At 42.7% G+C, this 144,179-nt stretch overlaps 1 protein-coding gene across 1 annotated transcript; it reads right to left on the reverse strand.

Moving 5' to 3' along the window:
* Positions 1–9,891: 9,891 nt before the first annotated feature.
* Positions 9,892–91,976, reverse strand: LOC126298173 (uncharacterized). The gene is made up of 5 exons (XM_049989482.1): positions 91,637–91,976; positions 45,029–45,184; positions 32,200–32,329; positions 25,973–26,065; positions 9,892–10,323 (listed from the first exon to the last, which is right to left on the reverse strand). Exons 1-4 carry the CDS (start codon positions 91,974–91,976, stop codon positions 25,981–25,983), a joined length of 711 nt encoding a protein of 236 aa, XP_049845439.1. The 3' UTR covers positions 9,892–10,323; positions 25,973–25,980.
* Between the last annotated feature and the right edge of the window lie 52,203 nt (positions 91,977–144,179).

The following is a 144,179-nucleotide window of genomic DNA, read 5'->3' on the forward strand; positions in this document are numbered from 1 at the left end:
TCGACGCTACTTTCTCCCTTTATTCTTTGTCAGCCTACTGACCTCGTTATTTACACATATTTTTGGTGTGATCCTCTCACCACTTCTCCTTCAATTAATATCAAAACAGTTTGGCTTGCCTCTAGTGGCACCAAATTCTTATTCTCCCTACCTACAGATATCCTCACTTCCAAAGTGAAAATTTTTAATTTATGCAGAGTATATTCTTTGAGATATCAGGAATTTTCAGCTTCTCTTAACGCAAAGTATCTGCATTTTTCTGTTATTACCATTTTCGTGGATCTTATTTATTATTTGTGTACTGTTGTCATTGTCCTTCAGTCAGTGGCGCTCATAATTTACTCGTTGTTATTTCAGCGTGTAGAGTTCACTACTGCAAACTACCACTCATCTTCTCTTGTAAATTATTATTCAGGTATAGTCATTTAATGGAATCATTCTTACTTACTATGAAGATATTGGAAACTAAAGTATTTGTACAATGTGAAGGCATATACTCCTTACTTGTCACACATAGAACAGAAGAAGAGACTGAAAGAAACCTGAAAGGGAAATAAAGTTTCATCCAGCTGGGACCGTACAGTATGCCAAACTGTGTATCCGTCAAAGAGTGGCAGGCTCTGTACAGAATCTAATTACTGTCAGTTTTAAAAGGCTTCAGACCTACAATGATTGGTAGAACTGGTAGAACACTTTTCAAGTGTTTCAAATGGCATGCGTTTGCGTGAGGCTTACCTATTATCCTGTATAGTCCCTGATAAACATGCATAAACTCCTTTGTTTCCGCTGAAATGTTCTTACAAGGAGACGGCACGACCGTGAGTGGGGTCGGGGATTTGTCCGAAATTTTGTGGTGAAAGAGGACCCCTAACACCTCACATGGTTGAAGTATTAGGACGCACTACTCGGAAAATCCCGAGAAAAATCGATCCAAAGTTTCTTAGGTGCCGTATGAGAATAAAATGTTAGTCCGTTTCCGAGCCGCCGTTTGTCCTACATGGTTAGTGCTCGGATCCTTACCCCGGAGGTCTCTGGTTCGATTCTTCCTCTGCACTTTTTTATTCTGTTGCTTGTAAAATTTCAGCGCATTGTTACAGGAGAATAGTGAAATTAATTCCCGGGAAGATTGTATAAAAATTCATTCTATAATTCACCATCAATTATCGTCACCTTTATTCCGAGACATGATTCAATACTCCTGGTTTGCCTTAAAATTACCAGAAACTCAAAACATTTTCGTAAATGTTAATGGGGCATGTTTCTGTATAGATTTATTGCAAACGCCCTGTGATTGTAAAAAATCGGCTTTTATATGTTGCGATAGATGTCGCCAAAATTATTGCTTTGTTTGTTTTTACGGTAATTACCACTGCGGTTCTTGTTTATAATTATTATATGTATAAAAATTGAATGTTTCCCAATAGACTTAGTTATTCTGATTAAAAACCCAATGTTCATCTATATCTACATGACTACTCTGCAATTCACATTTAAGTGATTGGCAGAGGGTTCATCGAACCACAATCATACTATCTCTCTACTATTCCACTCCCGAACAGCGAGCGGGAAAAACGAACACCTAAACCTTTCTGTTCGAGCTCTGATTTCTTATTTTATTTTGATGATCATTCCTACCTATGTGGGTTGGGCTCAACAAAATATTTTCGCATTCGGAAGAGAAAGTTGGTGACTGAAATTTCGTAAAAAGGTCTCGCCGCGACGAAAAACGTCTATGCTGTAATGACTTCCATCCCAACTCGTGTATCATATCTGTCACACTCTCTCCCCTATAACGTGATAATACAAAACGAGCTGCCCTTTTTTGCACCCTTTCGATGTCCTCCGTCAATCCCACCTGGTAAGGATCCCACACCGCGCAGCAATATTCTAACAGAGGACGAACGAGTGTAGTGTAAGCTGTCTCTTTAGTGGACTTGTTGCATCTTCTAAGTTTCTCCTCATATACTTCACAATGAAAAATGGAAAACCCACCGCCATGAATTGTTACTGAACAAAAAGAAAATAATTTTTATTCAATAATGTACCTAATTTGTTAAAGATAATGTAGGTTTGGGAAACTTTCTGAATAATTGGTGCAATAACAAAAGAAAATGATACAGAACAAAAAATGTGCCAGAGGAGGAATCGAACCCGAGACCTCTGGCATAACAGCCCGAACCCTAAACATCGAGGACAGACGGCGGCTCGGCAATGCACCAATATTTTATACTCATAAGGCACCTAAGAAACTTTGGATCGATTTTTCCCGGGATTTTCCGGTTAGTGCGTTCTAATATTTTAACCAAGTCAGGTGTTAGGGGTCCTCTTTCACCACACAAAATTTCGGACAAATCCCGGACCCCACGGTCGTGCCGTCTCCTTGTTAGATTTAATTTTGACTACAATAGTTCACCAATGTTAAAACTTGTGGAGGAAGATTTTGGCTCATGCCTTCTTTTTCTGTAAAAGGTCCTTTTACGCATGTTTACCGTAGCCTATGCCTTCTTCTCAATTATAGAGCTCTGAGGTAGAACTGGAAAATCAACAATGATTGAAGGATGTTGTGAGGTTCCTGACTAAACGTTAGTTCACAAGGAGCAAAACCTGTTACTTCATGTTTTCTTCAAAGTTTTTGATATGATCCGCCCAAGTTGAGTGCTTCCTGGCACAGTAACTTCTACACAATCTGTTTAGTTCACGCATAACTCTCTCTCTCATATTTCCTTGTGGTGAATTAGCCGAGATCATTATATGGCGAATTTCGACCTTTTCTAGACATTCTTTAAATTTTCTAGATACAAATTGCGGACTATTATCCGATAAGAGACTCTTAGGCTTGTCATTCTTTACAAAGTAGTCCTGCTTATAACTTGACTACCAGCTTCTTCACATTAGCCTTCTTTATTGTATATAATTTGACTTTTTTTTTCTAATAATTTCCGGGTATGCAGCCGGATCCAGTCGACATTCTGCCAGTGGCAGAATGTCGACGGGATCCGGCTGCATACCCGAAAATTATTAGAAGAACAAATACGCCGGGAAAATTTCAGAAGTCACATAATTTGACATACTTGCTAAATCGTCAATGACTACAAAAACAAAGGTAAATCCCCCTTTAGATGTGGGGAGGAGCCAAAAAGATTGGCTGCACATAATTCCAGGGGTTCACTTGGTTCTAATTTGTGCATATCTCCCTGCAGTATGGTATTTACTGCACGTACCTTCTAACACACAACCTAGCTACTCTACGATGGATACTGACGAAAATCATTTGCGCCTTCTCACTTAATTTAGCAGTGCATTTCTTGGCTCCCTAATGGGCATACCATAGATGCACGTCATCTATCAGCAGACCCCCATGTTGTGATGGAAAACACATCCTCCATTCCGCTGAATCTAACTTCCTTGTTCGGAATGAAATTCCTTTATGGAAGCAACAGTACTGCGCTACTTTTGGATAATAAGGAACCAATAAATGGCTTTTGACTAACCTCAACTGATCATTATCATTCTGCTCTTTTCTTGCGGTTTTACACGCTTTCTTCGAGGCACTTTCCTTCTTGACCTCATGTATGGTCAACATGAACACTTCATTCCTACCTACTTACGGAATTTCTGATACCCTGCATAACTCAGCACTTCTTCATTGCCCATCATTTACATTCAAATGACATTCTTACCATTTGACTTCGCCAGACGCATTTGAGAATGCATTGTGATGATTGTTTAGTAGTTAATTCTGCCGTCTGTTAATCAGAAATTTGATTTGTTGACTGCACCTTAGCCTCTCTCTTCCAGGCTATAATTCTTTTCCGCATTACCATCTTGTACATTATTTCCAAATTCAGTATCTTCCTGAAAGTCTCCTTTATTCCTCGTTACCCTAATAGGCAATTCCTATCCTTCATCATTACTGCCCACATATTTTCCAATGAAAAGCTCTGTAATCACTCGAGAATCCCGTAAAGTTAACACTAAGAGGTTTGATTGAAGTCAATCTCTCCTTGATATTTCGTTAAAAGATCTGTACCAATCAACATTTCCACATGACAGCCGAGCACGATGAAACAAGAATGATCTAATATTATGTTACCTATACCATTTGGTATCAAAGCTTCGTTCTGTACTGGTCTACAAACTTTTCCAGTAGCATCTATTATTCTTAAACCACCTACTTTCATGACCTGCAACTGATTCATATTAGGAATAGAATCAAATAATGCTTGAGACAAAGCACTTGCTTCACTATCAAAAGAATGTGAAATCTTATGGGACTTAACTGCTAAGGTCATCAGTCCCTAAACTTACACATTACTTAATCTAAATTATCCTAAGGACAAACACACACAGCCATGCCCGAGGGAGGACTCGAGCCTCCGCCGTGACCAGCCGCGCAGTCCAGGACTGCAGCGCCTTAGACCGGTTTTTTTTTTTTCTCGTTGTTGATCGTTGGGTTTGGTCGTTGCGGACGTCACATGACATCCGTTAAAGTTCGTTTGTTGGTCCTTCCACTCAGTTTTTTATTACAGAGGCCAATCGGCTCTCTGACCGAACACGCTGAGCTACCGTGCTAGACTGATTACGACACGCACAGGGGCATGTAAGCAGTAGTTTTTTCAGATTATGTACATAGACGCAGACTTAAAGATATCTGACAGTGGATGCTTTTCTTTTCAGCGACGTTGTTTTATTTCTGTTGTTGTCACTGTCTTTTCCGTACTAAGAAATCGTCCATGACTGCAGCGCCCTATACCGCTCGGCTAATCACGCGCGGCGCTTCACTACCACTATCAAGAAGAGAACGCCTTGTTACTCCTGACATGTTAGTTTTTATAATAGAGTGAATTATTCTAGTTTGAGCAAGTTCCTCAGAAAAGTCTTCTAATAAATCTTTGTCTGTCTCCATCTAAAGTGATTTTGTTCAGTTGTAAGTACATTTACGCTTAGATTCACGGGGTCATCAACCTCTATAAGCTTTTTCCAACCTGTCCACCAATTTCAAATCAAAGCACTTGACGACCTCCTCTACTTTCATTTGTTGCACATCAGCTAAATTACTCTCTGCTTTTGAGCAAGTGCATCCCTGCGCAACATTGCTATCCGCAGTACTGCCGTCTGCTTTTATAGCTTGTGGCAAGTCGATACAGCTAATAGGTTCCCTGAGCTCATTATTATCGCTACCTACTTCATCTAACAACTCTTCCTCTTCAGAACCTTGCGAAACTGACTCCACTTCCTCTACCGAAAATTTAGACTTCAGATTACCGTTGTTGTCGAAGATATAAACCTTTACTTAGTCTTCGTCTTTATCTGATTCCAACCAGTTAATGTGTTCCTCCCTGTTATCTGTAGAGCTTTCTTTTTCTTCTTAACCCATTTTTCTAATGTGTCCGAAATACTGACAACTATATGAGAGTGGTTTAGCAGGTCACTGGTACTGTCTGTTCCATTTCCATCATCACTATTATCGGTCTGCGTGTGCTGACTGGCTGTGGTTTGTCTTTTTTTTTTTACTGGCTGTGTTACTGTTTCGGCCTGGTGAGCGCCAGTTTCGTCACAGACGGGACTTAGTTTCACACACGCGTCCTATTGTGTTCACCCGATTCAGAATCAGTTCGGGAAGCATTCGGCGTGTTTCCGGCGCAGGGTACCAGCAAACGTGACGTAATGGAGGCAGCAGTAGTAGCTGTGGGAGTGAGGACGGCGGCGGGTATCGCCTGCTGCAGTAGCTCCGCGCGCAGTAGCTTGCAGGTAACTTGTAGATCCTCAGCCCCGATGGTAACCACGATGCAGGTCTTCTTTTTACCTCCTTCCGTCACATTCAAGGTTATTGAGGCTGACATTCACAATTCAGTTTTCACACTAGCACTGGTTTAGGCATATTTCACTTCGGTATTCTGCTAGAGCCTACTGAGTTCCCTGTTTTGTACCGATCACATTCCCTGTTCAGTTTTCCGGCCAATGCAGCGTACGTGGGGTTGCGGGTAAATAATCTAGCTAGTCTTTACTTTGTGTTATGTCTTTATGTAAAACCCTCTTAAGTCGTCTGTGCATGTTTTACATCTACCTTCGCCGTTTACACGAGCCTGAAAACTATTTTTGCAGTCAGCCGGAAAGCAATGGAGAACGTACTGACCTCAATTTCTAATCTGCAAGTCCACATTACTCTTTGTACTCATTGAAAAAAAAAGTGTTCTTACTTGCTATTTACTCTTCGGGATCAGGAACAATGGCTATAAATAAAAGTTTTAGGTTTCAACTAGTTGATACAGTCAGTAAAAGTTCGCACGCACAAAATTGAATCCCACACTTAATATCCAAACAAATTCAAATAATATCCCAACACAACCAATACAGATACGGCTTTTCTCGTTTACCATTTTTATTGACGCGCCCGCGCGCACACTGGAACATTGCTGCGTGCCTGTGAACACTCAGCCCCATTCTGCGCAGTTCTGCCTCGATCTGTGCCGTTCTGCGCTGCTGTGTACAGCGCGTTTCTGTTTGACGCGGAATGGGGCATTCATAGGTGCGAAGCAATGTTCCAGTGTACGCGCATGCGCGTCAGTAAAAAAGGGAAAGGACGAAGCTGTCCAGACAGAGCATGCACAAACGAACCAAGGAAAGGCTACTGCCCCACATCATTATAGGTAGGTATCATTTTCTACAAAAGTCTATGTATTACCCACAAAGTTGTTTTGAAGGAACACGTATCTTGGATATGGGAGTTCTTCTGGTGTCAGCTACAGGAAACCTGTAAAATGTACCAACAGTACGCGGAACTCGTTCATTGTTGCGCAGAATGACGCAGAACGGCGTGGTTTGAGATCAACACCGGGCGCACCGCAGTGTGCGGAACGTCTTACCTGGGTGTTGCGTGATGAAGTGCCGCGCGGCCGCTGTCGACGCGGCTTATGAAATGGCAAGAAAATTATGAGTTTTTCGTATTATAGAAAATGTTTGAAAATAAAATATGTCAGAAAATGTGGTCCATTAAGTTAATGAAGTGATGTATCAACAATAAATTAGTGTAACAAAATACAGTGTATTTTTTCCATCGTGTACATACTATAGGGATTGATCGGTGAGAGGATACAGAACAAGAAACATCCGATGAATTTATGTCCGGAAATGCATGGGTTCCATGGTAGTGGTTATGAATTCAGTCATACATTGTTACAGAGACTGCGTTCTAATACCATACAGCCACAGTTAGTGTGTGTTGAAAATGGTTTCCATGTGTCTCAACGCATGCTTCTGCGCGCCGAAGCATGTTCTGTCTCACATGTTCACATTATCCAGGCTTCATCCGAACAGTGTCAAAGGCAACATGAATACGCTGTTCCAGTATCTTCACATCTGGAAGGGGCTCTGCATACACGATACTTCTGAGATGGCCCCATAACCAGAAATCGCAGGGGTTGAGATCCGATAAACGAGCAGGCCATGCAGTGGACACCCTCGTCCGATCCATCGACGAAGAAAGGCGCGACAGACATGCGTCCGGATGTTAACGGCGAAGTGGACTAGAGCACCATCATGAAGCAACTACATAGCTCTTCGAATCGTCAGTGGCACTTCTTCCAGGGGAGGCAAAGTCACTCGCAAGAACCGCCAACAGTTACGGCTGTTAGGCGACTTGGAAGGAAGGCTGCTCCCAAAATACGGTCGCCAATAATCCCGGCCCACACATTCCGGCTGCTAATGATTTGCTGTAACCATACCGTAGGGGGTCCGCATACTTTCCCAAAGATGACTATCATGAAGGTTGAAGATACCACGCTCCGTAAATGTGTCCTCATCTGTGGATAGGATGGATCACACGGATCCAAGAATCATGGCTGCCTGATGAAAAAAGGGGGGGGGGGGGGACGAAACTGCTCCCGATGTAGAAAATCTGTCACTAGTAAGCCCTGCTCACGCTTAAGTGACAACGGAAGTGACAATTGTCATGGACAATGTTCCACACGGTCGTCTGGCTCATTCTGTACTGACGGACCACCTGCCTGGTACATTTTTCTCCAAGTCTGGTGTTCGAACATTTCGGGCACGTCCTTCATGATTTCCTGCTTCCAGAAACAACCCTGCCTCAGGCAAACGGCGAAACACTGTTGCAAACATTGAATGCTGTGGTTGTTGGCGCGAATATATCTCCTGATACAACCTAGCTGCCTGCCGCCCATTGCCACTTGCCTTTCCATAAGTAAACACCATGTCGGCAAGACCTCGATTCGAAAACGGAACCATTGTGTACAACGCTGTATCACATCCACTACAAGGTGAGTCAGTTGGAGAATTGAATCGGGCACAACATTACCAATTACTATGGCAGAAGAGGGCGCTAGGTCATGACGTATCAGGAACAGTACCACTCTCTAGGAGGAAATCATGCATACCGTAACTGTGGCTGCATAGCACAGCACGTATTAGACAGCAGTCTCTGTACAAAGTATGATTGAATAAATGGTCTTAGCATGGAAACCATGCATTTCCGGATATAAGTTCATTAGATCTTTTTTGTTCCATATCCTCTCATCAAGCAATCCCTATAGTTTGTACACGGTGGGAAAAATCACCCTGTATGTCTTTATTGTCATACCAAAAGCGTCGAAGAGTATGTCATGCCATTTTATAGTGTTGGAAAGCTGTGTAGCTTGCATGAGGAAGCTAAGTGAGTTATTTTAATTTATTACGTTTGTTTAATAACAAAGGACGTTTCTGATGGGATCATATATTCGCATTCGAAACAAGATTCAATGGATATCAAGCTGCTGAAGGCTTATGTAGTGGTTATTCATATATTTCAAGGGTGGCATACCAAAAGGGAATTAGCAACTACGATGTTACATAGCGAACAATTGGTGAGAAGTCATAGGAGCACTGTAAATACATTACCAGTTTCATGTTACGTAGATAATCGTTTCAGATTCTTGTTTGTTAAATTTAAAGATACATCAAGCGAATTCAGATAGAAGCACATTTCCAGCAGGTATCTTGGTATATCATTAAATGTAGAAGAATAAGAAATGATGATGAACTGACGTTTTCCTGCGAATAATAAACAGCTGTTTCTTGCAGTTATTGATCAACCAAGCGAAACATCGGTATCCGAACGGCAATAAAAATGCCGTTGAAACGTCATTGTGAAATTTTTTCCTGTCAATTAAGCTTTGCACCTAATATTCAAATGTACCTCGACCTCTCTGTACCCTCATATGTTGTATTTAAACCAGAAGAAATGTGGAAACACTAGTGCTATCTTAACAGAATTTGACAGTGTTGCAAATACAAATAAGGTTATACTTCGATTGAAGCGGCGATAGATAATTCTCCATGAAACAACAAAATAATAAAGGGTACAACCACTGGTCGTTTATAACTTTCACCAAGCGGAAATATGGTTTGCTGTGATTTAATCACTTCATTAAAACTCGGCATTTGCACTTCGATGATGAATAACTGGAGGACGTGCAGCATCCCAACCTCTATTTTGGGAAGTATGACTCTGTAAGCACTGATAGTGCTAACATATACCATTTCAAACAAATATTTCGCATTTTGCCAAATAAACAGGCATTTATGACACTTGTGGATCTGCTCGTGGTCTGTTACATTTTATTGCTAGTTCAGTGATTTCTGATGACGTAGTCTATAGATTCATTAATCTTCAAACATCGACTGCACACTAAAATGAGTATTCAGATAAATGGTCTTGATGGATGGTAAAACACACGTATCTTCATAAATGAAAATAACTATTATTCGATTGTCGATATCCGAACTACTGTACTTACCTTGCAACAATAACTTGTTCCTGGTCTGCATCAGTTACTGAAGCTGAAAGATTGTTAAGTTCATTGGGAAGAATAAAGTGTGTTCTATGATCCACACTGATGCAAAATAGATTATTTTATTTAGTGGTGATTGCTACGGACTCTACTTTAATGAATGGTGTAATTCACAAATTTGCCAACAAAAATGCAGAGGTTTGTTATTATTTTTTCCATTATATCTTATAGTTATAATTTTCAATGTTTCCATTATAATATAAAACACTGACATATACATTTTTAAAATGCTTTAACATACAAATTAACCACAACATCCTTTGAAAATATTTGTTAGAAAACACCATTACATGTTTAAAATAGTTTTTAATAAACCATAAATGCGGCTACATATACCACTAAGGAAACACTACTGACCCACATCATTATAGGTAGGTATCATTTTCTACAAAAGTCTATGTATTACCCACAAAGTTGTTTTGAAGGAACACATATCTTGGATATGGGAGCTCTTCTGGTGTCAGCTACAGCAAACCTGTGAAACAGAGCAGTAACATCTCTAGAGTTTTGTTTGGAATACAGTTTTTAGAAGCTGCAAGACAAGAATAACTAATAATACTTAGTGTTTTGTTTAGCTGCAGTGCATTTATAGACTGTTCTATTTTGCTTATCGTATTGTTTTAAAAATGAAGTAAATAGTTTTTTACCACCATAAAATAACTATAACAGGTCACAAGTTTCCTGCATTGAGAAATAATGCAAAACTGTGATAATTTTCACGTCATTTATACCACAAATTCCAGTTCCATGTAGTAATGCTGAATGCATATAATACTAATTACAGTAGGATGCCACATATGCTAGTTACACTACTGAAAAATGCCTTTATTTTTGTGATGTTCATGTTATGTTGTATAAGGAGTTCCTTATAGACTTTAAAACAATCGTGAAACCGCTGCCTCTCAGTTAAATAATGGTAGCACCTATTACATTACAGTTAAATGCTGAGCATCATCTTCTAGCATTCTGACTTTCACTTTAATGTTATTATAAAGCGTTAATTTAATTAATGAACAAGCATAGAACTTATTTTTTATGGCATAGGCTAATACTTATCAAATATGACTATAAACATTTTCCAGAACACATTCTAATTTAATTTTCAGATCAATACATTTACTGTCTGTTGAAGTAATTTGATTAGAAGTCTGACATCCCTAAACTGAAGTTATTTTGTGACTGACATTGATAACTTCTAATTTACAGTTTGGTACTTTTATGCTCCTTAGTCCTCATGTTGTATACGTATTAAATCCAACTTTCGTTTTTTTTTTTTTAGCTCAGGCAATTACCTAAACGTACTGTCCCTGATTGTAGCGCTCACTTCATACCATGTGATTTCAGTGCATCACTTGTTTTTGCTTCTGCAAGCACCCAGTAGGTTTCACAATCTGACTGAAAAAAGCTGTTGATCGCAGTGACAGCGTGACTTTGTGAAATAAAGGCAGCTTCTGAGTATTTTTAGTAGTTTTGAACTAGAATGCGTGCATAATATGTCGTAATATAGTAATATACCCTACGCTGTAGAATAAATGACTGTTTACTTCCTCGCAACAATACTGCGATACATTTTTTCCGCTGTAGCTCTGAGTCGACATTCGGTACCGTCGTACACTTTCACTTTGATAAGAGTGAACACAGGAGGAAAAATACAGCTACGCAGAAGAAAGGGAAAGTAGTGACAAACTTGATGCATTTACAGTTATTAACGTCCCAGAACACTAAAGCCTGAGCCATCACCAACAGCGAAAATGTTCCATGCCACGCATCCAACTAGGCTGATGAATAAAACCCATAAACGTTGTTCATGATGCGGGTTGCTTTGGTGAAAGGGTTTCACATTTGTGAAGTGCACTAATTGCGAACTATACCTTTGTGGCGCAGAAAAAAGTAACTAATTTATGCAATTCAATAAAAAATAGCAGAATGGGTTACATGCGTATGGACTTCAAAAAGTAAGTTAAGCTTGTCGTCCCACGCTAAGATCATTGCTCAACAAGAGTGGCGCATTATCGGAAGATAGTACCTGCTATTATGGGGGTCCCGCAGACACAGTCTGCTGCGGTACGGATGACAAGTGCTTGACAGTGTGAAAGAACTGGTGCGGCATCTGTAAATGTAGTCTGTAGTGGAAGTAGTTGGAAAAATACGATTCTTCCAGCTTTGGCTCGGATAACAGTGGCGACGCGCCGTGGCATGGAAGCAGTGAGGCCTTGGTAGGTCGCTGGAGGGAGTTGGCACCACATCTGCATGCACAAGTCACATAATTCCCATAAATTCCGGGAAGGGGGCGGTGAGCTCTGACGCCACGTTCAATCACATCCCATATGTGTTCAATCGAGTACAGATCTGGCGAGTTGGGAGGTCAGCACATCAATCGGAACTCACCACTGTGTTCCTCCAGCCACTCCATCACGCTCCTGGCCTTGTGACATGGCGCATTGTCTTGAGAAATGCCACTGCCGTCGGGAAACATGATCGTCACGAAGGAGGGTATGTGGTCTGCAACCAGTGTACGATACTCCTTGGCCGTCGTGATGACCTGCACGAGCTCCACTGGACCTGTGGATACCCCATGAATGTTCCATAGAGCACCGTGGAGCCAGCGCAAGCTTGTCTCCGTTCCGCAATACAGGTGTCAATGAGCTGTACCCCTGGAAGATGACGGATTCGCGCCTTCCCATCGACATGGTGAAGTTGCCGATGTCGTGGTGTTAACATTGGCGCATGCATGGCCGACTGCCACGGAGGCTCATCGTCAGGAGCGTTTCGTGCAATGTGCGATCAGAGACACATGTATGCTGCCCAGATTAAAGTCTGATGTTAGTTCCGCCACACCTCGCCACCTGTCCTGTTTTCTCAGTCTGCCCAGCCTACGACGTCCGACATCTGTAATGAGGGGAGGCCGCCCAGCCCCACGACGCCTGGACGTGGTTTCACCTTGGTTTCGTCACGTGTTGAAGGCTTCAGCACTCCTTCAAAACCCGACATGTCCTGTAGTTTCCAAAATGCTCGTGCCGAGCCTCCGGGCAATCACAAAATTCTCTCGGCCAGACTGAGATACATCACGCGTCTTTCCCATTTACACACGGACAGCATGCGCATTGATACTACATACGCCGTGAGTGTGTCTGACCAGCAGTCATTCCTCGCCAGGTGACGTTCTTATCGGCTGGATGGATTTATATCGATAGCAGATCGGTGGTCATAATATTCTAATTGGTGGAGAGTCACAGTGAAATTCTGGGGGTATATGGACGAAATGCAATGTCACGTCCAGCGGTAGTGAAATGGTGTCAACAATTTGACCAGTGCCGCGCAGACGTGCGTGATGTAGATGAGAAATTCCAGGTCTTGCACATGCGATTTCCATCTTTTCGGCAAGCTGGATGAGCGTCTTGGATAGAAAGAGATTGTCCAGTGATGAGGATGTTCACACACCAGTTCTCGAGGAATTGAAGATGAACATCAACAAGGATAATGAACAACAGACGCACTAAATCAGATGATGCTGAGGGCATTAAATTAGGAGATGAGACACTGAAATTAGTAGATGAATTCAGCTTCTGGTAATGGCAGAAGCAGACAGGATATAAAATGCAGACTGACAACAGAAAGAAAGCATTTCCGATAAAGTGAAAGATCTCTACAGTTAATATAAATGTTTTTTGCTAGGGATATTTGTCTGGAGTGTAGTCCTGTACTGAAGTGAAACTTGGACGATAAGCAGTTCAGACAAGAACCGAATAAAAGCTTTTGAATTGTACAGCAAAAAAATGTTGAAGATTTGATGAGTAGTTAGAACAATTGATGATGAGGTACTGAATGGAATAGGGAAATAAAGAAATTTACGCCACAACTTGAGTAAAAGCAGAGCTCGATAGATAGGACACACGCTGAGGCATCTAGGCGTTGTCAATACGGCAATGAAGGGAAGTGTGGTGGGTTTACTTAGTAAGGAGTTTCAAGCAGGTTTAGGTTCCAGTAATTAAGCATTGACGAGGAGGCTGGCACAGTGTAGACTAGCGTGACGTGGCAGAAGGTGTTCAGAAGGTCCGGCCCCCTCCCTCACCCTCCAGTCACCTACATAAAATTAAACACTACTCAGTTGCCATACGACGAAACAGAGATACGCACTACTGATAGTCAACGTCGCCATCGATAGATTTCGACTATCGATATTTCGATGACACTGTCGGCCATGGCCTATTCCTACTTTACTCAAGAGCAGCTGCTGTACATTGTTGGCCTTCCTTAAGCTGATTTGTTGTTTTGTGAATCAGTTCAGTTCTTAGCTGCAGTTCAATTTAATGTAAGTATTGCCGTTTATTGCTTTCGTGCTGTGTGTTGTTGTGATAGTTTATAATTATGGGCAAGTTTGTAACAAGAAGAGGAAAACAGATTTCGATTCGTCCACTATCGTTTTGGTAAGTTAAAAATATGTGTGCACTACTATAACAGCCTAATTGTCTATCTACAGCAGTTTAAGGTTAGCACTGGAGTCGTTGTTTGGAGACTGGCAGAACTTTATGGTTGGAATATTTGACTACTTCACAAAGCAGCGGAGCGGTAAACATCATTACAAATACCATTAAATTAAATTCAATGCATAAAAATACATCTGGATTTACCTGTGTCGCCTAAAAGTCTCCCTGATTAACAGAAATATCGCCAAAATGGTGACTTGCATTTGATAAACATCATTTCAAATCGTATTATGTAAGTATACCAGAATTTAACAGGAAGCGGAAAAACATTCTTTTCCCAGCAAAATGTAATACGTCAAAATTCTCGACTGCAGGACATAAGTATTCAGATTATGTTCCAGAATCAGTCATGATTGAAGTCACTTCCCACTGAATGAAGGGGCCATTTTAATTTTTAAATTACACTTAATAGGTTTTGAATTTTGAATCAGTTCACTAAACAAAATAGCTTTTGATTGAATCATGTTTTCACACAATATGATTTCAAATGCTCATTTCAATTTTTATTGATTTTATTGTCGTACACAACCTATCACATAAGAAAATAAGGTTCTTAACATGTTGTTGACGGTAGATCAATGTGTTACAATGTTGCACTTAGTCCTTCTTCCACGTCCTATCAGTCACACTCATCGTTCATATGAGTCGGACTACCAGTTTCAACTGATTTTGCATCGATGTTTAGTGTCGAAACGTGAAACTGCAAACTATCAACCTCTCTCTAGTTATCTCCAAATGTTGTTTCCAACAGTCTGTCAATATCCAGTTCTTAGCCTCAGGTAATTCGGTTGAAATTCGATTGCGCCTTTGTGCTAAGTGCTTTCCAGTTCTTCGTCATATAACTGAGTCTACGATTTTGTTACACTTTGTTTCGTACTATGTATATATATATATATATATATATATTTGCTTTCGCCAGGTACAATACAGGGATGCTTTCACACTTGATTTTGTCTTGTTTGTGATTACAAGGTGGCTCAAAATTACACTACTGGGCATTAAAATTGCTACACCACAAAGATGACGTGCTACAGACGCGAAATTTAACCGACAGGAAGAAGACGCTACGATATGCAAATGATGAGCTTTTCAGAACATTTACACAAGATTGGCGCCGGTGACGACACCTACAAACCTACAACGTTCTGACATCAGGAAAGGTTCCAACCGATTTCTCATACACAAACACCAGTTGACAGGCGTTGCCTGGTGAAACGTTGTTCTGATGCTTCGTGTAAGGAGGGGAAATGCATACCATCACGTTTCTGGCTTTGATAAAGGTCGGATTGTAGCCTATCACGATTGCGGTTCATCGTATCGCGACATTTCTGCTCGCGTTGGTCGAGATCCAGAATATGGAATCGGTGGGTTCAGGAGGGTAATACGAAACGCCGTGCTGAATCCCAACGGCCTCGTTTCACTAGCAGTCGAGATGACAGGCATCTTCTCCGCATGGCTGTAACGGATCGTGCAGCCACGTCTCGATCGCTGAGTCAACAGATGGGGCGTTTGCAAGACAACAACCGTCTGCACGAACAGTTCGACGACGTTTTGCAGCAGCATGGACTATGATCTCCGAGACCGTGGCTACGGTTACCCTTGACGCTGCATCACAGACAGGAGTGCCAGCGGTGGTGTACTCAACGACGAACCGGAGTGCAGGAATGCCAAAACGTCATTTTTTCGGACGAATCTAGGTTCTGCTTACAGCATCATGATGGTCGCATCCGTGTTTGTCGACATCCCGGAGAACGCAGATTGGAAGCGTGTATTCGTCATCGCCATACTGGTGTATAACTTGGCGTGATGGTATGGGGTGCCATTGGTTACACGTCTCCGTCACTTCTTGTTCGCACTGACGGCACTTTGAACAGTGGACGTCACATTTCAGATGTATTACGACCCGTGGCTCTACCCTTCATTCGATCCCTGCGAAACCCTACATTTCAGCAGGATAATGCACGACCGCATGTTGCAGGTCCTGTACGGGCCTTTCTGGATACAGAAAATGTTCGACTACTGCCCTGGCCAGCACATTCTCCAGATCTCTCACCAACTGAAAACGTCTGGTCAATGGTGGCAGAGCAACTGGCTCATCACAATACGCCAGTCACTACTCTTGATGAACTGTGGTACCGTGTTGAAGGTGCATGGGTAACTGTAGGTGTATACGCCATCCAAGCTCTGTTTGACTCTATGCCCACGCGTATGAAGGCCGTTATTACGGCCAGAGGTGGTTGTTCTGGGTGCTGATTTCCCAAGATCTATGCACCCAAATTGCGTGAAAAGGTAATCACATGTCAGTTCTAGTATAATGTATTTGTCCAATGAATACCCGTTTATCATCTGCATTTCTTCTTGATGTAGCAATTTTAATGGCCAGTAGTGTACTTAACGTGTATCTGAGTTGAAGAACATAAAACGAAATACGACTCGTGACGTCCTCACTACAGATAGTAAAGCTCAATGAAAGTATAAAAACATGCATTTATGCAATCTTTTCGTCACGAATATCATATCAGTGCTCCGACATTACAAATGTCACTCAGTATGATCATTCGTAAAATACACTCCTGGAAATGGAAAAGGAACACATTGACACCGGTGTGTCACACCCACCATACTTGCTCCGGACACTGCGAGAGGGTTGTACAAGCAATGATCGCACGCACGGCACAGCGGACACACCAGGAACCGCGGTGTTGGCCGTCGAATGGCGCTAGCTGCGCAGCATTTGTGCACCGCCTCCGTCAGTGTCAGCCAGTGTGCCGTGGCATACGGAGTTCCATCGCAGTCTTTAACACTGGTAGCATGCCGCTACAGCGTGGACGTGAACCGTATGTGCAGATGACGGACTTTGAGCGAGGGCGTATAGTGGGCATGCGGGAGGCCGGGTGGACATACCGCCGAATTGCTCAACACGTGGGGCGTGAGGTCTCCACAGTACATCGATGTTGTCGCCAGTGGTCGGCGGAAGGTGCACGTGCCCGTCGACCTGGGACCGGACCGCAGCGATGCACGGATGCACGCCAAGACCGTAGGATCCTACGCACAGCCGTAGGGGACCGCACCGCCACTTCCCACCTCTGGTGACCGTCGAGGGGACGCTGAATAATGCACGGTACATCCAAACCGTCATCGAACCCATCGTTCTACCATTCCTAGACCGGCAAGGGAACTTGCTATTCCAACAGGACAATGCACGTCCGCATGTATCCCGTGCCACCCAACGTGCTCTAGAAGGTGTAAGTAAACTACCCTGACCAGCAAGATCTCCGGATCTGTCCCCCATTGAGCATGTTTGGGACTGGATGAAGCGTCGTCTCACGCGGTCTGCACGTCCAGCACGAATGCTGGTCCAACTGAGGCGTCAGGTGGAAATGGCATGGCAAGCCGTTCCACAGGACTACATCCAGCATCTCTACGATCGTCTCCATGGGAGAATAGCAGCCTGCATTGCTGCGAAAGGTGGATATACACTGTACTAGTGCCGACATTGTGCATGCTCTGTTGCCTGTGTCTATGTGCCTGTGTTTCTGTCAGTGTGATCGTGTGATGTATCTGACCCCAGGAATGTGTCAATAAAGTTTCCGCTTCCTGGGACAATGAATTCACGGTGTTCTTGTTTCAATTTCCAGGAGTTTATATCAGGCGTTATTACTTACGCTTCCCTTTTACGCTATCTTTTAGTTTTCGCAGCTCTAATTCTGCTTCAATTATATCGCTCTTCCACGGCTAAATATCTCAGCATGATTATCGAAACGGCACAGTCATGAAACCAACACCACACTGTGAGCTGTAAGACGGAAAGAGCAGAAACAGCAAGCAAAAGATCGGACAAGTAACGCAGGATGGGAAACTTGCCCTGAAAATAATACGTTCTGAACAGTCGGTTTCGATGTACATAATACGACTTGACCCAATTCATGTTTTTCAACACTAAATGACTATTAGAAAAAAATGACATAAACGATCTCAATCAACGGCCTTAAACAGCATATCAGAGTGGAGGTGAAAACGCATCGAACTCTATTCTGAATACTAATAAATACGTTTCAAAACGATGCTCCTGGTTTCTTTAAAATAATTGCTGAAAATTCTATTATTTGTAGCCCAAATGCCAGAAAAACCTCCTATCTGGTCACTCGAGTGCTACTCAGTTATAAAAATCAATTTGGATACGGAACGATGGGGAGAGGTTTGTTGAGAGCGAAAGGGGTATGTAATGACAAGAGATTCTACTGTTCGTTCGTTTCTAAAAGGAGTTTTCAGCGGCTGCTTAAATTCGTCCAAGGGACTGCGCCCTGCGTACCACTCTCTCCCGCCCCTTCGGCCTAATCCTTCTACGCTTTTGTAATAGTATAGTAACTTAAACTAGGAATGCCGTGAACAATTAAATCTTGCAATGTAAGAATTCCATCTTTTTTCTTTGATGCATTATTTTGAAACACTGTGCACCATCCAGTTTTCTCCTGAAACTTCCTGGCAGATTAAAACTGTGTGCCCGACCGAGACTCGAACTCGGGACCTTTGCTGTGAGTAGCGGGCGTGAGTCGTGCTTCGGTAGCTCAGTTGGTAGAGCACTTGCCCGCGAAAGGCAAAGGTCCCGAGTTCGAGTCTCGGTCGGGCACACAGTTTTAATCTGCCAGGAAGTTTCATATCAGCGCACACTCCACTGCAGAGTGAAAATCTCATTCTGGTCAGTTTTCTCCTAATTCTCCACCGACTGTGGCAGCTCTGCGCATTGAAGCATGAGTTAGGCCGCGCGTGATTAGCCGAGCGGTCTGGGCGCTGCAGTCATGGACTGTGCGGCTGGTCCCGGCGGAGGTTCGAGTCCTCCCTCCGGCATGGGTGTGTGTGTTTGTTCTTAGGATAATTTAGGTTAAGTAGTGTGTAAGCTTAGGGACTGATGACCTTAGCAGTTAAGTCACATAAGATGTCACACACATTTGAACAACATTGAGTTAGCAATCCCTGAATTTGGAGGAGGGGCGCTTGGAATCCATCCGCTGGCAATCTCGATAATGGTTTTCTGTAGTTTCCCATTTTGAGTGACGCAAAGGACACCGTTGGTACTGTACTATAGGGCGCAAATAATGCCTTCCGAATTCCTTTCTTTCCTGAAAGATTTCAGGTAACTTAAAAATGCTTACATGAAAAGAACTGCATCGAAGGCGAACCAAACATCTCATCCAAGAATGTACTGATGTATCATGTCTTCAGTTTTTACTGCACGAATGAATCTTTACTCTGTGAAATGTCTTATTTGTAACATACTTGGAACAGCGAGTCTAACCATCACGACTCTAAAATATTTGCAAATAATAGTTAAGCAAACGACTAGGTATGTTGTACATCACAGAGTGCTTTATCAACATCAAGGTTGTATAGCTTTATTACCATGGATAATACAATGTGATTTATGAGGTCGCACACATTAGAAGTCTAGTTGAAATCAATGCGCGAATCAATGTTAAGACCACGAAACTGTAGCGCATAGTATCTGTGTATTCTGTTTTGTTTAATATGTTAATCTGTTTGCTATAGTTTCAAGTTGACTGTTGAAAAATAATTTTTAAACAAAGTTTCTGATAACATAAGGAAATTGAAGATCAAATTAAAGATACTTTAATAAAATTTGAGACTGACTTGAGGAACCTGGGATGCTTTGATGTGCTGATGGAATTCTGCTTTGGTTTCAGATAAGTCATAAATTTAAATACAAGATTGTTGTAGGAGAAAGATGACGATTATCAAACGAGATTTTAGCCTTGTTAACCTCCTGAGCTATTCGGCCCAACTTTAATATTTCTTCGCTGCGCAATAGTGAACCTTATATTAGAAGACTGAATCTCTTTTGTAGCAAAGAGACAATGCATTATATAAGAATGCTTATTATAATGGCAACAGAATGAAGTTATCATATTGCCAAATAAATAAATATTTAATTGAGCATTTGAGTATGTGTATGTTATACTTTTTTAAGAAAAACTTTTCGTGCTTAGTTTTGTACACCAGATACTATCTGTATGGAGGCGTCCCGAAAGTAAGCTATGTACATAACATTAAAAAATAAATAAATCTGTTTTTATAAAAAATATAGGTCCCCTTCAAAAATCGGACTCCCCCTTTGGCAAAATCCTGGCTACGTCCTTGATCAAACGAGACTTCGGACTGAAGACCACAATAACAACATCGTCAAGAAGTACACGTCCGAGAAGGAGAATAAAATGCTTGCGTTTTAGCCATTTGTGGTCCGAGCACCATCCGGTAACATGGGTATGCAAGGAGAAGGGCAAGGATTGTTGGATGTCTTCCTGAGGGATACCGTACCAAACTCTGTCCAACTGATGCGTTGGATCAAAATCCCGAACTGGTTGGATGGCTCTGTCCATAATGCTCCAAACATTCCGGCGATGTTGCTGGCCATAGTAGGGTTTGGGAAGCACGAATAGAAGCAGTAGAAACTCAGTAGAAACCGCTATACTGTAAAGGTGCCGCTGATGTCAAGCAACGGGGTTCTGATATGAAATGAAATGGAACCCTAGACCATCACTCTTAGTCGTCTGGACGTGTGGGGGGGGGGGGGGGGAGGGGGGGGGGCATGGGGGGGGGTGGTGACACACAGCTTAAAACACGTCTTCGCTACTCATGAGGATTCAGTTCGAAGCGAGATCCATGACTGAAGACAATTCTACTCCAGTAAATGAGATTCCAGTCCTAAGACGTGTCTGGACAGGCGCCGGACAGCAGTCGGGAACCAACATGACTGTCGCCCATTATACAGCCTGACAACCGGGAGTGATGGTCTGGAACACCATTTCATTTCATATATTATACGTACAGCTGCAAAAAGAACATAAAAGTACATTCATACGTTTTTTGTAAGATACATATAAACTGTTGTATAATGATTAGGAATCTATGAAATTTGCCAGTCGTTTGTTGCTGATAATTAGCGTTACATTATTTCCAAAATTGCTAGGAATGAGGCGAAAATCCGCATCTGGCCTTCAGATTTAGATGTTTTGCTGCTTAATTAAGTCGCTTAGACATTTTGAAAAGGCCACGGATGACATGCAAGCCTAAAATTTTGCAATCCGAGCTTGTGCTTATTAATTAAATTGTCGTCAATGGGATGCTAAAACAAAATCTTCCTTAAGTCTTTCTGAATTGCTAATAAAATTCGAATAATATTTTATGCAGTCTCACATTTTGCTAGTTTACATAAGTACATACTAACAAGAGTTCAGTTTGTTTCAAAGACACAGACAGTACATAAGAAAGAGTTTTTGAAAACTGATAACAATATAGAACCAGATAAGCAGTCAAAGTGCTAGAAGATAAATGTAACATATTTGGTGCTTTCAAAGTACTTACGGGCATTCAGCCAGGTTGAATTTTCGACAACTGCTGATATTTCGGCGGATGCACCCTCCGCCATTTTCAATGCTTAACTGCCTTGAAAATGGCGGAGGGTGCATCCGCCGAAATATCGGCAGTTGTCGAAAATTCAACCTGGCTGAATGCCCGTAAGTACTTTGAACATAGTTTACGCCAGGAGAAGCTCAGGTCTCACATATTTGGTGCTGTCTATAACCATTATCCAAATAAAGAATTTTAAAACTCATGTATGTATTCAAATTAAATCTTTTATTCTAACGTATTTGCAGAATATTCAAAATCACACACCAAAGTGCAGTCACACTGTACAGAACAATAAATTAATGGGATGTGTACCTGATTGAGTAAAATAAATGGCTGGCCAATAAACTAAACATTTAATGACTGTAGCATCATCAACCAAGGTGAAATAATTATTAAGACACAACAGAAGTATTTGCCAGGAGTGCAAATTATATCAAGTGAATTTTGAGGGAGCTCTGTTTTTCTCTCCAGTCTTGTCTATTTACGTTAATTTCTATTGGTCTCAGCAGTAATGGATTATTTACATCTGAAAATTGCATTTACAATCAGCTGTCAATAATCTGCTATTCTCTATTTCTGACTGAAAAGTTCTACATTAGAATAATACAGGTCCTACAAAAGCTACTACTTTGAGAGCAGCTGTACTTCTGATTGATTAATGCTTATGGCAGGACACAGAATTGTTACAAAATAACAGATCTGTACAATGTATATGAATAGTGGCCTGTATGCAGTGAGCATAGTTACTTACAATCACACAACTGGGTAATGAAATAATGACATCCATGGGCTTCAGTTGAGGCTCTGTGAGTATTTATACTAAAACTTAAAACTTTCATCAGAGTTTTTAATCAAGCTAAATATATTTCATAAGATTGTAGTGACTTCATGTATTCAACTAGTTCTTTAAACATGTACCATTGTGTTTTTCTCCACAAAACTGTTGTTTCTTACCAACATCATTATCACTAATGTGAAATGCTAGAACCCAGAGTTTTAAAACCTCTAGAAGAAATACGATCTAGCAAAAACATAAGAGAGAGGAAGGAGCAACATTTTTTTTCAGCATCTATGTTAACAAAAGAGAAGTGCGACCATAAAGATATCAACTATAAATGTTCAGTGGGAAACAGAATTAGCAAGAGTGGAAGCAGTGCAGCAAAATGTCATTTAATGTTTGTGAGAACTGTGCCACACCAAGAAAAATAAATGAACTGAAGTTTGATATGTAGCAACTGAGCATTGTTCTCCCTGGAACAATGGCTTCCAACTAGAGACCAATAAAGAGTACGATTTTAACCCTTTCAGACCCTCTAGTTACAATTGTGTACGTTAACGTCTACTGTGTTCCAGCTGAAACAAAAGTATTTTTTCCAAGTGGAATCCTGAGGTACGCATTTGTGAGTATTGAACCTCTTCATCATGCACAAGTGTTGTCAACTGGTGGGCATCACTATGGAAATATGAGCAAGTGAGTGTAGCACTGTGCAGCAGCTCGTGTCCACCAGAATACATGTATGTTGTTGGTTCTCTATATTTCACTGTTCAATTGAATATTATTGTTGTTATTTTGCATGGTAATTATGGCATTATCATTTTACTATTTAATACAATAGAGAATATTTATTTATTTATTTATTTCAGCCCATAAAGTGAAGCTAAGTGTAGAAAGTATGTTTTAAAACTGGGCACATATTTCTGTATTGCCACATAAAGAAAAATTTTCATTCCTCAAGAAAAAATTCCATTCTGAAAGGAATAATTATGTGAACTAAACTGGCTTTCTGATCTTCATTTTTCTCTGTCCATCCAAACATCTGTTTGGTATGCAATACCATTCTTTCAGTTTTTCGTTGATCACGCCTTGTTTCCACGTCTTCAGTAACTTTTGAAAAAAATTCAGTCTCAACTAATTAAAGTTGATAGCAGAAAATCCAAGATTTTAGCAGTGTTATATAATGTAAATGTATTTAATTATGTACCTGAAGCCTACTATGTTTCATTTTCGATACTTTTAGTATCTTTGGAGAGTTTCCAAGTACAGAAAATATAGTTTCTCACTACACACTATTCTGGAAACATATTATTATAGTTAAGTTGTGAGTGTAAGAAAAGGAAATCATTATGCAAGTAGTTTGAACTAACAAATAAAAGTTGCAAGATTTAATTGTTGATTAATGACACAGAGGGTATTAAAGAACAAGTAGTAAATAATATTAAGAAGCAAAGAGTATAATGTTTTGCTGTCTTTGTGAAACTTAGTGCTGTTTACATGTCAAGTGAAATCAACTTTTGGTAATTTCTGTAGTCAAAACCAAACATTAAAACTAAATACTCAGTGGGTAGATACTTGTCCAGATGCAAGAAAACTAGACAAAAGTCCCACAATACTTATTTTTAATTTCCAGATCAGTAGTTGTCATTCCACTTATATCAAAATCTCGTCAACTTTATGCTGCATGCAATGTAGACTTTCATAGCTAGTATTTATATCCTTCGTGAAATATGTCTTAGGTGGATCAGGAAAGCATCAGTCTAACAAGTCCAGATTTTAAACTTAACAGACTAAACAGTAATAGCATCTGGAACTGTTTCCCAAACAAGAAGATAAAATGTGCATTAGACCGTATCTTAACGCCCATAAAACCAGTGTCACCAAGGGTTCAGTAACACTTTATTTGTGTAATGTTAACGCCCACAAGAACACCCAGAAAGATAAAATAGTCCTCGATTTGTGCATATCTTGATTATTTGTAAGATGTACAAGTCCTTTGTGTGTTTTTATCTTGATCAGATTTACGTGGTTCTGATTCAGATTTGTGTGTATGTGTCTGCACTTCAACTTTCATATGCAGTTTAAATAATATTTTGATTTCTGCTTACAACACTAGAATTACTTCAGTCATACTCACATTCTGGTATCTACTCATTATGACTCATGTGATATCTAACTGTATCTACATATGACATGGTCTGTGGTTCCTGCTGCCCATGAAGTAGTGTTTATAAAAGTTGGTTTCTTTTCCTAAATTTATGCTGATTTAAAGTTCTTCCACCTTTTAAATAAACTTGTTTGATTTCTACTTCTATTTGAGGTATTTACCCTTTAGATATTAATAGATGACTTGTTTTAATAGTGTGAAAATAATGTCTGCCATACATTCTCACCACTACTCGCACATTACTTGTAGATCCTCCATTGCCATGAGCCGCGCGGTCTCAGCCGTCTTGCCACGGTCGGGGCGGCTCTCCCCGTCCGAGGTCCAAGTCCTCCCTCGGGCATGGGTGTGTGTGTTATCCTTACCGTAAGTTAGTTTAAGTAGGTTAAGATATATATATATTATTAGGGACAGATGACCTCAGCAGTTTGGTCCCTTAAGAATTCACACACATTTGAACATTTTGAACATTGCCATGAATCTCTGACTGCCAGTGGAATTAGTTGAATTGTAGGTTTTTAAAATTTTCGGCGCCATTAAAATATCTTACCATAAATTTTAATTCTACACTTACATCTCTCCTTGTATATATGTATATATATTGTGTAACGGGTATAAGTGCAAATATTCTAATATGTGATACATTAATATGTACTCATATCAGTGTGTTGGTTGCTTTTTCTGTGTGTCGAACAGTGCTCTCATAAACACATCACAACAGCACCAGCAAATTGACTAAGCCTGTCAGTACAGGTTAACGGTTTAAACCCACACTACAACATCTGAGCTGCTGTCCAGGTGAAAATAAGCATTAATAGCTCGGTATTTCCACATCTGTCTGGAGATACTAAGCAACCTAAAAGCATTTAACTTGTAAAAGCTATAGTTATTAGTCTGCAAATTATGTAACTACTGATGTACTATCGTTCAGCTACACTGTACTCAGTCACCAATAGTAAGTACGTTCACTTACACCTGTTTGTGTGTTTGTGTGTATGTGTATGAGAGTGGAAGAGATAGAGAGATGGTATTCCCTTGCTGCCCTGTGGACACTAAACTTGTTTACCGATTCGTTTATAGGAGAGATACAGTTTAACCGAAATCTTCTACAGCAATATACTGTTGAATTTTCATTTATTTATTTACAATAACCTCACAAAATATATTAAATTATGATTTATGTGACGTGTACTGTGTTAATGTGTCTTCATCAAAGGCAAATTTCCTACAAACGTGTATCTTTGTTGCTTAAATACACTTTTATACTTACTTGCAAAGTTAGATGTGACTGAACCACATAGCATCCCAGTTGGCGGTGAGCTGAGGTGTTGGTACCCTCTGCCCACCAAAGCCAGCAGAAGTCCTGTAAAAAGACACCCTAGATTTTTAATTTTTTTCTGGGACACACTTTACACACTGTTGTAATACACTCCTGGAAATTGAAATAAGAACACCGTGAATTCATTGTCACAGGAAGGGGAAACTTTATTGACACATTCCTGGGGTCAGATACATCACATGATCACACTGACAGAACCACAGGCACATAGACACAGGCAACAGAGCATGCACAATGTCGGCACTAGTACAGTGTATATCCACCTTTCGCAGCAATGCAGGCTGCTATTCTCCCATGGAGACGATCGTAGAGATGCTGGATGTAGTCCTGTGGAACGGCTTGCCATGCCATTTCCACCTGGCGCCTCAGTTGGACCAGCGTTCGTGCTGGACGTGCAGACCGCTTGAGACGACGCTTCATCCAGTCCCAAACATGCTCAATGGGGGACAGATCGAGAGATCTCGCTGGCCAGGGTAGTTGACTTACACCTTCTAGAGCACGTTGGGTGGCACGGGATACATGCGGACATGCATTGTCCTGTTGGAACAGCAAGTTCCCTTGCCGGTCTAGGAATGGTAGAACGATGGGTTCGATGACGGTTTGGATGTACCGTGCATTATTCAGCGTCCCCTCGACGGTCACCAGAGGTGTACGGCCAGTGTAGGAGATCGCTCCCCACACCATGATGCCGGGTGTTGGCCCTGTGTGCCTCGGTCGTATGCAGTCCTGATTGTGACGCTCCCCTGCACGGCGCCAAACACGCATACGACCATCATTGGCACCAAGGCAGAAGCGACTCTCATCGCTGAAGACGACACGTCTCCATTCGTCCCTCCATTCACGCCTGTCGCGACACCACTGGAGGCGGGCTGCACGATGTTGGGGCGTGAGCGGAAGACGGCCTAACGGTGTGCGGGACCGTAGCCCAGCTTCATGGAGACGGTTGCGAATGGTCCTCGCCGATACCCCAGGAGCAACAGTGTCCCTAATTTGCTGGGAAGTGGCGGTGCGGTCCCCTACGGCACTGCGTAGGATCCTACGGTCTTGGCGTGCATCCGTGCGTCGCTGCGGTCCGGCCCCATGTCGACGGGCACGTGCACCTTCCGCCGACCACTGGCGACAACATCGATGTACTGTGGAGACCTCACGCCCCACGTGTTGAGCAATTCGGCGGTACGTCCACCCGGCCTCCCGCATGCCCACTATACGCCTTCGCTCAAAGTCCGTCAACTGCACATACGGTTCACGTCCACGCTGTCGCAGCATGCTACCAGTGTTAAAGACTGCGATGGAACTCCGTATGCCACGGCAAACTGGCTGACACTGACGGCGGCGGTGCACAAATGCTGCGGAGCTAGCGCCATTCGACGGCCAACACCGCGGTTCCTGGTGTGTTCGCTGCGCCGTGCGTGTGATCATTGCTTGTACAGCCCTCTCGCAGTGTCCGGAGCAAGTATGGTGGGTGTGACACACCGGTGTCAATGTGTTCTTTTTTCCATTTCCAGGAGTGTATTTATACTTGTATTATGAAGCCAGAAGACAAAAAACCAGAAACATACACTAACTAATGAAACACTGAAGAAAACTCCTAACATGAGAAGGATGTCTCTGGAGTGGGAAGAAAAATACTGGTTCATGAAGCATTCATAACAAATTTCATATTACCCAATCAGTGATAACTTGTCTGATGGTGTACATTTGATTTCAGGCTTGCAACAAACATGAAGATCAGTTACAGACAGGAATTATAATTTACAGTTAGCGAAGAAATTCGTAAAAATATTTCAAAGATAAACAACTGTTTCTGCATAGCTGCAAGAAATACCATAAAATGAGATGAATAGAAATGATGGGGTGAATAACAGCAAACTTCGAAAGAAATTCTAAAAGTTACATTTTCAACATACTGCTGTGATTTTGCTCTTGAACTGTTTGTCCTTATGCTCTCCACTATATCTATTAAATGATTATTAAATACATTTGCTATCTGTGACTCATCATTTCTAGCTCTTCCATTCCGTTCAATAGTGCTGTTGTGTTGATCTGTGGCTGGTTGTTCTGTCTCTCGCTTCACTACATTGCATATTGCCGTAAGTCTGTTGCCGGAAGTACTGATTTCTGACTTTATGTGTATGTTCTTTGATTTTTAATAAACTTTCTCAGTAATTTTGAGTATTTTTTGTATTGTGCAACTACTGAAGGATTCCTACCGATTCTTGCCAAGAGGTACTTCTTCCTTTTCCTTTCACAAGATACTTTAATCCGTGTAGTGGTCCATGGTTTTTTATCTGGCTGTTAAGTGTTTTTTTCTGACTAACTTATGCGGCAAGCTATTTTAATATAATGATATGAATTTATCATGGAATAGGTTAAATTGTATGTTAGCATTAGGTTCATTATAAATTACATCCCATGTCCTCTCCTGAAAACTATTCTTAAAGACATTTGTCCTGGAGTCATTAATTATTCTAACTGATTTCCACTGAGGAGTGTTCATACCTTATGGCGCTATGTTATCTATCGTAACTGTGCATCATGATCAGAGAAACCATTTGTTACTGGGTAAACAGTTATTTTGTTACTTTGAGTTTTATAAAATAAACATTATCAGTTAGGGTCCCACTGCCTTTATCCACCTGTGTTGGAAAGTTAATTACTGAGACCAAACTGTAGGATCCAAATGCGGTTTCCATATCATTTTTCCTATCAGGATCATTTAGCAAATCTACATTGATATTAGTACAGACCATTAATTGCTGGCTGCTGTTTGAGAGACACCACAGCAAGAATCGAGATTCCTCTTAAAAAGTACAAAATTTCCCAGTGGGGATCTATATTCAGTTACAATTAAAAGTGAGCTATTTTCAAGCATTAATTCACAAGCACGCATATCTATGTGCATATCACTACAAATATTTTTGAACTTGTATTTTGTCTTAATGTATGTAATAACTCCTCGTTTCCCTATGTTATTTCTGGGTGGGTGAGGTGCACTACTGTAATCTTTTATATGTGTGCTCTCAGACAAGCCCAGAATGATGAAGAGCCAAATGGCAGTCCATCTCTCTGTGAAGAAACAGGATTGCAAGAGAAATGGAGGCCCTGGTGTTCCAGGACCGGCGTATCACAGTCAAGGCAATGCCGCAAAAAGTGAAAAACAGTGACGGAAGAGTTTTCAACGTTTTCCTCGACGTTTTGAAGATGACATAGATCACTCATCGCTAGCTACTGCGACTGCTCACACCCATTCAGGATGGCCTGCCTATATGACTTTTTTAGCCGCCTAATCACTACGGACGTGCTGAGTGTGCTGCCATGATTTCGAAACGAAGGAGCAAAGCAAACAGTGGGAACATAAGGATTCGCCACTGCCGAAAATGGCGCAGACGCAGCCATCAGAGGGCAAGGTGACGGAAGGACTGTCATGGTGTGATGCTAAGAGATTTTGCTATTAAGGTGCAAACCTCAAAGGAAAATACTACCGAAATCTCCTGACGAGATTACGGGGGGGGGGGGGGGGGGGGGGGCTGTCAAGACGAAGCCTTGTGGGAAGCTGTCCAAGGGTGTGCTTTTGCTCCACGATAAAAATGTCCCAGTTTGTTCTGCACAGTCGTACATGCTACCTCTTTGGGCTATTAAATTTTGCCAAATTCTCTATCTATTCTTACACCGTTGGGAAAAATGAAGGTTAAATATGTAGAGCAGGACTAACACCAAAACGAAGTTACAGCATTGCAGCTCAGTTGTTAGCATTGTGATAATTAAACTTGCTTACTCACTGCGCTCAATTGTATTCTGGGACCTTCAGCCGACACCACTCGTTGTACAAAATATGCAAATCGGATCCAATTTTCAGGTCGAGAACGGGGTAGCCATAAGCGTTACTGGTGGTGGAACTGGAGAGTCACATAGACCGTCTACGTGATTGTTCTGGGTCGCTGAAGGCTGGATCATGCCTGTAAGTGTACTCGAGTGAAATGTTTCACTGTCCTGCTTTCTTCCTGTGGGCTTTACAGTATCTGAATGTACTGGAATATTTCGGTCTCCTCAGCTGAGTTCGCTAACGCACGCCTGTATAGTTGCTGGTTTGGATTGCGGCGGTGGAACAAATTTTCAGTATTTGGCCACCATTTGGAGAAGAGGTAGTCTGCATCTACATCTATGTTCCGCAAACCACCTTACAATGAGTGGTGATGGAGTGTACTTCTGGTATCACTAAAGTCCTCCCCTTCCCAGCCCCCCCCCCCCCCCCCCCCCTCACCTTCACCATTCTACTCGCGAATGGCACGTTGGTAGTTCCAAACCACCACACTCACTATTGGTAGTGATCCGTCTGTGGGATGGTAATATTAGCCATTCAGTCCCACCGGTGATATTCGAGAGGAGTAAACTATGTGCTGACAGTGAATTTCAGCCTCAGTTCTTCTTTCGCCATCATACAATACTAGCACGCGACCTCACCAAAAACAGATACTTATTACAGTCACAATACTTAAAAGATAAATTTGAGACACAATTGTCACACACTGGGACGAAAGGGACCATTGAGTGTGGAGGAGAATAACCCTTTCCGATTAGGCAGCTGATGGTACCTCTCGGGGTCTCCCAGCTACATGATACGTTCTTTCACTAAGCAGTCCTATACTGGCGTGTTTTCGCGTAATCCGTTAAGTCTCACCATAAAAGCAAAGCTGTATGGCTTGATTGACCGAGAAATCGTGAGGGGCAGGTTCAGCTGCATAATAGGAAAGGCATTTCGTATCCATCGCGCTCAATGGAACCTTTCCGAAGTGTGAGATCTGTGTGTTAAGTGTATCTGTTACGTGTAGATGACTGTAATGGGTGTGTGTGTAGCATGGTGTCAAGTTCTCATTGTATGATAATGAGAGGGGAGAGAGGGTGAAACCTGGTGCCAACATGTAGCCTCCTCCTCTCGGGTAGCACCAAGGGGGCTTCGAGCTTATCGTCCCCTTCCAACGGACAGATCACCATCAACAGGGGCATATGAACTCATTCCATGAGGCAATGCAGAGGGGTTTAGAGTTTAATCCAGGTCTCTTGCTCAACGTCTGGTGATCAGAAATTTTATACCATCATCCGTCCTCCCCTTTCAGGAAAAGTAACAGGAAATTTGCCAACAGCGCATGACGTGCCTGTGCAGTTACCCATCTAAGTACCGGCGCAGCATAACTTCGGCGACCTGACGGGAACCGGTATATTCAATAAAACAAGGTCGTTGACAAGTGTAACCATCAGACAATATTTATTCAAAGATCTCGAAATACATTAACTTATAGGCACGACTAAGTGCGCTTCATTTGTCTCCCCATACTTGGTTGAGCCCAGTTTAACAATATTATAGGTAGTTTTTTGATTATTCTAGAATCAGCCTTGAAATAATGGATACATTTGGTTTTTTATTTGTTCTCGATTCTGATGCGTTACTTGAACAGATAACAAAAGGAACCAATTACAAACAGAACTCAGCTTTGCAAGAGTAGAAACAATTTCCCGTATCCTTGTCCGCAGTGTCTTTGTTCAAATGTATTCCCAGATAACACATACTATCCCGCTGTAAAAAATTATGGTGTAAGAATGCATAGTCTAACGGCGATATAAAAGCATTAAAATTTTGTCGAGCTTTCAGCCGCATCAAGTGGTTAAGTATTCACGAGCTTTCGGCCATTGTCAGGTAGCGACTGAGTGGATATATAACCACTTGACGCAGCTGTACCTTCGAATAAACTTATAGAACACTTCCTCATTGCTCGCATTTTTCACTTTTTGCTATACTGCCAGTATACCTATTGTGTTGGTCGCCGTTACTATTCCTATTTTTTTCACAGGTCACAATTTTTGCATTAGCCACTCTCTGTTTAACAACACAAACAGCACGCGACTGGTTCTTTGGGAACTGATTTACACTGTTACCTTAACAAAGATCTTTCCATTTGTTTCCAGTCGTTACATATGGAAATACAGTAATGAGTAATAGTGTCATAAACATTATCCTTATGTGAGTTTAGTAAACAACTTAGTGACGTAGTGTGATATTCACAATTAAGTTACCGATTTTTCAAACACTGTAACTGCATTTGCACACCATATTCGGGTTTGGATTTTGTGATACATGTACTTCTTCAGTTATTTATACTTACGTCTGCTGCTGGCTGTTGTTGTTGTTTCCATCTTCAATATTTTTCAAATTGTGCACGGAATATCTGTTGTAGAAACCCCAGATACTCTTCATCAGCTTATCACTGTATTTAGTGGGCAACTCTTCCATAACTGAAAATGAAATTAAAATGGCACACTATAATGCATAAGAACTCAAAAGCACAGCATTTTGTTTAGTGACGTTCACTTAATATTACTTGACTGTTTCGTTTTTGGTATTAAGACACCCAAACTATACCGGTCAGCGTGCATGCATACTGGTTTAAATTAGTTGACTTCTGACGTTTAAGGTCCCAGGCACGGATCGACTGTTAGGTTATGGGATCCTATACTTCTTATTTTCTTGCCCTCTCGCTCATCCCCCCCCCCCCCTCCCCGTTCCACCACAAATGTAATACGCCCATTTCTAAGGTACCACAGTTGCCTAGTGTTTAATAACAATAATAAAATACATAAAATGTTTTAAGATAATAATGTGGTTACATTAATGCTTATGGCATTAATTTAGCCTAACTTAGAAGATTAATAATTTACACAATACAAAATCGGAGTGTGCAATAAGAATTATACCATGACTTTTCCCACCTATGTGTAATGCTCTCTGCAGTCGGTCAGTCTGCAGCTCTCAAGGAAAGAAGTGAAAATTGTGCTGTGTTAAACACAGCTTGCAATTTTCTAGAATCCCTTGCCACTTTTAAAATGTTTTCATATTAGTTTATTTTCCGAAAATCATCCATCGTCCTACTCGTCGACTCGTTTTCTGAGTCGTGAAGGATTGTAAAGTTGTATAAGGCACGACCTTCCTTTTAGAAAGTAATACCGTCAGGACGAAAATGACCAACTCTCCTGATCGGATGGCCTCTAACGAAGCTTCGTTTTGTCAGACTGTGGATGCTGTGAGATGAATATTAATTGATGCAGTGTATGCAACTGTAAATATGTCCCATAAAAGGAAGAGTGACGTCCTGAAAAAGTTCGATTCTATAGTCTACACTTCAGACGAAGAACATACAGATTTCCTCGAATGCAAACAAAATGGTTGTTTTCTCGTTTATTCCACCTCCACCGTGAGAAAACATATGTGCTCCGAAAACTGGGCATAGAACAACGCCATTGTTATGCCACTGCGACTATTTGTGTATTATTTTGGCCAGGACAATATGTGTTTTTGAACTAATAGTTAGTCGTGTAGCTTATCATTCATTTCTACATCTTTATCGACAAATGCTTCAAATTTATTTTAATAATGAATCACCATTTAGAGAATACTCTTCATCACAACGTCCTGCTTTCTTGCACTGTTGTCACAGAAACTGTGTGTATATCTCTAAACATAGATCAAATTTTAAAATAAATCTACAGCAGACTTTGAATTTTTTAAAATATGATACCTCCCCCGGAAGGCACCATCGGTGACTAATAGCGCCAATGGCCTAGGAGAAAGCGGACCAAATTCCATGCGGCGAGCGCCCGAGATGCGGACAATGGAGACATTCTGCAACCACACAGAGGATAGCCGGGCACATGCCCTCGTCACGCTTAAGAATGGACATCTTGAAAAACGTGTCGATAACTGATGCACCCCTGTAGCCATGGGGACGGAGCGTCAAGAATGCGCACTTAGAGACATATGGATCCTTCTGGCCTGACAGCAGTCGTTTTATCAGCCTCAAAAAGCAATAATGTGTCGACAATTCCAGGACTCCTGCAGACACAAAAGCGCCAAGAACCTGCATAGGTAGGCATGTGAGACTAAAGTACTACGTAAGAAATCGTCCTGCTCAGAAAGATGTTTTCTGGACATTAAGGACGTCCCTTATAAATCACGAACACTAGCATATTCTGGGACGAAGCACAAAAATACGACTGTCCAAGCCTCACACATAGAGAGCCGATGCAAAAAAGTGTTGTGTGGCTCCTTTCACAACAGCTTAGAAACACAGAAGAACATCGAAACAATGGGCGACCAACGCTGAGAACGTCCTTGACAGCAAAATCGTGAGAAAGACTCCAATTCTCGAGTCACATACCAGCCCACGCAAGATAGGAATTTCTACCCTGCACGGAGCGGCCTGGTCATGAAACGGCGATCAGTCATTGGATGGCATTGAGAATTTAGTCCGCCAATGGCAGTGTTGAGAGGGGATATATTTCGAGGAGTCCTTGACCAGAAGATGGATGAAGAGTGAAGAGGGGAATCGGTGGGACAGCGCGGAAGCAAGAGGTCAGGGGGCTCTTCCATCCATCGCCTTCCGACACCGTGATAATGCTGCTTCAGCCACGCAACCCCCACCGAGCAGACAACGCGGAGACCATACCTGAGCCTCGCCGCAAAGCTGCAGGTCTCACAGCTCCGCGGCGACCTGCTATACTGACGCCGACAGCACTACACGACGAATGATTACGAATAATGGTGAGATGGTTCATTCCCCCCTCCCCTCTCCCTTAATAACTGATTCATTTCCACGCCCAGTCAAATCGACCCTGAGACGTGTAATTTTTTGTTTTGTTTTGTGTGCAAAAGTTACTGAAATAAATGCAGTCATTTCATGTTTCATTTCTGTAAAAACTCTGTTCTATTCGTTTATCAATCCCCTAATGTCTGATTTCGTCCAGTTACTGAAGTCACTTAATTTTGGCTCCCAATGTGGGACAGTTTCATTAGTCATCTACATGTCATTCTGGCTGAGAGGAGAATTTTCAATTCATGATATTTCTGACGCCGAACGTGGAGCGATCTCATTAGTAATTTGCGTACTAAGCGATATCACAAACAATTTCCCGATTCACTATATTTTTGGCGCCCAGCGTGGAGCAAAATGGCTCTGAGCACTATGGGACTTAACAGCTGTGGTCATCAGTCCCCTAGAACTTAGAAATAATTAAAGCTAGCTAACCTAAGGACATCATACACATCCATGCCCGAGGCAGGATTCGAACCTGCGACCGTAGCAGTCGCACGGCTCCGGACTGCGCGCCTAGAACCGCGAGACCACCGCGGCCGGCAGCGTAGAGCAATCTCATTAGTCATCTACATGACATTTCATGTCAGTGAGCAGAGAAGAATTCTCTATTCACTCCATTTTTGGCACCCAACGTGGGTGTTACATCACATTCTGTCGATTCACTACAATACATACATACATACAAACACACACACACACACACACACACACACACACACACACACACACACACACTTGAACAATATTCACTTCCAATCTGGTATCACGCTCATCGGTTGTGTAATGGGTCCAAGGTTACACTTGTGTACTCGCTGTTCGTTCTATGCTGGTACAGTCCACTAGTACCCGATGACAGACTCGTGACGATCTTTCAGTCAAATGGGCAGGGGCGGACATTCGCGAGTCCAGTCTCCGAGCATTCGAAGAAGGTAAGTTCGGAGATGAAGTCTAGGACCGGCAGGGGAGTATAAAGCGAGTATACGAAGCTCATTCGTCACCTCTACTGTCTGCAGGCAGGATCCACAGCCCTCCTCCCTCCGCAGAGATAGGAATCACTTTTAAGTCTGTATCTTCTTATTCGACTTACCCCGTTCATCTACATCTACATATATATGGTTACTCTGCAATTCACACTTAAGTGCCTGGCAGAGGGTTCATCAAACAATTCTCATTCTACTTCTCCACCATTCCACTCTCGAATGGGGCGTGTTAAAAAGGAACACCTAAATCTTTCCATTCGAGCTCCGATTTCTCTTATTTTATTATGATGATCATTTCTCCATACGTAGGTGGGTGTCAACAAAATATTTCCGCATTCGGAGGAGAAAATTGGTGATTAAAATTTCGTAAATAGATTTCGCCGCAAAGAAAACTGTCTTTGTTTCAGTGACTGCCACCCCAACTCGCGTATCATATCAGTGACACTCTCACCCCTATTGCGCGATAACACGATACGGGCTGCCCTTGTTTGCGCTTTTTCGATGTCCTCCGTCAATCCTACCTGTTAAGAATCCCACACCGCGCAGCAATGTTCCTGCAGAGGACTGACAAGTGTAATGTAGTCTGTCTCGTTAGTGGGTTTGTCGCATCTTCTAAGTGTTCTGCCAACAAAGCGCAGTCTTTTTTCGCCTTCCCCACAATATTATTTGTGTGCTCTTTCCAATTCAAGTTGCTCGTAATTGTAATTCCTAGGTATTTAGTCGAACTGACAGCCCTTAGATTTGTGCGATTTATCGTATACCCAAAATTTATCGGATTTCTTTTAGTACCCATGTGAATAACTTCGCATTTTTCTTTGTTTATTGCCAGTTGCCACTTTTCGTGCCATACAGAAATTCTCTCTAGATCATTTTGTAATTGGAGCTGATCGTCTGATGATTTTACTAGACGGTAAATTACAGCGTCATCTGCAAACATTCTCAGAGGGCTGCTCAGATTATCACCTAGATCTTTAATGTAAATCAGGAACAGCAGAGGGCCTATGAAACTACCTTGCGGAACACCAGATATCACTTCTGTTTCACTCGATGATTTACCGTCTATCACTACGAACTGTGACCTCTCTGAGAGGAAATCACGAATCCAGACACACAACTGAGACGATACACCATATGCACGAAATTTGATTAATAGTCACTAGTGAGGAACGGTATGAAAAGCCTTCTGGAAATATAGGAATATGGAATCGATCTGAGATCCCTTGTCGGCAGCACTCATTACTTCATGGTAACAAAGAGCTAGCTGTGTTAGTTGTATATCATTGCTAAGAAAGGCGCTATTGTGTCTGCATACTCTGAAAGGAACCTGATTGGTATACCATCTGAACCGGAAGACTTGCCTTTTTTTAAGTGATTTGAGTTGTTTCGCAACACCGAAGTTATCTATTTTTATGTCACTCATGCTAACAGCTGTTTTGGTTTCGAATCCTGGAATATTTACTTCATCTTCTTTCCTGAAGGAATTACGGAAAACTGTACTTAGTAACTCCACTTTAGTGGCACCATCTTCGGTAACATTTCCATCGCTATCGCGCAGTGACGGTATTGACTGTTTTTTGCCACTGGTGTACTTTACATACGACCACAGTCTCTTTGGGTTTTCTATCTTATTCTGAGACAATGTTTCATTTGGGAAACTATTAAAAGCATCTCGCACTGACGTCCGCACTAAATTTTGAGATTCCGTGAAACTTAGCCAGTCTTGGAGATTTTGAGTTCTTCAGAATTCGGCATGCTTTGTTCGTTGCTTCTGCAACAGTGTTCTGACGTGTTTTGTGTACCATGGTGAATCAGTCCCGTCTCTTATTAACTTATGCTGTATGAATCTATCTATTGCTGTCGCTACTGTATCTTTGAATTTGAGCCATATCTGGTCTACACTTACATAATTAGCTTGGAGGGAATGGTGACTCTCTCTTAGGAAGGCAGCGAGCGAATTTTTATCTGCTGATTTAAATAGATATATTTTGCGTTTATTTTTAGTGGTTTTGGTTGATATGGTTTTGAGCCTCGCTACAATGACCTTGTGTTCACTAGTCCTTGTATTCGTCATGCCGCTCTCTATTAGATCAGGATTATTTGTTGTGTTTTCGCAACCATTTACAATTCGTGTGGGCTCATGAACTAATTGTTCAAAATAATTCTCAGAGAAAGCATTTAGTGCAATTTCGGAAGATGTTTTATGTCTACCACAGGCTTTGAACATGTATTTTCGCCAACAAATCGGGGGTAGATTGAAGTCTCCACCAATTATAACTGTATGAGTGGGGTACATATTTGTAATGAGATTCAAGTTTTCTTTGAACCGTTCAGCTGTTATATCATCTGAGTCGGCGGGTCGGTAGAAGGAGCCAATTATTATTTTGGTACGGCTGTTGAGTATATCCCCTACCCGTAGTAACTCGCAGGAACTATCTATTTCAACTTCACTACAAGATAAACTACTACCAACAGACACAAATACACCATCACCTACTTTATTTAATCTATTCTTTCAGAACACGGTTTGCGCCTCTGTAAAAAATTCGGCCGACCCCCTCTAAGGGGGTTAGTGGCCGCTGGCAGCCGGATCCCGTGCCTACCATATGTTACAATGTGGAAACGTTTTTTAAATGTTCGCGTTGTGTGTATCTGAAGAGGGGATGTCGTTACCATCTGGGTATTTATTAGATCATTCAAAAATAAACTAGTCGGAGGCTGTAAAATGAATGTCGCTGAAGGGATGGTAATGCCATTGCCTGCGGAGGAAGATTTGATCCCCATAAGACCGCTGAGGCAACAAACTCGTCCCTAGAGGGACAGAGACTCACACCCACGTGACAACAGAGCGAGCACGTGCAACGGTCGGAGAGCAGAGAATGGAAATTCACATAGAATTTCACAAAATGTCCTTTCGAACTGCGACCCCAGAACCGGCCTCTGGGTCAATGGCTGTCACCATAACTCTTCGGTCTGCAGTAATGAGGGCATCCATCTGCTGGACAATGTTATCGGCAATGCGTTGTGTCGTTCCACATCGTGCGTCATCGGCCAACGACATCCGTCCTTTCTCGAATCGCTCGTGACACTGACATGAAGTGCTCCTTGGATATTTACGCCGCTTTTTGACGAAAATCCGCCTCCCGCACTCCTTCCTCTGTCAAGAAACAGACTACACGCCTTTACTCTCCTTTTGAAACTTTCGTTGCTCTATGCAGTGGATAGTCGGTGTGTCCACGTGCGCGCTGTGTCGTCACGTAGGTGTGCGCACGTGTCCCTCTAGCGGCAAGTTTGGGGCTCCAGCGCTCTTATTGGGGTGACACCTTCTTCCGTAAACAATGGCATTACGATTCCTTCGGGGGTTTTCATTTTACAGCCAACGGCTCGTTTCTTTTTGAATGATATTAATACCTTGCTGGATGTGGAAAACGTGCTAAAACCATATAAAGGCTTGTCGGGTGTAGGAAACTTTTGCTCTTGGGGGCCTAGAGGCGCCAATCACCCAACTAAAGCCCCAAATAGCCGCTTGTGTTGCTTGGGCCTTATACTAGTCATGCTTGTTTGCAGCAGTATATGTTAAAACACGAAATACTTACAGAGCTACATTTCCTAAAACCGAGGTTGCTGTATTATTGCACATTCTTTCCTTATTTGTCATTGACCTGTGAGATGCTTATTGAAATTTAAGCAAGCAAAAACGTTCTTTATGTTAAAGCTCTTAACAATTATTGACCGCATATCGAGACCTCATTGCGAAATCTTGTTATACCTACCTCACGATGCATTAAAAAAAAAACTGGAACTGGTAATGGTAAAATGAGAACAAACTTTTTTTATATAATACTTGTGGCCGATTGGTGCTCGTATTCGAGTCACAATCCTTGTAAGTCTGTTGTTGTTGTTGTCTTCAGTCCTGAGACTGGTTTGATGCAGCTCTCCATGCTACTCTATCCTGTGCAAGCTGCTTCATCTCCCAGTACCTACTGCAACCTACATCCTTCTGAATCTGCTTAGTGTACTCATCTCTCGGTCTCCCTCTACGATTTTTACCCTCCACGCTGCCCTCCAACGCTAAATTTGTGATCCCTTGATGCCTCAAAACATGTCCTACCAACCTATCCCTTCTTCTAGTCAAGTTGTGCCACAAACTTCTCTTCTCCCCAATCCTATTCAACACCTCCTCATTAGTTACGTGATCTATCCACCTTATCTTCAGTATACTTCTGTAGCACCACATTTCGAAAGCTTCTATTCTCTTCTTGTCCAAACTAGTTATCGTCCATGTTTCACTTCCATACATGGCCACACTCCAAACAAACACTTTCAGAAACGACTTCCTGATACATAAATCTATATTCGATGTTAACAAATTTCTCTTCTTCAGAAACGCCTTCCTTGCCATTGCCAGTCTACATTTTATATCCTCTCTACTTCGACCATCATCAGTTATTTTACTTCCTAAATAGCAAAACTCCTTTACTACTTTAAGTGTCTCATTTCCTAATCTAATTCCCTCACCATCACCCGATTTAATTTGACTACATTCCATTATCCTCGTTTTGCTTTTGTTGATGTTCATCTTATATCTTCCTTTCAAGACACTGTCCATTCCGTTCAACTGCTCTTCCAAGTCCTTTGCCGTCTCTGACAGAATTACAATGCCATCGGCGAACCTCAAAGTTTTTACTTCGTCTCCATGAATTTTAATACCTACTCCAAATTTTTCTTTTGTTTCCTTTACTGCTTGCTCAATATACAGATTGAATAACATCGGGGAGAGGCTGCAACCCTGTCTCACTCCTTTCCCAACCACTGCTTCCCTTTCATGCCCCTCGACTTTTATGACGGCCATCTGGTTTCTGTACAAATTGTAAATAGCCTTTCGCTCCCTGTATTTTACCCCTGCCACCTTTAGAATTTGAAAAAGAGTATTCCAGTCAACATTGTCAAAAGCTTTCTCTAAGTCTACAAATGCTAGAAACGTAGGTTTGCCTTTTCTTAATCTTTCTTCTAAGATAAGTCGTAAGGTCAGTATTGCCTCACGTGTTCCAACATTTCGACGGAATCCAAACTGAACCTCCCCGAGGTCCGCATCTACCAGTTTTTCCATTCGTCTGTAAAGAATTCGCGTTAGTATTTTGCAGCTGTGACTTATTAAACTGATAGTTCGGTAATTTTCACATATGTCTGCACCTGCTTTCTTTGGGATTGGAATTATTATATTCTTCTTGAAGTCTGAGGGTATTTCGCCTGTCTCATACATCTTGCTCACCAGCTGGTAGAGTTTTGTCATGACTGGCTCTCCCAAGGCCGTCAGTAGTTCCAATGGAATGTTGTTTACTCCGGGGTCCTTGTTTCGACTCAGGTCTTTCAGTGCTCTGTCAAACTCTTCACGCAGTATCGTATCTCCCATTTCGTCTTCATCTACATCCTCTTCCATTTCCATAATATTGTCCTCAAGTACATCACCCTTGTATAAACCTTCTATATACTCCTTCCACCTTTCTGCCTTCCCTTCTTTGCTTAGAACTGGGTTGCCATCTGAGCTCTTGATATTCATACACGTGGTTCTCTTCTCTCCAGAGGTCTCTTTAATTTTCCTGTAGGCAGTATCTATCTTACCCCTAGTGAGATAAGCTTCTACATCCATACATTTGTCCTCTAGCCATCCCTGTTTAGCCATTTTGCACTTCCTGTCGATCTCATTTTTGAGACGTCTGTATTCCTTTTTGCCTGCTTCATTTACTGCATTTTTATATTTTCTCCTTTCATCAATTAAATTCAATATTTCTTCTGTTACCCAAGGATTTCTAGCAGCCCTCGTCTTTTTACCTACTTTATCCTCTGCTGCCTTCACTACTTCATCCCTCAGAGCTACCCATTCTTCTTCTACTGTATTTCTTTCCCCTATTCCTGTCAATTGTCCCCTTATGCTTTCCCTGAAACTCTGTACAACCTCTGGTTCTTTCAGTTTATCCAGGTCCCATCTCCTTAATTTCCCACATTTTTGCAGTTTCTTCAGTTTTAATCTACAGGTCATAACCAATAGATTGTGGTCCGAGTCCACATCTGCCCCTGGAAATGTCTTACAACTTAAAACCTGGTTCCTAAATCTCTGTCTTACCATTATATAATCTATTTGATACCTTTTAGTATCTCCAGGGTTCTTCCAGGTATACAACCTTCTTTCATGATTCTTAAACCAAGTGTTAGCTATGATTAAGTTGTGCTCTGTGCAAAATTCTACTAGGCGGCTTCCTCTTTCATTTCTTAGCCCCAATCCATATTCACCTACTATGTTTCCTTCTCTCCCTTTTCCTACACTCGAATTCCAGTCACCCATGACTATTAAATTTTCGTCTCCCTTCACTATCTGAACAATTTCTTTTATTTCATCGTACATTTCTTCAATTTCTTCATCATCTGCAGAGCTAGTTGGCATATAAACTTGTACTACTGTAGTAGGTGTGGGCTTCGTATCTATCTTGACCACAATAATGCGTTCACTATGCTGTTTGTAGTAGCTTACCCACATTCCTATTTTCCTATTCATTATTAAACCTACTCCTGCATTACCCCTATTTGTTTTGTGTTTATAACCCTGTAGTCACCTGACCAGAAGTCTTGTTCCTCCTGCCACCGAACTTCACTAATCCCCACTCTATCTAACTTTAACCTATCCATTTCCCTTTTTAAATTTTCTAACCTACCTGCCCGATTAAGGGATCTGACATTCCACGCTCCGATCCGTAGAACGCCAGTTTTCTTCCTCCTGATAACGACATCCTCCTGAGTAGTCCCCGCCCGGAGATCCGAATGGGGGACTATTTTACCTCTGGAATATTTTACCCAAGAGGATGCCATCATCATTTAATCATACAGTAAAGCTGCATGTCCTCGGGAAAAATTACGGCTGTAGTTTCCCCTTGCTTTCAGCCGTTCGCAGTACCAGCACAGCAAGGCCGTTTTGGTTAATGTTGCAAGGCCAGATCAGTCAATCATCCAGACTGTTGCCCCTGCAACTACTGAAAAGGCTGCTGCCCCTCTTCAGGAACCACATGTTTGTCTGGCCTCTCAACAGATACCCCTCCGTTGTGGTTGCACCTACGATACGGCCATCTGTATCGCTGAGGCACGCAAGCCTCCCCACCGACGGCAATGTCAATGGTTCATGGGGGGGCTTGTAAGTCTACTAAAGATAAATTTCTGAAAATGTCTGTTTCCGAAAAGACAGACTTTGTTTACGTAAAAAAGTCATTAAAAATTTAAATTATTGCTTTAACGGGTAGTCCGTGTCCTGGTGTTGTTTTTTGATTAAAGCCGTATAGATCGCTCTGTGTATTTCTTTATTAATAGCTTCGTTTCGGTTACTGCCATTATCACATCTGCAATTAAGACTAAAGTACCATAAGAATAAGAGATGTTTGGATACTTTGTGAGGCTACAAAGGATGAAAAACTTCAAAGTTAAAAAGTTTTAAAAATCACTCACCAAAACATAGAACATATAAAAAATGCTCAGTGTCAGTTTTTCGAGTCCAGTTAGAAGGTAATTTATTGCTAAGACTTAGGTTTTATTGTAACTGGTTCTGTACGTCGTATTAAAAGTTCTATGTTTTAAGTTTACAAGTTTTAAGTTTAAAAAGATTAAGTTTTCAATTTTCCATCTTTTTTAGGCTGATAAAACAAACACCTCTCATTCTTACGTTCCTTTAATCTTAATTACAAATCTGATGATGACAGTAGAAGAAATGATTTTATACATAAAGAAATATTTAAAAGATCTAGACTCCTTTACTCACAAAGTATCCAAAATGACTTTATTTACTTTGTAATAAGTCGTGACGTCAGCTGTCGTATCTGCTTTTGGGACAACACAAGTGGAGGCACTATTAGTCATACTAGGCGTCTGTCCAGTAGATATTACTGATAGGTACAAAGGTTCGTAAAGGGAATATTTCCAAGGTGAAAGCAAGTACTGTTCAGGAACGATAACCAAACTAGAGGTAGAATTATGGGAGGGGCGTGAGTGGCAAAATGATCGAGGCAGTATCACGACAGATCGCAGAGCATACATATGGCATGTATGCTTAAAAGCTGCTAAATTCATCTGGAGGCCTGCTTCATTGCCTGGCACGCCATGGACCACCCCTTGAATATTTACAAAAGACGTACGCATTTGGCGCCGTCATTGGTACACCAGACCATACTGCATTATAGTGCCTAGCTTATGAAGATCTGAGGATTCGAGTAACGCCGGCTGGGGTAGCCGAGCGGTTCTTGGCGCTACAGTCTGGAACCGCGCGTCCGCTACGGCCGCAGGTTCGAATCCTGCCTCGGGCATGGATGTATGTGATGTCCTTAGCTTGGTTAGGTTTAAGTAGTTCTAAGTTCTAGGGGACTGATGGCCTTAGAAGTTAAGTCCCATAGTGCTCAGAGCCATTTGAACCATTTTGATTCGAGTAACAGGCATGGGAACATTCATTGACATTATTAGGACTTGCTGTTGATCTAAGTTGGAAATAAGGTATCCGGGAGCAAACTTAGAAAATATTTAGTAAACAAAGGTACTGTAAGAGGAACCTGATGGTAAGTAATGCCGTTGAAGTGAGTACTGTGAAAGCAGTGAATATCGCCGACGATTCGCTGACCCTGGAATTAGAAGCTACAAAGAGGACGACCAGAAGCAACGGAAACGTGGCGAACAGCGTGACTGCTACGATGTAACGAGCATAATGAATGAGAACCTGTAGATGTTTTATGTGGGTCTAGCAGCAAGTGCTTGATGCAGGGAGAGGAGAGGGACGTTAAGTCTCACTCGTTAGCTCCATTGTGGCTCCGTCTCAGGGCTCGCGCGTACTGGGTTTAGGATTACTCGCTGACGGTATGGGTTCCCTAGATAACCGGTTCTAGAGATTTAGCATGTTTTCCCCACCAATCGGCGACACGCTCCCATTCGAGTAAGTAATTTTAGCATAGGTCACAGATGTAGAATTCCGCAACAGGGGTTTCCTGGGGCATAAAACTTTCTTAATCATGCGTTGTATTAGGACCTGCCAGTAAACCATCTGCTGTGATGATAGTGTATGTGATCAACAAATCTAAGACTATAGTTAAAGAGTTTTGGGTGCTTTCTACTTTTTGTTTTCAATTTAATTATACCAGATATTGTAAATGCTTAACTTACATCACAAATGTTGAGGCGAATGTTTAATCACTATTGTATACGACTTCATGTAGTTACGTGGAAATGTGACCCGCATTAGATTCTGGGTAGTGGGTGTCAAGATCGTAAATAGTAATAAGTAAATGTACTTTGAGTTTTTATGATGAAAACTTAGTAAATAAGAAATGCAAGAGGAGACTCACACTTGTTTCCTAGGTGCGGGAAGCCGCCGCGGCCGGCGCTGCCTGTCCCAGATGCCTCTGGATCTTCTCGGCTTTGTGCATCTTGGCGCTGCATATTGGAGCGCACTTTGTACACAGCGTGCATGCTTGGCGGGAATGCCGACATCTTGCGGCACCCTGCAACAAGGCAACTGCTGTGTCATACACTTCTCCTCTCCCGCGATGCACAATTGGCAGAATTCTAGAAAACGTGTGTAATGACACACACTAGAGAGATTTTACGTCAAATCATACATATCATGTCAACTCGTGGTCATGAATTTCTTTGAAAAAAGAAATTAAACCTCTATATTATAAGTGTTTTTATAAATAGTACGGCCCTTTGAAAGATGTATAGTTTGTAAATAACTCTAAAAACTGTAGAGAAAAAAATAACTAATAAACCAAAAGTACTGGAGACCTGGCAGATGTTTTTCGTTAAAGCTCCGTCTTAGTCTGTTGAAATTTAGTTGACACCCGCATTCGTATGGGCTTCCTTTAACTTACAAATTTAAGACGAAGATACGAAATATAAGTTAATTTCTCCACTTAAAATTTTTTTTTGTTCTGATTTGGAAACTTGTAGGAGGCTATCTTTTCTGTCATATTATCAGCTACTGCAGGTGCAATTATAAACAGTATCTTCTCTGCTACAGTTATCTCTATTATTTTAATATTTATTACTAAAAATTCAAAAAATTGCCTTTTTGTGAGTGTTTATGAATTATTTACTCGAAAACCCCCAATCCGAAAACTTTTGAGAATTAAACAAAATACTGTTTGGTTAGTATGTTAGTAGTCTGTGTAAACAGAGTGGGCAATATTTTTCTGTGTAAAATGTTACAAATTTTCCAACATTCTGCATATGGCTGAGGTTCTAGTGTAAAATATGCATGCGGGCAACACTATTTCCAGAGGTCTTCTGATTATAACAAACGAGTGAGTACTTGTACATAAACCATTTTGCATCGACTTTTGTGTTTAGTTTGAACTATTTTGAGATACAATGTCAGTGAGGAAATACAGTAGTGAAAGAGTGAGGTGTGTGGACTATGAAAAAAGACACAAGTAGGTGGTGTTTAAAAAAAAGTGAAAAACACTTCACAGTTGTTGGAAATCTGTCAGAGGTATTGCAGAAACATCTTGGTCCTCAAGTAACGGTATTAGCATTACATCCATTGTGTAGGAATTGGTACACTGACTACAAGAAGAAATTTAGTGACAACCCAGCTGAACGGTCATCATTAGCCGAGTTTGAAACTGAATAAGACACTGCAGATGTTTATATTTCTAGGTGTGAAGTTGTTGATGTATTTAATGCTAGCAATTCTACTGCGGCCCCTACTATATCCTGCCTTAAACGTCCAGGAAAGGTAAGAAGCACAAGAAGAAAAGAGTATGTAAAAAGAAAAGTGAAAGAAATCGAAACAAGTCTTACACAAACAACATCTTCAAAACTTTGTGAAGTGTGTAATGTAGATGCACTTGGTGCAGAAGCTGAAGATAGTTATATGTGCACGAAATGTGTGGTTTCAAAACGTCTATACTGCTGTCTCAGCAGTCACATATACTGAGGAGATACACTTGCTGACACTAATACCTGGTAGCTGCCCTAAGCAGCAGATACAGAAATACATACCCACTTCCACACATTATTTAATTTCAAAGGCTCGTAAAATAAAAAATGAAAAAGGTATTTGGCCACTCCCAGATTCTTACTGAGGGCATTTGTTACAAGATGATACGCTTACTGCTACTCTGGAATATTACCTTAGTGATGAAAAATATTGAAGCAGGCTGATCCCATCTCTCTTAGTGAAAATGTTGAAAAAGTTAAAAAGTTAAAAAGGTAAAAAGATACAACACAGGATCAATAAGAAAAGCATATCTCCCAATGAAAAAGGTGAATGCGAATTTAAAAATTGGTCTCACGAAATTCTAGTCCTTACGACCAAAATGGGTAATATGCCAGCCAGTGAAAGAAGTATGTCCATGTATTTACAGCACTAATTTGAAAATTGTATGTTTCACCATAAGTAGTGTCACAGGAAAGAAGTATACAGAGATGGACCTGATGCTTTTGTGTGTATTTCAAGAGGCACAAGATAAATGTTGGTTGCAATAGTGTGCAATGTGTCCTGATGTTGAAGTGATGACTGTTGAAGAATTACACTTTCAGGATACTGACAATGACGTAACCTATGAACTGTGGAAGAGAGAAAAGTTGGTGAAGAAGACAATAACGCCAACAGTAGATCTAGAGAAATTAGTTACAGAAGTTAGGCATTGGGTCATGACAGAAATAGCTTACAATCATAGGTAGAGGATTCAGAGACAGGCCATAGTAGAAGTAATATGAGCCACACCCCAGAATACTGACACATTAGCTGTTCATTTCGACTTTGCTGAGAACTGGTCTATTGCTTTGCAGGACGAAATTCGATGTTGCCACTAGCACTCGTCAAAGGTATCAATATTCACATGTGTTGCTCACTTCCTTAGAACATCACTGACACTGCTTTGCTATTGTCAGTGGTGATCTCATTCATGGCAGTGCAAATGTGTGCCTCGATGTCAGCATGATAATTGATGACATAGCATCTAGAGGCTATACATTTCCTAAACATGTGTATGTGACTGATGGTATAGCATCACGGTTTAAAAACCGCTATCAGCTTATGAGCCTCGCCAACACTGTAGTATAGGAATTAACACAAAAATCGATATCTTCAGCAACAGGTCGTGAAAAATATGCATGTGATGGGGTAGGTCTCTGTAAACATCTTGGAACAAGATTGAACATCCAGCATGAAGCTATTGATGCTACTGAATTTGTACCCACCATATCAACATTCGTAACAAACATGAAACTCTTAATTATAGACGAAAGTACATTAAGAGAATTCCGTTTAAAAAAAGGAGAAGAGTGGTCTGCTATGAAGTCTGTAGTAGGAATTCAATAAACTCACTGCTGGGCTGCATTCTGGTGTGGCACATACATTGCAAGAACGGTTCTCCACGAAATGCAGCTTGTTACTGTGTGTGAAATACAGAGACGACAGTATACACTAGAAGACTTTGTAGTAAGCCACTTCAATTCTTGTGCGTATGACAATCAATGGTGGGTGGGACAGATAATAAATGTCTCTCAAGAGGTGCAAGATACAACCATCTCCTTTATGACACCTCATAGTCCTGCTAATGCTTTCAGATGGCCTTTATCAAAAGATCAGTGTGCAGTTCCCATTTTGCAAGTGCTGCCCTTGTTGGATCATCCTTGTCCATGTGCAAATTCAGCTCGGCTAAGTTCAGGTAGAAGCAGATGAAAAAAACAAATGAAATCTTTTCAACAGTTCAGTGTGAACAGAGTTGATTGTTACGTTGTAGGCACTTTTAATTCATGAAGAAGTAAACTAATGACAGAAGACAATAATAATTTGTGAATAATATCATAAAAAGAAAGATGGATGCAAATATTCTATATCTCACTTTTGTTATAAAGCATTTCGAACAAAGTTATAAATTGTTTTCCCATTCATTTATAGTGTTGTAAAGTAATTATTTTGTTTGAGAAATATCAGTTTTGCGTGACATTTACTTAAAATTAGCAATCAATTTGAATATTTAAGTGACCATGATTTTTTGACTTTGATACAGAAGTATTGGCCACTCTGATTGTACATTATCTACGTACAGTGATCAACGAACGTACCACGAAATTTGTAGAACATTTAGGATGGGGGTTTTGGAGAAAATAATTTCTAAATAACCAAAAATTTCAGATTCTTTCATCTTTATGTACAAACATTTTGACAGTATAAGAATTTCATGCATTAATGTCATAGCTGACAATTATCTGTCCTTCCACTTTATCATTTCTCAAGACAGTTAACATCCTATGGCTATTTGTATTTTCAAACCATAATTTTTAAATTCGAAAATAGTTACGAAGTTTCATAGTTCATTTGTCCAAGCAAACAGAAAAATGAAAAAAGGTCAGACGTGTGTATGTATTAATCATGTCTCGTAGCACTGTGAACAAAGTATTTATTGATAATAAATTCTGATCTCTATCACTTTTGATTTATTTATTACAATTTTTCAATTTTCCCGTACGTTACAACATTTCCGCAAATACTCTCATGTGGGTATCATATGAAACTTCAACATATATATTTTTAAGCAGATGTCATATTTCCTGATATATGTGTCGTACAATAATATAATTTAGCTGGTATATTCAGCGGTATATGGGCGTCCTGTTATTAAAATGTCTCCCAAGTACAGGTAGTGGAAAAAAAGTAATAAATTAAAAGATCATGATTCATGCGGCAGCTTTAACTGAATAAACAGCGAAAATGTAGTAAACGATTAACTTTTTTCCTTTCATCGTTTTTTGGGGGTTTCAGCGGAAAAAATTTCGTAAGGTTTTATATTACTTGTCAAGTTTGTTGCAAGTCTCTGAGTGCTTTCATTCTCAAAAACTGAATGCATAGAAAACGGGTATTCGTGTGTCGTGAGCTGCACTGCTTTTTCACCCCCACCCCTCTGACAATAGGTGGTTCTTACCCCCACAGTGGTTCTTTCCAGACAGTAAGTGATATGCGTACCAAGTTTGGTTAAAATCGGTCCAGTGGTTTAGCAATAGATGTCAAATATACATACGTGCATCCATTTTTATTATATGGATAGATCAATTATATTACTAATAGTTATTATTATTTTTTGTAACAAATATATCGTAAAATAGTATTTGTTCATAGCAAACCGCTTTCAGATTCCTGTTACGTTTCGTAATAAGAAAATCCGCAGCCATCCGAGGCTATATTTAAAACAAATTAATCTATATATACTGTCTGATAATAAAAGTAAAACAGTCAGGAAACGTAGTCAGATGTAAATGTGACTTCATACGCATCATTTGCGGATATGTGAAAGTGTTAGCAGTGTCAGACGACACACCTACAAGGAACTGCACAACGGCGGGATTCAGTGTCAGTGGCACAAATATCATTGTGCAGACACTTCTTAGCGAGATAGAAACGGAAACAGGAAATAAAAAAACAAGAGCCGGAATGCAAAATTAAGTGTCGACTGTTTCTTCAGAAAAAGAAAATCAAGGAATATTTTCATCACCTAATATCCGTACCGTACCAAGTTGAATGACATAATAACATGTACTAGTGGTGTTGAAAGGGATCTCAGATTGTTGAAATTCAATAAGGACCCTACGCCCGATAGAGTTTCTGTCAAGTTTTATACACAGCTTGGTAGTGAATTAGTTGCACTCTTGCCCACACAGTAGCGAACATATTTTGAGCAATGAAGTGTTCTCAGTGAATGGAAAAGATTAAATGGCACACCCATCAATAAAAAGGCAGTATAACCAAGCCACACAACTACATCACTGACAACTATTTGTCGGAAAATACTTGAGCATGTTCTGAATTCAAACGTAATGACCTAGGAATAATTTAATAGTGTTCTCCCTTGAAATCAGCGTGGTTTCCGAACCATCGATCCTCTTGGGATCTCTGTCCAAGTTGTCGAGTGGATCGAAAATTGCTTGACTGGCTGGAAAGAGCACGATACCGTGGAAAGAGAGTCATCTACAGATAATAGAATGATAACTTGTGTGCTCCAATGGGACGTACTAGCACCGTTACTGTATTATTCATTAATAACTACGGCAAGCTGTATCCACTTGAACCTGCTTACTGTATTCGTGCCATAGTCTCCCTCTACAAATCCACCCCACCCCTCCTCTCTCTCCTGCATCCTATCACTGCATCCCGTCTTTTAGTTAAGCTTTACCATAATTTTTTTCTTCGCCAGCTAGATACAGTAAATCCTTCTTAGTCACTCAATTAACCCATGTAATCTTCTAGGTACCAACACGTTTTAAAAGCTTCTATTGTCCTACTGCTTATCGTCCACATTTCACTACCCTACAAGACTTTAATCCACACAACTACCTACAGAACAGTGTTTCTAGCGCTTAAATTTGTTAGATGTTAGCAGATTCTTCTTTTTTCAGAAATGTTTTTCTTGCTATAGGCTGTCAGCGTTTTACATCCTCTCTGCTTTGGTCAACATCAGTTATTTTTCTGCTCAAATAACAAAACTCGTATGATACTTGTCGTGTCTTATTTTCTAATCTAGTTTCCTCAGCATCGTCTGATTTAATGCTTCTACATTTGACCACTCTCATTTTACTTCTGTTGATGTTCAGCTTACGTCTTTTTAAGACACTGTCTATTTCGTCCTACTGCTCTTCGAAGTGCCCTCTGTGAAAGAACGCTCTCAGTGACAACCCGTAAACTTTTTATATCTTCTTCCTGAACTTCAATCCTCTCACCAAATTTCTCCTAGGTTTTCTTTACTGCTTGCTCAATATGCAGATTAAACAACATGGAGAGAAGTTACAACCCTCTCTTATCTCTTTCACAATTATTGCATCCCTTTCAAATCTGTCAACTCTTATAACCGCAGTGTGTGTTTCTATATAAGTAGTAAATAAGTTTTTGATCTCTGTATTTTATCCCTACTGTCTTAGACTTTCAAAGAGTGTACTGCAGTCAATGTTCTCGTAAGCTTTCTCTGAATCCACAAATGCTATAAACGTAGGATTGTCTCTCTTTAACCTATCATCTAAGATACGTCGTGGCGTAACTGGTGTTCCGCGTGGTCGCCTTCTACTTTCTATGTATGAGGAAAGTCTGTCCGGGAACAGTTATAGTAATAACAATTTAGCTCTCGCGAAAATGTTATCTTGATGCAAACACTTTCCAGTAGCTTTTAATGTACAAAACTACAATACTTCGTACCTCAAGAATCATAAATAGTGTGGCATTGTTTGACTACAAGATTAGTGAGTCACAACTAGGGTCAATAATGTCATACAAATATCGTGCAGAGATAGGAACTGGAACGACTACATATGCTCAGTAGTATGTAAAGCAAATGACAGGCTTCAATTCTATGGTAGGACACTGGCAAACTGCAGTCTGTCTACAAATAGAGATTGCAAACGAAAGAACTGTACCACCCATACTTGAATATCGGTTGCGTTTATGGAATCCATATCACGTCGAAGAAGCAGGGACCATCGAGAGTTTTAAAGGAAATAAAAAGGAGTGAATAGTCATAGGCTTCTTTACTGTAGACATGGTGTAAGAAAAATGTTGAAAAATGTTTATTGGCGGAAACTCAAAGAAAAACACCGTACGTCTCACACGTACTTCCTTACAAAGTTTTAAACACTGTCTTTCAGGGCGGAAACTACGAATATTCAGCAGCCCTCTGGATATCTAACAAAGACTGCGTTTCCTTAGCAGAACACTTGGAAGATGCAACATACTGTATCTACTAAACAGATTGCCTACACTATGCTTGTCAGACATCTACTAGACTATTGCTGTGCTGTAAGGCGATTCTTACGAGATACAACTGACAGTGGACATCGAAAAAGTTCAAAGAAGAGTAGTGCGCTTGTATTATAGCAAAACAGAGGACAGGGTGTTACGCATATAATACACGATTGGATTGACAATGATTAAAACAAAGGTGTTTTTATTTACACTGAGATCTTTGTACGAAATTTCAATCTAAAACTTTCTCAAACGAATGCGCAAAATTTTGTTGACTCCCACCTACAAAGAGTGAAACGACCATCCTAATGAGAAATAAGAGCTCACACGGAAAGATATAGGTATTCCTTATTCCCGCGTGCTATTTTAGAGTGGTAGGTTAGAGAAGTGGTCTGATTGGTTGGTTGGTTGATTTGGGGGAGGGGACCAAATAGCGAGCTCATCGGTCCCATTGGATTAAGGAAGAATGGGGAAGGAAGTCGGCGTGCCCCTTCAAAGGAACCATCACGGCATTTGCCTGAAGCGATTTAGGGAAATCACGGAAAACCTGAATCTGGATGACCGGACGCGGGTTTGGACCGTCGTCCTTCCGAACGCTAGTCCAGCGTGCTAACCACTGCACCACCTCGCTCGGTGGAAGTGGTGTGAAAGGAGTTCGATGAGCTCTCCGCCAAGCACTTATTTTGGATTGCAATGTGATAATAGCAGATGTATATCTAGAGAGAGTGCAGATTATATTCAGCAAATAACAGCTTGCTAGCTTGCTGAGAGGCATAACGGCAGTCATTCTTCAAAAACTCCATGCGCACATGGAACAGGGAGAAACAATATAATTATGCTATAATAAGAAGTTCTCGTCACGTACTACACATTTTATCGCTTGGGTTATTCTATGGGGGTCTTTCTTTTATTTTAATCAAAGTTGTCCTCTCTATTTCGAGACAAGATATCTGCAGAAGCTACGTCAAAACAAGGGCAGATCAAGTGTGCTGCACTTTTGCCTCGATGATGAAATAGTGCCAGCACACGCGCTGCTGTCTGTGTGTGAGATAACAGAACAGTATCTGTGACGCTCCAAGTCAGGGTTTGGTACTGTCAGAGGCCACCGACGGGTCATGGCGAGACTAGAATAGAGGCACACAATTGCAGATTGTGTCCTAGCAAAACTGTCTGCCTTGGGAAGTATAAAGAAGAATGCAAAATACAGTGAATACTTAGGGGTACGAGTGAGGTTGTCCTGAGGAAATTTTGCCTCTAGAGGAAAATCTATAATCTAAAATGGCTAACAGCGAACTGCTACGTCGTTTTTAAGTACGATCCGCAAATTTTTAGAAAAATATCAATACCGGTTACCTCTTCTTGAAACTGCCACTCATAAAGTATGGCAGTTTCAAGGTGTAGTTCTTCCTCTTTCCATTTTTATTTGCTTTTGTACTTTCACAGCTTCTCTTTGTTAACATAATTACATATTAAACCACTTCCGTGCAGGGCTCTTAATAGCCAAAACCATTTACAGAATGATGCACCTGACTGGTCTTACAGTGACTGCAAGCATTAGCTTTTGGTCATGAAGAAGGAAAAGTTTTGAGGCAAAGATTAACACTTTTCATCATAAAGTGGATAACAACTTCTACATCGCCATACACGTGTGAAAATTATACGCACAAGCTGACAGATCCACGTTTGGTAATATTTGTCTGCCGGACCACTAATGAAATTACATATATACCCAATGGGCAGTGTCAAATGGCGGTCTCTAACGATGTAATTTGTTCAATATTTTATGGTACATTTTTAAACCCGCTTTCTACCACTAAACAAAACTTTCCTTGATGATGTCATGGAAAAGGGTAATGATGCTTTAAATCTGTTTCATATGTCTATCTATCTTTCAACCAAAGACATGCCAAAAGCATCGCAGGAGTGAGAGAGAATAAAAGCGTTTTATATAGTAGAGAAAGTAAAAGGAGAAATATATCACCTGACAAAAAAGTCTAGCACCCAGAAGGGGAGGAGAAAACGACACTTCAGAAAGACCTTGGCAGTATGAGCCCACTTAAAGGTATGACTGCACCGCCTCCGGCCTGGCTGCACGCAGTAATTCGATTAGGAAGGGAGTCGTAAAGCCATTGTAGCCTCTCCTGAAGCAAGAAGACACAACTTTTGTACCTGGTCCCTAAAATCCTTGATATTGGCATTGGGTCAGAGTTGATGCCCGTGCTGGTCCCACGCCTGTTCTATCGGCGACAGATCTGGGGTTTTTGCTGCGCATGGGAGTACTTCAAAATCAAATACACGCTTCATAGAGAAACATACCACGTATGGAAGAGCAGTGTCCTGTTGAAAAATGGCACCACGATACTTTAGAATGAGATGTAACCAATGAGGGTGTAGACTGTCCATGATGTATTGTTATGCCGACAAAATCGCGTTAACACTATTAGCCATGACCTGAGGTAATATCCCATAGCTCCTCACACCATGACACCAGGAGAAACACCGCTGTGCCTCTCCAAAAACACCTGGATGAATGGGGCCTCTCCAGAGCGCCACCATACTCGCCGACTATAGACATCTCAGGCAGTGCAGAACCGCGATTCATCGCTGAACATAATGCGACGCCACTCATCACCAATCCTTGCTTTCCAGTCATGCTATCACTACAAACGCAGCCATTTGTATTGTTGTGTTAATGGCATTCTGTGCGTGGGAGGTAATTCCTTAGCTTTCCTGCTGCTAGTCTCTGACCACTGCTAGAGGATGACGCAGAATGTTGCTGTGAGTTCATTACTTACGCAGATGTGAAACGGTACCCATGCCCTCCATCTTCGGGCCACTGTCACGTCCGAATTACCCACAAATCTGGATATTGCACTATTAGATCAATTGCCCAAAGGGAGACCCACAATGAGTGGCCGCTGATAACACCATGTCACACGAGTACGCGGCATCTCAATGTCATTTTACATCTACATTGTGAAGGGCATGGCAAATGGTACGACCCACAGTACCAATTATTAGGATTTTTTCCCGTTCCATTCACATACCGGGTGCAGGGAATCTCACTTTAAATGTCTCCCATTGTACCAGTTGTTAGTGTTTTTCCCACTCCATTCATGTAGAAAGCATGGGAAGAATGACAGTTTAAGTGACTCCACGCATGGTGTAATCAATCTAATCTTATCCTCCCAATCCCTACGGCAGCAATAATTATGATAAACAGAGGGTTGTAGTGCATTCGTAGAGTCATCATTTAGAGCATGTTCTTGAACATTTAGAAGAAGGCTTTCTCGGGATAGCTTACATCTATCTCAGAGATCTGCTAGTTCAGTTTCTACAGCATATCTGTAAGACTGTCAGGGATCAAACAGACCAGTGACCATTCGTGCTACCCTTCTCTGTATACATTCACTATCCCCTGTTAGTACTGTTTCATACGGGTCTCACAAAATTTGGCAATATTGTAGGATAGGTCGCATAAGGGAATTTTGAGCAATGTTCTTTGTAGACTGATTGAATTTCCCCAGTATTCTACAAATAAACCGAAGTCTACCACCTGCTTTACCCACGACTGAGCCCCTATGATCATTACATTTCATATTTGTACAAAGTGTTACACACAGCTATATGTATGAGTTGACACATACCAACTGTAACTTATGGATATTATAGTAACAAGATACTACGTCCTTTCGTTTCGTGAAGTGCACAATTTTATATTTCTGAACACATAAAGCAAGGTGCCAATTTTTCCACCATTTTGAAATCTTATCAAGAACAAACTCAATATATTATGCAGCTTTTATTCAGACAGTACTTCATTATAGATAACTGCATCATCTGCAAAAAGTCAGAGGTTACTATTAATACCGCCCGTAGTGGTCATTAATATACAACACGAACACAGCAAGTGCCTCACACATTTTCGTGGGGGTATACCCGAAATAATTTCTACCTCTATCCTTGACTCCCCATCCAAATAACTTGCTGTGTCCTTCCCACCAAAAACACCTCAATGCAGTCACAAATTTCTCTTGATACGCCATACGACCGTACTTTTGATAATAAGCATTGATTTGCTACTGAGTCAAATGTTTTTCGGATATCAAGAAATACTGCACATACCTGACTTCCTCGATCCGAAGCTTTCAGTACGTCATGTGATAAAAGTGCGAGTTTCACACTATCGATGTTTTTGGAATCCGTTGGAGCTGTGGTTACGCAACATCTGACATTGTGCATTCTTTTCTTTCTTTCTTTCGCTTGAGCCTGTTTCCCGCAGGTTCGCAGGGTCGGCACGGTTAATCGGATTTGGCAATGTTAGATTAAGCGGGTGGCCGGATGCCCTTCCTGCCGCCACCACGTATCCCCCGGGACGGAATTAGTGTACCCCAAATGTCTGCGACTAGTGTAATCTGTGGAATAATAAGAAAGTGTCTAGATGTCTGCATGCCATGTAACTGAGGCGGGACGTGGGGACCAGCCCGGTATCCACCTAGGGGGATGTGGAAAACAGCCTAAAAAACACATCCAGGCTGGCCGGCACACTGACCACCGTCATTAATTCGCCAGACGGATTCGATCCGGGGCCGGTGCGCCTACCCGAGCCCACGAAGCAGCGCATTAGCGCTCTCGGCTAATATGGCGGGTGACAGTTGACATTGTGCATGCTGTTTATATACCCAAACAGGGACAAAGAAAACTAATGCACTCTGGTGGCTATTCTATCTGTCGCAGAGAATTGCAACTGTAATCATGTACATTCTCGTTGATGGTGTGTGTGTGTGTGTATGTGCGAAGTTACACTGCTATACGACCATTTCTTCTGTGTTTTAGTTATTTTGTCAGGCAGTTTATTGTGTAGATCAATGATACCATACTGAAATGTGGCCTTCAAATGTGCATACCCTTTTCATTAATTTTGATACTGGATTAATATTTTAGAGAATTTACTAGGTGATTGCATTGATAATATCTACTAAAACGATCTTGGACCACAGTGACTGATAGTATAGTGCTTTATGTAATTTTCCTTCTTTAACATGGTGAACGACTCTTTGATTTTTGAATGCTTTCGCCTGCATGAGAAGACACAGTGCTGGAGCTAAGAAGGGACGAGCAGAAATGTTACGGAGAAACGGCACTTTGCATTGCGACCAGGAAGCCCAGGCACTGAGTTTTTGAAACTGGACTGCCAAGGTGTCCCAGCGGGGTGCTAAGGCATTGTCCAGTTTACAATGCTATGCCACCTAGCAGGATTCCAGGGGGCGGAGGGGTGACATGAGCTGTGAATGAGGGTGGTTTTCTTATGTTTTGAGGTAGGCTTTGAAGAAAGCAACCAGCCGTTTTCGAAAACACGAGGTTGGCTACCCTCGCGAGCAGTGTCTCCTAAATTCTAAGGCCCTCTGATGTGAAACAAGCACATTGGTGGGAAGACATACGGTTGGTTTGCTAAACTTTAAAGCTAGGGCGGGCGTTTCTTAGCATTGGGGGGAGCATTTTAAGATGAGTTTGGCGTCTGAAAGTGATAGGCTGTCCTGGTGGGGCTTTGCATTCAGGAGAGAAACCTCGCTATTGAGCGGCAATATTTTCTAACTTTGCTGCTGGCAACAGACACTGTTCGGCGAAAAAACAACGCAGGAAAGCAAAGAAAAGGAAAAGTCTAGAGATTTGCTTTGTGACCCCAGTAGAGCGCCGTCCAATTTTGAGGTACATTCCAGGTACATGATTTTTATTATGCAAATCCCCACTTTAGGATCTACACACAGGGACTAGTATCGCGTTATCCACCTCAAATTGCACATACGTAAATTCATAGGTTAAGTTTTAGAGAAGTCGTCTGCCCACAGTTAGTTTTCTTGGTTGGTAGATAAAACGGCAAAGTAGGGACTTTACAATATTAGTCAGACACATCATAGTTCTCTGACGAGTGCTATATTGACAGAACACACATCACTGGATTTTGGAATAGTCCTTCTGCATCTGCCACATAAACTTCGGTATCTTTTTGTACCGATATGCGTTTTGAACTATTTGCACCACATTCAAGATCAAATACATTTTTAAGGTGTACACTATTTCTTTGAATTATTAAATTATTTAAAACTGCTTTCACTGAAATGTAATAAATATTGCGAGACAAAACACAGTTTGTTTTAATCGTATACCGTCAATATATTGCTGATTTTCTTTAATGCATATGGGCTCTCTCAAGTTACTTACTTTTCCTCTCGCAGCTTCTCCAGCAGTGTGTGAATCTAGCGTCTGTTTAGTCGGAAGCTTTCCACGAATACTTCATCACGATCGTCCGTAGACGACACTTATCCGTCGTGTGTTCTTGGCTTTTGCGTGTGCTTGATTTTCCACAACGACATATCACCACTTTTATACACACTGTATAATAAAAGAACATTTCTCAGTTCCGAATCACACTCAGAATCTAAATGTAACTACATCGAGAGATTTGCTTTGCATATTGCAAGGCGCACTGCGCTACTGAATCCTGCCCACTGAAACTGGTCAGCGGAAGCTCCGTTGCGCTGCCGTGCCCCTCCTGCTCTTCTGCTAGGTGCTGTGTGCACCAAGTATTTCGCCTCTCACACTGGCGACTCGGCTGCGCCTGATACCACCTCTACACCAGAGCGAATGAAAGCGAACACAGGCGAATGTGCATTCGTATGTATTTCCCTAGTTTTCGTTACCATTCGCTTGTATCTGTGAACAAGCGTTCGCACTTGAGGGAGCCAAAGAGAACATGAAATAATGAACGTAGCGTATGAACGCTACGTTGTTGTTTTTTGGTACTAATAGTCAGCATACACAATAGAACTCTACATAGAGTGACGATGCAGATCTTTGGTATTCAGAGAGGATTATTTTGCACGGTTAGCGCAATGTTTTCGACGAAGTAAGCAAAGTAGAGTAAGAAAATGAGACCTTAAGTGTCTCACTTTGTACGTAAACGTGAATTGACTGGAAGTAGTGGACTTAACACTCATATGCAGCTCCAGCTTTAACACTGAACATACATAGATTGATGCTTTTTTTGTGCCTTTGTACAGTTGAGGAAGGTTAGTATTTACACTCTGGTTATTAGCAACCGTAGACATTTACGTTACTGAATGTTTCGCATTTTAGAAACTGTTGTGTATCAGTAGTTTCTGATGTCTGAAGTGATACATGTGAAGCACTTTGAAAATATATATAGGCACGTGTAAGGAAGATAATGTCTATAAAATATGACTGATGAAACATTAAATACGTATACGATGTGTAACATAGGCTGCTTGATAAAATTTGATGTATCAGCTGTTACAGGCCAGATGGCGTGACCCTGTGTAAACCACTTTTATTTATATTAAAAAATCTGTAACATAGCAGCCATGTAATGTTGCACGGTCGCTTGTGACTGTTTCGGTATGAAGAATGCTTTATAGGACATGCATTAGGATAAGCTTATGCTACCCCACTGAGCCTACCGGCGCATTTAACCTGCACCAACGCTGTTCGCACTGCTGCTCACTAGAATTCTTGTCAGACGCCGATATCGAGCTAATTTATTGAAGAAAAGACATTTTAAATGTTTAATACCAAAGCTGCTGTTTATTTACTAGTTTTACAGAGAACAGAATCTGTTGTGACTAGATGTGTCGAATTTGGATAACAAAGGTGTCAACGGTAAAATGGTTCATTCGGTAATTAGTTACGTATTTGATTTTGGATGTTGTTGGTGTGGACACTTCTGTTTATGTTATCATACTTAAATGTACCTCATATCTAAGTTAAAAGATATCAACGTTGCAGTTGCATCTTACAGTATTATGTTGATATATGTACATAATATTTATTTTGGTTAATTGTTATACATTCATTATCCATCAACTTTTGATCCACGTGGGAACGATATTTTATATATGATAGAAAATTTTTTCTTATTGGGTTACATTGTGTGTCACGCTGACATATTTATTGTAGGTGTTATCGTAATTTTGTCATGTTAGTGCAAATAATTTTATTATAAAGTCTTATAACATTTCTGATATATTCAATTTATTTCAACCTTGTATTAATATCACTGAGTACATTCATTGCGACACATGGTGTCCCACAACACCACACATGGGAGCAGAGTGTGCAGCCCGCCCTGGGCCTCCAGATTTCGAGGACCTCGAGATTTGGAGCCCCTCGCAGGACCATACATATCCAAAGTATAAACATAGGTATCTATATACCTATCATCAGACAATGGCAGTTGTCAAGGGAAGTATCAAGAATTTTTAGAATTTTTGTAAAACGTTGCATGAAATTTAGAAACTGTAGAATGATAACCAGTCTACTAGACGTAAATAGTCTACGTGAAACGTTTCCTGTCACCAGTGCCATCAACACAGGTGTGGTATAAGTATAGTTAAAGATACCCACCTACCTAATAGCTGGTATGTCCAACTTTGACATGGATAAAAGTGGCGACGCATCGTGACACGGAAGCAATGAAGCCATGGTAGGTCGCTGGAGGGATCTGTCACCACATCTGCACACAAAAGTCACCTAATTCCAATAAATTCCGTAGAGGGTGGTTATGAGCTCTGACGCCATGTTCAATCACATCCCAGATGTGTTCGTTCGGGTTCAGATCTGACGAGATGGGGAGGGGAGGCAGCACATCAATAGGAACTCGCCACTATGTTCCTCAAACCTCTCCGTCACACTTCCAGCCTTGTGACATGGCGCATTATCTTGTTGAAAAATGCCACTGCCATCGGGAAACATGATCGTCATTAAGAAGTGTGCGTGGTCTGTAACCAGTGTACGATACTCCTTGGCCGTCAAGGTGCCTTGTGCGAGCTCCAAAATGGTTCAAATGGCTCTGAGCACTATGGGACTTAACTTCTAAGGTCATCAGTCCCCTAGAACTTAGAACTACTTAAACCTAACTAACCTAAGGACATCACACACATCCATGCCAAAGGCAGGATTCGAAGCTGCGACCGTAGCGGTAGCGCGGTTCCATACTGTAGCGCCTAGAACCGCTCGGCCACCTCGGCCGGCGTGTGAGCTCCTCTGGACCCACGGATGCTCACGTGAATATTCCCCAGAGCATAATGGAGCCGCCACCAGCTTATCTCCGTCCAGCAGTACAGGTGTCAAGGAACTGTTCCTCAGGAAGACGACGGATTTGCGGCCTCCCATCGTCGTGACGAAGCAGGTGGGGGGATTCATCAGACCATAAAACGATCTGTCAATGTCGATGGTAAGGTACCCATTTTAGTCGTCGTTAACAATGTCGTGGTGTTAATATTGGCACATGCATGGGTCGTCGGCTGTGGAGGTCCATCGTTAGCAGTGCTTGGTGCACTGTGTGTTCAGACACACTAGACACACCCAGCACCTCAGTTCGCCGCCTGTCCTGTTTTACTAGTCTGCCCAACCTACGAGTCCGACATCTGTAATGAGGCGTGGCCGTCCAACCCTAAGATGTCTGGACGTAGTTTCACCTTGGTTTCGCCAAGTGCTGAAGGTAATCAACACAGCATTTCTCGAACATCAGACAAGTCGTACAGTTTGCAAAATTCTCGTGCCGAGTCTCTGGACCACCACAATGTGTCCTCGGTCAAACTCAGATAGATCGCACACCTGCCCCATTCTACACATTGACAGCACGCTCACTGATATTACATGCACCGTGCGTTTGTCTGACTAGCAGTCATTCCTCTGCAGGTGACGCTGCTATCGTCAGGTCGGGTTAATATCAATAGTAGATCGGTGGTCATGATGTTCTGGCAGATCAGTGTAAGTGCAATGAAGAGCTTACCAGTGACTTATTAATTTTTTAACTAAAGCATTAAGAGTACGTTTTAAGAATCATTTATCCAAAGGTTGATAATAATAATTATAAAGATTATGTTACGAATAAGAAAATGGGACTAGATTAACTAGAGTAGAGTCATCTAGATTTAAGTTACTGTTTTTACCAACGCTACATCGAGATCAATTACTAGACAGACTTTATACGCCGGAACTAAATGTAGAAGAACGTTTTGTAACTTTTTTCTGTTGAACGCTCCCAATATCGCGTAAATTTTTATTTAGTTATAGTCATTGTCATCCCGCTCGCACTATGGTGACTCTGACGCGGATCATAAATGATAGATTCGAATTACGTTATGATTTATCTCGTGAAAGGAACAACATACCTGTTAAATAATAGTAAAGGGGACAGTCAATTTGAAACTTATTGTCGTAAAATTACGTCATAACTTGCAACTTGTTAAGAGACCAAGTGACGGTAGTAGCCCATGAGGAATTTCCCTTCGACTTGCGTCTGAAACTCTCCGGGAATACCGGTCAGAAAGGGGAAACCCAAACAGTCCTCTCGTGCATGCACTCTAAAATACCTTGATATTGCTGTTACCTTCTTTTCATTTCATTCATTTCATTAATTTCATGCTTATTTCGAAAGAACAGATAATGCACAAACAGTGCACCGGGAATCAGCAAAAAGCCGCGAGTAATGAGTATAATGGACAGGGGCACTAAGAATATAGTGCGGGACAATAAGTTGGGAAAGTGGGTCACACGGGAGGTGTGCCACGTGCCAGAGATAAGTCCCTGCAGTCGCACTATCCTCTGTGTACTCGGTGGCTCAGGTGGATAGAGCGTGTGTCAGGTGAGCAAGAGATCCCAGTTTTGAGTCCCAGTCGGAGCACACATTTTCAACTCTCCCTGTTGAGTTATATCAACGCCAGTATGCAGCTAGGTATATTCATTTCATTGTAATATATTCATTCTTCTCATCTTCTACATGGAGATGGGAATTATTTGCAGAAAAACGAGAAAAAGTTTGTCACTATTGCGTGATTGTTCATTACAATTGAGTTAAAGTCATAAAATAAACGTGGAAACAACTGTGAGCACATTGGAAAATATGCAAGATTTATCCAAGGGAGACTTGGATACTATATATGCAACTACTAGTGGTTTTACCTTTTTGACATACATGAACTTTTAGCACACGATACCTGAGGAAACAAATTTAGCCCAACAATATATTCTTAATTATCTACAGTATCCAAAAATGACTTCGGATATAGGAATTGACAAATTAAAAACCCTGAATGAGTTTTTAGTGACGGAACGAACTACAATTATAGACGACGCTATTACTTTTGTCATTAAAAAACGCAGTGATACGGATATTAACATAGACCGACGAAGAAGAAGGAAGGCAAGTAAAACAATGCAGGGTGAACTAGCTCATGACGCTGGATTATCTATTCAAATGGCTCTGAGCACTATGGGACTTAACTTCTGAGGTCATCAGTCCCCTAGAACTTAGAACTACTTAAAGCTAACTAACCTAAGGACATCACACACATCCATGTCCGAGGGAGGATTCGAACCTGCGACCGTAGCATCAGCGCGGTTCAGGACTGAAGCGCCTAGAACCGCTCGGCCACAACGGCCAGCGGTGGTATACAATGACGTGCTGACATTCACGTAGAACACTCTCATAATACATGTTCTTTTACATTGCAGTGTACATAGCCACGTGGTACACAGCGCTATCACCAGGTTTCACGCCAGATGCTTCCCGATTCCGACCTGCCACAACATAGATGGCACTCAAACAGGAACCATTTTCTGCTTCCGCCACGAAAACTTCAGAGAGTCAGATACATTTACTGCTAGTTCCGTCAGCCGCCACTGGGGGGCGCTGAAAGTGGATCCACTATAGTGGTCATAGATGCAACATTATTCCGGCGGTTGGAGATAAATGTGAGCGCGCCACCGCGCTAGACCTGTTCCTGTGTTTCCATTGTTCCGGATTCAGAAGCGGTTCATCAATTCTTCCGTGCTACAGTTCCAGCTGACGCTGAGCATGCTTTGAAGCTGTAATAGCCAGCTCCTATTTACAAGTGATTGTCTGACAGTTAAACACCGTGTGTCTGGTGAAATTCAGACTTCAAAGTCCGAACTCAACAACTGTCACAGACAGCAATTCAAACATAACTCTGTAGATTCGATAGCTTTCTATACGTTAGGTTACTTAAAGGATAGGCTTTAAACTCCAGTGCACCTATCAAAACTACAAACTGAAAATTATATTATTAACATTTTAATACATTTTTATTTCAGGTTTCATATTAGGTGGCCAATATTAATTGTTTCGGAGATTACGCCCAGTCATCACATATGTTGTAAAGTGAGGAAGCCAGCTACCTTGTAGAGCCAACTAACGTTCTGTGTCATGAGTTGGCTTTCCGCCACCTTTTATCTTATGCGCAATAGTTGCTTTAGTGAATGCAAAAAATATGCAGCACCAATACGGATTTCGAACAAAAGAAACAGTTAATCAAGTCATGGAACTCGAACAACGAAAGGGAATCACCTTGCCTTGCACAGCCAAATGGCTCGAATCGAGGTCAGATGACTTAGAATATCATCGCACGCAGCCTATGCGATAAAACAGCGCTAGTTACATCTTACAGCTAAAATTATAGCTAATAATAAAATAAATTAAACTCTGTACTATTTAAATCCGTCTATCCTCCAAGAATCATTAAACAAAGTATAAACATTATGAAAGAGAACGTGAACAACAGCAGTAATAACCGAAGAGGACTATTCAGTCATTTAACAGATGAATCAAAAGATGAGACAGAGACAGAATTAAAGAACAAAGGCTGGAACACAACCAACTAAACACACTGTACGACGATAATTCCTGATATTTCTCTCAGGGCAGACTCCGGATCAGTTTGTACCAATTCAAGAAGGAAACAAAGGAAAACATAGGAATAAGTAGATATATCACTTCGATATGATGTAAATGAAACGAGCAAAAGCAGCACAGCGGAAGATAAGCTGAAGCACCAAAGGGCATTAGAGGACCCTCCATGTGCACCCCTTCCCCCCCCCCCCTTTCCACGGATGGAGGGAACAGAAAGATGAAAAGAGAAAGGAAAAAGGTTTATCAGCATCAGAACATCTGACGATGGAACATGGCCGCTTCCGAAAATATTGTGCACGTTGGACACAGACATCCGGCTGTACACCTGAGAATTATTCGCCCTATTCGGTAATTCCGAGGAACTGCAAGTGACAACCAATATTAGGATATTATACATAGCATGATTATAATTAGAACAGAGATGATGCCGCGTTTTAAAAAATGGAAACTTACAGTGCTTTGAAAGAGCGCTGTTACAGAATACTTGCATGCAAATCGTTCTGAAATAAAAAGTTGTGCGTACTCTAGGAACACACTACAATCTTGTAGAAAATTCTAACACATGCACATTTGAAAAATAAATAAAAATAAAATTTAAGTTTCTTTTCATGAATATTCATAACTCAGATACAAATTTTCTCTGAGCGGTTCTAGGCGCTACAGTCTGGAGCCGCGCCATCGCTACGGTCGCAGGTTCGAATCCTGCCTCGGACATGGATGTGTGTGTTGTCCTTAGGTTAGTTAGGTTTAAGTAGTTCTAGGTTCTAGGGGCCTGATGACCATAGCAGTTAAGTCCCATAGTGCTCAGAGCCATTGAACCATTTTTCTCTGAGCGCTTTAGTGCGCCCTACAGACAGTCACTAGTAACACACGTTCTGAAAGAATGGGCCGATGTCGCTTTTCTTATAATATTAAAAAATTAATTGATGTAGTACAATCTATGTGCTTCCTCGTTACTGTCACATGTGCATTACCTCAAAGCTGTGTTACTTCTCCTATCTCTGTTGTATCATGGTTATGACATGCTGGTCTGGTTTTCGCATTTCATTAACATAAACACTCTTCCTTAGCATTCGTCAATTCGGAAAAAAATTCAGTTCTAGGTGAAAAAGTTGACATTTATAACAGGCAGTCTAATTCAGTATATTATCTACAAACAAATCTTTATTTTCCGTAAATCTTTGAATGAATTCATGCCACTGACAATCTTTCTCAACGGTTCTTAAATTTTATTTCACATTGTTAGTTGTATTAATATAGTCTTCTATTACAGTAGGAGATTCTGAATATAGTAGACACTGTCATTATCATTAGCGCGTCGTTAATCGTTTACTGAAATTTATGATTAATATGGAGTGGAACACAAAATCCTCGTCATTTCTGTCGACAGAGGGACTTGGCACATATCCACTGTCAGACAGGCTACATATCGAGGATTCTTTTTTCTCACTGTTATGTTAGTATAATTATTTATAATCATTTGCACGCACAGATTTGTCACTGCTCTTTAATTCTGTGTCATTACCGTCTTATATCCCATCGACTACTGCATTTTTCATATCCACTGTAGTACCACAGGAAAACTCGCACGTTCCTCATATGACACCTGAACGCCGTGGATCAAGACATACCAAATAGGATTAACTTGGGGGATTGAATGTGAACGAAGAAGGCTGCACAAAACCTCACAAGTTTGTTGACTCACGGAGGAGCATCACAGAAATTCTAAAAACATGAATTGCCGGAGGTATATTAAACAGAATTAACGCAATGCCAACCAGCAAGGATTCCGGAAACGTCAATCATGTGAAACTCAACTCACACTAACATACTGAATGTTTTGGATCAAGGCAGTCAGGTAGATTCAGTATTACTTGATTTCCGAAAAGTATTTGGCTTAGTGCCACACTTATGCTTTTTGTCAAAAATACGATCATATGGAGTATCAAGTGAAATCTGTGTCTGGATTGAGGACTTTTGGGTAGGAAGGATGCAGCATGTTGGTACCCTTGCTGTTCATCTGGTATATTAATGACCTTACAGATAATATCAATAGTAACCTCAGACTTTCTGCAGACGATGCTGATATCTATAATGAGGTACTATGTGAAAGAAGCTGCATAAATAATCTGTCAGATCTTGATAAGATTTCAAAGTGGTGCAAAGATTGGCAACGCGCTTTAAATGTTCAGAAATGTAAAACTGTGCACTTCACAAAACGAAAAAGAAAACGTAATATCCTTTGACAGTAATATCAGTGAGTCACTGTTGGAATCGGCAAACTCATAGAAATACCTGGGTGTAGCAGTTTGTGTGGATATGAAATGGAACGACCACATAGGCTCAGCCGTGGGAACACCGATGTGCGTGAAATCTTATGTGACTTAACTGCTAAGGTCATCAGTCCCTAAGCTTACACACTACTTAACCTAAATTATCCTAAGGACAAACACACCCACCCATGCCCGAGGGAGGACTCAAACCTCTGCCGGGACCAGCCGCGCAGTCCAGGACTGCAGCGCCTTAGGCCGCTTTTTTTATTTTATTTCTTTTCATTGTTGATCGTAGGGTTTGGTCGTTGCGGACGTCACATGACATCCGTTAAAGTTCGTTTGTTGATCCTTCCACTCAGTTATTTATTACAGAGGCCAACCGGCTCTCTGACCGAACACGCTGAGCTACCGTGCTAGACTAATTACATCATGCACAGGGGCATGTAAGCAGCTGTTTTTCAGATTATGTACATAGACGCAGACTTAAAGATATCTGACAGTGGATGCTTTTCTTTTCAGCGACATTGTTTTATTTCTGTTGTTGTCACTAACTGTCTTTTCCGTACTAAGAAATCGATGAAAATATGGATCACAGATCTAAAGCAAATTGCTAAATAAATTCGGCCGAAAATTTCGTTTCATTTCACTTAATCTCACTTACTTAGACCCAAATAAACGGTTAAGTCTTTACAAAGTCGTCGCGACTGGTGCTACGTTGTTGCGTTGAATCAAAAGCAGCTGCTACAAATATTGGCACTAACTGAACACAAAGAATGACAGACAACAACTGCCACTAAAATGTAGGCAAACACATGTAAACTTTCTGCAATGCATTAATTCTCTCCTGGAGTGAATTTTGTGAATGATTTTGACATCCGCTCCAAAACGACATGCTGAGACCACAATAAAACGTCTAAAAGAGTATCTATCGCTACTAAGATATTTTACACATACAAATTCTCGAATAATACATGTTGAGGAGAACGGATTTAAAAGTCGAAACAGGACAAAATTGGAATGAAGTTGACTAGTGGACTGGAAACCAAAATATCGAAACTTATTAGGGGCGATCAAAACGTTTCCGGTTTGGTGCGGTACTGCAGCGTATAAGCAACGTAGAACGACTCCATCGCGGGTATACACGCACCGACATATAGCCGAGGGATTTGTGTGGCATTCGTGTCTTTCCGACATGCGTATTGAAAATACGAAAACGTACACCAGAGGACCAACGTGCTGTTAGTCTTTTTTTGGCTGACGAAGAACAAACACCGGTAGACATCCATCGGAGAATTAAGAATGTGCATAGGGCAGCATGTCTATCGGAAACCACCGTTGTGGAATACTGCGTCAAGATCACGAAACTGCCCGCCTCCGGTAGCTGAGTAGCCAGCGCGACAGAATGTCAGTCCTAAGGGCATGGGTTCGATTCCCGGCTGGGTCAGAGATTTTCTCTTCTCAGGGACTGGGTGTTGTGTTGTCCTAATCATCATCATTTCATCTCCATCTACGCGCAAGTCGCCGAAGTGGCGTCAAATCGAAAGACTTGCAACCGGCGAATGGTCTACCCGATGGGAGGCCCTAGTCACGCGACATTTACGTCACGAAACTTTCTGGACTCGACCTACTGCCATGCTATTATTACGCCTTCAGTCCCTTAAAACGGACTTGAAGGGTAGGTGATTCCTGTCGGTTGAGGATGTGCAGCTAGTAGTTGTGGACTTCTTTAGACAGAAGGAGACCGTTTTTTATCAAACGGGTATCTTTAACCTGTGCGTCGGTGGTATAACTGCATTAATGCTCAAGGCGATTTTGTCTGCTTGGTATACCAATTCTGGAATGTACGGCCTTCGAACGGAATATTTTTGATCACCCCTCATATTTATGTGCTTGCTTCCACAACGCAACAGGTATCCCAGAAGTCTTTCCTTGATTATAAACATTCATAAGGCATAAATATGACACGTAACCAAATACTTTTTATCTTGAATTGCATGTGACATATTCAAGTTTTTGTGTACATTCATACTTACTGTTACTTCGTTTAGGGCCAAGTGACTTAAGAACAGCGGCATCGGACACCATTTGCAAACAACATGTACTCAGACCAGGAGAAAGCCAATTGCGTCTTCTGGTATCATGAGACAGAGTCACCAGAAACAGTTCAAGTTCAGGACATTCGGACCTAATTTTCCAACAAGATGGTGCACCACCACATTGGGGGCTAGATTTTCGTGCCTGTTTGGATACAACATTTTCAGGAAGATGGATCAGCCGTGGTGGACCAAGCAACTGGCCTCTGTGATCACCGGACGCAACACCACTGGATATCTTACTTTGCAGTTATGTCTAGGACCGGGTTTAGCGAATACTAGTGAACGACCTAACAGCGTTACGGCGCTGAATTACTGACGTCACGACATTCATCCTTCACGAAATTTTGACAAACACATAAGGGGAATTGGAATATGCTTCGATATCCTTCGGACAACGAAAGGAGCTCACGTCGAAATTTATTAATTGTGTGTGTGTGTGTGTGTGTGTGTGTGTGTGTGTGTGTGTGTGTGTGTACATAAAAACACGAATATATCTGCACTTCAAAATAAAAGACGTGTGTCCATGTATCATATTTTATGCTTTATGCATGTTTGTAAGCAGGGGAAAATTTCTAGGACACCATGAGTTTGTAATAATGTCTACAGTTACGTTGATGAATATTTAAGGGAAGCAAAGTTGAGATGGGAAAGAGACAGGGTTGAAACATCCTCTATGTTATCAATCGGTGCATTTGGCACGCAGTTAAAGAAACCAAGGAGAAATTTGGATAGTGAATTAGAACTTAGGGAGAAAAGACCAGTCGAACAAAATGGATACTGTTGTGAAAAGGGGTTACAAAATAAACAAAAGTCAAACAAGAGTAATAGCGTGTAGTCGAATTAAGTCAGATGATGCTGAAAGAATTAGATCAGAAATGTGACACTACATGTAGTGGAAGAGACTTGGAATTTAGGCATCAAAATAACTCATGACTGCCGAAGGAAACAGAAAAACAAAAGGAGGATTGAAATAGCAAGAAAGGAGTTTCTCAGAAAAGGAATTTGTCAACGTTGAACAAAATCTTAATGTTACGGAGTATTTTCTGATTGTATGGCTCCCGAGTGTAGCCTTGTACGGGAGTGAGATGTTGACGATAAACGCTTTAGACAAGAAGAGAAGAGAAGCTTTTGAAATGTGGTGGTACAGAAGAACACTCAAAATTTGATGGATAGATCACACAACTAATGAAGAGGGACTGAATCGAATCGGGGAGAAAAGATATTACTGGCCAGGGATTGAAGCATTAAGGGATCGTCAATTTAGAAATGGAGGGAAGTATGGAGAGGGGGAGCGAGGGGAGTAAAATTGCAGGGATAGACCAAGTCTTGACTATAGTAAGCAGATTCAAATGGATGTAAGACGTAGTAAAGAGACTTGCACACGGTTCACAAGCATGGAGAACTGCAGGAAATCAGCATTCGGTCTGAGGGTCGCAACACGACAACTAGGAGCTATTGAAGTTAAATTTGTTGCATACAATAGTACGTTATATGCACGTCATAAAAGGCAAAAATCGTACTAAATAAACTAATCCAGAGTAAAACACTTGCACTATACGCCGATCAGCCAAACATTATAAGACCCTGCCTAATAGCGTGTTTCTCGACATTTGCAACGCAAAACTGTGGCGATTCTGCGTGGCATGGATTCGACAAGTCCTTGCTAGGCGTCTGGAGGTAAGTGGCTCAGGATGTCTACGCCCAAGTAAACAAGTCCTATAAATTAGGGGTCGGTGGTGTTTTTGGCATGGAACTGGCTCCCGACAGCGTCATAAAGGGTTCCATTGGGTTAAAATCAGGCAAATCTGATGGACAAGACATCAGCATGAGTTCCCTATCATGCTCCCCAAACCTCAGTAGTAAGAAGAGTAATCCTGTTGAAAGATGCCATCGTCACTGGAGAAGGCATCAAGCATGAAGGGATGCAGGTGGCGCGCAATGCTCTTCATGTAGTCCCCATATGCCATGGTGCCTTCGATTATTACCACACATCCCACTGATACTCTGATATCGTTGAATCAACATGGGACGATGTAGGGGTCGTCTCTTGTAGGTCTCCGTGTTCAAAATATGCACTGAATGATACCCTCCGAAACGCTTGTGCCTGCACCACCTTGTCCTAAAATCTGCCACGGATCACCGCCTATCCTGCTTTACAGAGAGGGCAGCCCTCTATCCTTTACGTCCTGTGAAGAGGCTCGGAGGTCCAGCAGATAGTCACCTACTCGTTATATCACCGCTCTTCAATAACTTTCCACAGATGCTCACGACAGTAGCACACCAAAAGCTGACCAGCTCGTTCGAAGGCACCGGGCCAAATTAATCTTCGCTCTGTCAAATGGTTCAAATGGCTCTGAGCACTATGGGACTTCACATCTGCGGTCATCAGTCCCCTAGAACTTAGAACTACTTAAACCTAACTAACCTAAGGACCTCACACGCATCCATGTCCGAGGCAGGATTCGAACCTGCGGCCGTAGCGGTCGCGCGGTTCCGGACTGAAGCGCCTAGAACCGCTCGGCCTCTCCGGACGGCAATCTTCGCTCTGTCACAGTCATTTATGTACGTAAGTGGATTTCGCCATTTTTTGCCCGTATTGTCGCTATAATAGTTCTCCATTCTTTCTGCTCCGCTTAAATTCTTTCCTTACCGCGTCACGTGCTCGCTACACCACCAGGTGGCGTTTAGTCTCACAGTGGACAGCGATCATAGAGTGATCTTGCAGTTGAAATGTGTGAGTACGTCCTTTCATTACTCGTTGCAAATCCACATGGGTTTTTCTCACGAAGTTAACGTCTACATGGAAGACAGCGTTTGAAAGAGCGTAACAGCGTCTTATTAACGGAGAAAACTCATTTTCTTTCTTAGGTTCATTCAGACTTATGGCAGCTGAGCTACATTTTAAGCAGAATTAATCTGACAACACAATTAAGGTTTCCATGACCGGTTGGTTTGGATGCTGTTGAATCCTCTGAATCGTATGGTGGAGATCCGTGGAACTTACTCGTTCCTGACGGTTCATCATGCACTGCATTGGACACCTTCAGAGGTGCTACTAATTCCTCTGAGCCTTTACCGACTGTAGGGCTGGGTTGTTTGGGGAAGGAGACCAGACAGCGTGGTCATCGGTCTCATCGGATTAGGGAAGGAAGTCGGCAGTGCCCTTTCAAAGGAACCATCCCGTAATTTGCCTGGAGCGATTTAGGGAAATCACGGAAAACGTAAATCAGGATGGCAGGACGGGGGATTGAACCGTCGTCCTCCCGAATGCGAGTCCAGTGTCTAACCACTGCGCCACCTCGCTCGGTCCGACTGTTGGGTCAAACGTCGAAGACTGATGTAAATACTGTGACAAGGCGGTCTGGTAAAAGTTTATACGTGAGCAATAAAGATAACCCTTGCCGAAGATACAACTTAACTACCGAATTATTATCTTTCGAAGATAAAATTTACCTGTCAAATCTGTAGTGCTACTGTCCACGTTACATGACGTCTTCTTTTTCTAAAATTAAGCTTATGTTTATGAATTTCGATGACTTTTATATAAAACCGTGGATAATAAATAGTTCGTTGAAGTAGATAAAATGTTGGTTTTATAAAATTTCACTTCATGTTTTCCTGACTTAAGTGCTTTTTCTTCTGCAGCCGATTTTTCTACTTTCCCTCGTTGGCAAACACTTTTTTGTTCCACTTTTCTTAACAGTTCCAGTGACTTTATTACACAAATATGCAATCTTGTACGCTTCAGAAGCAGGAACGCAAATGAGCATCTCGGATCAAATTTGATCTTTGTACTTTTACCTTGAAATTCTCCCCCTCCCTTCCTCATCCCATACCCTCCACTCACATCCCCCCTACCCCTCTCTTCTTTCCCATCGAATCCTCTCCTCTACCTCTGGCCTCCTCCCTAATCCCATTCCTAATCGCTGCCCCTTCCACACAATGTAGACATTATGCAGCTGCCAAAATCACTGGATGGGTATGATGTCATGATCCACCTATCCTTGATACAGAAAGGCCTCTTACTGGCTTATTTCCAAGAAATAATATAGAAAATGGGGGCAGTGGTGTGTCTTAAGAAGGAGTTGGGAATTGTGGTTGGACAACATGATATGGCAGTTAAATGATGAGCTGTGATTGTGAGAGCTAAATATGTGTAATACAACTGCCTTAGAAACTATCTGATTTGTCTGTTTCCAAAAAATGGGTGGGGCTTAGGAAAAAATTGGGGGAGGGGGAGAGGGCTGGAAGGGAATGGAGAGTGGGAGGGTGAGGGGGAAAGGCAGGAGGAAGGAAAGGAGGAAGTCGTGGCTCAGGAAGGGGATGCAGTTCAGGAGAAGGGAAGGGGATGGTGACATCATGCCTTTGCCCCTGAATGTAGGCAGCCCATAGATCAAAGGACAAATTGTATTCTAAGAGTACATCGCTCTCTTACTCCATTACACAATCAGAAGAGGGCGTTTATCTCACACAGATATGAGGATTTGATATATTTTTTTCTGTTAGTCTAAAATCCGATTTCACGTTATGTTTTCGTTGAATGTTGTCAATCTGATCAGTTGCATTCTTAACGAAAGGGAGAGAAACTGTGTTTTTTCGTCGTTGTTTTTCTTCAGCCTATAGTTACTTAGCCACAAAATTTTGTTAACTTCTTTGACAAAATAGCCATTTTCCTGGAAATCCTGCTTCGATGTTTTAATTGAACATGTAGGTCCGTAACGATGGAAAAATTCCAAAATTCAAGTAAGTTTCGTAGAGAAAGTTCAGAGGCCACTGTCTGAACGCAAATTCTTACGAGTAACAATGCGCTACATCACTTAGTAGAGTTCTTTTTAGACCTAATGGAATATGAGCTTCATCAGAAATAGCGAGAAAGGTGGTGCAATGCTGCAGTGGTATTCTGGAGGGCAGAGTTTCATCTTACGATCCAGGTTTAAGTTTTCTGCGATTTGTTTTAATCGCATAAGTGAATGCCAGGATGGCCCTTTGAAAGGACAGGATCGATTTTCCTCTCGACCCTACCCCAATCCTAGCTTATGCTCCGTCTCTAGTGACCTAGTCGTGGACGGGACATTAACTCTTATTTCCTTCATTCATAAAATTCTGAAAATTCGTAAAAGTGGATTATCCGTTCAGTGTGAAAAATAGGTTGCTGTTGGTTGTCGCTTAAGCAGTTATAGCCGGAATATCCAATTGACATCTTCCAAGAACTTATTAAAAGAATCAGCTTTGATTATCGCCGACGTTGATTTATTATCTTGAACTCATGGCACTGGTGTTATCGGAATGAGGTTATAATACCCCCCTAGTTTGATACTGTGCTGTTTACAGGCACATGTTGCGACCTGTGCTCCAACAATCACGGTTTATTCATCGTTCGAAATCGCAGTTTCGTCACCCTAGCTGTTGCACACATGGATACTTCACAGCCACTTGTTAGCTGTAAAAAGTAATTAATGAAGGCAGATCAGCTTCTAATATTACAACACACTTATGCCTCTGTGCGTTTACACTTCTGACGGAAGAAACCAATTTCTGCGATGTCATTTGTCTTCCTCTTCCGGCATCGTCTTTTACCTTCATCAACAGCGCTAGAAGTTTAAATAAGTACAGTACCTGCAACCCTTACTAGGTTTGATTAATAGAAGAGACAGCCAAGATAAAATGAAGAACCGCTCAATTTGCCACGGGATTATTTACAACCGCGAGAGCGTTACGGAAATACTCTACAAACTTCCATGGCAGACGCTGCAAGAGCGGTATTGTCCATCACAGAGGAGTTTATTGGTAAAATTCCTAGTGCGTACGTTCCAGGAAGAATCAGGCAACATATTACTTTCTCGCAAATACGTCTCTCGAAATAACCACGACAAGCAAATCAGAAAAGTTAGAGCTTATACAGAGGTTTATCGACAGTCGTTCTCCCAATGCACAATTCAAGTGTGGAGCAGGAAAGGAGAGTAATTACAATGGTACCAGAAGTACACTCCACCATGCAATGTAGATTCCATTGTACAGTATATGGGATTTCGTCTGACACTCCAGTCTCTATCACCATAGCAGCTGTTTACGTATTACTGCCAGTTTCGTAATCGTTTGTTCTGAGCGACAGTTTCTTGCATGAACGTTATTTGTTACAACAAAAACAAAAATTAAATGTATGTCTGTTGGGTCTGCTCTCGAATAGTCTGTTGCGTATCTCACAATATTTCGTTGTGGCAGCTGCTCGAAATCTTCAGATGGTGGCTATTTCTTAACACTGACAAGTAGCAGTGTGACAAAAACAAAACTGGTTGAACCCTAACAGTTTCAGTGTCCACTGTCACCAAATCTTACAATTTCTACTTAGCATCACGTTCATTCTCTACTGTAAATACGAATGCTGTCATCTTTACTATAAGAGTTATCCCAACTCTCTCTGTCACTGAAACGTGAAGGCTTGTTTACTACTTATTTTCACTCCTTTATATTCTATGATATAATATTCTGGAGCAACTCAGTGCTCTCACCAAAAATTTTTGAAGCCCAAACAGCGGAGGTCTGGCAGGTCTGCGGCGTCAGTTACTGAACGTCTTGTACGCCATTCTTCAGGTGTTTCAAAATTATAACTGTACCATCCCTTTGCATATCCTCCATAATGGCATTCGTTGTTGACAATACTCACATACACTATGTGACCAAAAGAATCCGGACACCCCAAAAAATATACTTTTTCATATTAGGTGCATTGTGCTGCCACCTACTGCCAGTTACTCCATATCAGCGACCTCAGCAGTTATTAGACATCGAGAGATAGCAGAATGGGGCGCTCCGCGGAATTCACGGACTTCGAACGTGGTCAGGTGCTTGGGTGTCACTTATGTCATACGTCTATACGCGATATTTCCACATTCCTAAACATCACTAGGTCCACTGTTTCAAATGTGATAGTGAAGTGGAAATGTGAAGGGACACGTACAGCACAAAACCGTACAGGCCGACATCGCCTGTTGACTGACAGAGACCGCCGACAGTTGAAGAGGGTTGTACGGTGTAATAGGCAGACATCAATCCAGATCATTACACAAGAATTCCAAACTGCATCGGGATCCACTGCAAGCGGGAGGTGAGAAAACTTTGATTATATGGTCGAGCGGCTGCTCACAAGCCACACACCATACCGGTAAATGCCAAAGGACGCCTCGCTTGATGTAAGGAGCCTAAACATTGGATGATTGAACAGTGGAAAAACGTTGTGTGGAGTGACGAATCACGGTGCACAATGTGGCGATCTGATGGCAGGGTGTGGATATGGCGAATGCCCGGTGATCGTCACCTGTCAGCCAACAGTAAAATTCGGAGGCGGTGGTGTTATGGTGTGGTCATGTTTTTCATGGAGGGGGCGCACCTGTGACGGGGTGGTTACACGACAGAAATAGCCCTGTAGTGGACTGGCCTGCACACAGTCCTGACCTGAATCCTATAGAACATCTTTGGGATGTTCTGGAGCGCCGACTTCGTTCCAGGCCTCGCCGACCGACAGCGATACCTCTGCTCAGTGCAGCACTCCGTGAAGAATGGGCTGCCATTTCCCAAGAAACCTTCCAGTACCTGATTGAATGTATTCCTGCGAGAGTGGAAGCTGTCATCAAGGCTAAGGGTGGGTCAACACATATTGAATTCCAGCATTACCGATGGAGAGCGCCACGAACTTGTAAGTCATTTTCAGCTAGGTGTCCGGATACTTTTGATCACATAGTGTACCCACAGGAGACTGTAACATTCGTTCGGTGAATACAAGTCGGAGAAAAGGTTTTCACTTGGACAACACTTCCTTAAGCATTGTACACTATTGTGCACTATTCAACAGGTTTCATTTTCAATAGGTTTCCAGCAGAACTTAAAAAACTGTAAGATAAACCAAAAGTATTCAAATCCAAGTAAAAAAGTTATCTTGCGCCACGGTCCTTTTATTCTGTACAAGAATTTCTCTCACTAGTTGAGGAACTTTCTTGCTGCAGTGTCATATTAATTGTATTCTCTCTCACACAAAGATTCTCATATTGCATGAATTAGTTCTTTTTTTAAAAATTTTCTGATTAGCATCCCGTAAATTGTGTACTGCCTCGTTCCATAGCCAAGTATCTTTGGCTCTCATGGCTCCCAAGGAATCATAAATAAAAATGAAGACGCGCTCAAGTCGGAGGCAGCTGATTTTAATCTAAATGGTGTGATGGGCTTCCTGAGTCAACATTTGCCTTCAAGAGCTGATGACGTACAGTTCATTATACGTGTTCGTCGAAACCCCAAGCAAGTTCCTTTTTAAAGATTCAAATCTCCTGCTTGTTTCAGGGGAAGCTTGACTTTGGTGAATACAATGCTTCTTTGGCGATGCCGACTGTGTGTAGGTATGGTCACAAATTTAAATTTCCCTCATCTCTATGATGGCAAAAATTTAAACGAAGCGAGATCCCTTAGCTACTCTGCTTTCACAAATCTGTTCCATAACTAATCAATCGCCAGAGAAATATGAAAAATGACGAAATGGAATACAAGAGAAGGTGCCTTAGACAGAAATGTGTGTACGTGGTGGCGAACATAGGAATGAAGTGATTTGATATACGGCTGATTGATTTTGCATGTGATTGAATTTTTGTCAATGGTGTATACAGTGCGAACGATTTAGTCCGCAGCTGTAACTCGTGGGAAAAGGGTGGCATACCACTAGAACAATAAGAATTCTTTCTGGGAAGTACCCGTTGGCTGTTGTCGGACCAACCTCTCTGCCCCAAACCATACTGTTAGACACAAGAAACGTCTGTTCCTGGCAGGGTGGTAGAACTAAACCAAAGACTCGAGCTAATGGGTACCTGCCCATGGCAGAGGTAACGTCCTCCACGATCAGAGACACGTGGCAACCAAACAAAGGAACTCCGATTGCAAGCCTCGAAGAAGAAGAGCAAGGGCAGGAGAACACTTTGCGGAAGAGTCAGTCAGGCATGGATCCTGGGTTCGGTTCGAGGGAGGGGTAAGGGGAAAAAATTATTAATTACAGTCAAGAGCGGCGAAAACTAAAACTGGAACTTAAATTTCACGAACCATTCAAATGATAAGGAACCGAAATTACGAAGGCGTCTTAAAAGGTAATGCCATCGAATTTTTTATGTAATAACTCTTAAGGCTTTTTAAATAAAACGAATGATATTAACATTATAAATCTCTGTTAACCATGGCCGTATATTTGTATTTGCATCTACAAGATTACTCTGCAATTCACAATTAAGTACCTGGCAGAGGGTTCAACGAACCACCTTTAAGCTATTTCTCTATCGTTCCAATCTCGAGTAGCGCTCGGGTAAAATCAGTATTTAAATATTTCTGTGGGAGCTCTGGCTTCTCTTATTTTCTCATGATGACCATTTATCCCCATGTAAGTTGGGCGTGAACAGAATATTTTCACAAAAGTAGGTGATTGAAGTTTCACGAGAAGATCCTACCGGAGCGAAAAATTTGTTTTATGATTGCCACCCCAACTCACATTCCATGTCCGTAGCACTCTCACCCCTTTTTCATGATAATATAAAACTAGCTGTCCTTCTTTGAACTTTTACGATGTCCTCCGTCAGTCTCATCTGACACGGCTCCCACACCGCACAGCAATACTCCAAAATAGGGAGGACAAGCCTATGTAGATCAGGAACAGCAGATTTGCTGTAAGACTTCCTTGGGGAACGCCAGATATTACTTCCGTTTTCTCGATGACTTTTCGTCAGTTACTACAAACTATGACCTTTTTGACGGGAACACAGGAATGCAGGTACACAACGGATGCGATATTCCATAGGAACGCTATTAATTATAAGACGCTTGTGGGAAACAAAGTCAAAAGCCTCCTGGAAATCTAAAAATGTGGAATCAATGTGACATTCCCTGTCGATATCACTCATTACTTCGTCAGAATAAAGAGCAAGCTGTGTTTAACAAGAGCGGTATATTCTGAATCCGTGCTGACCATTTGTCAATAAATCGTTTTCTTCGAGATAATTCATGATGTCCAAACGCAATATGTGTTCCAAAATCGTACCGCAGATCAACGTTAGTGTTATGGATCTGTACTTCAGTGGGTTACTCCTATTCCCTTTCTTGGGTATTGGCATGACTTGTGGAACTTTCTAGTCTTTCAGTGTGGATCTTTCGACGAGCGAGTGATTGTTTATGATTTCTGAGTATGGAGCTATTGTATCAAATGCTCTGAAAGAAACCTGACTGTTAGACAAGCAGCACAAGAAGACTTATATTTATTAAGTGATTTAAACTGCTTCGCTACACCGAGGGTATCGACTTCTAAGTTACTCGTGTTAGCAGTTGTTCTACATTCTAATTCTGGAATATTTACTTCGTCTTTCTGAAAACGGTGCTTAGTAACTCTGCTCTAGTTTCGCTGTCATCACTGACATCACCATTGTTACTGCACAGTGAAGGCACTGACTGCGTCTTGCCAGTGGTGTACTTTACATATGATCAGAATCTCTTTGGGTTTTCTGCCACATTTCGAGACAGAGTTTCACTGTGGAAATTATTGAAAACAGCTCGGATTGAAGTTCGCTCTTTTCTGGTAATTCGTGACAACGTAATCTAACAAGCAAAAAGATAATTAGAAAGTTATCAAAAACGAATTAGAAAAATGGAAAACTTTGTTCAAGTCTGCAGAAAACTCACACTAAATCGCAATTAAAGGATATTTGTGTTACAGGGAAACTGTTATGCACTTGTCCACAATACTGAACACAAAATACTTGTACGGAACAGAGAAAGAGAAAGAGAAGAGAAGAGAAGAGAAGAGAAGAGAAGAGAAAGAGAGAGAGAGAGAGAGAGAGAGAGAGAGAGAGAGGGCACAGACCATTCTGCACTGTAATCTATTCATAAGATTTATAATGCTCCATGTATGCATTTATACATGACTAGCATGCAGTCATGTATTGTGTAATCACTTTGTATAGTTCTTATATAAATTACAAGTTAGACATCGAACAGCAACAGTAAATGGGCTTAATAAACATTTGATTAACTGACTAATTAAATAACTTGCTGTTGTACTGAAACGCACTAAGTACTTACATCTTGACTCAGAAGTATTTATATTCTCCATACTGCTGTAGTCACTCTTTTCTTCCTTCTTCCTGAAACGTTTTTGCTTATTCAGGTCGTTCATAGAGCCTCTTCCAAGATTCTGTTTTCTCCCACAGTTTATCATTTAACGTCTCCTCCCATTTCAGTCCTCTACGGACAATGTCGTCCTTCACCTGCTCTCTTCATCTTTTCGTGGTCTTCCAGTTGGTCTTCGTCCAGTTTCTGTCCATTCTAGGGTTCTTCACGGACGTGTCTATAGTCCCATTCTTTTAATGTGGCCAAACAATTTAAGTCTATTACTCTGCATTGTTTCTTTTAGCGGCTTGATCTGCAGGGTGTTTTGTATTACTTCATTCCTTATCCAGTCCCTTCTCGTCTTACCGAGGATCTCCCACAGAAAGCGCATCTCTGTTGCTTATGTTCCGCTCAGATCTTTCTTTGTCCAAGCCCAACATTCCGATCCATACGACAAAATATGACTTGTACATCATGATCCTTAATTTAGCACTTATTTACAATTTCCAATTATTTCCGTAACACAGAAATAAAATTTCGAACAATTTTCTATTCTCTCCGAAATTTCATTGTTGATGTTGATGTTGAAAGCATCTATTTTTAAAATAATTTTTTTCGTTCCAATTACATCCTTAATTTTTCTCATTTTCCCTGCTTATTTCCAATATACTCTGTCAAGTCTTCCAATTTCAGCGCATTTTCTTCCCAAATCATCACATCATCAGCGTATGCTACGATTTTCATATCGTCTGCTGTTGAACCTTGGCGAACTTTTCTTATGATGTTGTTCATGACTATATTAAAAAGCACTGGTAGAGCACACTTCCTTGCTGAAACCCTCTGCCTGTTGTCACTCATTCTTATTTTTTGCCGTGTACAATAATACAATTCTGCCATTTTCTGTACATGTTTCTAATTCTCAGTTGCGTTCCTTTTGACTCTTCCAGTCTATCCATACCTTGCCATATTCGAGCTTACACTGATCAGCCAGAGCATTATAATCACCAACTTTATATGAATGTAAACCCGTCCAGGATATAGCAGCGTCATCTGGCGAGGATTGACTCCAGTCAGACAAACTCACGGTCAATGCTGTATCAGTGAGCGTGCTGTCCATGTGCAGAATGGGGAAGGCGCGCGATATGTCTGAGTTTGACCGTTGTGGTGGACCGGAGGGTCGGCACCGTTCGTGGAGTGATGTGGCGAGTGTCTTTAACACGCGAAGAAACAAAGGTGAAAACACGTCCAGACGTCGAGGGGTTGGGCGTTCACCCTTTATTACAGATGTCAGACATGCTAGGCTGGGCAGTCTGTTAAAACACCACAGGCAGCGAAATGTGGCGGAACACTCCCCGAACACTCCCCCAAGATGGGCCTCCACAGCCGACAACTCGTACATGTGATAATGTTAAATCTACGGCATCGGCAACTAGGACTAAATGGGCATGTGACCATCGGCACTAGACGTTGACGCAGTGGCAGAGCGTTGCATGGTCTGACAAATCCCGATATCTTCTTCATCATACCGAAGGAAGGGCGCTAATCCGTCGTCTTCCGGGGGAGCAACTCCTTGACACTTGTACTGCGGGACAGAGACAAGCTGGTGGCTGCTCCATTATGCTCTGGAGAACATTCGCTTAGGCATCCACGGGTACAGTGGAACTCGTACAAAGCACCATGAGGGCCAAGGAGTATAGTACACTGTTTGCAGACCACATACACTTCTTCATGACGATCATGTTTCCTGACGGCAGTGACATTTTTCAGCAAGATAATTCGCCATATCACAAGGCCAGGAGTGTGATGCAGTGGTTCGAGGAACACAGTGGCGAGTCCCAATCGATGTGCTGCGCCCTCCCCCCCCCCCCCCCCCCCCCCTAACTCGCCAGATGTGAACCCAGTCGAACACATCGGGGATATGACTGAAAGTCGCGACAAAACTCATCGCTCACCTCCCAGGAATTTACAGGAATTACGTGACTTTTGTTTGCAGATTTGGTGTCAACTCCCTCCAGCAACCTACGAAGGTTTCATTGTTTCAATGCCACGACATGTCGCCGCTGTTATCCGCCAAAAAGGTGGACATATCGGTTATTAAGCAGGTGGTCATAATGTTCTGACTGACCAGTATATGGTACATGGTGAAGTTTAATCCATATGCTTCGTACCTATCTTCTTCCGCCCACATACACAGTATTTTATTTCGTTTATGCTGTGCTGGAAATCTTCTGAGTTATTATTTAATTGATGAAACCGATTGTGATTATTGGTACTACAGATGCTTTTCACATTTCTTTCAGAACTGAGAGATAAAAAGTAAAATTATTCTTCAAATCAGTGGTTTCTTTCAATTGTGGTAACTGATGACAGGACATTTAGAATTATATCCATAAAAGTGAACTCTGGCTTTCATATGCAGACTCACCCTTCGTCTTCTGGGTTAACAAATTTTTGTGTTTCAGCACACACGAGCACCGTTCGACACCTTCTTCTAAGACATAAACAATATTCACTGATGAAGCAAACACTGAGACAACTTGGGTAATAGCGTGTTGGTCCACTTCCAGAAAGAAATACAGCAACGATTGTGGTGGTACAGATTTGGAAATTCCTTGACAGGTTTTGGAGTTATATGGCGCCAGATGTTCGAGCCCAGGTCACTTAATTCCAGCGAATTACGGGGCACTGGTTTTTGGGCGTGGGGCTTACGCCCAATAGCGTCCTAGATTTGTTCCATCAGTTTCAAATCAGGTGTGTTCGGTGCTCAAGACGTCATTGTGAGTGTAGTATCATGATCCTCAAACCTCTGTAGCAAGATTCTGGGGTTGTGACAATGACATTCATCCCGCTGGAAAATTCCATCGCTGTCAGGGAAGACCTCAGGCAGGAAGGGATTAAGGTGAAGCGCTTCAGCATTGGGGCAGATGTTCGCTTGAATGACGGAGTATTCGAACAAGATTATCGATCTCGTGTAACAAGAAATGTGATTTAACGTACGTGGGGACACATTTGCAGTGATCCACAGTCCAGTCACGATGATTCTGTACCCACTGCAATTGTAATTGACGACGTCGTTTCCTGAACATGGGAACACGTAGAAGCCGTTTGCTGTACAGCCCATGTTCAACTCTGTGCGCTGAACAGCTTGCTCCAAAACCGTTGTGGCTGCACCAGTACTGCCACATATCGCCACCTATCGTGCTTTACAGAGCGGACAAGCTTCCCACCTACGCGTTGTGTGATGAGGCGTTGACGTCCAAACCTTGTCGCCTACTTCTAGTTTCACCGTTCTTTAACCACTTTCCATGTATTTTCATGAGGGTAGCACACAATATGCCGAGATGCAAGTTAACACGCACGGGATCGTAATAATCTGCTCTTTGTCGACATTATTTATGTACCTCGATTTCCCCATTTGCTGCCAGTGCTGTCGCTAAAACGATCCCCCATTCGCCTTCGCTCCCTTTCTATATTTTCCTTACCAGATGAGTGTACGACCAGAATCACTGAGCACAGAATCCGATCTCATCCAAGAAGAGCATGCAACCCCAATCTTATGGTGTTGGTACTATCGGAAGCGGTGTCTCCGATCTGCGGGTGCCAAGGGGACACAACGTACTGGTCGTCGGACAAAGAGACCACCAACATACCGTCAACGTGCCAGTGTGAAGCGTGAGACTGCATGCCTTGCAGTCCTGTTAAATGTGGTTGCAATTGTAGCCTCTATTTGTCGTGGGTCCTTTCTTGCCCGTTGCACAATGTAGCTGTTATCTGTGCTGTTGCAGTTGACCATGGTCGACCACGTCCGCTCCTTTGGGTGGCAGAGCCTGTGATTCAGAACGGTCTCGATGCACATGAAACAATGCTGTGAGCAATAACAAACTCCCCGGCTACATTTATCGCGCTTCATCCTTCCTTCAGTTTCCCGATGATTCTTCTCCCTGTGAAGTCATCCAAATGTTGTGGCTCAAAATGGCTCGGAGCACCATGAGACTTAACATCTGTGGTCATCAGTCCCCTCCAAATGTCGTCTCCTGGTCATGTACTGAAGAATACCAACACAGTGCACCGTAACTGCTCGCTGATTGTCGCACACTGTCTTTTCCTGTCCCTTCAACTGCCTCGTGTTACCGGGCCAACCACACTTGCCGCCTTGCCGCTATAGTCATGCTGATCTCATGCCATGTGATGTCCAAATTCCTGTGCATGACTGGGAGACTTCTGGTAACATGCTCCGACACTTTCATTTATTTTCTCAATGTAGTTAATGTGTTTTGTTACTTTATCCGGCTCGTCCTTAAGTGTTGCAGAGTAGTGTATCTAGGTTCTTATCACGTAGACCAGAACACAGACGTCTCGTTTTCAGGATTGTACGGATTTGTATAGCCCATAAAAGAGTGTAAAAGAGATATTTACAAAATCATTGTCACGAAATCGTGGTGGGTATGTGTAGGGTATGCTCCAATTTACAGTGAGAGCGGATATGGGTGAAGCAGCCTATGGGATAATACTACGGGCAGTCAAAATAAACGAGACAGATAGAAAAAGGTAAGTAAACTCTTTATTATTTCAAAAGTAATCGCCATAACTGTTAATACATTGTGAGATAAGACGATCAATGCCTTAGTGGGAAAATGTTTGTGGCTTCTTACGGAACCATGATTGTATCCTGGAGCGCACCTTATTTCAGAAGGAACTCGACGGCAACAAATGTCTTTCGTCAGGGCTCCAAAAATGTGGAAATTTCATGGGGCCGGTCTCTGTGGCCGAGCGGTTGTAGGCGCTTCAGTCTGGAACCGCGTGACCGCTACGGCCGTAGGCTCTAATCCTGCCTCGGGCATGGATGTGTGTGATGTCCTTAGGTTAGTTAGGTTTAAGTAGTTCTAGGTTCTAGGGGACTGATGACGTCATTTGTTAAGTCCTATAGTGCTCAGAGCCATTTAAACCATTTGAAATTCTATGGGAAGTGGTCGGGACTGTATGGAGGACGTGTGAGGATGTGTGAAACTTCTGCAGCGTACTCGAAACAATCATGGCCATTAGTGGACGTTGTCTTGCAACAGAATGATGGCGTTTATCAACATTCCAGTGCGTTTGGACTAGAAGGCGCGCTTTGATTTGTGCAAAATGTCCATGAATCGCGATGCGTTAGTTGTGGCGCTGAGTTTCAGAAAGTGAATGAGCAGCAGGCCCTTGTCCCGGAGTTGGAGTGCCTGTTGTTTCGACTTCGCTGCAGAAGGTCCGCGAGGAGGGCGTTACTCATCCTCCCTACAGTCCCGATCTCTCCCCAACAATTTTCATACTTTTGTAACCGTGAAGAAAGACATATCTAGCTGCCGATTGCCTCGGACGAAGAGATGCGCGTTTGGGTACAACGACGTTTTCGTAGGCAACCGCAAACATTTTTTCATGAAAGCTCTGACATCTTGCGCCACAGTAGGATAAATGTGCTAACAAAACAGTTACTTATTGCTTTTCCTTATGTCTTGTTTTCGTTTGACTGCCCCTTATAGAAGCAAGAAGGTTACATGAAACGTGGGTGCACAAACGAACCGTATATGAAACAACTGTAGATACGAAGTTGCGAGATCGCCTCCTTAGCTGAATGGTCAAGATGTATGACTCCACTACGGAGGCCCCACATTCATTTCCTCGGTACTGCCATGGATATTTCCTTGGTCGGAGAACTGTGACGGTATTCACACAGCCTCGTGATGCCAACTGAGGAGTTACTTGAATGATAAATAACGACTCTAATGTCCAGAACGCCGACAACAGCGGCGTGAGTGGTACGCTATCCTCACTTCCCTTCATATGGTAACCAAATGATGCCATTGGTTGAAGATTACACGACCGTTGGACGGTCCCGATTTGCCTCAGACGGGCCAGAACGGCGGAAATTCCCATGTGGTTACGAACTGTCACTGGCTTCAGTATCAAATATCATTATAGTTAGCACAAATGTACTTGACATATAAACTTTTCGATTAAGTCCCCATCTACTTGAACTCAAATTTCACTCATCCGCCATAGATGAGGAACGCGGTAGATTTATGATTGTGCACCAGCAAAGTTTTCTGCTGGTGTAAGACGACGTCTAAGGCACCTCTATTTAATCAAATGAAACTATATAGTTTCAGAGACCTTCTCAGGTGTCAAACATCTATGATGTGTGTATGAAGACTGAAGAGACGAATGTAAATCTATACTAGCTCACTAGGCAGATGCCCTAACCACTACGCCACCGTAACACAGTGGCTTTGCACAGCTACATGGACTACCCTTGGACGCCTCCCTCCTCAAACCGAATTCCCATTCACACATCAGACCACTCGCTATTCCCCCAAAATAGCATTGCATAGGGGGAATACCAATTGGTATGTGAAACCCACTATGCCTGGCTGACGTAGTGGTTAGCACATCTGCCACTGCGCAGGAGACGCCTTTTGGGATCCTAGCCTTGGTACAAATTTTGATTAGTCGCTTCAGTCTACATACATACGAACGAATGTTGCCTGTGGTGGAGAGGTTCACGGTCCGTCTCCTCGGCTCCAACATCACTTGACCTCAATAATCTGACTTTTCCGTCTGGGGTCATCTCATAAGAGAGAGGTTCAGCACTCCCGTTCATACAGTTGAATAATTGGAAAATCGTATAAACCCCTCAAGGCGACAGCAGCGTCACTTGCAAGGACTGACTGCTAGTCAGACAAACGCACAGTGCATGTAGTATCAATGAGCGTGCTGTCCGTTTGTAGTATGGGGAATGCGCGCGATCTGTCTGAGTTCGGCCGAGGGCAGATTGTAATGGCCCGGAGTTTCGATACGAGCATTTCGGAAACTACACGACTTTTCAGGTTTATAAGACGTGCTGTGGTGAGTGTCTTCAACACGTGGCGAAACGAAGGAGAAACCAAGTCCAGACGTCGTGGGATTGGGCGGCCAACCTTCATTACAGATGTCGCACGTCGTAGATTAGGCACGCTGTTAAAAGAGGACAGGCGGCGATCTGTGGCGGAACTAACATCGGACTATAATGCTGGACAGAGTACAAGTTTGTCACTCCTAACGATGGGCCTCCACAGTCGACGGATCACGCATGTGCCAATGTTAACATCATGGCAACGGCAACTACGACTGAAATGGGCATGTGACCATCGGCACTGGACGCTGGCGCAGTGGCAGAGCGTTCCATGGACTCCTGAATCACGACACGTTCTTCATCTTGCCGATGTAGGGCGCGAATCCGTCGTCTACTAGGGAACGGCTTCTTGACTCCTGTACTGTGGGACGGAGACAAGCTGGTGGCGGCTCCATTATGCTCTGTAGGACATTCACGCGAGCATCCATGGGTCCAGTGCAGCTCGTGCAAGCCACCTTGAACCCAAGGAGTATTGTAGACTGGTTGCAAACCACATACACCTCTTCATGATTCATGACGATCATGTTTCTCAACAAGGTATGCACCATGTCAGAAGGCCAGGAGTGTGATGGTGTGGTTCGAGTAACACAGTGGCAAATTCCAATTGATGTGCTGGTCCTTCAACTCGCCAGATCTGAACCAGATCGAGCACATATGAGATGTGATTGAACGTAGTGTCGGAGCTCATCGCCCTCCCCGTAATTTACTCGAATTAGGTGACTTGTGTGTGCAAATGTGGTGCTACAGCCCTACAGCGACCTAACAAGATCTGATGGCCTCCATGCAATGACTCGTTGCCGCTGTTAGCCTAGCCAAAGGTGGACATACCGGCTATTAAGTAGGTGGTCATAATGTTCTGGCTGATCAGTGTACAAGACGATCCCTCGACGTTCGAAAGAGTTGGTAACTCATTGCAGAGATGAGAATTATTCAGTCAGAATGCGAGGACGACACGGGGAACACCTCCTTCAACAGATACGAGTAACATGTAACATTCCAAAGCTCTATTGGATGGTGACAAAACGAAAAGTTTATATTTGAAATACGATTGTATAAGGGTCTGTCAAAAAGTCTTCGTTTGAGGGCGTTGCTGCAGTGTATATGCAACATAGCGAGACTCCTATGAGGGTGTGTCACAACCGACATTTAGGCAAGGGATTAGTGTGGCATTCGTGTCTTTACGAAGTGTGTGCGGTAAATGTGGCAACGTGAACTATGGAGGCGTTATTACCAAATGCGTCCAAACGGGACCAACCGGCTGTTATTTTTTTGTTGGCTGGCGTGGACCAACACCGGCAGACATTCATAGGAGAATGAAGAATATATATGAGGCAGTGTGTGGGTGTCGAAAACTACCGCTGTGGAATTGTCCACCAAGTTCGTTGCTGGTCGCGATTCGACACATGACGCAGGTCGATCTCGACGGACAGTTTCACATGAAGACTCAAATGGGAGGCGCTCGAGGATTCGGACGAGGATGTGCAGCTGGCAGTTACTGACTTCTTCACGCAGCAGGACACAAAGTTTTACCGAACGGCTATCATCAACTTGGTGCGTCGGTGGGAGGATTGCCTCAGTGGTCACGATGAATTTGCCTGATTGGCATACCAATTAAGACGGAAACTTTTTGATCACCCCTTATACTAACTAGGACAATATTTCATTTTCAACTCAGTGACAGCTCGTAACCACATATTCGCAGTTATCTCGCAAACGGCAGTTTGTGGACCTCGTTTATATGAATGTTTCTGCTTCTATATCATATGTTTTTATTTATGTCATTTTTCGCTATTAATAATGACACTTAACTATCGGTATGCACTATTGGTTTTCGATACTGCCTCCATCGTACGTTTCAAATGGGGACATTGAGGATGAGATAAGAGATAAGGGGGCATTCGAGGGTATCAGGGGCAAGCATTTTTTTTTTTTTTTTTTGCTCCATTACTTATGAAATACGACAGTAGCGAATATTGTAATATGTGTCTTGTGGCATGAGACGTACAATGGCTTCCAGAATATATATGATGATGATAAAACGCAGTAAAGCATTGGCGCTCGATAATCCATTTTATAATGCTGACCCTACGACTTATCTCCGAGGATAGACTGAAGACAGGCAAAACTACTTTTACAGAATTGGTATATTCAGAGTAAGTTTTTCCCAATGTTGACCTGAATACACTCTTTGGAATTCTGAAGACTGCGGGTATAAAAAACGAGAGCAGAAGATTATCTGCAGTTTGTACAAAAACCAGACTGCAGTTATGAGAGTCGAAGAACATACAGTATAAGAGAAGCCGTAGTTAAGAAGGGAAAGGGGCAAGTTTTAAGGTTATCTCCTACGTTACTCAATCTGTACACTGTGTAAGCAGTAAAGGAAACCCAGGACAAATTTGGGAACAGAATGAATGTTCGAGAAGAATAAATAGAAACTTTGCGGATGGCGATGCCATTGCAATTTTGTCAAAGATGGCCAAGGACTTGGGACAGAGTAATTTAACGGAATTTTTAGTGTATCGGAAAGAGGTTACAAGATGCACATCATCAAAAGAGAAATAAGGAAGCTGAGGGAATTAGTCTAGGAAATGAGACACTGAAAATAGGCAACAAAATAACTGACTATGGCTGGAACAGAGAGCCGGCCGAGGTGGCCGAGCGGTTCTAGGCGCCACAGTCTAGAACCGCGTGACCGCTACGGTCGCAGGTACGAATCCTGCCTCGGGCATGGATGTGTGTGACGTACTTAGATTACTTAGGTTTCAGTAGTTCTAAGTTCTAGGGGACTGATGACCTCAGAATTAAAGTCCCATAGTGCTCAGAGCCATATGAACCATTTCTGCTGGAGCAGAGAGGATATAAAGTGTAGACTGGAAATAGAGAGAAAAGTGTTTCTGAAAAAGAGAAATTTATTAATACTCAACAAAAATTTAAGTGCTCAGAAACCTTTTGTAAAAGTATTTATTTGGAGTGTAATCTTCTACGGAAGTCAAACATGGACGACAAACAATCCATACAAGAAGAGAATAGAGGTTTCCGAAATATATTTCTACAGAAAAATACTAAAGAGAAATGGATAGGTCGGATTAATAATGAAGAGGTATCGAGTGGAAATAGAGAGAAAAGAAATAAACGGCACAGTCTGACTATAAGGAGGAAACGGTTGATAGGATACACATTGAGCCGGCTGGAGTGACCGAGTGGTTCTAGGCGCTACAGTCTGTAAACGCGCGACCGCTACGCCTCGGGCGTGGATGTGTGTTATGTCTTTAGGTTAGTTAGGTTTAAGTAATTCTAAGTTCTAGGGGACTGATGACCTCAGAAATTAAGTCCCGTAGTGCTCAGAACCATTTGAACCATTTGATACACACTGAGGCATCAAGGAATGGTCAATTTGGTGATGGAGAAATGTGAGAGGGAGACGGGAAGCTTGACTGCAGTCAGCAGGTGCAGATGTGTGCCGGTTGTAGTGATCAGTTGCCACGATAGAATAGAACTGGAATAAACAGGTATTCGTACTGAAGACCACAACAACGAGAAAGTTGCTTTCAGAAAATATTTCACAGAAATTCCTTTCCATTTCGAATGATGCGCTATCGTGTCCCTGAAAGTATACGAGTAGCTCGATTGAAGAGAAACGCGGTAACGTTAAGAGACACGATACGAGATTGCAGTGCCTGTGTTCTCAAGAAAAGCGATGCAGTGCTCCTTAAGTTCTTCTTAACAACACAGACACTGCAGTTTCATATTTATCAGCCGATACCAGGCGCTCGACTCTCAATAAATATGTCCTTCGTGGACTGTAATATACGTTAACGTATGAGTGCAGGTTGTGACACATGGATGACTACGTGTGAAAGTTTGGGTCTGGACACTATTCGTACACGGAAATCCTGAGGGTTAAGGCGGAAAACCGGGCTCGAGTCCCACCCGGCACAAATTTTCACGCACCATTCCGTTATGCAGCGGTCGTTCGTATTCGCAACTGCGAATATATTTCCTGTTTATAGAAACGCCGAAATGTCGTCGGGGCTGACGTGAACAACCGCCGGCCGAGTGTCATTCACATACTCACCGGCGCAAAAGTCGAAAATCAGCAAATGGACGGGGTCGACGTGGGCTATGGCGGTGCGAGGGATCATACAGCAGCGGCGGAGGCGGCGGGAGCGGCGGTCTTCCGTAGCGGCGGCGGTGGAGCCTGCGGACAGACTGAAGCGGCGGCGGCCGCCGGCCGTGGCGCTCTTATAGCCCCGCCGCGTCACCAGCCAGATAAACCGCCACGCAGATAGCCCCCCCTCAGCGCAACGCCCCGACTCTGCAGCCAACGTTCTCCTCAACGGCGTCACACACACCGGATTAAAGGTACGATTATTTTCACTTTTCTTGTGTCCGCAGTATTTTCGAGAGGACAACATTTCCCGCCTGCACTGGTATTGAGAAAGCAAATGACACCCTCAGACTTCAAAAAGATTATAATAATTCCAGTCCCAAAGAAAGCAGATGTTGACAGATGTGAAAGTTACCGAATTATCAGTTTAGTAAGTCACAGCTGCAAAATACTAACGCGAATTCTTTACAGACTAATGGAAAAACTGGTAGAAGCCGAAGATAAGTTTGGATTCCGTAGAAATGTTGGAACACGTGAGGCAATACTGACCCTACGACTTATCTTAGAAAATAGAATAAGGAAAGACAAACCTACATTTCTAGCATTTTTAGACTTAGAGAAAGCTTTTGACAATGTTGACTGGAATACTCTCTTCCAAATTCTAAAGGTGGCAGGGGTAAAATACAGGGAGCGAAAGGCTATTTACAATTTGTACAGAAACCAGATGGCAGTTATAAGAGGCGAGGGGCATGAAAGGGAAGCCGTGGTTGGGAACGGAGTGAGACAGGGTTGTAGCCTCTCCCCGATGTTATTCAATCTGTATATTGAGCAAGCAATAAAGGAAACAAAAGAAAAATTCGGAGTAGGTTTTAAAATCCATGGAGAAGAAATAAAAACTTTGATGTTCGCCGATGACATCGTAATTCTGTCAGAGGCAGCAAACGACTTAGAAGAGCCGTTGAACGGAATGGACAGTGTCTTGAAAGGAGGATGTAAGATGAACATCAACAAAAGCAAAACGAGGATAGTGGAATGTAGTTGAATTAAGTCGGGTGATGCTGAGGGAATTAGATTAGGAAATGAGACACTTAAACTAGTAAAGGAATTTTGCTATTTGGGGAGCAAAATAACTGATGATGGTCGAAGTAGAGAGAATATAAAATGTAGACTAGCAATGGCAAGGAAAGCGTTTATGAAGAAGAGAAATTTGTTAACATCGAGTATAGATTTAAGTGTCAGGAAGTCGTTTCTGAAAGTATTTGTGTGGAGTGTAGCCATGTATGGAAGTGAAACATGGACGATAGATAGTTTGGACAAGAAGAGAATAGAAGCTTCCGAAATGTGGTGCTACAGAAGAATGCTGAAGATTAGATGGGTAGATCACATAACTAATGAGGAGGTATTGAATAGAATTGGGGAGAAGAGGAGTTTGTGGCACAACTTGACAAAAAGAAGGGACCGGTTGGTAGGAAATGTTCTGAGGCATCAAGGGATCAGAAATTTAGCATTGGAGGACAGCGTGGAGGGTAAAAATCGTAGGGAGACCAAGAGATGAATACACTAAGCAGATTCAGAAGGATGTAGGTTGCAGTAGGTACTGGGAGATGAAGAAGCTTGCACAGGATAGAGTAGCATGGCGAGCTGCATCAAACCAGTCTCAGGACTGAAGACCAAAACAACAACAACAACATGACACAGTACCTTTAAAGCTATTGTTCGTGGTGCTGTGGTCAGGGAAATGCCAAAACTTTATGTAAGAAGTATCGTAAACCTCTACAAGTCGGCGGAATGTGTCATTAAAGTAGGGAAAGAAATTTCTAGAGAGATCTTCAGAATAACTAAAGGACTGAAGCGAGGATGCTGTGTGTCTGCCACACGTTTTAAGATGTATGTGCAGGAGGAACTGAATCTGTGGTGTAGAAAGTGCATGGACATGGGGTTTGAAGTAGAGAGTATGTACACACTTTTCTATGCTGATGATAAGGCTGTTGCAGCAAACGACTAAGAGAATACATCTTACATGCTCAGGAAGTTATTGGAAGAGTATAAAAAGTGGGGTTTGAAAATTAACTTTTAGGAGGCGGAATATCTATGTCGCTGAGAAGACTGAACATTGACGAACATCTGATTAAAGTGTGTAAAGAGTTGAAGTACGTGGGTAGTATGCTATCATGTGATGGAAGACGTGACAGAGATATCCAATAACGGATCAGGCAGGGAAGGGAGGCTATCCAAAAATTAAACCGTGTTCTTTGGTCTTCAGAAAGGAGCTTAAAGGTCAAAATTAGTTTTCAGAAATTCATTGTGGAACCAATGATAACCTATGGGAGTGAGTGCTAGGAACTCACAGAAAGGAAGAAAAAAAAGGGGCTTACAGCTTTAGAAATGGGCCACTTGAGAAGAGCCTGTAGAATTTCCCGACTTGACCACGTAAGAAATGAGAAAATAAGTGAAAGGATACAGGTTCATAGTATTACGGTAAAATAGAAGAAAGACAGATAGGATGATTTGGACATATCAAAAGAGTCGATGAAGACAGATGACCCAAGACAGTAATTTCATGGCTACCTCCTGGAAGAGAAAGAAGACAAGGACTTCAGAAAGTGTAGCTAAGTGGAATCCATCAGGCGAGGGAGGGAAGAGAAATGAAAGAGGATGAGGAATAAATGCGAGGTCGAGGGATTTGGCAACACAGATGCGGGATGAGGCAACAGCTATAGGACACTCGCAACAAGGAAGCAAGGAAGGGAAATAGAAAACGTTCTAAGTACCATTGCTTCACAAAACTTATTTTCATTGCTACTGTACGGTAATCTGTTACACGTCCTTAGACCTCACAGAGGTTCCAAAGCATGTAGGAAATCTTTCAAACGTGGCACATAGACTGTGTGCTACGTTGTGCTTCCCTCTGGAGCTCCAAAATTTTAAAGAAATGAGAAGTCGTTTCTGTTCAAGACAGTTCTAATAATTAAAAACCTAATGCCTTTATTTCTGTACTTGTATTATTAAAAATACAGGGTCTTTCACATATTACGCAATTTTTAAATTTGGTATCAAAATTTTGTTTCCAAGTTTACAGCATTGTATCTATTACTTTTAATATCGATTGTCATTCCGATTACTTGATTAAACGTTGTTTGCGTATTTCAGAATCTCAGTTGCCACTGAACGGTTCACAAAGCAGGAACGTGTCATCATTGTGAAAACCCATTACAGAGCCGGCGGGGTCTTCGTACGCAATAATGCTCCTACAGCATCAACAGTTCTGCTGTTGATAAAGAAATTCGAGGAAATGGGGTTAGTTGCAACCATAAAATCGCCCGGGGGAAACCGTACGGTTCGTATGGAACAAAACACTGTATTGGTGCGGGATAGTGTGGCTGGGGGCCCTCAGAAGTCGCCGTAACGTCCTTCTCAGCAACTGGGGATTTCGACAGCCTCTATGCAACGAATTTCGAAAAAGAGTCTTCAACTGCACCCATAAAAGATTCAATTGACGCAATATCTTAAACACACAGGTCAATTGAAACGGAGAAATTTCGCCAAATGTAATCCCACAAAACAAAAAGAGGACAATAAATATGCAAGAAGAATAATCTTCAGCGAGACACATTTTCATCTGTGTGGGTACTGTAACCGACTATTGCCGTATTCGGGGTCAAGAAAACCTTAGGGTGATCCAAGAAAGCCACATGCATCTACTGCGAACCACAGTTTGGTGGTGTTTATGGGCAGGTGGTGTGATCGGCCCTTTCTTTTTTAAGATTTTGACGACAATGCAGCAACAGTTAATGGTGGGCGTTATAGTGAAATGGTCAAAAACAATTTCTGGCATGCTCTGGATGTAATGGATACAGGCAATATGTGGCGTCCCAGATTTTGTGACATAAAGCTAAGTGACTTCTTTTTCTAGACTTGGTTTTCTGGATCTACCTGAACAAACCACAACTGTTCTCCAACTAAAGGAAAAAAATTCAACATTTCATCAGGGACATCAACAGAGAAGTTGCTGAAAGAGTCATCAAGTACGTCATAGACCGAATAACAGTCTGCCGAGAGACTGGAGGCGGATATATGCCGGATATAACTTTCCACACTTAATTGGGAGTGTATGTAGATGAAAAAAAAAACAAGAATTTTTTTTCGAATCATTTTTGACTTAATTATTGCATTTTTAACAATTGTTAATCTGAAAGATCCTATGAAACCTAATGCCTTAGTATTTACGGCACTTGGAATAAAAACTCGAAAACTGAAATTTTTTGACCGTGCCTGTGTGCAAAATACATGTTTGCATAGAAGAAACCAGCAATTGCTCTCTGTTAATAATGCTAATTATATACCGGCTTCCAACTGACAGGTTCATCTTCAGACGACTGTTCACTTTTATTTTACATTTTGTTCTTGTTCACGTTATTTGTTGAAATAACAACAGCCAACAACCAATGTAAACAGCAACAAATGTAATATACATGTGACCAGTTGCCTGACTATCACCCTGTTCATCCAGAACCGGTAACCGTGCTATGTCTGTAAATAAACAGCATAAACATTAGCTGGTTGCTGCTTTCTTCTTTCCAAGAATAGACGTATAAAAACTTTCGTATTGGCTCTTGGAATCAGTTGCTTTAATGGTGTGGCCCTGAGAACGCTCTTAATAAGGTATTTATTTTCAAATTTATTTGTCTCATTATTTATTGCGGTAATGAGATGAGCAGCATAATTTTGTGGTATCAGAATAGTTTCTCAATTCTTTGAACACAGAAAAGAATTATGTAGAAACAGAGATACGTTACTTTGTTCGTTCTCCTAACTAACGTCAGATTTAGCTCTTAAAACGTTTTCCATTTTTCATTTGTGTATGCTACCCACGATCGTGATTATACCATTTTCAAGTGCTAGCTGTAACAAAATAAAATTCTTAAAGACCGTTTCAAATTTAAGAATACATTCTGTTCCTAACATATGTCATAAAAATATATATATTTTTTTAATTTCCAGCTTTCGCAACCTCACGCTGAAGTGTTTAGTGCTTCGTTTCTTTTAAGATAACACTGTCCTCATGTCAACAGAGTTTTTATGTTCCAAGTGAGTAATAAGTTCCTCACGAAGGGGCAGACTGGCAGCGATAAAACTGCTAATTATCCATAGGTTACACAACTTGGAAAGGTGATTTAAAACACATAAAAGCAGACAGCAATAAATGATTGCTTTAAAAATACATTGGTGAACAATATTAGTGATTTTACATCAATCAGATAACAATAAATGTAGGAGCACACACAAGTTGCCAAAGCTGTTTCGCGTACACTGCATAAGTTGCGCTGGGAAGCCCTTATACATCCTTAATACAGTCCCGATCTCTCCCCACCCGAAATCCATGTTTTTGGTGCACTGAAAAAAGACATTCGGGTCCGTTGATTTGCTTCGAACGAAGAGATGCACACCTGAGTACAATCATGGTCCGTAGGCAACCGCAAACATATTAGGGTTGGCTGGTTGATTTGGGGAAGGAGACCAGACAGCGAGGTCGTCGGTCTCATCGGATTAGGGAAGGAAGTCGGCCGTGCCCTTTCAAAGGAACCATCCCGGCACTTGCCTGGAGCGATTTAGGGGAATCACAGAAAACCTGAGTCAGTATGGCCGGACGCGGGATTGAACCGTCGTCCTCCCGAATGCTAACATAAAAAGGATAAGTGTACTAATAGCTATGGCGATTACTTTTGAAATCATAAATACATAGTTTACTTACTCCATCTATCTCGTTTTCACTTGATTGGTCCTTATTCAGTTAAAATATAATCACTGATGATAATCTGAATGCTGCTACATTGATGCTGGTGAAGCATGAAAATGATCATGGTCATAAGGAAGGTATAATAGTGGCTATAACAATGGGGTCCTGTAGAACAAAAGGTAGCGACTAAAAGCCAGTAATGTGAAGGAAAGTGGAGGGAGAAAGATGGTCGTGTGAGTTGAACGGTTCTGACTACAGTTGGAAAGAGGGGTATATCTCGGCACAGAGTGGGAGTTGGTTGAAATTCCAGTGCTAGGGATGAATAACGCAGAAATTGCGTGGAAGGTAGAATACGGATGTAGTGGCGCACGAGGATATGTGAATTGGTGACTAATGGGTGGAAAGATGGGTACCGGTACTGCGTTTCGCCATTAATTTATTGGATCCAAAGGTGCTCAATGAAGAGGAAAAGGTATGTAGATGAGTTGGCGTAGTATGCAATTTGGGAAGTTAGGTGAATGTAGATGGCGAGGAGGTGTGGGAGTCTACCCAGGATTTCAAAGGACTTGTAGAATTTAGGGGAGTCAGAGATCTAGGTAACGTTGGCGCAGGTGAGGATGAGGTGGATGAGGCATTTATGGGTGAGGATAATGTTATATGGATGTAGATGCCAGGCACAGCCTGCTATTAGTTGTAGAAAGTTTTGATCAGTGCCGGGCTTTGCACTGGAAGATAAGGAAATGTACATCCCAAGTTAGTTTTCTGTCGCGCAAATACTTTACCGTGTTAGACATAGGGATCTGTCGAATGTAGATGAAGAGATGGGAATTTTGTAAATGGGAACGTTGAATGATGCGACCAAATATGGTGGCTTGGATTTTTTTGTGGATTTACTTGCAGTTTCCACGTATTACGCAACCCGACCAAGATATTCGAGTGGCATTTGAGGGAGATATGGAAGAGTTGATGGGTGTGGTGAGTGACTAGGTAGGTAGAGTCGTCAGAAAATTGCAGCATGTTGGGGTTGGTGGTTTGGGGATGTTTGCAGTGTACACGATATAAATGAGGGGAAATACGATAGAGTCTTCTTGTAGGCTGCAGATACCTCGACTTGCAGCATAGGGTGGTTTGGTTTCGGATTTCGCCGAATAGGTCAGGAGTCCACTAGACGCAAGAGGCGGCTACACGGGTAGCACGGCTGTGTCGCGTGGACTGCGTAGTTTTTTAGCTTAGAGGGTTTCGGGGAAACGCAAAAGGGTTTCAGTCTCAACGGCTGCAGGTCGATCTGAGGAAGAAAGTAGATCCACAAACATCGGTATAGCAGTTGTAAATTGTCGTAGGTGTGTTGAGAAAGTACCAGAGCTCCAAGCGCTAATAGAAAGCATTGATGCTCAAATCGTTATAGGTACTGAAAACTGGCTGCAACCGGAGATAAGTTCTCCCGAAATTTTTGCGAAGGACCTAACAGTGTGCAGAAAGGATAGGCTAAACACAATTGGTGGTGGCGTGTTTGTAATTGTTAGAAGTAGTTTATCTTGTAGCGAAATTGAAGTTGATAGTTCCTGTGAATTATTCTGGACATAGGTCATTCTTGGCAACAGGAATAAAATAATAACTGGATCCTTTTACCGACCATCCAACTCAGAGAATACAATTGCTGAAAGGTTCGAAGAAAACTTGAGTCACAATTCAAACACGTACCCGACTCATACCATTACAGCTGGTGGTGACTTCAATTAACACTCGACATTTTGGCGAAAATACCCGTTTAAATTCTGAGGTACGCATAAAACATCATCCGAAATTATGCTAAACGCATTCTCTGAAAAAAATTTCTAGCAGTTTGTTCATGAGCCCACTCGAATAGTAAACGGTTGTGAAAACACGCTTGACCTCTTAGCAGCAAATAATCCTCAGCTAATAACGAACGTCGAAATGGGTACAGGGATTAGTGAACCCAGGGTTGTAGTAGCGAGAATGAATATTGCAAATCCCAAATCTTCCAAAAAGAAACGAAAAAAATAACTATTCATAAAAGCAGATAAAATTTACTCGACGCCTTCATGAAAGAAAATCTCCACTCCTTCCAAATTAACAATGTACCGGTAACTGTAGGCCAGATGTGGCTTGAATTCAATGAAATAGTATCGGTAGCAATTGAGAGATTTGTACCAAATAAATTAACAAACCATGGACCTGATCCACCTTGGTACCCGAAAAGGGTCAGAACACTGTTGCAGAAACAACGAAAAGGTATGCCAAATTTAAAGGAACGCAAAATCTCCAAGTTTGGCTATCTTTTACAGAAGCTCGAAATTTAGCGCCGACTTCAATGCGATATGCTGACAATAATTTTCACAACGAAACTTTTACTCGAAACTTGGTAGAAAATTCAAAGAGATTATGTTCATATGCAAAGTTTGCTAGCGGAAAGACTCAATCAGTGTCTTCTCTGCGCGATAGCGATGGAGATACTATCGAAGTGTTCCATAGATTTCGTGTTTGTTTTGAATACTGTCAGAGGGAGTCCCTTTAGTCAGCCATAGTGCCAGTAGTGCAATCGTATCGAAGGAAATTGACGGAGATTCGAAATGTGAAATAATTTGAGTGAAGGTCACGGTTAAAGCATGGTAATTGGATGTCTCTATAGGCCGCCTGGCTCAGCAGCTGTTGTGGCTGAGCACGAGAAGGATAATTTGGAAAATATTTCGACTAGATTTCCCCACCATGTTATAATTTTGGGTGGAGATTTTAATTTGCCGGATATAGACAAGGAGACTCAAACGTTCATAACGGGTGGCAGGGACAAAGAATTCAGTGAGATTTTTTGGAGTGTTTTATCTGAAAACTACCTTGAGCAATTAAAGAGAGAACCGACTCGTGGCGATAACATATCAGACCTTCTGGTGACAAACAGATCCAAACTATTTGAAACAGTTAACGCAGAACAGGGATTCAGTGATCATAAAGCGGTTACTGAATCGATTATTTCAGCCGTAAATAGAAATATTTAAAAAGGTAGGAAGATTTTTCTGTGTAGCAAAAGTGACAAAAAGCAGATTTCAGAGTACCTGACGGCTCAACACAAACGTTTTGCCTCAGGTACAGGTGGTGTTGAGGATCAGTGGACAAAGTTCAAAACCATCGTACAATATGCGTTAAATGAGTATGTGCCAAGCAAGATCGTAAGAGATGGAAAACAGCCACCGTGGTACAACAACCGGGTCAGAAAACTGCTGCGGAAGCAAGGGGAACTTCACAGCAAACATAAACATAGCCAAAGCCTTGCAAACAAACAAAAATTACGCGAAGCGAAATGTAGTGTGAGGAGGGCTATGCGAGAGGCGTTCAATGAATTCGAAATAAAGTTCTATGCACTGACTTCGCAGAAAATCCTAAAAAATTTTGGTCTGATGTCAAAGCGGTACGTGGATCAAAACAAAATGTCCAGACACTCTGTGACAAAATGGTACAGAAACAGAGGATGACAGACTAAAGGCCGAAATACTAAATGTCTTTTTCCAAAGCTGTTTCACAGAGGAAGACTGCACTGTAGTTTCTTCTCTAGATTGTCGCACAGATGACAAAATGGTAGATATCGAAGTGGGCTACAGAGGGATAGAGAGACAATTAAAATCGCTCAAAAGAGGAAAGGCCGCTGAATCTGATCGGATACCAGTTCGATTTTACTCAGAGTACGGGAAGGAACTTGCCCCCCTTCTTGCAGCGGTGTACCGTAGGTCTCTAGAAGAGCGTAGCGTTCCAAAGGATTGGAAAAGGGCACAAGTCATCCCCGTTTTCAAGAAGGGACGTCGAACAGATGTGCAGAACTATACACCTATATCTCTAAGGTCTATCAGTTGTAGAATTTTGGAACACGTATTATGTTCGAGTATAATGACTTTTCTGGAGACTAGAAATTTACTCTGTAGGAATCAGCATGGGTTTCGAAAAAGACGATCATGTGAAACCCAGCTCGCGCTATTCGTCCACGAGACTCAGAGGGCCATAAACACGGGTTCCCAGGTAGATGCCGTGTTTCTTGACTTTCGCAAGGCATTCGATACAGTTCCCCACAGTCGTTTAATGAACAAAGTAAGAGCATATTGACTATCAGACCAATTGTGTGATTGGATTGAAGAGTTCCTAGATAACAGAACGCAGCATGTCATTCTCAATGGAGAGAAGTCTTCCGAAGAAAGAGTGATTTTAGGTGTGCTGCAGGGGAGTGTCGTAGGACCGTTGCTATTCACAGTATACATAAATGACCTTGTGGATTACATCGGAAGTTCACTGAGGCTATTTTCGGATGATGCTGTGGTATATCGAGAGGTTGTAACAATGGAAAATTGTAGTGAAATGCAAGAGGATCTGCAGCAAATTGACGCATGGTGCTGGGAATGGCAATTGAATCTCAGTGTAGACAAGTGTAATGTGCTGCGAATACATAGAAAGGAAGATCCCTTATCATTTAGCTACACTATAGCAGGTCAGCAACTGGAAGCAGCTAATTCCATAAATTATCTGGTAGAACGCATTAGGAGTGATTGAAAATGGAATGATCATATAAAGTTGATCGTCAGTAAAGCAGGTGCCAGACTGAGATTCATTGGAAGAATCCTAAGGAAATGCAATCCGAAAACAAAGGAAGTAGGTTACAGTACGCTTGTTCGCCCACTGCTTGAATACTGCTCAGCCGTATGGGATCCGTACTAGATAGGGTTGATAGAAGAGATAGAGAAGATCCAACGGAGAGCAGCGCACTTCGTTACAGGATCATTTAGTAATCGCGAAAGCGTTACGGAGATGATAAACTCCAATGGAAGACTCTGCAGGAGAGGCGCTCAGTAGCTCGGTACGGGCATTTGTTGAAGTTTCGAGAACATACCTTCACCGAGGAGTCAAGCAATATATTGCTCCCTCCTACGTATATCTCTCGCGAAGAGACCATGAGGATAAAATCAGAGAGATTAGAGCCCACACAGAAGCATACCGACAATCCTTCTTTCCACGAACAATACGAGACTGGAATAGAAGGGTGAACCGATAGAGTTACTCAAGGTACCCTCCGCCACACACCGTCCGGTGGCTTGCGAAGTAGGGATGTAATGTAGATGTAGATGTAGAAGACAGTGCTGCCAAAGCAGAGTTACTAAATACAGCCTTCCGAAATTCCTTCCTCAAAGAAGATGGAGTAAATATTCCAGATTCCGGAACACGAACAGCTGTCAGTTTGAGTAACTCAGAGTAGTGAAGCAACTTAGTCGGCCACTGTGGCCGAGTGGTTATAGACGCTTCAGTTCGGAACCGCACAGCTGCTACGATCGCAGCTTCGAATCCGGCCTCGGGCGTGGATGTGTGTGATGTCCTTAGGTTAGTTTGGTTTAAGTAATTCTAGGGGACTGATGACCACAGATGTTAAGTCCCATAGCGCTTAGAGCCATTTGAACAATTTTAGTAAAGCAACTTAAATCACTTAATAAAAGCAAGTCTTTCGTTTCAGACTCTATACCTATTAGGATCCTTTCAAAAAATGGCTCAAACGGCTCTGAGCACTATGGATGGGACTTAACTTCTGAGGGCATCAGTCCCCTAGACGTAGAACCACTTACACCTAACTAGCCTAAGGACATCACACACATCCATGTCCGAGGCAGGATTCGAACCTGCGACCGTAGCGGTCTCGCGGTTCCAGACTGAAGCGCCTAGAACCGCTCGGCCACAGCGGCTGGCTTACGCTCCTTTCAGAGTATGCTAATCCAATATCTCCATACTCAACAATCATATACAACGGTTCACTCGACAAAAGATTCATATCCAAAGACTGGAATGCTGCGCATGTCACATCGGGATTCAAGAAAGGCAGCAGGAGTAGTGCAGTAAATTACAGGCACAAATAATTAGCGTCGATATGCAGGAGTATTTTGGAACATATATTGTGTTCGAATATTATAAATTATCTCGAAAAGAATGGTCTATTGACAGATAACAAACACGGATTAAAAGACTGTGGGGACGGTTCGTGGAGTCATGCTTGGGTTGCTCAGATGGTAGAGCACTTGCACGCGAAAGGCAAAGGTCCCGAGTTCGAGTCTCGGTTCGGCACACAGTTTTAATCTGCCAGGAAGTTTCTAATAGCTTTTTACTCACACAAAACCGTCAAGTGGTGAGTGCTATAGACAAGGGATTTCAAATTGGTTCCGTATTTCTAGATATGCAGAAGGGTTTTGACACTATACCTAACAAGAGGCATGTAGTCAAATTACGTGCTTATTGAATATCGTCTCAGTTATGTTACTGGATTCGTGATTTGCTGTCACAGAGGTCACAGTTCGTAGTAACTGACGGAAAGTCATCGAGTAAAAGAGAAGTGATTTCTTGCATTCACCAAGGTAGTGTTACAGGACCTCTGCTGTTCCTTATCTATATACACGATTTAGGAGACAATCTGAGCAGCCGCCTTGTTTGCAGATGGTGCTGTGTTTTATCGTCTAGTAAAGTCATCAGAATATCAAAAGAAAATTTCAAAATGAGTTAGAAAAGATATCGGTATGCTGCGAAAATTGGCAATTGACCCTAAATAATGAAATGTGTGAAGTCATCCACATGAGTGGTAAAAGGATTCCGTTAGACTTCATTTACACGATAAATCAATCAAATCTAAAGGCCGTAAAGTCAACTAAATACCTAGGAATTACAATTACGAACAACTTAAATTGGTAAGAACCCACAGAAAATGTTGAGGGGAAGGCGAACCAAAGACTGCGATTTATTGGCAGAACGCTTAGAAGATGCAACAGATCTACTAAAGAGACTGCCTACACTACGCTTCTCGGTCCTCTTTTGGAGTACTTCTGCGCGGTGCGGGATATTTACTGGATAGGATTAACGGAGTACATCGAGGAAGTTAAAAGACGAGCAGCACGTTTGGTATTATCGAGAAAAAGGCAAGATAGTGTCACTGTCATGATACGGGATTTGGGCGTTTCTCGTTGCGGCGGAATCTTCTCACGATATTTCAATCACCAGCTCTTTCCTCCGAATGCGAAAACATTTTGTTGTAGTCCACCTACACAGGGAGAAACGATCATGATAATAAAATAAGGGAAATCAGAGCTCGCACGGAAAGATATAGGATTTCGTTTTTTCCGAGCGCTGTTCGATATTAAAATAATACAGTATTATTGTGAAGCTGGTTCGATGAATCCTCTTCTAGGACTTAAGTGAGATTGCAGAGTATCCATGTAGATATAGATGTAGATTTAGATTTACAGAGGGTGATCAGAATTCCTATTACTGGGTTCTAAGGGTTATAGAGCGGGCATACAAAATAAGTTTCTAGATCGGACCACTTTCAATCTCCCGCTCCACTCTACGCACACAAGTTGAGAAGATGGCGCCGTCGTCAGTTCCTGTTGCAATTATGACATCACGTAACGCCTTCTTCGGACTACAACGACTTTAAGAAACTTGTAACTTCGAAACTAGGAGGCATGGCTGTGGTGTTCCACGGACGCGCTGCACTCTCGACGATGAAGAGGACGTTCTACGTTATGCAGAAGAGAACCCGAGGGCGGGTACTCGAAACATTGCCCACAATGTGTGCTCCTACAGCACATATGTCAGAGCTCATGGTCTCCGCTGTGTGCATACTGTGAATCGGGTGATTCGAAAGCGATTCGACACTCAAATTGATTTTACATCCAAACGAAACATTTCCGGATATGGGTTCGTTATCAAAATTTCATGTATTAACCCCCCTCTACAACCCCTAGAAGTCTGTAATGGGGATTTTGAATCACCCTGTACAAAATAACATAATGCTTCTCTAAAACGAGAATATTACTCCACGTTTTGTCACGGTCCGCGTGGTTCACCCCGTCGGAGGTTCGAGTTCTCCCTCGGGCATGGGTGTGTGTGTTGTCCATAGTGTAAGTTAGTTTAAGTTAGATTAAGTAGTGTCTAAGCTTAGGGACCGATGACCTAAGCAGTTTGGTCCCATAAGATCTTACCATAAATTTACAAAAAAGATTACGTCAAACCGGCTGTCTAAGCATGAATTTACTCAACATCTTGTAAACACATTATTTACTGTAATAATTGCTATGGAATCCATGTCGTCTGTACACATAATTTCCACCGTGCGTCCATCAAGTTTGACCAATATTCTCGTTTTAGTGAAATGCGAAGTTCTATATAAATGATGAAGACTGTTGTGTTATTGCACACACGGGATATATAAACATGGTGGACGAGAGGACACGGACCTCTTAAGGACTTAAGAAGAACGATATGCAATATAAACGCACTAGTGACACAGAAAGAGCTAGAATGGTTTTAAAAAACAATTTTATATTTATGAAGTGTTGTGAGAACAAAATGTACTCTTAAAGCTTAACAGGTCTTCACGCAGTTCATGTTGTTGCACTATCACCTGAAAATGGAACAACAGGCTAAAATCGCAATCGTCGTGAATAAAAATATTTAATAAGAGTCCGTCGGGAAACAGCATCCTTTCTGAAATCGCTGTAAATGTAATTTCGGGAATAGTACAAGAGAGCGTGTGTTCAGTGTTTATGACCGCTATGCGAAGGACCCAAAATCAGTTCCCGATATTGTCAGAGATTTTTCCTTGGTGGGAGGACTAGGGCGCTGTGTATTCAGCCTCGTGATACCAATTGAGGAGAAAAGCTTCCCTCATAGAATCAATACAGATTCAGAACAAATATCTCTTACGAAGCAGTCTGCTTCATCCAGACACGTCTTGCATACAGCAGATGCAGATGAACAAGAGGACTGCGTCTTCATAGATTTCCCTAAGGCGCTCCTCACCGTAAAACATCGTCAATTGCTGGCCAAGACACGATCATACGGAGAACCTTCGCAAATACGTGACTGGCTTCAGAAATATTTAACTAAAGAAGCCATCAAGTTACATTGGACAACGAATTTTCAACACAAACAAAAGTAATGGAGGGTGTTAAAAGAGTGTAATGGAAGCCGAATGGCAGACTTATATTTGCTGGAATGATTCTGGAAAAGTGCCGTGCAGCTGCAAATATAATCACGTACAAGACTCCAGTGTCACCAATTCTAGAATATGTTCCAGTGATTGGAGAAGCGTGCAAGGCTTAAACCAGAGGTGTGGGTTTGAGGGAAGGTTTTGGAGGGGGTTGTTCAACGATTTTTTATGTTTTCTTGAATAACTTGTAAACCCTAGCTTCTATCGAAAATGTTTACCGGTACAAAATAGCATTAAATTTCCTACAAAGAAAGGTCTTGACTTTTTCCCTCTAGAACTGATAATTTGCAGGGGATGGAAAAACTACGGTACATTGAAAATAGTGCTTAATGGTGTATAGTTGATGTTTATTTTCAAATGAAGTTGTTTAAGAACAAATACTAAATATGTGTACCATATCTTAGTGCAATAGATCTGCATCATGGAATAAATTGTGTTCTGGAGGTGTAACAAGGTGGAAAAGAGGGGAGGGGGAATGGAGGTTAACGGCATGAAGGAAAGCAGGTCGCCAGGTTATGGTCATGCACTTCATTTCTTCATAGGTTTGCAAACTTACGAGAGAGCAGGCGATTTCCCGTTGTCTCTACCGCAATACGTCACAAAAGCAACTACGTGGTGTTTCACAATTTACACCGACACTTCCGCAGCTCGCCTTATGATTCATTGGTGCGCTGCCTGCAGACATAACCGGGGTGTTTATTTTCCACAAACTGCGTTAACACACCAGAGAATACAGATATCAGTTATTAACAATACTAGTGCAAGAATGGGCATGGACGCAATCTACCTAAATCTCTGCACCCCGTTCTACACTGCTAGAGGCAAACTGATTCTTAGTTGCGACTTAGCCTGCACGAGGGATTCGAGCGCTGAAATCATGGAAAATGAGTTCAGGAAATCGACCTTACGTTTCAACTTTTGTGCCGACCGCTGTGGCGGCGCTTCAGTCCAGAACGCGCTGCTGCTACGGTCGCAGGTTCGAATCCTGCCGCGGGCATGGTTGTGTGTGATGTCCTTAGGTTAGTTAGGTTTAAGTAGTTCTACGTCTATGGGTCTGATGACCTCAGATGTTAAGTCCCATTGTGCTTAGAGCCATTTGAACCATTTTCAACTTTTGTCTGGAATATACACGACCGAAAGCCTTAGATGTGGAACGTTTCCTGTCTGACGAGGCGAAGATCCCGCCATAGGAGCTTCTGGGCATCCACTTCTCGATTCTCACTTTACGTTAAAATGATCAATGACGCTGCGTGCTAATGGGTTCTAAATACGTGCTACCAAAAAGGAACTCCTACTTCGGCGCTGTTCATGATCATAAGACAGAACGCTCGGCCCACTTCCGCACATACCCTGTTCTTAACGGAGTGCGTCAGCTCACAATTGATCTGCGTAACCATGTTCCGACTTACGATATATCAGTGCCGGTGTAATACTGATGACGATGTAATGCGGCGACCACAGCCGTTACTAAACACATCAGATGAGTTCGCGATTGCGAATAATGACTACCTTCAGCTGTAGAACGGAATGACGGCAATGAAAATTTGTGCCGGACTGAGACTCGAACCCGGATTTCTCGTTTATCGCGAGCGGTCGCCTTACCAATTGGCTATTCGTGCACGACTCACTGCCAGACCCGAACTTCCATTTGTCGTCAACCCTACTCCAACCTTTTCTGATCTGTAAGGGAATACACATAGTGGTTCTGCAAAGGCAGATCGTAGACGTATGGTTGACAACAGATGGAAGTTTGGGGCTGGTCGTGAGTCGATGACGGATAGCCAAATGGTAAGGCGACCGCTAGCAATAAGCGGGAAGTCCGGGTTCGAGTCCTGGTCCGACACAAATTTTCATCGTCGTCATTCCGTTCTACAGCTGATGGTAGTCATTATTCGCAACTGCGAATTCATCTGATGTATTCTGTCTTATCTGACCGTCAGCGGGTGTCGAGCCCTAATCATGTACGACGGACAGCCGCGTACTTGTTGTGGTTGTGGAAAAGAGGACCACATCAGATCTGAATGTCTGCAGCCATGGATAACGCCGTTACCAACTGTAGGAATGATACTTCCTTCGTCGTATACGATACTTTCGGTCACATATGCGACGGAGCTCAAGTCGCCGCGGCCGCCCGGCTGTTCTCGAAATTACGTGAACAGTTTGATGGATAGTGTTCCGATCCTCCCTAAACCGGTAATGGATGAGGTGACTGATGATGTGACTTTAGCCATATCCTCAGTTCCAGTGGTTGCTCCAGCTGTGCCTGTGGCCGACGCTGATGTCGAGCGTGACTCCTCGGTCAACTCTCTAGTTTTCCCGAAGGCAACTTTTATGTCTGATCTGCGCTGACCTGCGCGACTCCCTCCCGTCTTCTGATACGGAAGGACCAGTGCGAAAACAACGATCCCCTGAATGACGCAAAAGGAGGCGTACGACGTCGGAACGGAACTCTCCTCCCTGTCGAGGTGATACACTACCTATTGAGCGAATCAACGTTTCAGTGTCTGAGACCCTGGACGACGCCGTCGTCAGTGCGTCTCTGGACCGGCGGGCCCCAGTGGCTCTCACATTGACGGGACGGAATGACCTTCTCTACCGAAGAAAGAACGAAGTCAGCCGATCTGGCGGTGTCGGAATGCCTTGAAAATATGGATACCACGGCGACGGAGTCACCGCTGGTTTGGGGGGAGGATCTTGGAGAAACAGCAGGTCCCGTACTGGAGTCTTCGCCATTCAGGGAGGCTACCTGCTGAAGTCAACTTCTGCGCCGGGCAAGCGGCGCCGACAGCGCCTGCCGATGGGTACCCCCTTACCTTCACAACAGCGACCTGTAGCCCACCGGTTGGAGTGGGGGCTATAGGTATGGCAGCACTGAATGACAACGGCGTGCGAGCTCCCATCAAGATCCAAGATCCATCTCTTGAAACAAATGATATAGGCTTTGGAACCAGACATTGCCCTGTTACAGGAGGTGCATTTAGCAGCGCTACCACGGATAGCGGGATATGACTTCTATGCCTCTTATGGAGATCACCTTAGGCGTGGAGTTTCGGTGTATGTTCGCAAAGGCATCCTGATTAACGACATCATGTATCTCCTGTTTGCCAGTGGCATAGCTTTTAAGATTCACTCCACGGGTCACTAATGTTGGGAGGTGTCTATAATTTCGCACCTTACAAGCACTCATCTACATACTTTGTCGTAATCTACAACCACAATTAGGTATCATTTGATAGATTGTACATCGTATATATGAATATACGATCGTCGCGTACGCCTTGTAAGTAATTGTTAACCCTACTGCGCGAAAGGTGACGGAGTGTCATTATTATCAAACTGGCATAATGAATGATTGCATATACCAGTACAGGTTGGAATGACAGTGGAGATGAAACGGCAGGTGAAACTCAAGCCCTGTGTAGAAGGCCCATACAGGAGTGTTGGTCCTGCTTAAACATAGGAAGTAACAAGACGGACGTTGGGGCACCTGAGTGCTGGAGAACAATAGAGTCGCAGCCGGTCGGTCTTGTAGCTGGACCAGAAGGATAACCGGGAAGTCTGCACATCTTGGACACAGCTGAAAGGAACAAGGTAGCGTCACCTCGGAAATCACGCAAGCTGAGTTATTTCCAAGGATTTTTACTCGGAAGCATACCATTGTATTCCATAGTTTCGTGAAGGTGATTTGCCTTCTGCAGTTACGAGGGAGGGGAGCCGAGTCTTGCTGGGAAGCCAGTGGTGGAGAGGAAGAGGTAACCAATTTTGAGCGCCTGTGTGTGATGGTCGCTCAGTATCAGCTTTGTTGGAACAGACGGACTTGCTGTCTTTGCTCTCAGGAGAGTTATAGTAAGATCGGTTAGGCACTGTACTGTTGCGAACTTACACGATTCTGGACTTCGCCTCTGGGCTGCAAGTCGTCGTTGAGTACGCAGCGTTCAGTGATTGAGAGCCCTTCATCTGCCTATACTTACGTTGAGACGTTATTTGAACTATGTTCTTGTGGCTGGGAGTTCGCGTTTCTCGTCTGTAGAACACAGAGAGGGGAAGACAGTATTAGAGTATATTAGTCAGAGGACCGCCTTCTGCCGTCCTAGTGTTTGAAAGCGTTTTATGTTGTGGCTGGAGTTTTTCCATCGTCGCAGACGTGTACGAGAACCATCTCTCCGACGAACCCGACGCAGTACATACGGTGATATTGCTAATTGCTTCGGCTAAGCAGCTGTGATCACGCTAGTTTATTTCCGTTGAGGTTCCACACCACCATAGATCATCTTTGAAAGTAGTATCTTCTAGTGTTTGGTACGTAGATGATGTCAGTCATTTCGCGTTATTTATGTTAGATCGCGTGGCCATAAAAAGGGCAGAGTTGGGAAATTGATCAGAAATTTTAGCTAGAAAACATAGACATTTGTAATAAAGGGTTGTTTTATAATCTACAATAAATGTATAACAAGAAACAACGTTTATCATTTAGTAGTATTAGTTGCCTTACTAATTCATTTAAGTTGAAGTCGTAATTTATATGTGAAAGAGCTTTAAGAGAGCCTAAGACATGCTTCAGGGGGGTAATAAGATAGGGCCAATTCATCATTTTAGCGTACAATATTTTTCCGTTGCGCACATGCATTTTACACCCACCTGGAGCAGCATCTTGGATATGGCTTACCCTACCAGGATTCTACTTAGAGTCTTCTAATAGTAGTCATAAAGTGGTCTGAAACATAGGAAATTTTCAAAAAAAAAATTTACATTTAATGTTTAGGTGTTATTGATAGTGATCACCAGCTTGCGTGTATAGTTTGCAGTGATAAAGTCACGCGATAACATTAAAAATAATATTCATTTATTTTAATGTATTTCTTCTCAGAGGCGTTGCGCTTTAGGCCGCTGGCTGCAATTTATTGATATTTATGTTACGTCGTGTCATTGTATTTTGCTTGTATTGTAACGACACTGCTCGTTCACGACATTGCAATTAGTTTAGCTTCTTTGTTGTAGATATTTTATGTTACATGCCCGTTACATAATAAATGTGGGTAGTGTAGATTGAGTGCCTTTAAGGGAGAACTGTTATCAAGGATCAGTCCGTGTTAACTAGGCTGAAAGCGCGCTTAGTAGCACAACAGAGCACTAGTTGTAACAGTATAGAAATGGCAGATACACGGTGTAGTCAAGAAAGCCTATGGGATGAGAAAGAGATAGCTGTGTTAGAAACACAAGATCTGGTGAGTAGAATACCGATCCAAGGGAATTTTGTGATGATGATAGACACAGTCAAGGCTATGGTGGGCAATGTGATAGCGAAGATGAGGGACAGAGACACACTAAGGCAATCGTAAAGATGCGGGACTATAATGTAGGGAGTCCAAGTGAACGCAGAACAACTAAGAGTTGTGGTAGATCGCCGTCAATGACATCGTCACGACGCAGCACACCAGAGGCGCGTGATGATGACTTTCTTGAATACCAAGAAATGGACAGGGAAAGGGGGAGAAGATCACCTAAGAGTAGAGGAAGAGGAAGTCACAATAGGAGAGAAGATTTAGATAACACAGGTGTGTTGGACATTCCTGCATACCTAAAAGCAATGGGTAGTGATACGGGAAGTAAAATTCAGAAGGTCAGCTCAGAAATGGGAAATTAAATTCAAAACGTTAGTGCTGAAATGGAAAATAAAATTCAAAACGTTAGTGCGGGAATAGGAAATAAAATTCAAAACGTAAGTGTCGATAAAACATGAAACGAGGGAAGTGAAAGATGAGGTAGTGACACTCCGAACAAAACTAGAACGAGAGGTTGCGGATGTCAGAAGAACTGCGAAAGAGGCGCGATTAGTAGCGAGGGGCGCAAAGCGGATTGCTCTTGAAACGCTAGAGAAGACAGAAAACACGACAAAGGTAGGTAGAGGTGCATTAACGAAGTTGCAGAGGCCCGTGAAACAAGTAGAAATTGTCAAATAAGGCATTGGCTGCAGAGTTCTCCCAATTTAAACAGAACATAGAAAGCGAAATTAAACAATTATCTCAGGAAGTCAGGTCGCAACCAAGGCAAAAATCACCTCTCAGAAAAGAAGTAGTAGGCGATTTGAAAACAACAGAAACCGAAAGAGCCAGTTCAAACTCTACACGCTTATTTTCAAGCCCAGACGACACTAGATTGTGCTCGAATGTAAGAGTTGCTTGTCAACTAGACTGAAACCATATCTGCATAGCAACGAAATATCGCTAGAGATATGGCCCCCGCGTCTATACAGGGCACGACTGGGTCGCAAATTGTGAATACGGAGAACAGCAATGAGATATGTCATATGCATAACTGTTACCCGATAATGCGCACCATGGGACAGTTTTCCAGTGATGAAAACGTGACAGGGAGTAGAAGAGAGGACGCCCAAAGTCACGGTAGACAGGAAACGTTAGCGCTAAGTGGGAATGTGGTAGGCCAAGCGGGAAGAAATTCTAATGGAATTTTCGATTTTAAGCATTCCCAATAACTTTTATTGGACTGTTTGATTTATCATTACCTTCTCACTGGCCTCTGATGTACAAAATGGAATTCGTCTATTCACATATCGAGGGAACATCGGCCGAATGCATGCGGAACATTCCAAAAACGTGCACGTCATACTCATTTTTAAACAGATACTGGTCCAAGGAGATACAGGACAGGATCAAACAGGAAATAATGATGAGCAGAGATTTGGAGAGCTCCAGATTCCACATTCCGATGAAGTATTTCGAAAACTTGACCAAGAAAAATCAGTATTTGTACGACCCATGCACACTGGCTGAGATCATATAAGATTGTGTTACATGAAGTTAGAGCTGAGATCATAAGATTGTGTTACATGAAAGTTACCAATTTCCTACCAGCGAACGCTCGTCGGGCGATTTGGAAGTGATGTAGAGGGATTCAAGGGTATCCTAAGAGAGTTGGAGTTCGCTTTCAAAAAGCATCAGGCGCGAGAAAAACCCAGGCAGAGGGATGTGCAAAGTGAAAGAAGGGAGAACAACAGAGAGAACAATAGAGGCCATAATTGGCAAAACAAAGTAAATCTGCCGCCTCACCAAAACATGGACCATAGATATCGTAGTGGGACCAATGTACAGTGGAAGAACTATGGCAGAGAATACAGCCAACAAAATGAACACAGATGGGAGCCACAAAGTAATAGCGCATCATGGGGCGACAATAGAGAAACGTGTCAACGGTCTGACCAAGGATGGGGTGGAATGAATAACAACAGGAATCGGGAACAATCAACTGAAATTAGACTACAAAACCATGGGAGAGTACGGCAAAATGACACAGAATAAGTAGGAAGAATTAAAGTGAGCTCGTATGCCGAAAGTAAAGTACATTGTATATAATTTGCAATTATGTTAAATTATTACACTGAAGGGATATGTACATTTATCAATATTTTCTGTGCTATTATTATGTTAAAAGAGGTACTACAGTAGATAAATAGGCAGGATGTCGAGGGTGAGAAAATTAGGGTATGTTTGTGTAGACTATAACTATGTGCACAGCAAGCTAAGCTTACAATTTTAGAAGGTGTTTAGAGTTTAAGATATGCTATCTGTCCATGATGGAACAAAGTAAAAATGAGAAACGTGTGGTACTGCAAAATGTTGTAAAGTTGTGTGAATAGGTAAGTTTGTTACCCAATTGACGTGCAACGTATTAGCAGAGAACATCAGGAAAAGAAATTTTTGAACTACTTCATGAAATGAGTGTCTATTTTACATGTTTAGCAATGGAATCACAAATGAGTGACTCGCTAGTAGGGGTTTGCGGCAACATGCAGCTGTGTCGTCCACGTGTGATTGATCTCCATTCAGAGAAACGAGAGTTCAACAGGTGGCCTGCTCCACGTGGCTACGCGAGAGCGCACCGTTATTGGTATATGGAAATGTATTTATGCTAGTCAGACAGGTGGAATAATTATGTACATAGTAGCCAGTTCCGCGGAATACCGTATGAGCGCACCGAAATATTGTTTGAGTGTTATAGCGACATGAAATGTAAGTGTAAGAAGTGGATATAGAAACATAAAATTTAATAAAGGAAAATAAGAATGGTGCACATTCATAGCACATGACATAGTGGGTAATACATATGGGCATGGCAGCTGTGTTGATGAGCAGTGATTTTATATAATGTACTTAAAACGTTTACTTTCCCAGGTACCACTATTGAAAATAAAATATAACTTTATTAACATGAGAATAAGAGAACGCAAGATAAAGGTAATAGCAGCAGCTCCAGAAAAAGGGGACAGTGACAGAGAAAGTATTACTGAGTAAAACCATGCGAAAAAGTATGTGAAGTATGATTAAAGAAAGAATCAGTAATTTTGTACTAAACTTGCTATGTAGTTTATGGTTGTCCACAGGAAGCATGCCAAACCATGAAATCAAGAAGCGGCCGACCTAACCATTCATTTGTGTATGTTTGTGCAGATGTGCACTTTATTGTTAACAGATATTCACGAAGACATCCATTACGAAACCAAGAGCCATGAGATGGGACGATCGTGGGATACCCAATGACAGTAGTACTTTGAACAGGGTGGTAGCTAGACTAGTATAAACATCCTACTGGCCAGTAGTTTCACAAAGAGTTTAACAAGTAGTATTTGCAACTATTAACATTGGGATTTCGTGAGGATTATAATGCTACTGTTGTATGGAAAACTAATGAAAAGAGTATACAGGTGCCGACAGATATTTAATAATTAAAAACGACAAAGGTTTAGAAATGTTCTTTTATAATTAACATTAACTTGTACATGAGATTTTGATCAAAATAACAATAGTAAATAAGTGAGTATCTTGGCTGATTGTATAAATAGAACAATAATAAATGTCAAAATAAATAACCTCACTAGAACAATAATAAATGTCAAAATAAATAATCTCACTAGTGACAACATCTTAAAATTTTATATTTCATAGTGGAAAAATGTCAATGATTTTGTGTTATGTATTGTATAATATTTGTGTAAATTGGGAACTAATTGTGGATAACAGTGGACACAGGTTTCACGAAAAAATTCTTGCGAGGCACACTGGAAGCAACAACGTGATGTGCACATGGAACGGACTGGAAGAAAGGGACGCCATCGGCCATGTCGCGGACGTGGGCAACAGCTGGCCCATTCGTGCGGCTACCAGCAAGTCCTCGGGCAGCAGACAATGGCGGAGCAGGTAACAGGCGGCAGCCGAAGCAGACCTGCTGGGTACACAGAGCATAGGGGCAAGATGGGCGTTTAAACGGCACTAATGACTTGTCTCCACTGTTGTACTACACGATGGAGACGAGATAAACCAATTGCACACATAATACTGTCAGTTAAGCCTACAGCGCAACTGCTAATAACTGTACAGAACTGTGAACTATATCTGCTTTTCTTCTGTGGCCCTCTGCCAGACAGAGGCTGATAAACATCATAATCTGTAGCAGTCAGTCACCTGGCACTGATTTCTGAGGAATCTGAGTCACACACAATGACTCAAGTTCCATTTATAGAGTCAACAAACAGATGACCTACCTGTCCACAATTACCAATATCCTTATCCAAAACACAATTGTTTATATCAAGAAAAAGAAGCGACATGAAGAACAGAAGAGTAGGGACACAAACGCAGTACGGTTCTGGGCGCTACAGTCTGCAACCGCGCGACCGCTGCGGTCGCAGGTTCGAATCCTGCTTCGGGCATGGATGTGTGTGATGTCCTTAGGTTAGTTAGGTTTAAGTAGTTCTAAGTTCTAGGGGACTGATGACCATTGCAGTTAAGTCCCATAGTGCTCAGAGCCATTTGAACCACAAACGCAGTAAAAAGAAGAAACACAAAGAATGGAAGAATAGATTCAATTACACTTCTCTTAGACAATGCAGAAGAATTTTAGGTGACATATAAAGATCATACCTGACTGTACCTCCCTCATACTGTGTGCAAATTCGATGAGAACTTGGCTGTTTCAAAACATACACCCACTTACCTTGCTGTACATTCTGAGGATACTTTCACATCATCAACTCTGCTAGAGACTGGTAACCTGATCGGATCAACTATGGGCTGAAGGTCCAAACACTTACTTGCAAGCCACCATGACCGATCTCAAACAACCATCACTTCCTAAATTTCACAAAAAAAACTGTGGCTTCCATCCCCATACACAAATGAGGATGAAAGTGTTGTGAAATCTGAATCAGCGTGTTACTCTTGATAAAAAAGGTGCATAAGTTAGTGAACACTGAACAGTTACACCCACAAACTAACAGTTTCCGATATTTAGTTTGTAAATGCCTTGTACTTATTTTTCAGGGTAGCCTTAAGAAAACATTTGTGTATTTATGCATGTAAAATTATTGTACATCATTCTCTTGGATAATGATGCTATATCCTTCACTGTTTTATATATTTGTGTATTTCCAGAATTTTATTTGTGTATGTATTTATGTAAAATTATTGCTTGTCGTTTTCTTTGTTAGTGATGCTGTGGGTTTTTATGTTTTTATGCATTACATTTTATACACTGTGAAAAAGAACATTAGTTAAAATTTATGTATTTATATGGATATGGTGTCTGTTGTTTCGGTCATGTCCAAAAGGACAGACACCACTGATGACCTGCAGCCATCTAGAACGAAATTGGAATTATATTAATACCTTCAGCTGTTGACGGGCGTTGATATATATCAATGGGGACAGATGAAAATGTGTCCCCGACTGGATCTCGAACCCGGGATCTCCTGCTTACATGGCAGAGGCTCTAGCTATCTGCGCCGCCGAGGGCACGGAGGATAATGCGGCTGTAGGGACTATGACTTTCGTGAGACCCACACTCTCCCCTTGTCTGTCCACACACTACATTGGCAGTGTCCCACCGCAGCACACTCATTACTCGTGGAAGACACTCTTACCAAATCCCGTAAGAGTTCGGGGAATATGTCTACATCCGCACAAAAGAAGGTCATGGCCAGTATTTCCAGAACTATATTCTTACATGGGTATGGTGTCTGTTCTTTCGGACATGTTCGAACATTATTGCCGAGTCTACCATGCCGATGATGGGCCGTCCTGGACTTCGATCCTATCGTGTGAATGTTCCACGCGCCCTCACAATTGAGGAGGGCGTTACGTTATTGAAACCTTTCACCTTCGATGTGGTCACTACGGCTATATTCAGGGATGCGCTGTGCAAATAGCCCACAACGGCTATCTTCAGGGGTGCATCGCCCGATGCCCTACTGAATATTATTGTACGTTTTGTGGTCTCATGTCTGCACGATGTAAGTATATATATAATAAACTGATAACTTCTGCAGCTGCGATTCCGCAAGCTTTTGTAGAGGGCGTTATTGTTCTCGTTTATAAACCGACACCGGGAATTACTTCCGCCCGTTACCACCCTCTCACCTTATTAAATACTGATTACAAGATTTTTGCGCGATTATTGTTGGCGCGCTGCAGACTTCTATTACTGTGTGTCCTCTCCACCGAGCAAGCTACGCTGGGTGGCATAGTTAACGTCCAGACAGCCACCAGAGACTGTTGTGACGTGACTACGCTGGCAGCGGCGTGCATACTTCGTGCGACGATCGTAGCTATAGTTTTTGACAGCTCGTTTGACATGGTGCGCCGTATTTCTATATTCTGTCTTAGAATGGATGGGCTTTCCTGACCGGTTCATCAGCGTCCTCCGGTGGTTTTTTAGCGGTGCGTTCGCTGATCCAGGTCAATGGCCGTGTGGCGACTTCGATACCGATCCAACGATCGCTCCGGCAAAGCTGCCCCCTATCCATGTACCTATACGCATTGGCGCTGGAGCTGCTCATACACCTGCTGACGGCGCTGCTGTCCGGAATATCCTTATGCTGTTACACCTTTCGATGTCGCTCATACGCACATGACCTCCTGCTGCTGGTTCGGCTCTGAGCACTATGGGAATTAACATCTATGGTCATCAGTCCGCTAGAACTTAGAACTACTTAAATCTAACTAACCTAAGGACATCACACAACACCCAGTCATCACGAGGCAGAGAAAATCCCTGACCCCGCCAAGACTCGAATCTGGGAACCCAGGCGTGGGAAGCTAGAACGCTACCGCACGACCACGAGCTGCGGACTGCTGGTTCGCTCTCGAGAGAAGGTCGCACAGGTCCTCAACACCACTACGGCTCATCACAGGGCATTTGGAAGTTGTGACGGAAATGGAAGTAAGCGTTTGGCGTCATTGGCTGGGAGGCTCCTTGCGGGGCAGGTCCGGCCGCCTTGGTGCAGGTCTTATTACATTCGACGCCACATTGGGCGACCTACGCACCGCATGGGGATGAAATGATGATGTAGACAGCACAACACCCAGTCCCTGAGCGGAGAAAATTCCCGACGCAGGCGAGAATCGAACCAGGGCCCGTGGGACGGCAATCCGTCACGCTGACCGCTCAGCTATCGGGACGGATGGATGTGGGTATGAATGTGCGCAAATCCACAGCGCTTCCCCCTGAAGATCTGGTGCCATTACCCTGCTTCCAACGTACCCGCTATCTTGGGATAACCTTTACGTCGTCAGCATGTCGTACAGTGGCGGTCAACTATCGTCAAGTTCTGAGAATTACCCGTATGATTATCAGTCACAAATCTCTACGCCTCGTCGATCCTTTGCACTGTGTTGCCTACCTGAATGCCTACGTAGCATCTAGAATGGTCCATATTGCGCAGTTTCTACCGATACCAATTACTATAGGACGTTGTATTCAAGCGGCATTCGGATATTTTCTGACGGCTGTGTCCGTCTTCGAAGTACGCTGAGATACACTTACTCGCTCCACAAATGTAGGAGGGCTTGATCTTAGGAACGTACGCTATAGTGCGGCGGCACTTTACATAGCCACGATGCGTTCATTGTTCGCTCCGAACTCTCACGAACGCACCTGCCGCGGGCAAAGGGTTTATGTGTCCTACTCCTGAGTAGTATCGTAGAACGCAAGATCCCATAGTTTTGGTGGACTTTGATTTGGCGGCACATTCATCTAAGTTTCTTTCTGACGCATATCAGATAGACTTGGTATTATGCGACCTGTGGGAGTGTCCAACTAAGCAGCGGCTCCACCCCGTAGGAGTGGTGGACTCCCCCCCCCCCCCCCCCCCCCGCGCAGTTTTTCGTAGTGTCGACGATGACCATCACTGATTCAAGTGTGTAACCGTTGCGGATGGCTGGTTGTTGTGGCGACACATGGTCGCGTGTTTTCTACGAGTGCCGCAGCATGTTATTGACCCACAGTCCTCTCTTTATCCAGCGGTGGAATATTTTCCTGTCACAAAGTCTCGGGTGGTTTTCTGGACAAAGGGTTGGACCTTGGCATATATAGACACATAAAAAAAGTTGCACCACCTCTGTTCCGAGAGTTCCGGAACCTATACAGAAAATTGGAATAGAGATCAACATAAACATCATTTCCGCCCTTTTTACTGCTCATGAAAACCACACATTGCATGTTGTACCACCATACAGCGAGACCTTCAGGGGTGGTGGTCCAGATTGCTGTACACACTGGTACCTCTAATACCCAGTAGCATGCCCTCTTTCATTGATGCATGCCTGTATTCGTCGTGACATACTATCCACAAGTTCATCAAGGTACTGTTGGTCCAGGTTGTCCCACTCCTCAACGGCGATTCGGCGTAGATCCCCCAGAGTGGTTGGTGGGTCACGTCGTCCATAAACAGACTTTTTCAACCTATCTCAGGGATGTTCGATAGGGTTCATGTCTGGAGAACACCTTGGCCACTCTAGTCGAGCAATGTCGTTATCCTGAAGGAAGTCAGTCACAAGTTGTGCACGATGGAGACGATAACTGTCGCCCATCTGTACCGCGCTGCATGGTGTCGTGGTTGGAAAGATGGACCTCGACACGGACGTTGGAAGTGAAGTAGCTCATCATGCAGTCTATTGCGCACAGTTTGAGTCTTAACACGACATTCTGTGGCTGCACAAAAAGCATTATTCAACATGGTGGTGTTGCTGTCAGGGTTCCTCCTAGCCATAATCCGTAGGTAGCGGTCATCCACTGCAGTAGTAGCCGTTGGGCGGCATGAGTGAGGCATGTCACCGACAGTTCCTGTCTATCTGTATGTCCTCCATGTCCGGACAACATCGCTTTGGTTCACTCCGAGACGACTGAACACTTCCCTTGTTGAGAGCTCTTTCTACCACAAAGTACCAATGCGGACGTGATCGAACAGCATTATTGACCGTCTAAGCATGGTTGAACTACAGAAAACGCGAGCCGTGTACCTCCTCCCTGGTCGAATGACTGGAAATGATCGGCTGTCGGACCCCCTCCGTGTAATAGGCGCTGCTGATAAATGGTTGTTTACATCTTTGGGCAGGTTTAGTGACATCTCTGAACAGTCAAAGGGACTGTGTCTGTGATACAGTATCCACAGTCAACGTCTATTTTCAGGAGTTCTGGGAACCGAGATGACGCAATTTTTTTTTTTTTATCTGTGTATATTGAGATACTCATCGCTCGTACCTTGATATTTGGCGTTAGTTGTAGACTGCACAAGTGGAGGTTGTGCGCTGTTTCCGTTGTCGCAAGCATCTTTCCAATTACCTTACTAACATTTTTACCTCGTCCTCATAAAGTTGGCATGTTCTCGGCGTGGCAGGCGCCAGCCGGGTTCGGAACGAAACATGACGCGCATACATCTTGGACTGGGACAACCTGCCATCCATCATCAGTTTGCCTGGTTTCCGGAATTTCGCACTGGTGGATTAGTTTTAATTTTTTCCACTGTATATATGTGCAAAAAATAGATAAATGAGTGTAATATGGTTCAAATGGCTCTGAGCACTATGGGACTTAACTGCTGAGGTCGACAGTGCCCTAGAACGTAGAACTACTTAAACCTAACTAACCTAAGGACATCACACACATCCATGTCCGAGGTAGGATTCGAACCTGGGACCGTAGCGGTCACGCGGTTCCAGACTGTAGCGCCTAGAATCGCTCGGCCACCTCGGCCGGCAACAATGTAATACTTTGAAACAGTTACGTGTGGTGTACGAGGAGTGTACTCTGTTGCATGAGGAATATATTAAACAAGACAGCTGCGTCCAGTAACAATAATTAACTTTCGGTTACGTGACAAACGTTAGTCGAAATACTGTCAGTTCATCTCAGTGCACACTAAAACTCAAACTGGAACGATCGCAAACATACTTTTGTGGGGAAGGCAAACGAAACACAGTGTTTTATTGCTGAGAGAAGTCAGCAACTGTAGTGATTTTTAAAACAATTTATTTTTCAGTCCCAGTTGCACATTTTACCACGAAATGGTTCAAATGGCTCTGAGCACTATGAGACTTAACATCGATGCTCATCAGTCCTGTAGGACTTAGAACTACTTAAACCTAACTAACCTAAGGACATCACACACATCCATGCCCGAGGCAGGATTCGAACCTGCGACCGTAGTGGTCACGTGGTTCCAGACTGTAGCGCCTAGAACCGCACGGCCACGGCGATTTTATTACACTATGAACTAGTGTTCTAGGGGACTGATGACCACAGATGTTAAGTCCCATAGTGCTCAGAGCAATTTGAACCATTTGAACCGGTGCAGGAGGTGTAGGAAGTGTCAATATGGTTCTGGCAGGTGCCGACAGGATATGGAGCCATGCCGACTCCACGGCCGTGGTCGGCTTCAAACCACGCACTTACGCAACACGCTGTCTGTCACGTTGCCTTGACCTGCTGGTTCATAGTGCAGGAAGCCACATTTTTATCCAAAATGTCCATAAAAACAACCCACGGTCCACTTTCTGTACTTTTGTGGAAATCGAATTGAAAACTCCACACAAAGCTAAATTCTAAGTCAACATTGAAGTATTGAAGTCAAAAACATAGAAACTTACATTCCTTATTTCTGTGTTCATAGTCTGGGAGTGACAAGAAAAGTAGATACAGAACTTGAAGGTGCGGAGATTTTGGAAGTCGTGTAATCTGTCTTCCCCCTTGTAGATTTAAGGAATTCAGAAAATTTCATTGCAAAAGATACCCCAGTTTCATCAGCTACTTATGTTTCAAATGTAGCGAATCCTATTTGCAACAGTAGCTTGCAGTTCCGCTCCCAACCAACAAAATGTTGCCAACACTGCTACCCTGGCAACTTTTACTACTCAGCGGTCTCCTAATTTCCACAAATGTACAGAAAGTGGGCCGTGGGTTGTTTTTATGGACATTTTGGATAAAAATGTGGCTTTCTGCGCCCTATGGCTCTAGGGATTCTCTTACGTCTTTCCTTTCCAGGAGTCAATAATGCTATTGTTAATATCTCTTCCGTGCGAAAAACCAAAGCTAAAATCGAATTGAAACCTCCACACAAAGTTAAATTCTTAGTCAACGGTGAAGTATTTAAGTCTAAAAACATAGAAACTTACATTCCTTCTTTCTTTGTTCACAGTATGGGAGTAACAAGAAAAGTAGATACAGAACTTGAAAGTGTGGAGATTTTGGAAGTCGTGCAATCAGTCTTCTCCATTATAGGTATTCGCAGGTTTACGAAGAGATATGGTGAGGAAAAAACTGTTAAATTGCAGACCCACTTGTTAACCTTACAGTTCCATACTTTAACGGAAGCTGTGTCAATCCATGTAACTGGATATGCTCTAGGTCCTTGCGTGCTCACTGTCAGGCAGTATTTTAATTGCCTTCGTCGCGGCCACATCAGTGAACAATGTCCATCCCAGATGAGATGCGTCAAATGTAGTGGACGTCATGTCGCTTAATCCTGCGCCTCTTCTATTGCTATTTGTGCACATTTTGTGGTACAACACCCACCCACGAATCGGTCCTGTCCTGAATATCACATACGGCGGTGACCCCAAAAATTAACTATATTCAGTAACCTTGACTTCAGGGACGCTCTGACTGCTGCTCGTATGCCAACCAATGCGTCCTTCACTGGCGGATAACATTTCTTTCCTGCGCAGATCATTGCTGCTCCGACAAATTTCAACGCTCCAGATTTTCAAAACACGCAACTTTTCCCACTGATGCTCGCCACAAGCACTCAGTGTCAACAGTGCGGAAGTAGGGACGGAACCCAATGTTTTGATGTTCCTCAGCAGACAACCACCGATCATCCGCCTTACCAGCATCTGGCGGAAACAAGCAAACACAGTAATGCACGCGAATGGTGTAAGTACGGCACCCTGCTATATCGCAAGCAACATTCAGCCACACCTATAAACCAGAATCCTTGTCAATCTGGAGTTCACATCAACGACAGACTCCAGTTCACGGCGAACATATCGATAACATATTAAAGGTTACTGACATTGTCTTTCAGAATATGCAACAAAACAATGTTATGATCGATACCAATGAACGGCACCTCGTAGCGAGCACATTTCATTCTCTTTCTGTCCGAATTATGAAGTCTACGAAAGTATTTCAGCGGGAAATTAGATAAGGTAACACCAATAGAGAAAGCTTGCAAACAGACTTATTCATTAAGATGCGTGCCCATCGATTTTGCCCAGTTTTTGTTTTCCTTTATTATTACTTCATCCCTTTCGTCCTACATGGGCGAGGAGTGGGCTGTCAACAGTAAAATATTCCTCTCTTCAGCCAAACGAATTTATAATAATAACAGAAACAAAATTTGGGTCTGTTTCTCTAGTTTAAAATAAAAATGGAAGGCGGAGAGCTAAAAAAGGAAAATATGCATAGTTTGAAAACACATCGCAGGGAGGTGAAATTCTTCTGATAAAAAACACAGAAGCACTGCACTTTCACGTAAAATTTGAAGGACCTGCACAGAGTGAGAAGTGTTGTCGGAGGACATAGTATGTTCCATAGGGTTGAGGGGTATGAGTAAAAAGATAGAGGTCCGTTATGTAGGAAAATTATAGATATGATAGATAGGATATGAGATGCATAATGGGAAATACAGGCAATGGGAAGGACAGAGGGTGTGGAGTATTGAGGTGTGTGGCTATGGTAGTGGTTACAAGAGAAAAGGGGTAGTGATGGATAGAGAGGGAAAGGAGAGAGGAGACCTGATACAGAATGGGGTAGGTGGGAGAAGAGTTAAAGTTGGTAGGTGGAGGGGGTAATAAACACTGGGGCGGATCTCATCTTCTGGGAGAGGGAATTGGTTGAAGTTGTGTTGGGATAGGACATGGAGTCTGTGTACATGTACGGAGCGAGGGATGTGTTTGTGAAGGTGCAGCAGCATTCTGGGGTTGGTGATCAGAGGGGAGACAACGGGGTTATTAGAATCTAGTCTGTGGGTAGTAAAGGAGATGAGGAGGTGTTCGATGTAGGTGTGTTTGTGTGTGTGTGTGTGTGTGTGGGTGGGGGGGATTCGAAGAGATGGTAGACGGTCCATGTGGGACAATGTAAACGAAAGCAGAAAGCGAGAACGAGTGCATGGCGTTCGAGGATTTGAAAGGAATTATAGAACTTCGGTGGTTTGTTCGGTGCCGACTGACACAGCCAAGATAATAACGTGTGGCTTCACGCAAGACGGCTCGAACAAACGCGTCGAGTATAAATCTGAAGAGAGACCCGATGCACGGAGAGAGGTGGCGGTAGTGAACCGTGGACATGCTTCAGACGGCCAACTTTGGGTATTGGTGTTGTGTACACTCCGTAGCGGAGGATAGCGCACGGACAGATGGGTGGCCGCTGCCAGCGAAAGGGTATGTGGCAGACCGACGAAGTCTGTTGGCGGAGGGCTCGCGACTGTGGCACAGAGTTTGGCGCCGATGTGTGATAAAGACTGCGATCTGACTTTCCTGTGGAACTACGGTGAGCATTAAAGAACTTTTATAAAGGAGTTCCTCGACTTTCGACCAGCGTGCCGTAACCTTACTCTGTGTTTAAGACTTAAATCTGCTTTGAGCTGTGAAGGAAAGACAAACACGAAGCCGAGTATGTGCTGTTTTCCCACGCTTTAATTAATACTGGAATTTTGAGAGGCACTGATGTTACTCGGTGTGTTTATATTAAAGAAAGCTGTGTACACAATGCTTTTCGTTAAAGTGGTCTTTGGCGAACGGGTAATGTAAATTTCGCTGAATCTAACTGCATTTTCCTGTCTGCATTTCCATGTCTGTGATTTACCAAGCTCCTGAAATTACCTTTCACAGTGTGGGAAGACATTGGCAATTGAAAGAGTTGATGTAAAACGCCGCCTTTCACAGAGTGTAAGCTGACAAAAGTTTGGGGTACCATATATGAGTATCGCTTGGATAAGACTGTGTTACGCTGATTTTAAAGATTAGATTTAATTCTTTCTTGTACTGGTCATTTAGGCCGGTAAGTGTCTAAGAAATAGTTGCTTATTCATTTACTCATACTGCCAATAGTTCTTAGGCTTTCTCTCCGTAAATTACGCCTTGTACCGTAAGTAAGATAACTGCTGGGCAGAGATTGCCACTTGTTTAATGCTGTCTTATTTTTCTTTTAAATATTTAATCTGTTTCTTTGCCGGTCAGTTATGACCATCGTTGGTTATAGAATATTTGCTTATTAGCTGAGAGTTAATAATGGCCACTTGCTTAATGCTTTGTTATTTAGTTTAAATATTAAATCTGTTTAATTGGTCAGTCACTGCCGCTTACCTAATGTTATGAGGTTTTCTATCAATAATGAATTAACTGTTTTATTGGTCAGTCACGATCGTCTGGGATACAGAAATCTAACAAATAATTGATGAAGTTACGTGGAATTAGAATTGAGGTGGCTCTTTGGAGTTAGTGGACTTGAATTATTTTGAGAAAAAAGTATTTTTCTAGAACTTATTGGAGTCAAGAGACTTAATAGAAGTCATTTAAATGGAACTGTTTTTCCTAGTAGAAGGGCTCTAATTATTCTGTTATTTGGAATTGATTATGCTGATGCTTTGTTTTATTGGACAGAAACTTTTTTACTACTGTAAGTCTTTTCCTCTATTGCTTAAGTTCCGTTGTGTAAACTGAGTGCCCTGGTGTTAAAATAGATGTTGAAAAGAGCTCAGTGGCTTTCCACTCTGAGACCAACAAACCAGCTCCAAGGTTACGTACCACCCAGTCCCTGCCCCCTTTATCCTTCCTCAATTCGTGCGTTTCACATTTGTCAGCCTCACATAGTCCTTTTATGCAAAATATTGTTCTAGTTTCAGCACACTGTTTGCTTCAAAAATTATTTCGTCGCGGGGGAAGGGGGAAGGCGGAAGGCGGGCCGTCTCGATGAGCAGTGTGGTGTTGCTGTATTGGTAAAACATTCGCTGCCGCATAAACCATATCCGCTCAGTGCAAGAAAAAACCACATCAAATTAGTTGTGCGGATATAATCTGCTCGCAGATCCTGGTGTATAAGGCTCCCCACGATAGTGACGTGGAAAATGAAATGAAATGATCGTATGGCATTGTCGGCTGGGAGGCCCCATGCGGGGAAGTTTGGCCGCCGTATTGCAAGTCCTTTTTAGTTGACGCCACTTCGGCGACTTGCGAGTCAATGATGATGATGAAAAACACACAACACCCAGTCATCACGAAGCAGAGAAAATCCCTGACCCCGTGCGCCGGAAGCGAGAACGCTACCGCAAGACCACGAGCTGCGGACAGTGACGTGGAAGACGACTCGAGACAGTCAGCAGGCCATCTTCGTCTTCCCTTGGCAGACAGAAACGGCAGGGCTTTCATGATTGTTATTGAAGGAAACAAGTTAATAACTCAATGATTGTCGACAACTGAACTCGTAACTGGTATATTCACCTTTTAGAAGACATTCTGCAAATAGATGCAACACATTGCACCCCCTGTTTAACTGAACTTTCTAATTGGCACGTTATTTGCCATGGGATCAGATGATTTCCCAGTAGAGTTCCACATTAATACAAACGTTGATACTACACAAATATGTTACCCTAATAGTAAATGGAAAATTGCGGAAGCCAATTGGAACAAACGTAATGACACAATTCGACGAACATTCGAAAACTTGTGACGTGACTTACGGGAAGAAGACGCCTAACAAACGTTAACAAACGCCATGAAATTCGTAGTGGAGGTCAGAATTCCTATGAAAGAAAGAGTTTACTGTTTTGAAGCAACATTTTCTTTGGTGGATCCTAAATGCTCTCGAGAAGTTGCAAACCGCAGACTTCCTTTGAAAACCTATTATCAGAAATCCATGTTGCTTAATTTCTTGAAAGTGCAAAGTCAATGCTCGTGTTAAAAAATTCCTGAAAAAAAGGTCACTTGGATTAAATTTTGCCTTTCACGTAATAAAGCAACAACTATGACAAGCTTTTGGTAGAAAACAAAGGCTTTTAGAAATAGCGGACTGCCTTCCCGTCCTCCTCCTACTACCACTGCCTGGTTAGAGGAATTTATCGATATGCTCGCTCCTTTCGCAGTTTGTTTTCTAAACCATCCGTCTTCTGTTGAAGATGACCGTCATCATATACTACTTCGTCCTTTCTCTCAAGAAGAAATGACGAACCTTTAAAGTTTTAGTGTCAACTGTCCTGGTATTAAGACAAAGGAATTAAAGACATTAGCTCGCAGGTCCCTTACAGTTGTCTCGGTGTATAAGGCTCCCCACCATGGTGACGTGGAAGACAAGCCGGATCTGGATTCTAATCCGGCTCTCCTGCTTACTAGGCAGATGCGCTGACCACTACGCCATCCGGACGCAGTGGTCACCACAAACGCACGATCTACCCTAGCGCATCTCCCGTCAGACTCAAGTTCTCAACTTACTCGTATACCACTCACTATCGATGCAGTGTACCTGCTCATTAGTCTCATTACTCGCGTCATCTCGTCGGTTTCCATAAGAGTTCGAGCTTGGTGTGCATGTTTCCTGGTAATGATTTTATTCATTACTCTATGCCTGCGAAACTGCCAACAGAAGCGAAAGATTTGCTATTATACATTTTTAATCGCCATTGGATACAATAGGACTTCATGGACGACGCAAGTTATAATTCCAGTTCTGAAAAATGGGAAATATCCAAATACAGCCTCTAAGTATCGATCAGTAGCGTTAGTCATGTGTTTCAAAAAAACTAAAGAGGTATGGTAAAAAGGAGACTGCAATGGTGGCTTGAAAGCTATAATTTGATTCCTCGGAGTCAATACGGATTCAGAAAAGGCAAAGGGAATATGATCAATCTGTATTCGCTTGCTATGGATATCACGTCAGCCTTTCAAGCGGAACAGCCACAGCCCATTTTCTTGACGTTAAGGGAACTTACGATCACGTGCATATGCTGACTCTCTTAAAAAACTGTGGTAGAATTCGGAATCCCTTCAAGGTTGATATATGGTATCAGTATCCTCGTCGCTCAAAGAACAACTTAGGTCAGATTCAATGGCATCTTGCTCGAGAATTTTCTTGTCTCCCAGGACCTGCCACAGGGTATTGTTTTAAGCCACCTCTTGTATACTCAGGGTATTGTTTTAAGCGACCTCTTGTATACTCTGTATACTCCTGGTTTCGAACGCACGAACCTATAAAAATATTGCATCACTCAGATGATGTACACTGAAAACTGGTATACCTGCCTAATATCGTGTAGAACCCGCGAGCACACAGAAGTGCCGCAACACGACGTGCATGGACTCGACTAATGTCTGAAGTATTGTTGGAAGGAATTGAAACCATGAATCCTGCAGAGATGTCCATAAGTCCGTAAGATTACGAGGAGGTGGACATCTCTTCTGAGCAACACGTTGCAAGGCATCCCAGATATGCTCCATAATGCTCATGTCTGGGGAGTTTGGTGACCAGCATAAGTGTTCCATCTCAAAAGAGTGTTGCTGGAGCCACTCTGTAGCAATTATGGACGTATGGGGTGTCGCATTGTCCTTCTGGAATTGTCCGAGTCGGTCGGAATGCACAATAGACATGAGTGGATGCAGGTGATCAGACAGGATGGTTACATATGTGTCAGCTGTCGGAGCCGTATCTAGACGTGTCATGAGTCCCATATCACTCCAACTGCACACGCACCACACCATTACACGCAGTGGTTAGCACACTGGACTCGCATTCGGGAGGACGACGGTTCAATCCCGTCTCCGGCCATCCTGATTTAGGTTTTCCGTGATTTCCCTAAATCGTTTCAGGCAAATGCCGGGATGGTTCCTTTGAAAGGGCACGGCCGATTTCCTTCCCAATCCTTCCCTAACCCGAACTTGCGCTCCGTCTCTAATGACCTCGTTGTCGACGGGACGTTAAACACTAACCACCACCACCACCACACCATTACAGAGCCTTCACCAGCTTTAACAGTCCCCTGCTGACATGCAGGGTCCATGGATTCGTGAGGTTGCCTCATAGCCGTAGATATCTATCCGCTCGAGACAATGTGAAACGAGACTCGTCCAATTAGGCAAAATGTTTCCAATCATCAACAGTCCAATGTCGGTGTTGACGTGCCCAGGCTAGGCCTAAAGCTGTGTGCCGTGCAGTCATGAAGGGTACACGAGTGGGTCTTCGGCTCCGAAAGCCCATATCGATGAGGTTTCGTTTAATGGTTCGCACGCTGACTTATTGGCCCAGTACTGAAATCTGCGGCAATTTGCTGAGGGGTTGCACTTCTGTCACTTTGAACGATTGTCTTCAGTCGTCGTTGGTCCCGTTCTTGCAGGATCTTTTTACGGGCGCAGCGACGTCGGAGATTTGATGTTTTAGCGGATTCCTGATATTCACGGTTCACTCGTGAAATGGTCGTGTGGGAGAATCCCCACTTCATCGCTATCTCGGAGATGCTGAGTCCCACCGCTCGTGCGCCGACTATAACACCACTTTCAGACTCAGTTAAATCTTGATAACCTGCCACTGTAGCAGCAGTAAGCGATCTAACAACTGCGCCAAACATGTTTCTCATATAGGCGTTGCCGATCGCAGCGCCGTAGTCTGTCTATTTACATATTTCTGTATTTGAATTCGCATGCCTATACCAGTTTCTTTGGCGCTTCAGTGTATGTGTTTAATCGATTGCCGAGGCGTACTTTCAGGCCAAAACAGCATTACTCAACACCATAGCAATCGTCGAAGAATGGCTGTCTACTAACGAGCTGGAGGTTTCTGCTGAGAAATCAGTGGTCGTCCCTTTTTACAAATCGAAAGCTGTTTGCATTGGACGTCATGCCGCGAGTGTACAGTACACTTTCCAGATCAAATATCGTGCTCGATTCCTAGGAATGATATTTGATTCTGGGCACCGCATATCCGAATTACTAAGTGTGGAGAGTGTTTAAATGTAATTCCCTTACTCTCCCGTGTGTCGTGGGGTGCGCATCAGAGTACCTTACCATGTATCGAGGCATTATTCGATATCGACTAGATTATGGCTGTCCACTGTATCACAGTGCACTTAAGTTTACCTAATTTTATCTCTCCAAATTAGATAATGTTCAATACAGAGCTCTTTGTACCTGTCTTGGACCCATGCGTTCGATACTCACATTGCCCTTGAAGTGGAGGCAGGGGATGACTTTTAGCATTAGACGAAAAATGTTGTAAGATAAATTTTACGTTCAAGGTGTGACCTTCATTGCCAGTTCTGTCTATAAAAGTCGAGACTGCATTTGCCGATTGTGGGCTGCCTCCGACAGAAAAAGTATACTTCCGGCCGTCTGTACCAGCTGTGACATTCGGTCTCCTATCACACATTGATGTACTTCACATTAGGTATTATTTGTATATATCTCTATACACTCAACTGCCAGATTCCATTCTATTACCAACTCAGACGGTGTTGAAGTCAACGGCTGCGTTAGTAGTCTCGTTGCAGCTTAAAGGCCTGATTATTTATGTATGTATTTACGAGCACACAGCGTTCCATGGGAACGTATTTCTTAGTCCTTCTTCCCCTCTTTCTGTCCATCTCCTCCTCCTCCTCTCTTTTCATATCCTCCCCCATCCCTCACCCATAGTCCATCCCCATCTCCTTGTCCATCTCCTACTCTCTCTCTCCCCTTGTCCATCTCCACCACCTTCCACTCTGTCCATCTCCTCTGCCCCTCTCTCTGTCGATATTTTTCTCCCCCTCGCTCCAGCTCCTCCACCCCGTCCATATGTCTATATCCTCCTCCTCCTCCTCCTGTCCGTACCAATCTTCTCCCTCTCCTTCTGTGCCTATCCATCTCCTCCTGCCCCCCTCTCTCTCCATATTATCACCCATACCGCAATAGAAGATTATTGTTCTTATCACATAGTGTTCCTTTCCAGATAGTAAGCAATATGTGTATCAGGTTTGGTTGAATCTATCCAGGGGTTTAGAAAGGCGCTTTTTGGCCGCGGCTTTGCCCGCATACGCAATTGACAAACACACATATTTATCGCATTTCGGTTGTTTACTCATATTTCACCTGTTTATCTAGTGAATTTCACCCTACTGTTTCGTTTTTACGCTGCTCAATGTTTATGACGTCGCACTCCTGGACTATTTGTCGTAAAATCATATAATTTTTCAGATACATTCAGTAGTATATTCAGATAGTGTCTGCGATATTGGTTTTGAATTGAGATATAGTAAAGAAGTAATAAATTAAAAAGTCGTGTATGATGTGGCTGTTCTTGACGCATCTCTGTAGTTCTGTCATGTCTAATGAACTATGTGCCGTACAATCGTACATTTTTGTAGGTAGATTCAGTAGTATATTCAGATAGTGTCTGCGATATTGGTTTTGAATAGAGATATAGTAAAGAAGTAATAAATTAAAAAGTCGTGTATGATGTGGCTGTTCTTGACGCATCTCTGTAGTTCTGTCATGTCTAATGAACTATGTGCCGTACAATCGTACATTTTTGTAGGTAGATTCAGTAGTATATTTGAACACTGTCCGTGTTCCGAATAGGGGTAGTAGTAAAGAAATAATACCTTAAAACGTCAAGATCGATGCTTCAGTTTAACTGTATGAACAGCGAAAATGTGCTAAGGGATGTACTTTTATCCTTTCATCATTTGTGGGGAGACAAAGTCTCATAAAAGTATTTTATTATATTGTAAAGTTTGTTGCAGGTAAATAAGTGCCTCAATCTTAAATACTGGATCAATATATTCTGGGTATTTGTGCATCATGAGTTACAACACTTTTTCACCCCCATCCTTTGAGAGGGAGGTGGTTCTTACCCACCTGCAAAGTCTTTCTTTGCAAATAGTAAGTCATATGTGTACCAATTATGGTTGAAATCGATCGTGTGGTGTAGGAGAAGATGTGGAACATACCTCCACTTTTATTATATTTATGCTTACCGAAGGATCCAAAATTGCATAAGATGAGTATCCTGAATGTGCTTTTCAATTTCCTCAGCTCAAGTCCATAAAGTCTTCAAACTGCCTAAAAGCAACCCTGTTTTCACGGTGGAGATAGTGACACTTTAGGAAGAACTCAGATTTGAATCTTGAATTCCATTCTTAGAAGATATTAATCGTTTGTGACTCCCAGAGCAAAGCTGCGGGTAAAAAGCACCTTCTAAACCCCTGGATAGATTTCAACCAAATTTGGTGTTACAAAAAGGTACGGCCAAACTTTCAGGAAACATTCCATGTGTGAGGAATGTTTCCTGGAAGTTTGTCCGTACCTTTTTGTAACACCCTCTATATATATATATATATATATATATATATATATATATATATATATATATATATATATAATCGGGAAGGAAATACTATGGGAGTAAAAACTCCTATCGGGGTGGGGCTGATCCTGTGAAGAGAGAGAGGGGGGAGGAGAAGATAGAGAAAAGGAAAGGAAGAAATGGACAGAGAAAGGGAAGAGGAGGAGATGGACAGACAAAGGAGGAAGAGGATGTAGATAGGGAGAGGTGGAGGGGGAGATAGAGAGTAGGGGTTGGAGGAGAAGATGGACAGGGAGTGAGGGTTGGAGAAACTGGACAGAGGTAGGGGTGGAGGAGTTTGTATCTCTTACTCACACCCTTTAAGTCTATCTCCTCCTCCCTCTCTCTCTCTGCCAGAGAGGAGGAGGAGATCGTCTTAGAGGGAAAGAACGAGGTGGGCAGAAGCGGAAGGAGCAGATGGACTCAGGGGGGAGAGGAACAGATTTAATGAAAGAGGCCGTGGAGCAGTTACAGGGAAGGAGCAGAGGGAGAGGAGAAGATGGACAGAGAGAGAGATGAAAATGTAATGGATGAAGAAATGGGGAAGGAGGAGATGGATTAATAGGAGATTGTAATGAACACATACCTGGGCAACGCCGGGTACTCAGCTATTATGTAATAAATCTGGAGCCCGCAGCTCACGGTCGTGCGGTAGCGTTCTCGCATCCCGCGCGCAGGGTCCCGGGTTCGATGCCCGGCGTGGTCACGTATTTTCCCTGCCTCGAGATGACTGGGTGTTTTTGTCTTCATCATCATTATTCATCCCCATTACGGTCGGAAGAAGGCAATGGCCACCTCCTCTACGACCTTGCCTAGTCGGCGGTACGGGTCTCCCGCATCGTTCCCTACGCTCCTCGACGTATGGGACATCATCATCAATATATCTGGAACTGTGGTTCGTGATACAGTCAAACACATCGACTTACGCAAATTAAAATCTGTTAAACTTGAATGTTATCGGGACTCTGTCACTTTCATAACAGAAAAGAAAACGTTCGGACACATGCGTTCATTCAAACATTGAAATTAATGGCTTGCCCGTGCAGTGGAGACTATTGTTCTTGTGGTAATATTTTATAAAAATGTTGTAAATTCCTGGAGTGTACAAACAAATCATTGGGTGTGGTGCTACACTGTACGTCTGTCAGCCGAGACTGGAAGTAATGCGGTACATCAGCAGCCATAAGTGTGACTGGTCTGACAAATAAATCGAAATCAGTCTTCAGTAGTGCTGAGTCTCAGAATCTCTTTGAGGACTAGTTATGACATGTTCCCTTCATAAACTTCAAGCTGATTTTTCCATTCGAGTATCCTTTGTTCGATATTTTTAGTTGTGGCCACCACACCTGTTATCAAATATCACCCTCCTTGCAGTAAGAGACTTAATGAATTCAGTTAATTGGTCATGTTACTACTCTACTTATCATTAACTCGATGCCGGCCGCGGTGGCCGTGTGGTTCTAGGCGCTGCAGTCCGGAACCACGGGACTGCTACGGTCGCAGGTTCGAATCCTGCCTCGGGCATGGATGTGTGTGATGTCCTTAGGTTAGTTAGGTTTAAGTAGTTCTAAGTTCTAGGGGACTGATGACCTAAGATGTTAAGTCCCATAGTGCTCAGAGCCATTTGAACCAACTCGATTTTTCCCTAATTGTCGCCTTCTGTTCAGCAAGACGCAGTGCTTGCTCGAATGGATGAGGAGCCTGCAATCAGCACTCGATCAGTTGCACCTGACATGAATATTCCGCAGAGTACTGTGTGGTGAGTATTACGAGAAATGGAGCTACACCCTTACCATCCACAGAAAGTGTATGCTTTGAGTCCTGCTGACTTCAGACCTTGCATCATGTTCATCCGATGGTTCTTGCAGCGCCTTAGAGTCGTCCTCAGTTTTCTGAGTATGTCCTTTTCACGGATTAAGGCTGTTTCACCAGAGACGGAATGCTAAATAGTTGCTACAGTCAAATTTAGTCCAATGAGAATCCCCATGCTAGAACTGTGAAAAGACAGCAGCACAGATTATCCGTCAACGTGCGGGCAGGCAGAATCAATGATTACGGACTAGGCCCGTTTCTTTTTCCTCCCCGCTTAAATTCACCAGTGTACACAGTGTTTATCAGAGACATACTGCCCAGATTCCTGGATCATATCCCACTCGTAATTCGTCAACGGATGTAGTTCCATCATGGATGAGTACTACCTCACGTTGGACTCAGGGTTCGTGAACAAATGAATCGGACATTCCCTGAAAAATAGGTAGGCAGCATGAGATCCTGTTACATGGCCAGAACGTTTACCTGTTCTTGTCACGCTTGGTATGTTCTTGTGAAGTCATATGAAAAGTCTTGTGTATTATAATCATGTCGAGAATTAAGAGGCTCTCCTGGCAATACTTTGCGCTCCTTGTGTCATGTTCAAACGACACCGGGGATATTAGACAAGGTACGACAGAATTTTGTGCGAAGAGGCCGTGATTGTACTGACGTTGCGTGACGCCAGTCTGAACAACTGCTGTAAATGTCGAAGCTTGTAAAACTTATGCTAGAAAACGGGACTCATTATTACTGTACCGATGACTCACGATTTTCGGCCTCTTTGACGTAACGTTACGAGCACATTTACTAGTCCATCAACAGAAGAAATTATGTGAGGGTATCTTGGTGTATTCAGCGGGAATTCAGTTAGTAATGATCAGGCTTCAGAAGTTGAGGCCCTTAGTTTGAGACTGCACTAGGGTAAGGCGCGACTTGAGTAGATTTTGGCTTATAACTTTAGACTCGACCTTTTCCATAGCAGGGTTCGTTACCTCAAATGGATACTACACCCTTCTCCATCATCATTGAAAGTTTGTAACATCATTACGGGGTCACCCTGTTATACAATGACGGAAAAAAATCACAACACAAAGGAGGAGTTGTGCGACATAAATGGAAGTTGATAGGCCTTTTCCTACATCTGAAAGACGATGTCTATTCATATTTCGCGCCAGTCCCAGAAGACTGGCGCTAGCAGCGCCACTATGAGAATACAAATCAGGTATGCTTTAAATACACGCTGTAACGGTCATGAGCGATAGTTTCTTTTGGTATGTGGGGTAGTGAGTTGATGTTGGCGAAAAGAGACGCCATTACCAACACCTCACTGAGCTTGAACGAGGTCGTGTAATGGTGCTACGTGAAGCTGGATGTTCCTCCTACGATCCTGCGGAAAGACTTCGTAAGAACGTAGCCACCGTACATGATTACTGGCAGCGGTGGTCGCAAGAAGAGCGGGTTTCAGACGGTCACGTGGCACTGTCAAGAGGGAAGATCATCATGTTCGGCGTATGGCTCTGGCGCAGTTTATTCGGTGGTTGGCACTACAGTGGACACAACGAATCATTACAAACCACTTATTTCAGTGACAGCTCCGAGTCGGACGCCCTGTAGCGTGCTTTTCACTGGCCCCAAACCATCGCCATTTGTGACTTCAGTGGTGTCAAATGGTTCAAATGGCTCTGAGCACTATGGGACTTAACACCGGAGGTCTGTGATCAGTGATTCTGGTCATGCACTCGTCTGGAGAGAGGTAGCAATATGTTATTGCACCCTGGAACATTGTCAACAAGGTTCGTTTGGAGGTCCAGGTGTTACAGTGTGAGGAGGCACAATTTGCATTGATAAAATCTTTCAACATTGTACGCTCGCTGGTCAATGTTGCTGTGACACCGTACTCCTTCCCCAAATGTGTCTTTTAAGGGGTGACTTAATTTTTATGGATGTTAATGAGCAACCGCATCGAAAAGCGCAGGTGGAGGAGCCCCTGGAATGGGAGGATATTCAGCAAATGGAATGGTCTGCCACTTGTCCTGCCTGAAATCCCATCTTTCACGCGTGGGATGCGTTGGGGAGACGTATTGCACAATGTCCTCACGCAACAACGACCATCCAACAGTTGTCAAAATGGTTCAAATGGATCTGACACTATGGGACTTAACATCTGAGGTCATCAGTCCCCTAGAACTTAAAACTACTTAAACCTAACTAACCTAAGGACATCACACACATCCATGCCCGAGGCAGGATTCGAACCTGCGACCGTAGCTGTCACTTGTTTCCGGACTGAAGCGCCTAGAACCGCTCGGTCACCGGGGCCGGCTCAGTGGTGTCAAACGAGAGCTCATTGGAGGGCAGGGTGAAGGTCTGTTGTGTTTTCTGACGAAAGCTGGTTCTGCCACGGTGTCGGTGATGGCCGTGTGTTGGTTAGGAGGAGGTCAGTTGAGTGCCTGTTTGCAACCTAAAGTAACTGGACCTACACCTGGAGTTGCGGCCGGGGGTGCGACTTCGAATGACAGCAGGAGCACTCTTGTTGTTATCCCATGCACCCCGACTCCAAATTTGTACGTCAGTCCGGTTACTCTGCTGCCATTCATGAACAGCATTCCAATGGGTGTTTTCCAGTAGGATAACGCTCGCCCACATACCGCCGTTGTAACCCAACATGCTCTACAGAGTGTCGACATGTTGCCCTCGCATGCTGGATCACCGTTATATGTGTTCAATCGAGCACATACGGCACGTCATCGGACGACAACTCCAGAGTCATCCACTAACAGCATTGACCGCCCCAATGCTGACCGATTATGTGCAACAGGCATGAAGCTCCATCCCATAAACTGACATCCGGAGACAGTACGCAAAATGAATGCACGTTTACATGCTTGCATTCAACATCCTGGAAGTTACACCGATGGCTTGTCTCGCGCATACATTAACCTGTCATCTTGCAATGTTAATTACTTAAATATGTTACCTAGACAAATTTGTCCCCAAAATTTCATTACTCTACGATAATTATCTTTGCTGTTTAGATTTTTTTACGTCAGTGTAATTTTCTATCTTTAGGCCAGACAAGTCGCCCGGCTGTACAAACAGATTGGTTTTAAAACTTCCTGGCAGATTAAAACTGTGTGTCGGACCGAGACTCGAGCTCGGGACCTTAGCCTTTCGCGGGCAAGTGCTCTACCGACTCAGCTACCCAATCACGACTCACGTCCCGTCCTCACAGCTTTAATTCCGGCAGTACCTCGTCTCCTACCTTCCAAACTTCACAGAAGCTATCCTGCGAAACTTGCAGAACTAGCACTCCTGGAAGAAAGGATGTTGCTGAGACATGACTTAGCCACAGCCTGGGGGACGTTTCTAGAATGAAATTTTCACCCTATAGCGGAGTGTGCGCTGATATGAAACCTCCTGGGAGATTAAAACTGTGTGTCGGACCGAGACTCCAACTTGGGACCTTTGTCTTTCCATGAGTGCTAGTTCTGCAAGGTTCACAGGATAGCTTCTGTGAAGTTTGGAAGGTAGGAGACGAGGTACTGCCGGAATTTAAGCTGTGAGGACGGGGCGTGAGTCGTGATTGGGTAGCTCAGTCGGTAGAGCACTTGCCCGCGAAAGGCAAAGGTCCCGAGTTCGAGTCTCGGTCCGACACACAGTTTTAATCAGCCACGAAGTTTCACATCAGTGTACACTCCGCTGTAGAGTGAAAATTTCATTCTAGGTTGGTTATAATTAAAGTTTCGCCATAGGAATGATGTTCAGGCTGTACGCTGCAGGATTTGCGTTGTTAGTATTGGTAGTGCCATGACTTGCCGTTAGGTACCGGCTCTGGTTCGGCGACGTAGGACTGAAACACAGGCATCAGTTTGCTTTACACATTGCAGCTGCAGTCAGTCAACATGAATCTGGTCAAGGCGAGCGGGGCCTTACTCCTAAAGCTGTTTATCGATACAACAGCATTAGTGGTGCTGCTCTTCGTGAGTATCGACGCATTAAAGGACTACGCAAAGGTCCTCTTTCCGCACCAGGGTTGAAAACGTGAGTCGGAAGTTCTAATTAACTGGCGATTGGAGAATTGCTCCTGGAAGGGGCCGACGGCCAATTGCGCCACAACTTTTTGAAAGAGTTACTGTTACCATGGCTGAGAATGATGGACGCAGTGTGATAACTTCAAGCAGTGCACGAGCTGGTAGCCAACATCCCACCTGAGATGTTTCGAGCAGCAGTAGACAAATCTCTAGTGCCGTTCCAGGCTGTCGTGGATGCAGATTGTCGTCAGAATGAGCAAAGTTTGTAACCTGGACTATAAACATCTTACGCAGTTAACAAATGTTACCCTCTCACGTGGAAGTTAAGTCTTTCTTCCAATATTTACATGTTATTTCTCTCCCTAATGTCCGTACCAATATTTCCAAAAAGTGTCATTGTGCTACGATCATTCATTTCTCATGGAGGCCTCTCCAGTAGCAAAAGTTCAGTTACAACCACACTGTACTTACTATTATCCGAGTGAAGCAGGGAAAGCTCGCTACTTAATACAAAAGGTTAGTTTTGATTACTGACTGCCAGTTCTAGCATATTCTTAGTACTTTTGTTCACAGGTACGACGCTAATGTTCACGAAGAGGATAAGACAAAAGAGCCTATCTCAGTTAATATGAAATATAGTCAGTTCATAATACCTTATAGAGGTCCACATATTTATAATGGTAAATAGAGGCAATGTGATGCTGTTTCGATTGATGTTCACCCCGTTCGTTCAGCCTGTTTCCACATAATGCCTCACACGTTGCTTTCTAGTACAACAACTGATAACGTGCTGTGGAACCTTTTATGTCACTCTATCCCTTTTGCTCACAAATAATCATCTTTGTTGATTCCATATTTCGAGATTTCCAGAAAGCTTCTAACACCGTTCCTCGTAAGATGTTTCTTAAAACAGTTACGGGTCTATGAAATATTGTCACAGCTGTAAATTGGTGTTTTCCTGCCTGTATGATCAGATACTAGTAACTGACGGGAGCCGGCTTGAGTGACCGAGCGGTTCTAGGCGCTACAGTCTGACCCGCGCGACCGCTACGGTTGCAGGTTCGAATCCTGCTTCGGGCATGGATGTGTGTGATGTCCTTAGGTTAGTTAGGTGTAAGTAGTTAAGTTCTAGGGGACTGATGACCTGAGCAGTTAAGTCCCATAGTGCTATGAAGCGGTTTGAACCATTTTTGAACTGACGGGAAGTCATGCAGTGAAATCGAAGTTATATCTGGGGTTCCCAACGGAAGTGTTGTAGACCCTCTGCTGTTCTTAATCTACATAAACGACTTAGAGGACAATCTGAGCACCAAACTTAGATTGTTTGCAGATGATGCTACCGTTTGCCGTCAGGAGAAGATCAAAATGTGTTACTGAATGATTCAGATAAGATATTTGCAAGGCGCGAGAAGTGGAAATCGTTCCTAAACAGTGAGAAGTATGAGGTTCTCACAGAAACTTAATTTACAGTTTCGGTCAACTTGAATTGGAAAAATCACAAATATAAAGTTGTGGGGAAGGCGAGCCAAAGACTGTTTTACTGGCAGAGCACTTGGAAGACGCAACAAATCAACTAAAGAGACTTCATATACACCGTGGTGACAATTCATGGGATACCTCATAAAATGGTAACGGACGTCCTTCTTCCAGGAACCAAGAGAGATGGCCCAGCGGTTAGCACTCTTGACTCGCATCCTGGAGAACGACGGTTCAAACACACGTACGGCCATCCTGGTTTAGGTTTTCCGTGATTTCCCTAAATCGCTTCAGGCAAATGCCGAGACGCTTTCTTTGAAAGTGCACGGCCGATTTCCTTCCCCATCCTTTCCTAATCCGAACTTGTTCTCGGCCTCTAATGACATCCTTGTCGATGGGACGTTAAACACTAATCTGCTACTCCTTTTTCCCAGGCCAGTGCAGCAGTTCGACGTAGCATGGACTCAACAAGTCGTTAGAAGTCCCCTGCAGAAATATTGAGCCATGCTGCGTCTATAGACGTCATAATTGCGGAAGTGTTGCCGTTGCAGGATTTTGTGCACGAACTGACCAATCGATTATGACCCATAAACGTTCGATGGTGTTCATTTCGGGCGATCTGGGTGCTCAAGTCATTCGTTCGTAGTGTCCAGAATGTTCTCCAAACCAATCGCGAACAGTTGTGGCCCTGTGACATTGCACGTAGTCATTCACAAAAATTCCATCGTTGTTTGCTACAAATTGTCTCCATGTAGCCGAACATAACCATTTTCTAGCAATGATCGGTTTAGTTGGACCAGGGGACCCAGTCCATTCCATGCAAACACAGCCAACACCATTATGGAGCCACCACCAGCTTGCACAGTACCTGGTTGACAACTTGGGTCCCTGGCTTTGAGGGGGTCTGCGCTAAACTAAAACCCTACCATTAGTTTTTATTGACTGAAATCACGTCTCATGTGACCAAACCACGATTTTCCAGTTGTCTGGGTTCAAACTGATATCTTCACGAGCTCAGGAGAGGCACTACAGGCGACGTCGTACTGTTAGGAAAGGCACTCGCGTCGTTCGTTTACTGCCGTAGTCCAATAACGCCATATTTTGCCATACTGTCCTAACTGATACTTTCGTCATACGTCCCACGTTGATTTCTGCGGCTATTTCATGCAGTGTTGCTTGTCTGTAGCACTGACAACTTTACGCCAACGCCGCTTCTCTCGATCGTTAAGTGAAAGCCGTTGGTTCAAAAATGGTTCAAATGGCTCTGAGCACTATGGGACTTAACATCTGAGGTCATCAGTCCCCTAGACTTAGAACTATTTAAACCTAACTAACCTAAGGACATCACACACATCCATGCCCAAGGCAGGATTTGAACCTGCGACCGTAGCGGTCACGCGTTTCCAGACTGAAGCGCCTAGAACCGCACGGCCACACCGGCCGGCAAAAGCCGTTGGCCAATGCGATTTCCGTGATGAGGGGTCATAGCTGAAATTTGGTATTCTCGGCACACTCTTGACACAGCATATCGCGGAATATTGGATTCCATAACCATTTCCGAAATGGAATGTGCGATGCGTCTAGCTCCAACTACTATTCTGCGTTCAAAGTTTATCGATTCCCGTCGTGCGACCATAATCACGTCGGAAACCTTTTGACATGGATAACATGACTACAGGTGACAGCTCCATCAATGCACTGCCCTTTTATACCTTGTGTCCGCGGTACTACTGCCATCTGTATGTGTGCATGTCGCTGTCTTATGACTTTGTCAGGTCAGTGTGCTACGCTTGTCCGTCTTGGGTTCGGGTGTTGTTAGGCGATATGGGATCCATACCATATAGGATTGACGGAGGACATCGAAAAAGTTCAAAGAAGAGCAGTTCGTTTCGTATCGTCACAAATTAGGGGAGAGAATGTCACGGGTGTGATAAATGAACTGAGTGGCAATCGTTAAAACAAAGGAGTTTTTATTAGTGGCTAAATCTTTTCACGAAATTTTAACCACATACTTTCTCCTCCGAATTCGACAACATTTTATTGAGCCCTAGCTACATAGGGATAAATGGCTGTCGTGATAAAATAAGAGAATCAAAGCTTGCACGAAAATATTTAGTTGGTCATTTTTCCAACCTGCTATTCGAGAATGGAACAGTAAAGAAATAATCTAAAAGTGGTTCTGTGAGCTCTGTCAGACATTGAAGTGTGAAACGCAGAGTAATTTTCTAGATGTAGACGTAGCACTGCTTAATCGAGCCTTGCCATTGTTAATATGTGCTATTTTCACGCTAGCCTCCTTCCGACCGGGTGGTTCTTGGTTCTGGCCAGGAAGGCCATGTCCGTTCGGAATGTCTCCGGCGCAGTCTGTTTCAGGCGCCTATTGGAGACGTCGCTCTCCCTGCGGCCTCCATTCCGTTACTTCTACCGCACGCGTCTGCGGAAGGGCTGCCTGCTGCGCCTACTCTGAATCGGTTGGCACCGGTGTCGACTTCTTCAACGACGCGATAGACGGTTTGCCAGTCTCTCCTACACCGTCGCCGGCGGAAGTAGCGGTGGACGATGGCCGTCAGGAGCAACAAGACATCTGTCCGGACCCTATGCTCGTTCATCATGGAGCATCCCGCTTTTCTGCCGTCTGCCCACATGTCGGATGACAGCCGTCCGCCATCCGACATGGAACAGTATGTTAAGAAGCAACGGTCGCCAAGGAAACGAAAGAGATGGCGTCGTAGCCCTTTTGATGACTGTCTCCATCGCATATGTGCACGGGATGATGGGTTTCGAACTAAACGTACGATGTCCTCTGACGCCTTGGCACCGGACGATACAACGTCTCTCCTCGCCAACATCTCCATTCAGCATTCACTTATGGACACCAAGTGTCTGCCTGTGTCTGATGCAGTTGCCACCCTTTCTGTGTCTGACGCTACCTGCGGGCACACCTCTGAAATTGTTCCATTGAACCGACCTAGTGACACGTCTTCCTCCTGAGTGGAATACGCCGATGCTGTGGATGGACGCTCTGATCGTGTACGGGTGATGGAACACCCTTAGTGTGGTCGACTCCCCTTTAAGATGTGCCGTTCCATGGTGGTCTAACGGCGGAGCTCCACGTGTTTCCTCCGTGTTTACACCGCCTCCCAACCCCCCCCCCCCCCCTTTCAAAGTTATCCCATAGCCATGGTCAATGTCAATATCATTCGCGTGTGCCATAAACTGGCATTACTCCATGAAATGCTACAAGCCGTGACGTAGCAGTCCTTCAGGAGGTGCATGTTGCAGCTTTTTGTTCTCCCCATGGCTTTACGGCACATGTCCTCTACGCTACGCAGTGGGATGGCGATCCTCTTACATGACGAATGCCTCGCTGATACAGTTACCTATCTCCCAGATTCCTGAGGTATGACTCTCACTTTTGGTGGCGTAAGGATCATCAACATCTATGTGCCATCTGGTTCAGGTCGTTACCGCAAATGCTTCACTTTCTCCTCAGACCTCTCTTCATGGGTCGATGAGATGCATTGATCGTGGGAGGCGACTTCAACTCCACCCAGGCGTCCAAAGACCAACTGCCACGTCACTCCCCATGTGCAATGCTAGCAGCAGCTGTCCAGCGCCTCAAACCGATGGAGTCTTGCTTGCATATTTATGGTGATCGTCCAGGGTTTAGCGTGCTACTGTCGATGGGATGCATGCTAATGAAATCTGGCCCTTTGCGTTCTCTGTCTATGCCACCTGCACCTGCGCTGTCAATCTCTGCTGCCAAAAAGTGTGGCACAA

The sequence above is a fragment of the Schistocerca gregaria genome, chromosome X (assembly GCF_023897955.1).
Source record: "Schistocerca gregaria isolate iqSchGreg1 chromosome X, iqSchGreg1.2, whole genome shotgun sequence".
NCBI classification, from domain to species: Eukaryota; Metazoa; Arthropoda; class Insecta; order Orthoptera; family Acrididae; genus Schistocerca; species Schistocerca gregaria.

Bases quoted from the DNA above. Each gene is read 5' to 3' on its own strand.
- LOC126298173 (XM_049989482.1), bottom strand. From the start codon at position 91,976: ATGTTGTCCTCTCGAAAATACTGCGGACACAAGAAAAGTGAAAATAAT. The intron at 45,185-91,636 runs GTGAGTATGTGA...GCCTTGTTGCAG, and splicing joins GATTTTCGACTTTTGCGCCG to GGTGCCGCAAGATGTCGGCA. The intron at 32,330-45,028 runs GTGAGTCTCCTC...TTTCATTTTCAG, and splicing joins CCCGCACCTAGGAAACAAGT to TTATGGAAGAGTTGCCCACT.